This window comes from Coffea arabica, chromosome 8e, assembly GCF_036785885.1.
Source record: "Coffea arabica cultivar ET-39 chromosome 8e, Coffea Arabica ET-39 HiFi, whole genome shotgun sequence".
NCBI lineage: Eukaryota > Viridiplantae > Streptophyta > Magnoliopsida > Gentianales > Rubiaceae > Coffea > Coffea arabica.
The window spans coordinates 48,249,754-48,385,924 of NC_092324.1; the positions used below are offsets into that span (position 1 = coordinate 48,249,754).

General features: G+C 36.2%; 22 protein-coding genes and 2 long non-coding RNA genes across 33 annotated transcripts in view; 9 read left to right on the forward strand and 15 right to left on the reverse strand.

Annotated features, from left to right (window-relative positions):
* LOC113703076 (vesicle-associated protein 2-1) overlaps positions 1-98 on the reverse strand; it is a 4,056-nt gene extending 3,958 nt beyond the window's left edge. For both annotated transcript variants that reach the window (XM_072061986.1, XM_027224298.2), the window contains exon 1: positions 1-98. This exon is cut by the window's left edge and continues 38 nt beyond it. The gene's annotated coding sequence lies outside the window, so the exon portion shown is untranslated.
* Positions 99-2,375: 2,277 nt separating this feature from the next.
* On the reverse strand, positions 2,376-6,014 carry LOC113704390 (large ribosomal subunit protein bL19cz). Its single transcript, XM_027226280.2, has 5 exons — positions 5,857-6,014; positions 5,443-5,781; positions 5,035-5,121; positions 4,809-4,942; positions 2,376-2,619 (listed from the first exon to the last, which is right to left on the reverse strand). The coding sequence occupies exons 1-5, from the start codon at positions 5,878-5,880 to the stop codon at positions 2,511-2,513; spliced, it is 693 nt and encodes a 230-aa protein (XP_027082081.1). The 5' UTR covers positions 5,881-6,014; the 3' UTR covers positions 2,376-2,510.
* Positions 6,015-9,525: 3,511 nt separating this feature from the next.
* On the forward strand, positions 9,526-14,217 carry LOC113703419 (putative glycerol-3-phosphate transporter 4). The gene is made up of 4 exons (XM_072061733.1): positions 9,526-9,809; positions 9,916-11,075; positions 12,332-12,871; positions 13,806-14,217. Exons 2-4 carry the CDS (start codon positions 9,971-9,973, stop codon positions 13,841-13,843), a joined length of 1,683 nt encoding a protein of 560 aa, XP_071917834.1. The 5' UTR covers positions 9,526-9,809; positions 9,916-9,970; the 3' UTR covers positions 13,844-14,217.
* Positions 14,218-21,733: 7,516 nt separating this feature from the next.
* Positions 21,734-25,782, reverse strand: LOC113703630 (uncharacterized). The gene is made up of 7 exons (XM_027225060.2): positions 25,342-25,782; positions 24,264-24,352; positions 24,043-24,118; positions 23,545-23,594; positions 23,124-23,459; positions 22,356-22,394; positions 21,734-21,983 (listed from the first exon to the last, which is right to left on the reverse strand). The coding sequence occupies exons 1-7, from the start codon at positions 25,502-25,504 to the stop codon at positions 21,801-21,803; spliced, it is 936 nt and encodes a 311-aa protein (XP_027080861.1). The 5' UTR covers positions 25,505-25,782; the 3' UTR covers positions 21,734-21,800.
* Positions 25,783-28,673: 2,891 nt separating this feature from the next.
* Positions 28,674-30,432, reverse strand: LOC113705072 (uncharacterized). The gene is made up of 2 exons (XM_027226952.2): positions 29,746-30,432; positions 28,674-29,482 (listed from the first exon to the last, which is right to left on the reverse strand). The coding sequence occupies exons 1-2, from the start codon at positions 30,235-30,237 to the stop codon at positions 28,847-28,849; spliced, it is 1,128 nt and encodes a 375-aa protein (XP_027082753.1). The 5' UTR covers positions 30,238-30,432; the 3' UTR covers positions 28,674-28,846.
* LOC140012488 (uncharacterized) lies at positions 30,130-31,991 on the forward strand. Its single transcript, XR_011819647.1, has 2 exons — positions 30,130-30,240; positions 30,914-31,991. It is a non-coding gene; the product is annotated as an uncharacterized lncRNA (long non-coding RNA).
* Positions 31,992-33,926: 1,935 nt separating this feature from the next.
* LOC140013136 (uncharacterized) lies at positions 33,927-35,555 on the forward strand. Its single transcript, XR_011820207.1, has 3 exons — positions 33,927-34,351; positions 34,646-34,740; positions 34,935-35,555. It is a non-coding gene; the product is annotated as an uncharacterized lncRNA (long non-coding RNA).
* LOC113703103 (2-oxoglutarate-dependent dioxygenase 21, chloroplastic) lies at positions 34,831-36,364 on the reverse strand. Its single transcript, XM_027224343.2, has 3 exons — positions 36,155-36,364; positions 35,792-36,030; positions 34,831-35,506 (listed from the first exon to the last, which is right to left on the reverse strand). The coding sequence occupies exons 1-3, from the start codon at positions 36,284-36,286 to the stop codon at positions 34,918-34,920; spliced, it is 960 nt and encodes a 319-aa protein (XP_027080144.1). The 5' UTR covers positions 36,287-36,364; the 3' UTR covers positions 34,831-34,917.
* A 3,384-nt stretch (positions 36,365-39,748) lies between these two features.
* On the reverse strand, positions 39,749-41,588 carry LOC113704964 (2-oxoglutarate-dependent dioxygenase 21, chloroplastic-like). Its single transcript, XM_027226827.2, has 3 exons — positions 41,317-41,588; positions 40,937-41,193; positions 39,749-40,608 (listed from the first exon to the last, which is right to left on the reverse strand). The coding sequence occupies exons 1-3, from the start codon at positions 41,461-41,463 to the stop codon at positions 40,044-40,046; spliced, it is 969 nt and encodes a 322-aa protein (XP_027082628.1). The 5' UTR covers positions 41,464-41,588; the 3' UTR covers positions 39,749-40,043.
* Positions 41,589-43,210: 1,622 nt separating this feature from the next.
* Positions 43,211-45,499, reverse strand: LOC113703491 (2-oxoglutarate-dependent dioxygenase 21, chloroplastic-like). The gene is made up of 3 exons (XM_027224869.2): positions 45,268-45,499; positions 44,868-45,124; positions 43,211-44,087 (listed from the first exon to the last, which is right to left on the reverse strand). The coding sequence occupies exons 1-3, from the start codon at positions 45,373-45,375 to the stop codon at positions 43,523-43,525; spliced, it is 930 nt and encodes a 309-aa protein (XP_027080670.2). The 5' UTR covers positions 45,376-45,499; the 3' UTR covers positions 43,211-43,522.
* A 3,131-nt stretch (positions 45,500-48,630) lies between these two features.
* Positions 48,631-51,715, forward strand: LOC113702982 (uncharacterized). Of its 2 annotated transcripts, none has more exons than XM_027224181.2 (8): positions 48,631-48,853; positions 48,956-49,027; positions 49,604-49,876; positions 50,332-50,443; positions 50,533-50,626; positions 50,721-50,901; positions 50,991-51,060; positions 51,194-51,715. In XM_027224181.2, exons 1-8 carry the CDS (start codon positions 48,702-48,704, stop codon positions 51,536-51,538), a joined length of 1,299 nt encoding a protein of 432 aa, XP_027079982.2. In that variant the 5' UTR covers positions 48,631-48,701; the 3' UTR covers positions 51,539-51,715. The 2 variants fall into 2 exon arrangements, with proteins under 2 accessions (XP_027079982.2, XP_027079983.2); XM_027224182.2 differs by having other exon boundaries at positions 48,634-48,853; positions 49,619-49,876.
* Positions 51,716-52,696: 981 nt separating this feature from the next.
* Positions 52,697-55,310, forward strand: LOC113704094 (monooxygenase 2). 2 transcript variants are annotated; one of them, XM_027225750.2, is made up of 6 exons: positions 52,697-53,061; positions 53,195-53,341; positions 53,588-53,653; positions 53,745-53,907; positions 53,993-54,221; positions 54,530-55,310. In XM_027225750.2, the coding sequence occupies exons 1-6, from the start codon at positions 52,787-52,789 to the stop codon at positions 55,042-55,044; spliced, it is 1,395 nt and encodes a 464-aa protein (XP_027081551.1). In that variant the 5' UTR covers positions 52,697-52,786; the 3' UTR covers positions 55,045-55,310. The 2 variants fall into 2 exon arrangements, with proteins under 2 accessions (XP_027081551.1, XP_071917805.1); XM_072061704.1 differs by lacking the exon at positions 52,697-53,061 and having other exon boundaries at positions 53,201-53,341; positions 53,555-53,653.
* Positions 55,084-57,862, reverse strand: LOC113705079 (uncharacterized). The gene is made up of 2 exons (XM_027226960.2): positions 57,354-57,862; positions 55,084-55,714 (listed from the first exon to the last, which is right to left on the reverse strand). The coding sequence occupies exons 1-2, from the start codon at positions 57,616-57,618 to the stop codon at positions 55,482-55,484; spliced, it is 498 nt and encodes a 165-aa protein (XP_027082761.2). The 5' UTR covers positions 57,619-57,862; the 3' UTR covers positions 55,084-55,481.
* A 1,218-nt stretch (positions 57,863-59,080) lies between these two features.
* Positions 59,081-62,738, forward strand: LOC113704232 (GTP-binding protein YPTM2). 4 transcript variants are annotated; one of them, XM_027225998.2, is made up of 9 exons: positions 59,083-59,295; positions 59,841-60,125; positions 60,530-60,602; positions 61,154-61,201; positions 61,289-61,336; positions 61,715-61,786; positions 61,882-62,037; positions 62,219-62,322; positions 62,431-62,738. In XM_027225998.2, exons 2-9 carry the CDS (start codon positions 60,010-60,012, stop codon positions 62,525-62,527), a joined length of 714 nt encoding a protein of 237 aa, XP_027081799.1. In that variant the 5' UTR covers positions 59,083-59,295; positions 59,841-60,009; the 3' UTR covers positions 62,528-62,738. The 4 variants fall into 4 exon arrangements, with proteins under 4 accessions (XP_071917552.1, XP_027081799.1, XP_071917553.1 ...); XM_072061451.1 differs by lacking the exon at positions 61,289-61,336 and having other exon boundaries at positions 59,081-59,295; XM_027225999.2 differs by lacking the exon at positions 59,841-60,125 and having other exon boundaries at positions 59,085-59,295.
* Positions 62,739-63,332: 594 nt separating this feature from the next.
* Positions 63,333-65,711, reverse strand: LOC113703424 (pentatricopeptide repeat-containing protein At4g16835, mitochondrial-like). Its single transcript, XM_027224779.2, has one exon. The coding sequence runs from the start codon at positions 65,485-65,487 to the stop codon at positions 63,457-63,459; it is 2,031 nt and encodes a 676-aa protein (XP_027080580.1). The 5' UTR covers positions 65,488-65,711; the 3' UTR covers positions 63,333-63,456.
* Positions 65,712-66,727: 1,016 nt separating this feature from the next.
* On the reverse strand, positions 66,728-71,174 carry LOC113703595 (RGG repeats nuclear RNA binding protein A). Of its 3 annotated transcripts, XR_011819776.1 has the most exons (8): positions 70,692-71,174; positions 69,075-69,414; positions 68,921-68,986; positions 68,673-68,811; positions 68,399-68,557; positions 68,260-68,307; positions 67,320-67,387; positions 67,162-67,205 (listed from the first exon to the last, which is right to left on the reverse strand). XR_011819776.1 is itself a non-coding variant. In XM_027225008.2 (7 exons), the coding sequence occupies exons 1-7, from the start codon at positions 70,909-70,911 to the stop codon at positions 67,032-67,034; spliced, it is 1,146 nt and encodes a 381-aa protein (XP_027080809.2). In that variant the 5' UTR covers positions 70,912-71,174; the 3' UTR covers positions 66,728-67,031. The 3 variants fall into 3 exon arrangements, 2 of the variants coding, with proteins under 2 accessions (XP_027080809.2, XP_027080810.2); XM_027225008.2 differs by lacking the exon at positions 67,320-67,387 and having other exon boundaries at positions 66,728-67,205; XM_027225009.2 differs by lacking the exons at positions 67,162-67,205; positions 67,320-67,387 and having other exon boundaries at positions 68,254-68,307.
* A 3,515-nt stretch (positions 71,175-74,689) lies between these two features.
* Positions 74,690-76,529, reverse strand: LOC113703633 (phospholipase A1-Ibeta2, chloroplastic-like). The gene has a single exon (XM_027225064.2). The coding sequence runs from the start codon at positions 76,375-76,377 to the stop codon at positions 74,770-74,772; it is 1,608 nt and encodes a 535-aa protein (XP_027080865.1). The 5' UTR covers positions 76,378-76,529; the 3' UTR covers positions 74,690-74,769.
* Positions 76,530-90,552: 14,023 nt separating this feature from the next.
* LOC113704965 (increased DNA methylation 1-like) lies at positions 90,553-92,219 on the reverse strand. Its single transcript, XM_072060706.1, has 5 exons — positions 91,991-92,219; positions 91,656-91,742; positions 91,480-91,579; positions 91,105-91,315; positions 90,553-90,957 (listed from the first exon to the last, which is right to left on the reverse strand). The coding sequence occupies exons 1-5, from the start codon at positions 92,149-92,151 to the stop codon at positions 90,797-90,799; spliced, it is 720 nt and encodes a 239-aa protein (XP_071916807.1). The 5' UTR covers positions 92,152-92,219; the 3' UTR covers positions 90,553-90,796.
* Positions 92,220-96,244: 4,025 nt separating this feature from the next.
* LOC113703622 (uncharacterized) lies at positions 96,245-100,307 on the forward strand. The gene is made up of 5 exons (XM_027225048.2): positions 96,245-96,411; positions 96,660-96,916; positions 98,086-98,122; positions 98,302-98,558; positions 99,303-100,307. The coding sequence occupies exons 1-5, from the start codon at positions 96,378-96,380 to the stop codon at positions 100,023-100,025; spliced, it is 1,308 nt and encodes a 435-aa protein (XP_027080849.1). The 5' UTR covers positions 96,245-96,377; the 3' UTR covers positions 100,026-100,307.
* Positions 100,308-102,715: 2,408 nt separating this feature from the next.
* On the forward strand, positions 102,716-107,403 carry LOC113703045 (probable enoyl-CoA hydratase 2, mitochondrial). The gene is made up of 8 exons (XM_027224261.2): positions 102,716-103,480; positions 104,783-104,952; positions 105,945-106,019; positions 106,156-106,246; positions 106,339-106,390; positions 106,677-106,780; positions 106,858-106,934; positions 107,023-107,403. Exons 1-8 carry the CDS (start codon positions 103,267-103,269, stop codon positions 107,197-107,199), a joined length of 960 nt encoding a protein of 319 aa, XP_027080062.1. The 5' UTR covers positions 102,716-103,266; the 3' UTR covers positions 107,200-107,403.
* A 567-nt stretch (positions 107,404-107,970) lies between these two features.
* Positions 107,971-113,832, forward strand: LOC113704067 (ubiquitin carboxyl-terminal hydrolase 3). 2 transcript variants are annotated; one of them, XM_072061633.1, is made up of 10 exons: positions 107,971-108,202; positions 108,973-109,104; positions 109,230-109,268; positions 110,205-110,310; positions 110,975-111,033; positions 111,138-111,212; positions 111,625-111,673; positions 112,307-112,383; positions 113,133-113,309; positions 113,507-113,832. In XM_072061633.1, the coding sequence occupies exons 1-9, from the start codon at positions 108,134-108,136 to the stop codon at positions 113,262-113,264; spliced, it is 738 nt and encodes a 245-aa protein (XP_071917734.1). In that variant the 5' UTR covers positions 107,971-108,133; the 3' UTR covers positions 113,265-113,309; positions 113,507-113,832. The 2 variants fall into 2 exon arrangements, with proteins under 2 accessions (XP_071917734.1, XP_027081507.1); XM_027225706.2 differs by lacking the exon at positions 113,133-113,309 and having other exon boundaries at positions 107,991-108,202.
* A 769-nt stretch (positions 113,833-114,601) lies between these two features.
* LOC113704068 (oleosin L-like) lies at positions 114,602-115,470 on the reverse strand. Its single transcript, XM_027225707.2, has 2 exons — positions 115,080-115,470; positions 114,602-114,983 (listed from the first exon to the last, which is right to left on the reverse strand). Exons 1-2 carry the CDS (start codon positions 115,352-115,354, stop codon positions 114,830-114,832), a joined length of 429 nt encoding a protein of 142 aa, XP_027081508.2. The 5' UTR covers positions 115,355-115,470; the 3' UTR covers positions 114,602-114,829.
* An 8,582-nt stretch (positions 115,471-124,052) lies between these two features.
* On the reverse strand, positions 124,053-125,181 carry LOC113704066 (uncharacterized). The gene has a single exon (XM_027225705.2). The coding sequence runs from the start codon at positions 125,080-125,082 to the stop codon at positions 124,291-124,293; it is 792 nt and encodes a 263-aa protein (XP_027081506.2). The 5' UTR covers positions 125,083-125,181; the 3' UTR covers positions 124,053-124,290.
* Positions 125,182-130,279: 5,098 nt separating this feature from the next.
* On the reverse strand, positions 130,280-131,614 carry LOC113704391 (ethylene-responsive transcription factor 1A-like). Its single transcript, XM_027226282.2, has one exon. It carries the CDS (start codon positions 131,426-131,428, stop codon positions 130,574-130,576), a length of 855 nt encoding a protein of 284 aa, XP_027082083.1. The 5' UTR covers positions 131,429-131,614; the 3' UTR covers positions 130,280-130,573.
* Between the last annotated feature and the right edge of the window lie 4,557 nt (positions 131,615-136,171).

Genomic DNA, 136,171 nt, shown 5'->3' on the forward strand with positions numbered 1-136,171 from the left:
CCTCAGAGAGCAAATATTTCGGAACTCAATTGTTCATCCTCATTTGTCGCTTTTTCTGGTCCGAATTCCCCAACTTCTACTCTTTCTTGCTGATGCCTAATACTACCATGTATTCTTATACGTATCCGTACTAGGAAGACACGTGGCGGATGATTGGGAACTGTGACGGGTTGGCCCGGAAATCAAAGAGGAGGGGGACTGGTGTGGGCCCAGATGATGTGTCAGTGGAGCTGGCCGGGAGTTTTGTAGGAGGTGGCTTACGTGTGCCTTTGGGTTACGGAAGAAATTTTGTGATTTGTGATTGTTAGGTGACTAATCCGGCTTGGATTTGATTTTCCAGGTTACTTAGTACAATTAATTCGCACGATTGATGTCCATTGTCCACCTCATCATGCTCATGCGTGTTGATCACTGATTAATTACGCAATTGATTAGGCATAGAAATTCTAAAAATTATTACTACAACTTACTAATTAGCTCACCAGATGTTTATTTCTGGTTTAAGAATATTAATTAATGAAGGTTTCTTTCCTTTTAGTGTTAATAAATTCTTATGCTCCATTTAATTAAAGTAAAATAAAAAGGGGCTTTGGCTGTTGGCAGAGCCTCTAGAAGGCAAATTAAATACTTTTAGTGCTTTGCATGACAGGTACCTTTTTGATTCTCATTGAATGAGACTTTTAAGTGCTATTTTTTTTTTTATTTGGGAGATATAAAGTTGAAGAGTTAGAGAGAATAGACGTTAATATTCAATCATAATAAATTGTTTGTGCAAATAAATTTCTTGCTTCCAATTTACCTTAGTGTCTTGAATAAGAATTAAAAATTTAATTTCCCCTTATAGTTAGTCCAAATCATGTCAAGTTAGGATTATGATTACATGATATAGCTTAAATTACAAAATAGAGAAGTTAGATTCAACCACCAAGGGGGTGGCATGCTGTGAATTTATTGATGCCTTTTAACACTAGTTACCAAAATTAGTTGTGTTATGGTTGGTGACCCTCTCTTGCACCAATCAATGCACTTTAATTACATAATCATGTAGAATTTTCTTAATTTTTTTTTTTAAAAATTTTAACGAGCACCCTATTACAAAAATACACATATTAATAATTATTATTTTCACTGACATATACATCTTTCCTAATTAACATTACTTTTTTTTAAAAAAAATTTAATACATGAACTACATCTTATCTTAACGGGTGCTTATTAAATACTCATTAGACTCTTTTTTTTTTTTCCCCACTAAGGTTTGTTTCCCGAATTTTTTTTTATATGTGAAATGCTGAAGGTCGTATGTGGCACATAACTAACTAACTACATACTATGCCATCGTCAAGATTTTGACAGAGATGAGATGGGACCTGTCAACATACCAACCAGATTGGTTGGCTATTAATAAACGCAAATGCCAAATTCCCCATGAGCTGCGGCTTCTTGTAATCAATGTACCATGAAAGCTAAGTTCATAGGTGGTGTTTGTCTACTTTTTGCACGACAAAGGATACTAATCAAATGTTATAAATTACAAGTACAAACGACACACAATGATAAACATTCCACTGCAATGGGATCCTCTTTTCCGTCCTCCACTCACCATAGCTATTTTATCCTCCTGTTCTTTTTGGCTTATGTTATACTACTTTCTTTTCTAAATGTCCTGCAAGAAAGTGTAGATAAACATTCTCCGAGGTTGTGCAAGCACCAGAAAATGAAATGGGACGACCACGTGGAACCTGATGTGGACTAAAAAACCAGTTTAAGGACTGTTATTTTAGGCTCTTAAATCTTCCTTGCGTAGCTAAATGAATCAATAGAGGTCCTCATGAAGGTATGATGGATTGAATCAAAATAATGTTACCAATCTAATCTAATTAATGGGTTCTTCTAAACTGGAAGAGGGGCAAGCACCATAAATACGAAAATGATTTGCAGGCCACAGAAGAAATTAAATTATACTCTGCAATGTTTATGGCTAAAGCTGTTCAGCAGATCAATTAGAATCTGCAGGTACCTGATGCAGCTTTCTATTAGTTGTCACACAAGTAGAGTAGGATTGCTAGCCGCCATATTGTGGCTCATTTCACTTCAGAAAGAAGTATTTGGTGGCTGTAGCACCTATCATGATGCTACATGACTTATAATCCAATCACCATAAGCTATTAGGCTATATTGTTCGATCAGTACTTGAATGATCATCTAGTCACACAAACTTCAGCAGCTTTTGCTATCTCTACAACTCTGCCAGGCAAAAATGATGCCCCGAAGCAAAGGTAGTTTTCCTCCAGTGCGTTGTGAACATTACTTAAAGGTCTATTTCGACCAACACTAGCACAGACCATGACAGAAGCTTGATACCTGTAGTCAGGTTTTGCAGGATGAAACTCCAAGAACAGATTTTAGTATAACCTCAAGAAGACAGTAGTATTAATGATTTGTGAAACGGGAAATTACATGTAACTTTTAAGAATTCCACCAAAAAAAAAAAAGCTGCTTTCGTGATGTCATTTGAAGGTGGAGAGACGAGGAAGCTTGTCTCTCAAATAATACAACCTTGCTCTCCTGACTTTCCGGTGGCTAACTACCCTGATTTCCTTGATGTTGGGTGAATATCTGTAATCACAGGGGGAGAAAGAAAGAATCACATCAAATTTTGCTTCTTGAATATCTGCTAGCCGCTGGAAACATGTCGGTTGAGTTGCATTCATCAGATTGGATGCAAAACAAATGTAATATGTGTACATGTCTTTGTCTGTTGTATGCTAAATGAAGACAAGAAATTCTTCTCATGCAACCCTCAAAAACTTAGTGGCTGAATTCTATAAACACCACTGATATCTCTCTCTTGTCAAAACTAAATATTCTTGTGACTACTTGAGATCATCAATGAGGTTCAGACATCACAAAATGTAGTGAAATCCATTTCACTAGAGCATCTGATTATACTCATTAAAAAAATCATCTGACGGAAGTACGGATTAAGAAAAACAAGGTCTCTGTCAAAGAATGTTATTAAGCTAATCCAGACAGACTGATCTTATTTCGATAACTATAATACCAAGAAGGCCAGCTACATTTGATATATTGTTATGTATACATTCTCATCTGAATGAGAATGCATTGTCTGGATTGAGTTTGTCCTTTTTCATGATTAAAGTAAAAGTTTACACAAGGACCCCAAAAAAAAAAGTAAAATTTACACCAAAAGAATCCAATAGCCTTCGAAACATGCCAAGTAAAAATAAAACCACACTCCTAGGTTGAAACCATTGAAACTTGTTCATTATCCTATTCGTATCAACAGTTGATAAATGACTACCACTTGTCGACAAACAAGACGAAGGATTCTCATTAGCTGGCAGGACCAAAAACCAAAACAAATGGAATCTCAAAAAAAAAAAAGATATAAGAAATGACAAATGAAATCAATGATGAGACCTCAAAAACTGTCCCAAGTTTAGAGTCCCAAAAAAAAAAAACGAATAAAAGAACCTCAGCAAAAAGCATGAAACCAATCAAATGAATTTGATGCGCAAGACATGAACTTCAGTTATTTTTGGATGACTTTCCTATGAATATATGATTCCGGAAGTGTGTGATAGGTTCCTATAACATCATATCCCATGTGGAAAAAACAAAATAAATTTAAAATTGAGTAGAGACATGTAAACAATAGGCTTGTTTTGTGGTTGAGAAGACATGAAACAAACTTTCTGAAGAAAAAAATATTTAAGATCACCATAAGACTCAGGTTAAGGAACCAAGGTTGCCATGCCCTCCTTCCCACCCTTCTCTAAAATAAGTTGCAAAAACCTTGTGTAAATGTAACATGCAGGAAGTGAACCACCATGACAATGAAGTTCAGAAAAATGCAGCTAGGTTAAAATGGAGTTGAATGTTCTGCTGCAAAGTAATAAGCTTATTTGCATAAAATGTCACAGAGAAGAAATAAAACGAACTCCCAAAGAAGAACGGATTAAGATCAACAGAAATGTTAGGTTAAGCAATGAACAGTTCCATGCCCCCCTTGCCACCCTTCTCTAAATAAGGCACAAAACCTTGTGCAAATGTCTCCCTGTCTATTTCCTCCCTCTCTGATACAAGTTTACACAAATTTACAGAGACTTGTACAATATAGAAATACAGTGGTTAACATGATTCAAATCTTCAGGATAAACAGCATCAATTTTATAAACATAAAAGCATCAAAGTTCAGAGTTAAGTAAATGTGTCAGAAGACTTATTCATGAAAATTCAGGAAAACAAAGCCATACAAAGTGAGCAAAAGTGTCACCAATTTCCAAAGCAAAGAAAGTCTCTATGTCATTGAAATGTTTGATAAATTTTTCCCCAGATACTTAATATGTTTCGTATACTCCAAACAGACCATGCAGCACCCCCCGCGGGGGGGGTGGGGGAGGAAGGTAAAAATGGTAAGTAAAAGAGGCAAAAGCAACCCATAACTACCTCTTCCTGCATGAAACAATCTTTTGGATGACTAACCATGGAATAAACATGAAAAATTGATAGGCGAATTTGAGCTTCTAACAATTGTATCTACATAAATGGTTAAATTAAATAACTTCTTCAATGATTAAGAATGAAGACATTCTGAAGTGGCTGTTAACTCATATTACATACATTAGGTCAATTCACACAATCACATATGTCAAATCAGTTAAGAGTTAAATATAAACCGAAGAAAAGGGGTCCAAATATGAAAGATAAATGCTTTCTCATATGCGACTCCAAAAATCTAATTCAAGGGAAGGAGAGAATTATGTTGTTAAAACCATACTTACATTGGGAATACTATCTCAACTCCAACCCCAGCAATGATCCTCCTGATACGAATTGTTGTGTGAATGCCAGCATTTTGCTTAGAAATCACTATTCCCTTGTACACCGACAACCTTCTCCTAGTCTCTGGAACTTCCTACATATCAAATAACAATCTTTCCATAACTATTGCAACTAAATGGCAAAAACAAAGAACCAAAGCAGCTAACATAAAAGCATCCAAATTACCAGTTTGATCTCAACAATGTCTCCAGTTCTGATATCTGGTGTTGGCCTCACCTTGTCTGATTCCTCAATTGCTCTCGTGTTCAATATCTAGTCAAGACAACTTAACTTTAAATATAACACACATTACAAAAAAGAATCCTTCAAAGGGCAGGTGAGTAGGAAGAAGCAAGCAAGGGGATGGTGACGATCAGAACCGAACCATCATTCTAAAACGAGAATAAAGACGCTTAATTGGCGGCGAACAATTTGTTTCCTTCTTTTTCGAAATTCTTTAGAAATAAAACCATCTACACTTTTCAATCAACCTCACTAGCCCAATTCTTAAAATTTGACAGGAAATTAAAACCAAAAATGGAAAAAATTAAAGAAAGCGAACTGCTTTAAAAGACCAATTGGTGAACTAGGTACCTGCATTATATCGCCAAGCTTAATTATGGGCTTTCTGGGTGGTTTTTCCTCTGTTTCGACAGCTACCACCTCAGCCTCTCCTTCTGCTGCTCCAACCTCAGCTACTGTCTCTCCAATATCTTCCTCATTTTCTACATTTTCAGCTTCCACTCCGTCAGCATCCCCTTCAGCTCTAACCACAAAACTCTGATTACCCTTTAATTTCTCAAAACCGAAGCCAGACCAGTTCAACGAAACCCTTGAACTGAATGACGAGGAGGGACGCCCTGAAACCATAGCTGAAAAACTCAACTTCTTCTGAGAGCATTGCGCCGTGTTCCTCGGAATCATATACAGTGCCTGCAAAATTGACACAATTAGCCCAGAAAAAGGGGTGAATTATAGCAAATATATAAAGTTCAGAAAAGGGATGACCTGGGGAAGGACATTGGAGACCATAGTTTAAGGAAGGGCATATAGAGAAACTACAGAGATTAGGGATATGGGGTCAACAAAGTGGTGTTAATTTTGAGTGTGAAGATTGAAGAAGGTAAAAAGCAGAAGACAGAATGCCTTATCCGGATAGAGGAGAGGGTCCTCTGCTGCTGGAATTGGGAATATTGTTCATTTGCCCCTACAATTTTATATTAATGTCATTCTGCATCTACATGTCCAAAAATTGGACATAGGGTTCGACAATCATATATACCGTACCGTTACTCGAGTCAATTCGCAATCTAAATCCCCATAGTTGAAATTCAACTAAAGATTTAACTTTAGGCACGAATCTAACATATTACTATTGTTTATGTCAACTTTTCGCACATCATCAAAGTTTTCGTGGATCTTTCATTCAATTCATGAAAATATATGGAAAAAATTGTTTAAAACATTCCTCACTGCCCGTTGAATAAAATTTTTTATCCTCCACTTTTCAATTAGTAAATTTTCGGCCCTTATAAAATCAAGTCAATAAATTGTGACAGCACTTTAGATTTTCAATCATTTTTTCCCTTGAATCCATCACGTGATCCACGTATGATCATTTTTTTAGGAGTAAAAATGTTAGATCTCATTTGTAATTAAACAAATGATTTGATCCATATTCACTTTGGCCTCTAAAATGATAGGATTTGACCAAAATTGGCATATGACCTTTTTGTATATAAAAAATAATTGCATGTGGGATCATGTAGTGATTTTAGGTTAAAAAGTGATCGAAAATTTAAGTAGGGACCAAATTTTATTAATGTAAATTTGTAAGAAATGTAAAGTTATTATTTTAATAATAAGAGACAAAAAAATTCATTTAACAAAATGTGACGGACGTTTTAAACATTTTTTTCCAAATATATGTGACATTCACTAAATTATTGAATTATCAACTCAATAAAGCGCTATAATACTTTTTTCGATCAATTCAAAGTGACGATTGTTCGAATGTTCATCCATAAATATTACTTTCACCGAGTTTCCAACTATCCCTATCTATAATATGTAATCACTAGTCAGATGCTATTCTATAATTTTATAGAATGATGCTACTGTTAAATTAAAATCACAAAATTAGATTTAATGGTACATATAACAAATGTGTCATCACATCGGACGTGATGGTTATACATTGCACCATCTGATTTAGGGTCCTAACTCCTAACTTTGTCATCGATAGTACCTCACCTCTATTTAGTTTTTTTTTTTTCAAAAAAAAAAATACTAACATAAAGGCTCTGTAAAGGGATTTTGAAGTTTTGCTATGTTTAGACGAGATAGGCCATTTGATAGTTCCTTTGCTTTGGATGGTTGGCCTAATTGATAGCACAATAATCGCGTTTTTGTTTCATAGCACACGATGTGGAGTTGTAGCAACAAAAATCATGTTCTGTGATGACACACATCAAAATCAAACACAAATTAGGAAGACAGAAAAGAGATAGACAGAATAAACTAATGCTTCACTGTGTCTTTGATTATACTGGTGAGACATGAAGGTTGTGTTCAATTATCCAAACTTAGTGATATTCATAACAAATTTGGCGGTCATTCGTGCTCAAGAATCAACAAAAAGAGTTGCGAAAGCAATATATGATTTCAAGTCTGCATAATACTCGGAGTTATTTGTTCTTCCTCCCCTCGAGATTGTTACTGAAAATTTTCTGTATCTCCTAAGAGTTTTTAGTGAAAATTTTTTGTTTTTCAGGACACTGGTGTAAATTAAATTGCGTTGAAAATTGCTGAATCCTGTTAGAAGATTTCCAGCAATTCGTTAATGAAATTTGTTTTTTATCAAAAAAGGAAAAAAAACCATAACTTTTCCCATGATTTTGTGTGATCAAGATAGTTTCTGAGTTGCCACACTTTAGCATTGTTCTACCTGTACGAAAACGGTTGCTCCCTTGTCTTTCAGGGTCTGTTTGGTTGGAAGTAAAATGTTTTCCTTGGGAAAATATTTTCCGTGGAAGTAATTTTCCATGAAAATCATTTCCCTTTCATCATTTTCAGGTGTTTGGTTAGCTTATTGAAAATATTTTCTTACTTCATTTTTCTAGTGTTTGTTTAACTTTTGAAATATTTTCACTTTTATCTCTATCTTTACTTTCTACACATTATAACTACATACTTCTTCCCATGCAAAATAAGAAAATTTATCTCATTGTTTAACTTTAAAAAATCTTGGAGAAATGTATATATGAATAAAAAATATCTCCTTAAGCAATAAACAAATTGCTGGCCATTTAGTGTCAAATATCAATCACATGCAATGCTTATTGTGACATATATCTTGCACTCTCACTGCTGAAAGTTTCTCTAGAAAATAATGTCCCTATTATACATAATTAATTACTAGCATAGGATGAGCAGGATGAGGTTTTTTTTTTATTTTGAATATACTAGGGGGAGGGTTGGGTGATACGGGGGAGGGAGTGTAAGGAAGAGGTCTTGGGTTCGAGTCCTCCTGTTTACACTAAAAAAAAAAAAGAAAGTACTACAAGATGTTTTCAGTAAGTTTGGAACATACTACAGGTGGGATGCATGCATTTCGGAAAACAACTTCAGTAAGTTTGGAAGGGAAGTTGTTTTCCATAAGATGAGTGAAAATATTTTACATAGGAAAATATTTTCAGTAACTTTTGTGCAACCAAACACGGGAAATTAGGGAAATATTTTCCTGGAAAACATTTTCACCCGAAACAAACGGACCCTCAATTCATAACATTCTTACTCGTCAAGCTTAAATTACGCTGACCAAAAAAAAAAAACAACTCTTTATCCACAGTAGGGGTGGCAATCGGGTCCAGATCCGGGTATAACAGAAAACCCGTTGATCCAAATCTGACCCGTCAACCCAAAACGGATCAGGAGAGTTGACTCGAACTCGAAAATTTTGGGTTTGCGGGTTGACGTATCGACCCGAAATGACCCGAAACTTAATTTTAATTTTTTAATTTACCACTGTAATTTCTAATAAAACCAATTTCGCATAAGACTAATTACATAATCAAGTAATAAATTTTTAAATAAATAATTCCAAACCAAATATAAAATAAATTAAAACAGTATAAAAGTAAAAAATAATATAATATATTATTTGTCCAAATATAATAATTTCAACTGCACACAAGTTAAATAAATTCATTTAGGATAAAGTGATTAATGCCTTTGGAAAAAAAAGAATAACTTAGTTTAGCTAGATAAAATAATTTTTAATTCGTAAATGGGTTATCGGGTCATATTGGGTCACCCACGAGTTGACCCGAATTCGACCCGTTTTTGGTTTCATCGGGTTCAACCAAATTCCGACCCGAACCCGCAAAGTCTCAACCCAAATTTATTAATTTCGTGTTAGGTTCGTGTCGTATTTTCAGGTCGTGTCGAAAATTGCCACCTCTAATCCACAGCCTAATAAACCAAAAAAAGGAATATACTGGCATGTATATTCCCCTCCCTGACAAATATAATTTTTGGGTAAAGTCATCCAAACTGTAACCTATTTACAGATGCATAAAAATTGAAACTGATTTTGGATTGGAGTTAATAATTATAAACCTCCTAATTAAACCGGCAGCTGCAAACTACTAACCAAAAACCAGAACCCTTCAGCCTTCCGTCCGACCCACCCACTTCTGAAACAACCGTTTTCGTGGATCCAAATCAGTTAACAGTCAGAATTTAAAAGTTTCCCCGGCCTGCCACGTACCCCACTTTTCTTACGTAATCATTCTCTCCTCCCGCCAATCTCGCTCTCCTTCTCCTCAACCCTTCTTTGACCAAATTCTCTTTCCACGCCTGCGAACAGATTTACCTCCAAACCAGCACATTCATTGCTCCCAGCTATTTCAGGAATTTCGAGAAGGTTATTGAAAGCTCAATCTGGAAATCCCTTTTGGGTAAATGTTCCTTGTGATTTTAGCTAGCAACCTTGTTATTATTTGAGTTGAATGTTATGTTTTTTGTTTCAAGAATGTTGATTTTGATGAATGAGTTACGAATTAGGGTGGAAAAATGGGTTATTTGAGTGATCTTTAGGTATTTATGATTGGATTCAGAGATGACGACGGATGGAAAAACTGATCATCATTCAAGGAGGGGGAACCCACCTGGGATTTCGGTTATAAGAAGAATTAGAGGCAAAGATTGGAGCTTTAACACTTACAGTTATGTAGTTTTGCTCGTTACATTCATAGCATATACTTGTTACCATGCTTCGAGAAAACCAAGTAGTATAGTTAAAAGTGTGCTCTATCCTGAGCCCAATAGGATCAACACCACTGGCACAGGGTACGATTCTCCATGGCCTATTGGTGATCTCTTTGTAAAAGAGGAATTAGTGAGTTATAATGATGTTCTTAAGAGAGGGAAACATAGCAAGGGTTGGGAACCATTTAATGATGAAGATGGAACGCTGAAATTGGGTGCCATTGATGTTGCATTTCTTGCCTGTTATGCAATTGCAATGTATTTTGCTGGGCATGTAGCTGATTCATGGGATCTTCGCCTGTTTTTGTCAACTGGGATGATTGGGAGTGGCATTTTTGTGGGCCTTTTTGGAGTTGGGTATTTTTGCAACATTCATGTGTTTTGGTTTTACTTGGTTATGCAAATGCTTGCTGGGTTGTTTCAGTCCACCGGCTGGCCGTCCGTTGTTGCTGTTGTTGGGAATTGGTTTGGCAAAAAGAGAAGGGGATTGATCATGGGTATTTGGAATGCTCATACGTCTGTGGGGAACATTTGTGGATCCCTTCTTGCTGCTAGCGTTTTAGAGTATGGCTGGGGCTGGTCTTTCATTGTGCCAGGTGGTTTTATATTTCTCGGTGGGATAATGGTGTACTTGTTCTTGCCTGCTTACCCTGAAGATGTTGGTTTTTCTAGCCCAAATAGCTCGGCTGTTAAACCTGTAGGTGTGCCTGAAGATCAGGCTGTCGAGGTTGTAACTGGACCTAATGATGTAGAAGCTCAAAGGGGAGATGAGATTATAGTGGTGAATGAACAGAGTAATGTAAAACCCCAGATTGCTTCAGCTAATAGGAAAAGTATTGGGATTGTTGGTGCTTGGAGAATACCAGGAGTTCAACAATTTGCCTTTTGCCTCTTCTTAGCGAAGTTAGTAGCGTACACATTTCTATATTGGTTGCCATTTTATCTTAGTCAGACAGGTAATCTTAGCAACCCCACCCTCACGAATTGTTGTTTGTTTACTTTTATTGTGCTTTGTTTTCACTTGTTTCTGCAAAAATGTCTGAGAACATTGAGGTGCATGCTGTGAATGTTCCATTTTTCATTCACTACTTTTGAGGAATCAGGGAAAATATTGCCTATAGATTATTTATTCAAGTGACATTGATGGAGGATCTTTTATTTGCACAATAATGGTCACATGGTACTTATCCATTAGATTATCAAAGTCATTGGACATCTGATGATTTTTGCTTTCTACTAATCCAGAGGTCACAGTGTTGAGTCATCAAGAGGGTAAGTGGGCAATCACTATTGATCCTCCTTAATTAAAGGAAAAAAAAAAACTAATCCAGACAGTGAAACTATTAAAAAAAATTAATGTTAATAAGATGTTTTGTAACAAATTGTGCATTGGATACGAAACCATCAAGTAGGCAGAAAATGTCAAGCTGGTATGTCATGAAAATGTGCCTAGATTGTTGAAAATCCTCTATTGTATGAAGTTAAATGATTTGAATAAAACAATAAGCAGTCCCATTGGTAGTGTTGAAAATTGCAAAAGCAATGAAGAGTTTTCTTTGTCTTGTTGCGCATCTTCATATCATGCATTTCCCATTTACTTGTACCCTATTTGACTAGTTATATCATTTTAGGAAGAAAGGCTGAAAGGGAATGATACTACTTAGTAACACTAAGCAGACATCTTCTTTCAGTAGGTAAACCAAGGATGATATTTTCAAGTCCATGTTTTCAATCTTTAGACCAAGTCTACTCAAATAGGAGCTTAAGCTTAATTAAGTAGTGAATATGATTTACAGATTGGTACCCCAAATAATTTAATCTTTGAATTCAAATTCTCTATCTTCTGGAGCTGTGTACGAGGGTTTGTGAATATCATCATTAGTAATTTTCTCCTGTCTTCCCCTCTCTTTGCTAATTATGCCAAAGGACATCTAGAATTTCTTCTGATGAAAGTTCTGCGCTTCTGCAAATTCCCCTGCAGCGAGCTAATATAATTCTGCAAATTCCCTATGCTTCTATCTTCCTAACTCCACTCCCATAACATACTGATGCTAGTGGGGATCCTATAAGAAATGGAGTTTCATGATCCCTTTCTAGAGGGTATAAGCTTGGAGGTCGAATTCCAGACTTCTCCTTGTCAGTTGAATTTTTTTTTTGTACTTGAACTTGTGTTGGTTGATTTTACTCACCTGGTTCCTAATGTCTACTACAGCTATTGGAGGAGAATATATGTCTGTAAAATCTGCTGGAAACCTTTCCACTTTATTTGATGTCGGAGGGATTGTTGGTGGAATTTTGGCTGGTTATATATCTGACAAACTTAAGGCTCGGGCTACTACAGCAACAAGCTTCATGTTTGTAGCAATTCCATCACTGATCTTATATCGTATATATGGAAGCATATCCAAGAACATCAACATCTTTCTTATGATTATTGCGGGCTTATGCGTGAATGGGCCCTATGCACTCATTACAACTGCAGTATCAGCAGATCTTGGCACTCACAGTTCTCTGAGAGGAGATTCCCGAGCACTAGCAACAGTTACCGCTCTTATTGATGGTACTGGGTCTTTAGGAGCTGCTTTGGGCCCCCTTTTGACTGGGTTCCTTTCCAAGTTTGGATGGGACAAAGTTTTTGGGATGCTGATTATTTGTGCTGCTGGTGCGGGCCTTTGTTTATCTCGTTTGGTGGTAAATGAACTCCATGAAAAATTTTCTCACAGAACTGTCTCTGCAAGAGACAATGTTGAAGGTAACCAATGTTCCTCTGGTTATATTTCTGTTTTCGCTTTGGTTATCTTTTCACACTTTTTCCCCAACATGTTAATGGAGTAAACAGAGAATTGTATTGTAATTACTGAAGAATGCAATTTGCATGATGATGTCCATTGCTATTCTCTGGATGATCCATCATGATTTCTGGTGCTGTGTTATCCTGGTTAGATCCTCAGACACAATTTTGATCAAATATTGGATGCACTCTTTTGGTCCAATCAAGCTAAGGATAAAAATTCAACGAGGAGTAAATTTATAACAGTTAGTTTCTTGTCAAATACTCAGTCATTCAGCATGAAATTGCAAATACTACAGAAACTCTATATCGAGTCATTTAAGTTTACTTCTATCACATGAATCTTATGATATCCCTTATATTTAGTTGCGAACAAAAACTCCCCTACAAGAAAAAAAGTAAGATGAAATCCAGTGCTTGTCTCTAAGAAAAATAAGAAAAGCTTGTGAATGCATCTTTTTTGTTGTCATATTGGCATGCGTCTTGCTAGTCTAAGGGTGTTCTGAACTGTATCATTGGCTGTTCAGCCGTATCTGTTGAACAAATTGATTGGTTTGAATGTGTAAGACTATCACTAATTTGATTTTTCTGTCTGCTAGGTCATGTGTCTGTAGTTTTTCTTTGCCTGAGAGTTTCTTGCATTCTAGAAAGATAGATCATATTTTGTGCTTCAAGGCACCAAGAATGTTATATTGCATTTTCCTTGACAGCTTTAGCACAGAGGGGAGATTTTGTCACTAAGTCTGCAGCTATTATTGTATCTCAATCTTCTGAAAGCATATGTCCTGTTACAACATTCGAGTATTTTGTTTTTCCCTAACCGATATCACATTCTAAACATTCTAAGCACTGGGACTTATTTTGCGCACTTACTTTGTCGAAACCGCTATTGCAGCTCTGGCGTCTCAACCCCTACTTAGCGGCCAGAGGTGATGGTTGATGCCATTGTTGACTTCAGAAAGACAGTGTTCTTGCTGGACAACGCTGCGATAGTGCAATATGCAGCCTATAGTTTGTAGAGGAACAATATGATCGACTTCCATATCCTTTTGCTGGTAAGATGCATCCAATGTTCACAACATGGGGAGCTGATCCAGCGCGGCTATATAGTTCCCACTTCCCAGTTTTGAACTTTCTTGATGCTACCATACACATGTAAAAGCAAATGGACCTTCTAACAGTGGGATACAAGGTATTTTAGCTAACGATTGACGACAAAATAGATACAAATGTATACTTCAGCTAACAATAATATTCGTCTTGAGTTTCCACTAGTTTGAATTGAAAATAGCTTATCTTTCACAGCATTAGAGGTTCAGCCTATCTCTTAGCTATTTCCTACTGCTTCAGAATCCCTCCTTTCAAACTGGTTTTATCGGTTATCAGCTAATCATTGAGATCTATTGGCACAAGCAATCAGTTACTAATTCAGCCAGTCTAGCCTAGGTGCAGGCAACTGCATCAATAACGGGACTTCTTTACTTTTCTGTTGATTACATGAGGGGCAGCTCTACTTGTCGGAGGAGTGAATGAATGAGGTGATTAGAGGCGTTCAAATTTCGCAAAAAAAAAAAATTTAAAAATTTAAAAATTAAAAAATTAAAAAATCTGCCAATTCAATCTTGATTGGATTTCGGATTTCAGTAAAATGGAATTTGATAAAATCAAAATATATCTAATTAATGTTTGGTAATCGTCGAATTTTCAAAATTTTTACTATAGATATATATGTGTGTATGTGTAATAATTATATCTATGCATACTACTAAATACTAATTAGTAACTAATAATTACTTAACTACTAACTAGTAACTACTAATTAGTTAGGGAAAATCGTTCAAAAAGTCCCTTATATTTTGTAAAATGACTTTTTTCGTTCCTCACTTTTAAAAGTATATTTTTACGCTCCTTACAAATTTACATTGCTCAAATTTGGTTAGGTTTTCGACTAGTTTTTGGTCGAAATTCATTACGTGTTTTGCATGTGATCATTTTTTAGAGGCAAAATTATCAAATTAAAATTTACATAGTCTAATCGATAGTCCCTTACATTTTACAAAATGAATTTTTTCATCCCTTAATGACCATGTATGTAAATAATTTTTTTTTTAAAAATCCATGTATATATTTATTTGATTTCACCTGAACAATACGAATAATATGTAATATATCTCTATTTGATTTCATCTAAACAGACTAATTGTAATTGTATACATGCTATTCAATAGATATATATATGGGTTTAAATTTAACAATTTTGTTTTAAACATATATATATATATATATATATATATATATATATATATATTTGATTTTACTATGTGAATCTATTCAATATTTGTAACATTTCTCTTTTGGTAATAATTCATTTATTGAGTTGTATAATAAGGTCATCTAATTAATCGGTTCTAATTCGAATTCTATAATCATGCTAAGAAATTGCAGTTTAAATCTAAAATTTTTATCCGCTATCTTTAAGATCAACAATTGAATTTATTGTCTTGTGATTGTTTTAAAATTTAAAAGTGTCAATCACTTCCTTCTTTTTCTCATACTTTTCCTTTGTCTATTTTTTCTGTCCCAATTTAATTCGATATAAACACTTGATAATATTTAGGATTAAATGTCTTCTTTATTTTCAATTTTTGAGTAAAAGGAAATAAACATGAGTGAAAAACTAATAAATTTTTTAAACCCCTGTATATATCTATTTAATTTCACCTGAACAGTACGTTCAGACGAAATTAGTGAAATTAAATAGAGATATATTATATGCTATTCGTATTATTCGAGTGAAATCAAATAGATATATACATGAGTTAAAAAAAAAGTTATTCGTACACATGGTCAATGAGACATGAAAAAATTTATTTTATAAAATATGAGGGACAAAATAATTCATTTTGTGAAGAATGAGAGACTATGGATCGAATTATATAAATTTTTATTTGACAATTTTATCCTTAAAAAATGATCACATGCAAGGCACATGATGGATTTTGATAAAAAAACTAGTTGAAAACTTAAATAGGGACCAAATTTGATCAATGTGAATTTGTAAGGGACGTAAAAATATATTTTTAAAATTGATAGATAAAAAAAATTATTTTACAAAATATGAGGGATATTTTGAACAATTTTCCCAACTAGTTATATACATACACTTCACTACCGACAGATTTAGTGATAAGTGTAGCTGTTGACTACTAACTAGTGGTTAGTATTTGTTTCGTAAGACTTGTTATTTTTTGTTTATATTTCATATGATGATGGGTTGATGACTGATGTACTGGTGCTTTTATTTTTAAAAAAATTAAATTTTGTTGGAAAAATCACATGGGGATATTATTTTGGTGCATCAATTTTTTTTAGCGAAAATTAAAATATTTGATCTTAATATTTCAGATTTTGGATATTATGAAATTACTGATTCTCCAGCTGAAATTCAATTATCAAACTAAAATTTGGAGGTGATCGAATATTGGTCTTGACAAACCGTTTACCAAATTCCCGAAATTTTTTAAACAAATTTCCGATTACCTACCGATGAAGGCCGCAAGAGGTGATAAAAGACAGACCCCACCATAAAGAAAGAAAGCGAGATATCCTCGTCATTACAAGAAAAGCAAAGCTGAAATTTGACGTAACATAGATGGAATGAGCTGTAATAAGCATTTCTTGTTTGCTCAGCTTATTAAGTTAATTGACCTCACTTTCTCCAGACATTGAAGAAGAAATTTGTTTAGTACAGTATTACTAGAAGGATTAAAAACAAAAAGTCTCATGTGATATACCTAATACACAAAAAAAATCCCCCCGTGATTTCAAAACATATAAAACGATAACTCGTGTTTTGAACTAAATTGTAAACTAACAGAATTCGTTAAAGTTAACGAAAATGACGGTTTCGGCTGTTAAACTTACCGGATTCCGTTAAATTTACCAGATTCCATTAAATTTTCCATAAAATTTACCGGATTCCGTTAAGTTTAACGAATTCTGTTAGTTTACAATTTAGTTCAAAATATGAGGTGTCGTTTTGTATGTTTTGAAATTATAGAAGGCTTTTCTGTGTATTAGGTATACCACACGATTTTTTTTTTGTTTTTGTTTTTAACCCTTGCTAGAAACTGTCAGTGATAATAACCTCCTCAGCAACGTACAATGAGGTCCGAAAGGGACATCTCTGTGGAAAATGAAGAAATGTCAGGATTGTTTTTTTGGTTGGGCTTTGGTGTGGGGGGGGGGGCAATTACCCTCATCAGACCACACTGCTTTCCCTTTCTTATCTCTGTCAATCAATGGCGAAATATGCATTGATGAATCATCACCAGCTAGTGCTGATGCCAATGTCCGAAGTAACCTCCAGGACTCCATTTTAATTCCTGGAGAATGCCCCGCCATTTTCGGAGCAATTACACAGCCACAATATTCAATGTACATCTTCTTCAACCTTTTTCTTGTTCTCGACACTCCCAGCTTGGTCCCAATCTTTATACACCTTAACCAGCATTTCCCTGTTGGCCTTTTCACTGCTTTTGCTTTCCATCAAGAAAAGGTCAATCAAGCACCACCATATGGGATTTACATGTCGTTTAACTGAGTTATACTAATGTGGAACTCAAAAGCTACACAGGTCAAGAACTAGGATGGACATTGAATTTCCATATTGGCCTTGCAGTTGTTTTTGGCCGTAATTCACAAGAACATTATTCTGTAGTTTTAGCAAATAGCAGCAATTATTTGGGGGTGATTTTCTGCATCTGATGTTGCGAGTCTCGTGACGAAAGGCAGCAGTCACGAGTCTGTTGAGAGAAAATAGACGTGCAAGCAAGCAAAGCATCAAGCCACAATAATATGTTGGGTATGTTATGGACCATTTACATCCAAATACTTATGACTTAAGACACAGAGACTCTCCAGCTCAAGTCAATAAAAGCAAAGACGCAATCTCCACCACAGAACCTCTATGTCTTGGACAACTTCCTCGGCTGTCTTTATTACACATATCAATCTCTTTTTTTTTTTTTTTTTTTTTTGTCGACACAGGAATGTCCGGATCAATCCTTACGGAGCCCGACTAATCCCCTACGGCCCCAGACCAGGCGCCGCAGGAAAAAGAAAAGGAATCCTCTAGACTAGAGGCATCAAACTTTTTAATCCCTTTTTCCTTACTAGAATTCGGTTTCTTTTTTCATTTATATTATATGTAAGACTAAGAGTACAATGGGAGGTAAATAAGATGTGCTCAGCCACTACCTTCTCTAGAACTCCCAAATGCACAAATCATTTAGTACTACCCGGTGGTGTGCCCAATGAGATAATTTCTTAACTTTGCTACTTCTGTTCCCTATATATAAAACCTCAAGTCCCTCAAACCTTTTGCTTCTCTTGTCTAATACAACATTTATCCTCTTTGTAAGATCACCATTTGCTTCTAGTCCTCAGGAGTCATGGCTGTCTCAAGTGCCATGCTCGTGCTAGGCTTATCCCTTGCCTTAGTCGGTTTTTCAGCTGCTCAAGCGCCATCATTACCTCCAACATCAAATGCAGCGCCACCCTCCACCTCCGCTACACCTCCACCTACGGTTGCAGTTCCTCTGCCAACCTCTCCTGCTCCCAGCATTGCTCCCCCCACTTCATCAGCTCCGGTATCCCCTCCTCCTCCTGCTGCTCCCAGCACTACTCCCACTATTGCTCCCCCGGTATCCCCTCCTCCTCCTCCTCCTCCTCCTCCTTCTCCTCCTCCTCATGCTCCCAGCACTACTCCCAGCATGGCTCCTACGGCATCCCCTCCTCCTCCTCATGCTCCCAGCATGGCTCCCACCACTTCATCAGCTCCGGTATCCCCTCCTCCTGCTCCCAGCACTACTCCCAGCATGGCTCCCACCATTTCATCGGCTCCGGTATCCCCTCCTCCAACGTCTTCTCCGAGTCCAAGTCCATCCATGAGCTCCCCACCTGCGCCTGCACCTGAAACGCCAGCCTCTCAACCAGCTCCTATGGGGCCAGCATCTCCACCATCTCCAGCACCTGCTCCCTCCACCACCACCACCCCCTCCTCCCCAGATTCAGGTGCATTTGTTCAGGGAAGTAACATGGCTTTGCTCACACTCTTTGCAGGAGTTGCACTCCTCTTTTAAGCTCCAGTGTTTCCACGATATTCATTTCCATTCACATTTGTGTAGATTAAATAATGCTTTATGTATTCTTTTCCTGGTATTTCTTTTTCATTGGGAGCTCTCCAGCTTTTCTTGTTTTCCTTTTGATTTTTTTTTTTTGATTTCATTTGTGGTTAATTTGGAGCTCCATTTGTAATTTGTGAGCAAAGATCAGGACGGTTTGGAGATTTTACAGAGTTACAGCTCTTCTTTTAACATTTTAGGTTAGCCTAATAAGGTAAATTGTCTCTCTGCTTCGACTACCTACCAGTATTTATTATGTCATGCATGCATAATTAGGCGGTACAAGTAGCCCTCATTGCTGAAGAGTTACTACAATTCAAGGCAGTTCCAATTTCAGGCCAAGGTCAGGTGCAAAAGCCTACACTTATCATTGTCCACCATCTTACAATACAAGAGAGATGAGAAAATGTTTAAAAGTATATCTCCAAACATGCATCAATTCGGCCTGTCCGATTGCAGCTGCAAGCTGACCATATGTATAATTATATCACCCTTTTCAACCGTCAAAAAATTACACCGAGGAGAATTTAACCAAAAAAGTAATGTCCTCCAAAGTTTATGAGTAAATGGACTTGAAGCAAGGTGAAATGATGAACTGGTGTAATTGTTGGTGGGAAGGAAGGAAATGTTGCTGTCTGCTAGCTGGAAGGATACAAGTATGTGGAGGAAACTACAAAGAATAACTCTTTCAGAGGATAGGAAGGTGTCCTTGGGACGTTTTCACGTGTGTGGAAATTAAAGGGGAATGGGCTTTGGATGGTGGAACTCAGGCATAAGCACAGAATGGCTGGTGAGGTGGGGCTAAATTGGTACCACTGAAACACGACCGGGATGGTGACCTGCACATGGTTTCTCAGCCCCACCATGAAACATACACACACATTCAAGAAACAGCTGGTTAGAAGTTAATCCAATTACACAACTTCAAACAAGATTTCAGACAAACAAAGAATGAGGGAGATCAATCAAGATAACCTTCAGTTATCCCCAAATTTTACTATTTACAGTGCTATTGACACGAGAAAGTTACTATGCAGTCAGTGGAATTGTACAAATCCACCACCTTTGCCTCGAGCTGTGAAAGTGTCGTTAGAAAGATTTAGGATAATGTGACAGCACATAACAACACTAATGATGTCGAATCAAATGCCTTTTTAACTCTTGTATAAACCAAAATTTGTGTGTATAAACCACAAAAAGAATGATTTGATACTTATGCCACGGCATTCTTAATCTTTGGTGATCATTATCTTTCTAAAATTGCAGTGGCTATGACAGAGGAGCATCGGTTTCCAACAAAAAGCTAAGCAATTAGTCATCTTTGATGATTCCATAAAGTCAACAGCCTGTGATATTACTCCCTATGAGTTGGGAGTTCCTATCACATCTATTAACTTTGTTCTACTTCAAAATATCTGCTTCATCAAGTAGAAGCATGCACGTTGATTAGTTCCTTGATTGCTAAACCAGATGAATAATGACAAACTCACTAAAAACGAAGCTTACAGTAATGACAAACTCAGTTTCAACAAAGCTTGGATTTGAATCCCTCCAAACTTGAGAACCAGAGGGACTAAAACCGGCTAAACCAACAAAAAAGTTGAGTTGGATCCAAAATGCGTATTCTCCCTTTCCCAATGAATTCAAAGATTCTAAAGATATTACAATAGGCCATAAAATCTCTCCACTATGATTTCCAGATAAAGCCTGTTGGTATGCATCTTTGGAAGAAACACAAAAACTTAATAATATAATACGGTAAGTTTCAAAAATTTTGCCACCAATGGGGGAGCAATCAAAAGGATCGTACTGTGTGAACTCCTTTCTGAGACAAGGATGAATTTCTAGGATTTTTGGTAAAGCAGGCTCCCAAAAGAATGGAGGATAATGAGTAGGGGGATTTATAATTCAACCACCAACAATATTCTTTTGTACATGGGTTGGACACAGGGACCTCACTATCAACTTTTTGCATGGGACGTGGTCATGACCCACAGGTTAGAATGGTTGAACACTTGAACTAATGGCAAGGATTCTTCAACTCATCATTCACTGAACCAGTAAGATCTAGTAATCACATCATTCTATTGTACTGGACCATCTAAGCACTGAAGAGACCTCAGATTTACAAAAGCATATATTAGTAAGCATTCAAATTCTGCAAATTCCAAGGGATCATTTGCAGCCAAGACCATGGAAAGCCTAGACCAGTCTAGTAAATTCCTCAGCAAACTTTTCCTGGTTCATTATGGAGTATATTGGCAATTATAACCACCTATTCAAATGATCAAAATTCTGATCTATGGATAGAACAGACACCAATGCCTGAGGTATGAGTTGGAATCAGCTTAAGCATATTGCATACCAATGTACAATCAAATAAGTTGTACGCTAACTGCCATGTACTGCTTTGCTCATTCTACCTGAGTAAATTATTGAGACATAAAATTTTCTGAGGAAAAGACAGAAGGATGGAGAGAAGTGTCTAAGTTGTTCTAAGTCTAAAATGCCAACAACATACTCATGGACGAGTATTTACTAGCCTATCATGAGGATTAGTGGCTTCTTTGGCGCACATGTGCAATTCTGTGCTTTTCTCAACATATTTCAGCTAACAACATTAATGGATTCCGGGAAGTAAGAAATACCCAAGGTAAATATTTTGCATGAAAAATAAGAATATCACAAGTTACATATGTAATTAGTTATCTTTTTCTAAGTCTTCTACGGCACTTGAAACACTCACTACATGGAGACTTACTACTGTTTGTACTCAAGGAGGTGGCTTGAAGCTTTTCAGGTGAGATTTTCAGGTCTTCCACGAGTATCTTGTGGAGTTTCTCGTTTTCCTTCATCAGCCCCTCAATGATTCTCTGATGGCTCAAAACCTGAATCAATGTGGAACATCACTTTCTAGATTATCGTCAAATATATCCTAGGAACAGAATCATTTGATCCGCACAGAAAATTAGCACCAAAGTTCCTATACATGCATAACACACTATTTTCTTGATGTATAAATAAAGGGTCCAAAATCTTTCTACTTGGTTTTAGGAAAATACACTGAGCTTCATCACAAAACCTTTTTAACAGACTGTATACAGTCTCAAGAGGAAATAAAGACACATTTTATTTCTCTAAACCATGAATGTCATGCTACTTATGCTGAAATACAGTTCCCTTAAAAAATCTAATATGGGCTACAATTAGATCACTGTCAGCATATATTTGCTAGTAAAAGATCAGCAGTAAAATATTACCATCTGAAGTACATTGTTCTCCAAGCGTAGATGCTCAGCCTGCAAATTTTTAAGAAATCAAAGACTACATTTTTAGAAAGTTGTGCTCCAAGTCGGTAAATATGTACATAACCAAATTGAAAATGATGTAGACAAATAATCACTGCAGGCATAATAATATCTGTAAAAACAGTGTAAACATATTCACGACATTGAGAGCAAAAAAATCATTTCTTCTTCCTAGGATTATTTATTACAGTATAATGAATGAAGACCAGGCTTGAAGGTGTAATAGCAGAAGGGATGCAGTTTACGGTCAGAAATTCCAGTTGTGAAAGCTTACACTTGACCTCCATTTCAGGAAAAATACTCGCAACTTAAAACTGATGGACTAGGTTGATTCCAAAATTCAGCATGTAAATGGGCTTGAGATAATTAGAGGTCATCCTTTACAATTCCATATTTTTACTTGTTCGCATAGCCTGTAAGCTTTAAATGCTCAAAACACATTCTCATTAACTTAGCTGTAAACTTTCAAAACGTTAAGCTCCTCTGCAAAAGCTATATCAGTGCCAACGGAATTTACAAGCCAAAGGTACCATTTTAAGAAAGACAACAGCAATACTGTAACTTACATAAATATGCACCAAGAAAGATGAAAGCAACACTGTAATCATCAATAACTAAGCTTTAAAGTCAAGCAACAATCAGATAAATAGCTAATATATACATATCAAAGAAGTTAATTGGGAACGACAGGTCCATGGATGCATGGTTCAATTAGCATACCAGCTCATTTACTTCTCTGTCTTCATCTTTCAAAAGAGGATTTTGTAAAAAGTTGCTGAGGACCTTCTCTGTTTGACTACTGTAAGATGCATTTAGTGGAGTACTTTTGTAAGCTTCAGTTTCATCAGAAGAAACTGTACTTGCATCTCCAGGCAATCCTTGACGCTTGACCTCAGGGGCTTTCTTTGCTACTTGTGCAACAGTCCCTAGCGGATTTGAAATTGATCTGTGGCTCGTCATGCTGAGGCCACCTTGCAATGACTCTGGAAGAGCACCTTTGACAGCAGGCAAGCTCGGAGCTATACCAAACCTCATCATTAAATTTGCCACTGTTTGCTGATAGGAAACTAGGTGTAAGATCGAACCAATGAAGCATAGCAGGAATTAGTGAAAACTGAAAAGCATAACACTATATACATACAATGAGGCACGACTGAAGCTGATGCAGCACACTTGGCTTCATGGCAAGACCTGTCATGCAGCTACAACAGCTTCAGAAGTGCAAACAATAGCACATAAATAAGTTAAATTCCTTTCTTTCAGGAATCTAGTTTACCAGAAATTTAGTGCTTAATATACTTTTTCAGTATTTGAACTTGTGAGCACCAAAAAGAAAAGTAACTGTCCAGGAATAAAGAGAAGCTATATTGGGGGGGGGGGGGGGTTGGGGGAAGAGAGAGATTTTGCCAGAGCTAAGCTTGTATGATCACTTAAAAATCTACTTTTGCTAGAAAGCATGCACCGTAAAAAAGATCTTTAAACTTTGGGGCAGCTCCTGCTCATCCCCATAGCCTTTTTCTCTCAGGCAGTTCTGCTGATTAGATATCCATTTGCAGTATTTATAACCCTCAGATTTCACCTTGGAATTTGCCAAGCTAAAACAATTTAGTTGGAGTTTGTACATCTTGTCCATCCTTACCAACACCAAACCCATGGCCAAAGCCTACTCCACATCCAATGCCTGCTTCTATGTTCTTTGCTCCCAACTTCCTCAGCTAAAAAAATAAAAAAATAAAAAAAAAAATCAAGAAGCAAGTTTATGAAGGAAGCCTGAGTGGAATACTTCTCAATCATACACATAAACACACAAGCCATACTAATTATGAGCATTAGACTCAAAGGAAGATTTAAAAGACATACAGAGCTATTAACGTGCCTTCCAACCCCAGAAAAAGCATCTGTTGCGCCTCTAGCAGCACCCATAACTTGGTTCAGCATTGGTATTGCACCTGAGGCATGAAATGAGAACTTGGTAAAAGAGAGAGAAATAAGTAACAGGGTTCAATTCCTTGGTTCTCGTTTATTGATAAGAGTAGAAGTGGCACATAATTATTTGGTCTCACTAGCTTAATTTGATACATTTCCTGCAAATAAGAATTAGAGAATTGTCATCGGTTGTTTCAAGACACTAAAAAAGATTTAACTAGAGAAAATGAACAGAACCGAAGTTGTTTGAATAAAAACCATCATGAACCACATTAACTATAGCTGTTGTCTGATGCCACTCAACCATCAAAATCGGCACACAATGATTTCTTTTTTCTTCTAGGTAATATGTAAAATGCCTCATCGGTATAATCTATCAAGGTGAACATCACCTCATTTGCATAGTAAAAAAGACAGCTATGTCTTAAACAATTCCTGCAACAATTTCATTAACCAGATATACGTCCAACAAACACATTAAATCTTCACCAAAAACATGTAATCAAACTGAAGAACCACTCATGAAAGAAGAGCACAAATTTATCCTTCCCAACTCATATAAGATATTTTCCCACTTTGACATCCATCATACCATTGCCTTCCACATTCTGACAGAGAAAGTCTAACAAACACAAATGCAGTCTTAAAGCTGGATATATTCAAAATGACACAATATCACTCAAACAATGCTTTCAGAAATGGTAAGCAAATCAAAAAATTCAGCCATAACTCAGTCTCTAAAACAGAATACAAAATATACTGAAATATTACTTCTTGCAACTTAAACATTTCAAATGTATGCTAAATATATGTTCTTGAAGGACCAATAGAACTGAAACATACAAACTAATGTTGATATCTATAAACAAACAGTTTACATGATTTATGGTCTTTGCCAGCTTTAGGCCCGAAAAACTCTGAAAAGTTCATATTTTTCTGGGTTCGATAAGTCAAGAAAAAACTGAATAACAAACAATGAGGAACACAGACAATGTGAAGTTGCATAACAAACCTAAGTTTAAAGGGCGTCCAACACCAATACCGATTCCACAGCCAATTCCAAAGCCAGTAAATACTTGTCCCACTTTTAAAGAAAAGGGGTTCTCTATTTTCAACATTCTTTCTTTTGTAACAATCACTCCACCACTGTTTCTACTACCAGTACTGGTCTCCATTGTGAAAAAAAGGAACAAAAACCTTTGCTTTTTCCTTTTGTTTTTTTACCCCTCTCTTCAGGAAAAGCTATAAGGGATAGAGATTCTTCAAGAATTCAAAGCCCATTTGACTGCTTTGGGCAAGAAATGAACCTTTTTCTCTTTATTGCGAATAGAGCGATTCGACAGTAGTAAAGAGGAAGAGAGTTGGCGAGACCGACTCTGGGATTCTGGAGTAGGGGGTACATTTGAAAGATATGTTAAATTAACGGGTTTAATACGAGAAATCACAGAACTTCGGAGGAGGTGATTCTAAAAGACACAGTTAAATGTCCAGCGAATTATCCAGATGAGTTCTAAACTTTTAGAATCTCCAAAATTTGGTTACTAAATTATTAAAAATCTGATTTTAGCTATTAAACTATTTAAAATTTATATTTCAGATCGTTCTGCTAGATTTGATCGTTAACTATGTCAGATTTGAGTGTTCGCACAAATCACGAGACAAAAGAAAGAGACATGATTAACAATAAAATTTGACAAGATGACTCAAAAGTTAAATTTTAAATAATTTAGTGGCCAAAACCAAACTTTAAATAATTTAGTGATCAAAATTCGATAATTCTAAAAGTTTAATAGCCATCCTGATAATATGCTTTTAAATGTCTTTTAACTTTTTCTTTCTTTTTTTTTTAAATAAAGTTGTAGCAATAACCTCAACACATTCATTCTGGAAAGGGGTAAAAAATGTAAAGAAACAGAAACATCTTAGTATCAAAACTATTATTGATATATAGAAAACAAAAACCTTATATATTGATTTACTTCAAAAATAAAAAAATTCTAAAATTCACACTCTTCTATCCTAGACTAGATCCAAATAAAATAAAACCTCATATAACTCAAGATGGCAAACGAGGGAGGAATTAATTTGGGTTTATATCCAAATATACCCATAGTCATTATAGAGTTAACTTCAGCAGGATCAACATGAGATGAGTTGAATTGATTTATGCTTAGTTTCATTAGAATTAAAACGAAGAAGTATTGATTGTTTTTTGTAATCTCTTTGTTATAATTTGGAATAATAGCTAACTATAGAGATTGCATATGTATCTCGCTATAACATGTATATGAAATAGAAATTAATTGAAAGGCATAAGAAAGAGCAAAGAAATTATGTGTATTTATTAGATTAATCTTTTATATATTAACACTGTATACACTATTACTATTTTATACACTAACATTATATACAATATCACTGTAATAGCATAAATACTATTCATATATATAAAATTAATTTTTATTTATTCGCTCTTCCTTATATACTCTGTCTTTGGCGTACCAAATACAGTCTACTCTAGGTACAAAAGAGAAAATATAAAAAACAGGGAGGAGCGAAAGGCTATTGAAAGAAAATGTTGCAAATGGACCAGGCCCAAAACAGTCTTATCCAGATCTGGGAGAAAAGTCCAACATTGAGGCCTTAAGATATGTGGTTTGCTATCTCCTGATTTCTTCTTGTTTATAACATGGGACATGTTTGTAGTTGATCTTTGAGGTTGGAATAATTTTTTCGAGGCAAAAACTCGGGTAGGCTTAGTCTTACAGATCATGTGGTTCAAATGTTGTCACATCTTCAATTTTTGGGTTGGTGAAAAATGGCATGACAAAACATGGAAATGGGGCAATGACCGTCCCTGAGCATTAATGGCCATGATTTGGTCAAAAAATTTTGTGCGGTTTAGATAACAAGTTGTGCATCGATTTTTACATCATGTGTGGGGCTCGTAAAATTTTGTACTAAAGTTACACGTTGTGCAAACAAAGTTACGCCGTGTATAACCAAAGTTACGCGTTGTTGAAAATGACCAAAACGGTTGGGGACAAAACATAGGGCACACAGTCTGTATAGATTGAGTCTACTCAAGTGTTTGCCATTTTTTATGCAGACAATTGGCAATTAGTATTGGTCAAAAATTAACTTTCCTTTGAAGGATGCAGAAGCTTCGTCTTAGCCTAAAACGCGAGAAAGGTATCAATGGTGAGGACACGATTCACCCATATTACCCAATTTTGCCAAAAGATTTTCCCAGGCCCACCAACAAATCTTCTAGGCTTTACTAGTTGGACAAGACAATTCCACCAAGAAAACTTCAAGTCTCTCTTCCCTGCATTGTAAATCTGAATGAAACATTTGGATATTAGATTATTTGAAATAATACTGTAATATTTTTTTTGGTAATGTCATGTATATGAAATGAAAATTTAGTTAAAAGATCAAAAAATAATTAAACAATATATTTATCATGTAAGCATAATAATATTTGCAAATAATGGCCATCCAATCATAGTAAAGGCATTTTCTAGTTCTTTAGTTATTCGATTACCCATGATTGGCTCCCTTGTTTGTAATATAGTTAGAACTTGTTTAGATTGCGAGTTTTTGGGGAGAATTTTTAAAAATATTATATATATATATTTTTCAATTATCTTTCATATATATTACGTCGCTATTACATTTTTTCTTCAAACACAAGGAAAAAACTCCTAAAAAGTGCAGTTCATACGTGACCCTGTCTACAAGTATTTTTTCTATCCAAACTCCTAAAAATTGTAATCCAAACCGGGCCTTAGTAACACCATCTCGATGGATTGAAGGACGCAATAATTCATGAGACATGAGTAAGATACTCCTTTTTGATACTGAGCCGACGTAACTCATTGAATTGTATAGTTACTAGTTAGTACGTAGAGCCGTGGAAGCCAGCACAGACCATTTATTACAAGTTAGAAAACTCCATTCAAATCCAACAGCGGGCCCAAGTGTTCATGTAGCTTGCCATCAAGAAAGATTTTGCTTGAATTGGGGTAATTACTAATTACATCAGGAGTAAAGATCCCTAGTTGGCCAATTTATTAGAGTACTGAGGTCTTGTTCGGACAGCAATTTTTCATGTAGCTTGCTACGCTTTTCGTAAATATATTTTCTAATCACCTTTTTACCTCACATATATCAAATCGTTACAGTAATTATTTTACGAAAAAATCCAAAAAAATGCAATTCAAACAAAGCCTAAATTGCTCAAACCAATCAGAGAAGGCTAAGTGTGTGTGTGGGGAATAGTTTTCAAATGTCTTCTTGTAAGTGAAAATAGGTGTTAGTTGGAAAGTTGAAAATCTCAACTAACATATGAATCTTGCTAATAAATGCTTTAATAAAAGAAGTGTAACAACTATAAGATGATCCATGTAGAAGAAACAAGTCCAGTGTTTATGACTGACTCATTCAATACATAATCAAAAGATCTATTAAACTCTTAATATTAAAAAGCATCAGGGAAGCTATAAGAAAAATCTTTAATGGGGAAGTGTAACTACAATTTTCATTCCTGAGCCATCTTTTTCTGGAGATGGAATAATCACGACCAAAGCTTCATCAGGCACAGAGTTGATCCAGCATGATACATGAGCAGGCCTGTTTCCTTCTTCAAACCAGATTTCTGTAACCCCTAAGTCATCCCAAGTTGAACAAGTGTGAATTCCATTCACAGTTGTGGATGGTTTTTGAACCAACCCTTCTCTCGTAAAGTTTCTTACATTAACTTCTTCTGATGGTTCTTTCACCAAGAAGGAGAAATTTAAGCTTGGAGCTGTTTTATAGCCAAGCTTGTACTCTGCCTCATCAATGCATGCTGCTGCAAATTTGTTGTGGATTTCACTGTCCAAATCCAGAACTTCGTTGGCAATGGTGAAGATCATAGTTTTGGCAGCATATGCTTTTTTGCTTGAGCCAATTGATAGACCTGGGAAAGGGCCAGGGTTCCTGAGATTGGGTCGGTAAAATATTGGTATTTTGGGCACATCAGTTCTTGAAACCATTTCAACGTGAATATCTCTCCATCTCTTCAAAAAACTTGTCATAGCAACAGGATCAACCAGAAGAAGGCTGCAACTAATCCCAATAGAGTATCCCCCACATTTGAAGCTGGTTACCTAAAACATATTTAAAAGAAAAAAATGAAGATACTGCTTAGATCCTTTCACCTGAAGATCAGATATATTTTACATTATCTTCACCTATGACACCGCTAATACCCAGAACAAACAAATCCCAAATTTAAAAAGTTTACCAAATGATGAATGATTCCTCAACGCCTTAGTGTGAACTATCAGTTTATCATGCATGAGACTTAATCATTGGTCAGTTCTAGTCAAGAAGTATAGTAATCCAATTTTTAGTCTGTATACTTGCTAACCTGGACATAAAACAAAGGGGAAAATTGAGGATTTTGTTCATGATCCAAACCCTCCCAAAAGACAAGTTCAGCTTCTGCTTTTTTCTCATCCTTCAAATCAAGAAACTCTGATAAGGTCATGGCAAGCTGTGCCTCAATCAGTCTAACTCCTGAATCATTTGACACCATCTCCAACTCTCCTTCAACATCTTGATTTCTCCTTAGCCTTCCGGCAAGCATTGGCTGCTCTGATAATGCCCATCCCAGTGACTCCCTGATCCATCCTGCAACTAGGGAGCCAGAAGCTATCCCCGAATCCTCCTCTTCTGAGGCTACCTTTTGGTAGCACAGAAGAACGTTAAAGCACCTGGAGAATATCCCTGAAATGGGATTCCCAGAAAGACAAACTCGAGTGGATTTTCTCGGATCAGTTGGCTTGACTGGCATCACAGTCTGGATAGCATGAAACTCCAACTTGGAGCAAAAGGGACCATTGCCATTGCACGCTGCCATTTGGTAATTACTAGCAATATTTCAATGACTTCTCTCTCTCTCTTTTTCTTTTTTGGGTAGAAATTTCAAGAACTAGTTGACACTCAATTAATTACAGAAGAAGTTGGTATTTATAAGGACTGTTTGCCAGATTTTCGTATGATAGATTTGAATACTCCAAATAGGCGTCAATTTCCTACTGAGGTGTTTGTAGGATGGTTGTGCCGCTACACCTAACTTCCATAATTAGTACTTATACAAAGAAAGGAAAAATTTATTTGCTAGTACATAAAATTTGGTAACAGATCACAGCTAATCTGTCATAGTCCTAATTTATTGGTCTCATAAGATTTCCATAAACACCAGCCCCGGCCCCTGTTCCTGAAGATTATACATTTGTTTTCACGCGGTGGGACAAAATTCTTTCAGTCGGGTGGTTGGCATTTAAAACAATGGCCTCCAGGGCATGTAAATTAGAAAAATTTCCGGTGATTCTATCATAGGGGTGCCATACTTAACTCTATCACGGTAGTCGCATGATTGATATAATTTCTGTCATTAGTACAGATTTATTGAAAATATGACGCTTTATTTTATTTTATTTTATTTTATTTTAAAAAAACTCAACCGGAACTTACTGAAATTGTTGTCAATCCCTTGCCAGAATTGAAAAACTCGGTAATTTGTTCACTCTTAGGATTTCATAGGGGCGGCGCCGGCGGAGAGTGACGGGGCAAGTGGCTAGGAAGGCCCCCCAGTAGTTGGCTCTTGATTGTCTTGAAGGTGCATGGACATGGCCAGTTTCTCAGGAAAAGCATTTGGATGCTTGACAACATAGAAAAGGAGGCATTTGCCAACAATCAAAGGCAAGATTTTATATTACTAATGTAACTCGCTGTCCTGGCCTTCCTCTTCAGAGTTGAGACCTAAAGAATTAAGGCTAGGCATTTAAGTCTCGCACACTATAAATTCAACTGTTATTGGGGAAAGAGAAGTACAAAAATTACAAGCATAGCACTTACTAAAAAGTTGGATTTCATATACTATAACTAATCCTAATATTTTTCCCTACGATAAACTAACTCTTATCCATTTCTTTAGATGATGAGAGGGAAGGACATTTCCAACTGCAAACTAGATTATCTTCCTGCTCTCTAGGTTTCCTCCTCTACTCTTCCTCCTCCATAGGAGGGAGATCTTGGCCTTGAGCCAAGGTCTCCCTTCCTCTTCCTTTGTCCTTTGTTATTCTTTCAATAAAGTCTCTCCTAGGGTATCCTAGTGAGAGTTTTCTTCTCTCCTAAGGTGTCCTATTGAGAGTTTTCGTCTCTCCTAAACTATCTTAGTGAGAGTTTATTTTTAGTTTTTTGTTCTTTATTTTCTCAAATCTTGGAGTTTTTTTAGATCTATATGTTAGATCTAAAATTTCTTCACTCTTCTCATCAGATCTCATTTTCAGTTTTGAACTTGAACCAGTTGGATAGCAGATCTAAGGGAATATTTCAGATTTGGATCTATCTCGGTAGATCTCATCATTCTTATTGGACCTTACAACTGTTGATTAGACGATTACAACATGCACAAAGAGAGCTTCGGCGACTTATTCTATGATGGAATGTTTTTCAAATTTATGGTACTATTTAGATCTGTTCTTAATTTCTCAAATCTTATGTATTTGTTAAATTGCAGATCTATAATTTTAGTGCATGTTTATCTGCTATCAGGGCAGCAATGTATATTAATTGTGCTGGACGATTTCCAGTAATCCTTTAATGAAATATGTTTTATTATCAAAAAAAAAAAAATTGGATTTCTGAAGAGCAACAAACATATTGGAATAGAGGCCTAATTCCTAATTTATATCCCTGCGGTACATTAGCACCAAAAAAAAAAAACTTAATTTCTGTAAGTTATCTTTCGTGAAAACTGTAGGAATAAAGATTTGGACCATTTATTCCTACAGTTTTCAAGAACCCTTTGGGCAAAAGTGCCAAAAAACAGCCTTCTGGTTTTTGGCACTTTTGCCCAAAGGGTTCTGTAGTATAAAGGACCACAAATTTCAATAAGCGCCCTGCCCGGCTCAATATTAGGTGTACGTTGGTGTAATCATACAAAAAGAAGGGAAATTCTATGGTCTAGTAGAAAATCATTCCCTCATTTTCTATTCCTAGTGATAAACGTTGTTCTTGTTCCTCCGAGTCATATTAAAAGCTGCTATTAAGATGATTCTCCCGAGTCATCAACAGCACAACTTTAATTTCATTTTGCCCGTTTGACTTATTCTAGGAGCTAATCCAGCTAGCTATTTCCTAAATCCTCTTCCCACTTGAAGAATCCAGAAAATGTACGTAGATCAATCTGAACAATTGGATTTAGCGTTCTTGTTCCTCCGAGAATACATGCGCATTCAATTCTTGCAACAAAGATTCCAGCCATTCAACTTGAATAATGGGAGCATTGTCATATTACAATGTCTAGACAATTTGAAGATTGAAACTTTGTATCAGAGTATTCCTCAACTACACCAATACTAATGCATTATGCATCTGCAACCTAGATGATGATGAATTTTCCCTACGTTGAATACCGCATTCATTGAATGATCAAATGACATCTCATTCTTCTACTGTTCCAGAAGTTATTTTTAGTGTCTCAATGAAAGGCTTTGATTCCCCAGAAGCAAGATGCTTGAGGAAATCTCTTAAAGTGCTCCCCTTGTATTTTTTCCGATGGTCTTCATCCACCAATTCAATAGCAGGCTCAAGAACTTCATCCATTCCCAAACTCAGGAAACTAGCTATAGAAAGCCTAGTTTCATTGCTAGATTCTTGGATTACACGATGCAAGACAGACTTGTACTTGCCATTGCTTAACACCATCTTTTAAGCTTTCCATTATTGCTCCCACTAATTCAATGCCTAGTCTCTTCGTCTCCATTGCAAACCTTTCCATCTTCTCCCTGTTACGCCAATACAATATTCAAGGGATCTATAAAATCAATTGATGTATACTTAATCTAGAGTCAGTCACACCACACCCTTAATGTGGTGGTTTATAACATGAGAGCACCAATTTAACTAGAATGGGGTAAAATCATATACATCATATTATTGTAGGCTTTCTAACAACTCTATCCAGTACATTCCTCAAGTTATATGTTAAAGTCAGGGAGGGATATCCCCATTTTAGAACTTTTCTTTGCTAGTGTAGTGGACCAGACACCTTAATTACCCGACTACTTTCCCAAAAGGGATTTAAGAAAAGAATCTTAATAATTCAATTCTGGTTTACCACCACCACCTCCTATATTCCTAACCCTCCGAATTCGAGGAATATACGTAAGTCTGCGTCTTTCTTGGTTTTATCCCCATCATGAGCTATATCCTAAGAAGTATAAAAAGAACAGCAGATTTCGTAGCCTCCCCTGTTGGCACCTTCCGTCGGTGGCCATTTGTGGAATTGCACAACATCATTTGGCCATGCGAAGCTGGTGGCGGATGATTGCATGGCTGTGATTTACTTACTCATGAGCTGATTTTTTACCATAGTATCCCTGATATTCGTTTCTGCCCTTCGATGCAAAATGGTTAGACCATAAGAAGCATTGGCTTCTTCATCATTTCATCAGCATGCCTGAATGACCATTCTATCTGTTTATATCTCTACGATTTACAAATATACATATATTAATGGAGCGGTGCGGTGCGGTGGTGCTCTGTTGTTAGACCCGTTCTGCTTTTCCTAATCTTAGCTTGGATTCCTACGTGGCACTTTGCACCGATAATGCTGGTATAAAAGTAAGCGGTGGTGCTTTGTTGTCAGGCTGATTCAGCTCCTTTTGATCATGGCTCGGATCCCACATCCTACATTCCATTTCACCGATAATCCTAGTAGTATAAAGGAGATGGCTGTTGCACATTTGCTGCTTAGCTTCACTGTTATTGCTGTAGTTCTGCTGATTGAAGCTGCAGTCACCTACTTTGCGACTGAAACTGTTCTGTCCTTGGTCAGTGTTGCAAGTACTTCCTTTTGTTGAAAAATTCCTCTGTTTTTTTTGGTCTTCTTTTGCGAACTAAAACAATACAAAGCGAAAGGAACCTGCAAGCAGCAAAAATCCACCAAAGCATGCAAAACTAGGGTAAATGCCCTCATCATTTATCGAACTTCTTTTGAATTGTCCCTAGTAGTTGAATAGACAAGAAAGTTATAGAGTTTGAATTAAATGAGTCAGATAAAATCAATGGGTCATGAAAGGGGCTTTGTTTAGCGAGTTGTATATTACCTTGCCAATGTCCAGTTGATATAACCTTGGTACTTTGTAGTCAACTTGAGTCAGTATGCGAATGCAGAACCTGATTTGGATCCGAGTTGGTCAGAACATTGTTGGAAATTACTGTAGCAGCGCATTAATCATTTGTATTTCATTTCTCAGGTTTTCAAGTTTGGAGCCGGATTGTCTGTCACCCAGTTGACGGCCCAAATCTATCGTAATATATCTGTTTGATTTGAGCCATCCATTTAAAATTTGTAAGGAACGACTCAATTTATTTTTTTGGATACCAGTGTTCTAATTTGATAATGTGACATTCATATTTTCAAGTATCTCCAGCGGATAGCTTAGTTGAAGAACATTTCATAAAAAATTGTCATCAAAAGGACAAAAGAAAATCATGATGTCAAATGAGCTTGTCCTCAGACATAATTTCATTGTATTGTTGCAGAATTGATGATCTTAACTGTTTCAACGAAGGGCTTTGATTCTCCAGAAGCACGATGCTTGAGATAATCTCTTAAGCAGCAGCCCCTATATTGTTCAGGATGGTCTTCGTTCACAAGTTTCATAGCAGGCTCAAGGATCTCATCCATTTCCAAACTCTGGAAACTGGCTATAGAAAGTCTAGTTTCATTCCCAGAAGTTCGGATTGCTCGATGCAAGACGGCTTTGTATTCACCATTGCTCAATACCTCCCAAAGATCTCCAACAAGGACTAGTAAAGCCCCTTTAATCACAGGAACAGATTTCCACTTCTTATCATTTTTGTCCATGACTTGAAGACCTAAAGAACTCTGCAGAAGAAGAGTGATGACGCTAAAATCTGAATGTTGGGATGCACCTATTATCTTCATGTTTGATCCAGAAATTGGTGAATAGCTATTTATCGCAACCATTTGCACGCCTTTTTCAATTTCTGCTTTCAAATATGTTGCCTCCAAATCCAAGCTTTCCATCATAGCTCCACATATCTGAATTGATAATTTCCTCATCTCCATTGTGCAGTTTCCCATTATTTCCCTGTTATAGAAGTACAACTGTAGGAATCAATAATTATTTTTAGATGAAATTTGACTTGCCTTTTACTGCAATTCAAGATTTTTACACAGGTTCTGGCAGAAAGCTTAGTATATATTATCCCAAAAAACTTGCACGTAAAAGAAATTCTATTCACAAAGATGACAATTTTAATTGCACAGAGTATACAATATTATCACAATCTGCTACGTTCCTATTCAGTTCATCCTTCATCAAGATAGCTTCTTTATTGACTGGTGAAAAATATAGTAAAACCCAAAGATGTACCTGTAATCAGGTGGACTTTTAGGCCATAGATCCACCAATTTTTCAAAAGGATGGGAATACAGCTTCAAATATTCCCACAAGATGCCGTGAGCTCCGCCTTGATTTGTACCATATTTAACCGGTTTATACATGTCAGGAGAAAAGAATTCCTCCTTGATCTTCAGGGGCAAGTTAAAGAAGTTTTTGTTCACGGTCAAAGCTTCTTCTGCAATGGTCTCAGGTATGCCATGATTTATAACCTGATAATCGAACGAAAGCAAGCAAATTAAGGGGGAAAAAATGCTTCAATCATGCTAATACATATCCAAATACTTACTATTTTGTACCAAAGTAGATTGAAAGCATGCAGTTCTGAGAAATTACAGCGAAGATACCAGCAGTTCTGCAAGATTCACGGATTTGATTGATGACAAGTGACCTAGTTTGATGATCTTTTTGCAGTAGGGAGAGGTCGATTATGGGCACTAGCATATTATAATCAGTAGATGAACCCATGCTGCAATGGGCACTAAGATGCAACTATGAGATTATGGGACTTTATAATAAGAAGTGGCAACACTTTCGTTAAGTGGCTTTATTCAAAGAAGGTTGATCTTGAAATGGATGGTGGGCCAAATAATTGAAATTTTTTTTTTGGTTGTGAGCGTATGAATAGAGAATACGTTCTACCTATTTGAAATCAACATCTAACTTGTTCAATCAAAATTTATCTAAGCCTATGTTAACAATTATATGGTTTTTTAAGTCTGTTTTTTAGATATTTGTGTATATTTGATGATATAATTTCTATCATTAGTGCAGATTTTAATAAAATTATGATGTTTTATCCAAACCCAAAAAAAAAAATTATGATTTACACCCACAAATCTTGCTGCTTAAACTTACTCGGGGAGTTGTTAAATTGCAATATAACATTATTTTCCGGGCTAAGCAAGCAGCAGCCATTGGTTAATGATTACCACGTCTAGCAGGCCAAACGAGTGAAATATTGCATATTAGTTTGTTCTTAATTCAGGATCAAGACTGCATCGATCATTAGTTCACTGCTCAGAGCCGGTAAATATGTATCATATTAAGTAGATGATAGCACAAAGATGATTCGAGACTCCAGCTTAAGATAATAGAAAGTCCATTGGATCTGAAAAGGTTCTTGCCATTATTCTTGATGTTCACACTGTTGAGAATCAGACCAATATGTCTAATCTAGTTTTAATCATTCAAGACAACTTTCTTGACCCAAAGATAAGTTAGGGAACCATGGATTGGAGATGTAAATACTTCAAGGCCTCGTTCAGATTGCATTTTTTGCAACGAAAGAAAAAAGGTTACATTTTTGCGAGTATTTTTTCTCACATTTTCTAATCATCTTTTTATTTTAAATATATCACATCTTAACAAAAGTTTTACGGTAATTATTTTCTAAAAACTCTCAAAAGAAGTGCTACAGTAATTCTTCTTCTCAAGATGATGACGCTTGAATGGCTTGGCCTTGAAAACTGTTACTCGGATAAAATTTCAATTTTAGCCTTTGAATCAGACTGTCATTTTTTCATCTAGAAATTAGTACTGAAGCAACCTGTGCAAAAAAAACCCCATTTTCCAGAAATAAAAACATGGTTCTTGAGTGCTTGTAGATGGTCATCATTCATAAAGCTTATTTAATTTGTGTATGAAAATATCCAGTGTATAATTTATTAAAATCGAAATTTAACAACTTAATGATCGGCCTATATTGGGTCCAAACCTAACTTTTTTCCTATCTGTCAATTACGTACACTTGTTCAACAGCAGCGAGCTAAGAGCCTAACAAGCATTCAGTCTCCGAACAAGAAAGCTGACATTTTCTATTCTGTTCCGTGAGAGGAAGGATGATTAACGGATGACCCTTCACTATATAATTCAATTCTATGGGTACCATCTATGCATCTGAGTGGGGGTGGGGGGCTGTCGGCCTCTTCCTCCCCCTTTAGGAAGAAGGCCTTCTCTGCGTTGTTTGAGCCACAACCGACGTCCGAGGTAGTGCAAGTTCAAGCGAGGATGACAACACACCGTGGAGAGCCTGCGGTGGTCTTCAGTGCGGCTGACATAGCAGTGGTTGCTGCTCCATTCCGCTACACTTTGGTTGGGAAGTTCTCTAAGGGACGGCCGCTGCTGCCTGACCTGAGGAAATTCTTGTCGACTCTTGATTTGAAGGATACGGCGACTGTGGGATTGTTAGATGATAGGCATGTGTTACTGAAATTTCAGTGTGAAGCGGATTTCCTTCGCGTTTGGGGACGAAGTTTGTGGTATGTGAATGGATCCCCCATGAGGGTTTTTAAGTGGACATCTAAGTTCCATGTGAACAGAGAGTCTTCCCTTGCTCCCGTCTGGTTTAGATTGCCCAAACTCCCAATTCACTTATTTGCTAAGCCATGTCTATTTCATCTTGTCTCCTGCTTGGGAACGCCGCTATTCGTGGATGCGGCTACGTCTTCGTTTTCGCGACCGAATGTGGCGCGGGTATGTGTTGAGGTGGATCTGCTCAAATCGATTCCGTCGAGGGTGTGGGTCGATATGGGAGATGGGGATGGTTTTTGGCAGGTTCTTATCCCTGAGAACCTCCCTAATTATTGCAGCCACTGCTATCGTCAAGGGCATGGCGAGAATCATTGCCGTGTGAAGCACCCTGATTTGCGCTTGCACAAGACGCAGGAGGATCTGGTCACAGGGGTGATGGGCGCAAAGGGTCGCTCCTCACCAGCTAACACGCAGCGTACAGAGGATGAGGAGCGAAGGGGGGTGAGTGAAGGAGATGGGGTGAAATCTGGTGCGACACAGAATTCGGGTAAGAGCCTTTCCGAGGGGTCACTGCACGTTGACACCCCTACTACTGCTGTGGGAGATGCATCGTGCTTACTGAACCAGCTTGGAGGGTCTACGGTTGTGCTTGTGGAGAAGGGGATAGAGGCTGCTGCTGATGCCGTTCTTCACGCTATGGCTGACCGCGCGATTGGCGAACCAGAGGAAGAGCTGGAAGGGACTGCTAATACTGGAGAATTGGCGCTGGTGGAGCTGAACGTGGTAGCAGGCCCAGGCATGATGGAGCCCATAGAGGGGGCTGCTGTGCCAGGGCAAAACTGCAACGAAAAAGCTGTCAAGCACGGAAAAGCAAAGTTCGTTGTTGTTGACCAAAGGGAGGGACCATGCGATCACATTGCTGGAAATGATTGTGAGGAGTCCCATATTCTAGTGGAGCAAATATTGGGAGATGGTCAGCAGCAAATGGCCGACAATACTTCAATTAGAAATCAAAATGCTGAAAATTCTAATTGGAATAAAAGTGATGGGTCCCAAGCTTTTGAGAAGCAGAATTTGGGAGACGATAATCATCAAAAGGTCGACACCACTGACCCCGACATTGCCTTACCACTCTTTGTGGTTCCAAGTACAAGTACAAGAACAGAAACGAAAACCACGGTGCCTCAAAATCCAGTGCCAGCTTTCAAAGATGTGTTCGAAGAGGTTAAATGGGAAAAATTACATGGTACACTTCCCCGACCACATCAAATTAGTTTTATTCGTTCAAGTATAATATGCAATAACGACAAAAAAGAAGAAGAAGAAGACGATTCACAACACGACAAACACAAAGATCAAGACCAGAATCTAGTACAACAGCAATTTACCCAAGTGATTTCAAAGAAAGCGAGGAAACAGCTTTCAAAAAAAGGTAAAACAATGCAAACACGTCAAGATCTCAAACCAAATTCCAATGCTCACTCGCAGTCACACAAATGTGGAGCACCCTCGTGTGGATGATTTCTTTGGATTGATCTGTTATGTCTTTACAATTCCTTTATATGTGTGTTTATTTTCCATCATTACATGTTTCTTTTTCTTTAACAGAGGTCAGGTTTGGCCCCCCTCTAATTTGATGTATTTTTTTCTCGGTTTTTAATATATTAAGGGATGGTATCCTTTTTTTTTAAAAAAAAAAAAAAAAAAAAAAATCTATGCATCTGAGATTCTACTTGATAGTAAAGAATTGAAACTCCAGAATTAATGGAAAAACATGAAAAGGTCGACAATGAAGTTCAAAACTGGAATCAAGCACGGCCTATGACCTTATACACTTCAATTTTGATCTATCCAGCATTTTATTTCTATCGAACTGTATAGCAACACAAGCCAAGAAAATTAATTATAGTTCTTCATATTAAAACCATGTAAATTAGGTTCTTCGCACTTTGAACCATAAGACTTGTCACACTCAGATTTGAAGTGCATCAATAGGACGATCTAAGGCTCTAGAGAAGATAAGTTTGAGAAGTTCTTTTGAGCTGCATCCCCTGTACCTTTTCACCCCTTCTTCGTCAACCAATTTTTTAGCAGGCTCAACTATCTCATCAAATTCAAAACTATGGAAACTGGCAATAGACATCCTAGTTTTGTTGGTGCTGGGTACAATGACCTGATGCATTACACTCTTGTACATTCCATTGCTTAACACCTCCAGAAGATCTCCAACAAAGACTTGAAGGGAACCTTCAAGTTTAGGAGCATCTTTCCATGTTCCATCGAGGCTGTCCATGACTTGAAGACCTGGAGCAGTTTGCACCAGAATGGTGATGATGCCGAAATCGGTATGTGGGGGCGTACCTATTTTTATGTCCGATATTGACTTTGATGGATAGCTGTTTGTAGCAACAAGTTGCATCCCTTTCTCGAAATTTTCTTTGAGGTATGTTGCATCCAAGTTTAGGCTTTCCATGATGGCTACAAAAACTTGAATGGCCAGTTTCTTTATTTCAGCTGTGTACCTCCCCATCTTTTCCCTGGTGTAGTTTGTATTGATTTACAATCAAACACCACGGTAAATTGAGCTAGATTTTTTTTTTTTTTTTTTTGTTGACAAATAGCCAGATGACGATGAGATCACGGAGTGGGGACAACGAAATTCAGACCTTTATGTTGAAAGAAGAAAGGTGGATACAACCAATCCAACATTTTTTTCTCGGTCAATTAAAACTTCACATATTTATAAAATTTAAATTGGATTCTACATACAAAAACCAGAGCTTTGGCTTTGGATACGTTGAATTTAAAAGGGATTCCAGTGTAGTTCAAATAATACTGAATGAAATATATAGAGAATTGTTGTACCTGTAATCAGCCGGATGCTTAGGCCATAAATCAACAAAATCCTCAAAAGGATAGGCTTGAAGCCTCAGCACATCTCTCTGGAGTAGGTCACTGCCAAGGGCACTGTGTTGAAACCTAGCTAACTTTACTGGGCTGAAAGGGTCCCTAGAACCAAGCTCCAAAATCTCCTCCTTCATAATACCGGGCAAGTCAAAGAACTTTTGGTTCACTTCTAAGGCTTCATCGATGACTGACTTGGGTATTCCATGATTAATAACCTGGAAAGATATGTAATTCAGAAATGTGGGTAAATCAAGAAAATCAAAATCAGGAAATGTTCTAACTCAAAAAAATGCATGCATCTCCTGCCAAAAATAAGCATGTTTGAAAGAGATTTGTACATGAAAAACGCCAGAGTTTTGGCAAGCTTCATGAATCTCCTTGATGACCAAAGATTTTTCATAAAAATCTTGGCGGCTTAGGTGGGAGAGGTCAATTATGGGCACTTTCATGGCATGAATTGGATTATGATCACTGATTGAACTCATAATCTTTTCCTCCCAAAATTGATTAGGATTGTAATGTAGTTGTTTGCTGCAGATTTTGGAAGAAATGTGAAGGCAAAGGAAGGCAGTTGTTTGTGTTGTTGGAGGCCAACTAGTAGGATTGCTTATCTATGATTTGTAGTTGACTTCGATTATCACATAAAATGACTGCATGATTATATAAAATACATGTATATCCACGACTTGGTCATTTTGCAAGTTAACTTTATGCCAGAAAGGTTAACATGATCAGATTCCAATTACACTTGTTCACATTGGTTGTTTGTGGCGCTTAAAGAATGATTAATTAATGAAGTTTTATCTTTTCTATGTATGAAAAGATCAAAGTTGCAGTCCTACCTTTACTTGTCCATGCAAGTCTAACCCTCATGTGGTCATCTGTAAATCTATGCTTGTTTGACATGTATGAGCATGCAGACTCTAGGGTTACAGAAGTTAGTTTCCTTTTCCATACCTTACTAAAGAGTTTCAAGGCCACAAAAATTGTACCAAAACATGAAACGAAACCAAGTTCAAGGAGCGGTTCAATGGAATCGGCATGCACCTGATTAAATCCTACCATTAACTTCCAACTATTATTAAAGCGGGTTTAGTGGTCATGGCCTTTAATTAAGTGGTGAATATCGTTTGGAAATGCAGGAATAAAAGCCATCCCTAATCCTCAATCTGGCTCTTTTCCTGCTTTTTTTCTTGAAATTGTTAGATATGTATGGGTGTAATTACTTCATGTACAACTACAGTGAAAGAGCAAACGGAGCAACGGAGAAAAGATTCCTACAATAAAACCCATCGATAGAGTGGAGCAAATTGAGGAATCCATCAATCAATATTTGTATGGTGGCAAAAAAAAAAAAAAAAAAAGTATTTGTATGGTGGTACAGTATTTAGTTTTCCTGGTTATAGAGGCTTGATGTATCTAACTAGCAATAGGCTTACGCCAAATACTTTTACAGTCTTGATCTCCAGATCCACTTGTAGACCATATGTTCCAAGAAGAAGGAGAGCAGAATATTGGTTCGTGGTATTAAGAGTTGGGCATGTATGACTTAATGATGCTCCCTTAATTATCTGGAGAGTGACCCTCTGCGTCAGCAAGGCACTTAAATTATTTTTTGGGTATAATTTTGTCAATTCGTAAAGAGTAAGACCAGCCTCACAATAACCAATAATATAGTTGTTGATATAATTAATTTACAGTAACTAAAAATTATATCTAACAACTTGAAGTGGAAATCAAGACTACAAATTAGGGTTAATTGCTCTTCGCACCTCTCAAATACTTCCAAATTGTTCTTTGCACCATAAAACTTTTAGTTCCCGCAATTTACTGCTTTAAACTTCTAATTATTTGTAATCCATCACAATGAACTAAATTCGAACAAATTGTAGATTTCATCTGCTAGTAACTAGCAAAATGATCTTCTTAACCTCAACTTTTATACTGTCTCTATATTTTCCTCCAATCCAAATCTTATTAAAAGGCTTTATTTCTGCTTCATTTTCTAGACGTGTGAAAAAGTCCAAGATTGTAAATTACGAAAACTTGTTTTTGGATTGTGTTTTTTGAAGAGATTTTGGGGAAAAAAATTACTGTAATATTTTTTAAACAATGTGATATATGTAAATTAAAAAAATGATTAAGAGATACGTCAAGAGAATATTCATAAAAAAGGGAAAAAATTTTCTCAAAAATATATAGTTTAGGACGCAAAGTATGATTTGAAAATAGTTGAGGAGTGCAAAGTGCTATTAACACTTAAAATTAAGATTGATGCGGAGTCATGAAAAGTAAATAAAAAACAAGTCATACACACAGCTATAAACATTAGACAGAATCCAACGACATATAACTTAGCACGACATACAATTTAGCAGAAGAAAATCGTAGCCACACTTTAGAAGCCATCTCGCAATACGTTTGGAGGGGCTAGTATTGCTTGCCCTGTCTTCCTTTCTCCGCTCAAGTAGCTCGACTCCATCTTTGAGGCCGCATGAAAGAGTGAATTAAATTCAAGATAGACCATATGATCAGTTGTGTAATTCAGATTTTAAGCCTATCAATGAGACGTCCAACTTCTCCAGAATAGATATCTTTGATGAGGTCCCTTGTGCTGCATCCTTCGTATCTTTTAGGACAATCTTCAGCAGTCAGTTCAGTAGCAGGCTCAACCACCTCATCCAGTTCAAAATTATGAAAACTAGCTAAAGACATCCTAGTAGTGCGGGTACTTAGTGTTGCCCGGTGAAAAACGCTTTTGTATATTCCATTGCTTAATAGCTCCAGATGGTCTCCAACAAGGACTTGAAGGGACCCTTCTGGGCAAGGAAGAGCTTTCCATTTACCATCAGCCATGTCCAGGACCTCAAGACCCGGTGAGCTTTGCAGGAGAATGGTGATGATGCCATGATCGGAATGAGGAGCTACACCTATCTTGATGCTTGATTCTGGAGTTGGTGGTGAGTAACTGTTTGCTATAACCATGTGCATTCCTTTATCGAAATTTTCTTGAAGGTGTGTTGGACCCAAGTTCAAGCTTTCCATGATGGCTCCAAACAATGTGATGCCCAATTTTCTCACGTCCTTAGTGTACCTTCCCATTTTCTCCCTGTCAAATCATCATAGTTTCTAACCAGTTACAATGTGATATTATGTGTAAAAGGTAGTAAAAATTATCCCCACTTGGTTTAAGACTTTTGAGACTTTCAATTTCCTAATAATTGAGAAATGGGGTTCGAATAATCTCTACAATTGACCTATTGGACAGATGCCAAATGGTCACTGCCTTGAGTACTGTTTAACTAGAGATCTTGAACTCACATTTTTTTTCCCTGTACCATACAATCCATCCCTCCCTTTCCTTTTATTACACTCTTAAGGAGCCATAGGATAAGATGTCACCAATCACAGTCACTATGACTATAATTAACTAGTTAATGACAATGAATTTTTTTGTTGAAATCTATAGAGTGTTTTGGCAACTTAAATTCAGATATGGATTTTACATTTTTTTTTCTTTTTCATCTATTTTTTCTCCACTTTTTCTGTTTCTTTTAGCATTTTTTTTTATAAATTTCTTTATTTTTAATTAAAAATATGAGATACATGATAAGTAATCATTGATTAACTTCTAAAAAGTAGTTAATCATAAACCCATAGAATAGGTCTATCATATCATTAACTCATTCCAATTAACCTTTACCAAATTAAAAATATCACTATAATTAATTTTGAAATTCATGCCCTGGTATGAAACAACGCCTTAGTATTATACCGATGTTATAACACTATGTACAAAGATGACAGTTGTTTCTTTACTCAAATTTTATACATAGTGTTTTGCCAAAATCAACTGAAAACACTTCGATCATTACACAAATTCTCGCACCTGTAATCAGCAGGATGGGTGGGCCAGAAATCAATGAAGTCTTCAAAAGGATTGGCATAAAGCCTCACTAAGTCCCTTTGGAGCAGGTCACTGCCCCGAGCACTGCGTTGAAAAGTAAGCAGTTTTACTGGGCTGAACATGTCCCTCGAACCAAGCTCCAATATCTCCTTTTTCATCATCTCTGGCAAGTCAAAGAAGTTTCTGTTCACTTCCATGGCGGCTTGTATGACTGCTTCGGATACCCCATGATTAATAACCTGAAAAAAAATAGTGAACTCAAAATGTAGAACATTTAATAAAGAAAAATAAGCTTAAGCGATGTCTTCTTTGTTTTGCACTTTTGCTCGTCTGGATAAGTGCAGCCAACAAGGGAGTAATATTCCAGTGTGAGAGATATTACGTGAAAAGCGCCCCAAGTTTGGCAAGCTTCTTGAATCTGCTTGATGACTATAGATTTCTCGTTAGAATCTTGGCCAAGGAGGGAAACGTCAACCATAGGCAGTTCCATGGTTTGCTATCGAAGATATGAAAATGCAGCTTTGCTGCAACTCAGAGAAGAACTAGTACCTTGATACAAACAACGTACAGCGTAGAAGGATATTTAAAAACGGTTGGTAGCCACCACCAAAGCTTTAAAAACTTGGTGGGGTGGGAGGCAAGGACCAATTTGCCACGTTAAAAAAAGTGACTTCGCTTAAAAAAGTGGTCACCAATATTTAGTTTCCTCCGAATTATTCTTAAACATCTTTAGATCCGTTCTCTTCCCTAATGTATGATAAATTTGGTTATACAACAATTATCATCTTCGAAAAAAAAGGAGAAGGATATTTAAAAGAACAACGGGCCTCAACCTCTCAAGAAACTTCTCCACGCGTAACATGCCATTACAACAATTCTTCAATTCATCATGACAGGCTTTGGATACAGATATCACAAAACCACATGATTTTGTATCTTTCATCCAAAAATGGGTGCATCCGTCCGCCATGGATCTGAAAATAGTCCTTTTTAATCTTTAACAGTCCTCTGGCCAACCTTATTAGGTGGACCGTAGTTTTCGAAGAGAAATTTACTTTACGCTTTTGGCCTCAAATTTTTGTTGCCGTAAATATGGCACCAACAGCCTTCAAACTAGCTAGTAGAATATACAATTTGTGTTTTTTAAATTATGAGTACATCTATCAAGTGATCAAATAGAGTTCAAGTATTAATTTTTTGGAAAGGCAAAGTTAAATTAAAAAATTTATATAGATGCAATCATTAACTGTATATTCACATGATAAGTTAGATCTGATTTAAGTATACAAACGAGTGTCTAGCAATTAATTAGGAAAAGCCCTTGGTTTATTTATTAAAAGAAAGATCGAAAAGTAAGTGAATAAGCTCTGACATCGTTAACAAAACAAAACATAGTAAATTAGCAAGTGTGACGGGGTTGTTAATAGGGTTAATTCCACTTTGTCCCCCCAAACTTTGGACGATTACCCACTTCAGTCTCTAAACTTCAAAATGGGACACTTAAGTCCCTAAAACTTATAAATTGGGACACTTAAGTCCCTAAACTTATAAAATGAGATACTTGAATCCCTAAACTTATAAAATGGGACACTTCAACCACTAATGACATTCAGGATTCTGTCAACAAATTTCCTTAATTGGGAGGTATTTATAAGTTTAGAGACTTAAGTGTCCCATTTTGAAGTTTAGGGACTGAAGTGGGTAATCGTCCAAAGTTTGGGGGGACAAAGTGGAATTAACCCTTGTTAATATATGGAAATGGATTAACAGATGGAATGTGCAGGGCCACCTTTATTTTTATTTTTATTTGTTTATTTCTCTCTCTTAATAATTTTCCTTTAGCGTTAGGTAGCATAAACAGTTGCCTTCTTTGGCATATCCCACGATTGGTAATGAGTTCCTTGGGTTTATGGATGGAAATAAGAGATATTTGCTTTGCTCGAGCAATAAGTTTGGATAGCAATAACACATGGAAAAATTTTGTTGGTATGCGGATCTCTTGATAATAGACCGCCAACAGCCTTGTTTAATTTGCAAGATTATTTTTCTCAGTCTTTAAATCTGTTTCTTATCTTGTTTATTTTTCGAATATGGTATTGAACAATAAGTTGGATATCATGTACATTGTTTCCTTTGTTTCACGTTAGCTAACTGCTGTTATTTTTGTAATGGCAGCTAAAGTGAATTATAACATGGTGATGGAAATGGGATTACCTCTTTAACCAGGAAGAAGATACTAACCAAAATAAAGAGCTTGAAGTACAACGAAACCCCACCCCCCCCTCCCCCCCCCCCCCCCCCCCCCCCCCCCCCCCAAATCCAAAAAAAAAAAATTTTGGCAACAAATTGAAGGTGCATATTACTCTTTTTTCAGCCACTAAGGGTGTTTTCAACCATTGGATCATTTTAATCTTGGCCTTGATAACAAATTTGCACACAGAAGTGCGTGTTTCAATCATTGAATCATTTTTCAGTCATTGGATCTTCGTCAATTTAAAATTTATAAGATAGAACTTTACAAGAAAGAACAAAAGATATGTACGACACAAATTATTTGTGAAAATAATTGAAACTTTTAATATTTAACCTTTTAATTGACAAGACATCATTGTTGTATTTTTTCAAGGACTATAATAAAAAAATACTACATTTTAAGGGTAACAATTGACACGTTAGCATGTCCAGTTGATTTTTTTTTCGGTGATTCCACAATTGAAACTTTCCACTAGCTGGGCAGCTCGATTGGTCACAGCACGCCTCCTAAGGAGCTGTTGTCCATTCCCATCAGGGGTCGAGTCCCATGGTTATCGTGTTTGGGGGGTGAGGCCTCTCCTCCCGAGCCGGTGGGGGATTAGTCGAGTCCGGTTTAGCCGATGGTCCGGATACCCTCTCCGTCAAAAAAAAAAAAAAAAAGTGACTCGTGAAGTGGACCGCGAAAATTAAACAAATAAACAACTAAAAGTGGAACAAATTACTCGGCTATCCATTGAATTTTTTGGATAGTAGAGTTTCAGCCACTCATCTTTTAAAAGTATGTATTTATTCACTAAATTATAAAAAAGTGTAAATTTTTTAATATCGTATATTTCTACGATCAAGTCTCCAGACCTTAGGACTTGTAAGTAGGGTTGATGCTGAATCGAATAGCTTGACTCGATCTCGCAAGCTACTCAATCAGCAACTCACCTTGAGCTCAAGCTGCTTGATAGAAGCAGCGAGTCGAGTTTAAGATTTAATATTTTACACTCGAAAGCTAAACGAGCATAATTAAGTTTTTTTCTAATATGTATTTTAATTTTTATTATTGTAAAATGTTAATAATATCTTTTATTTAAAATTATATGTAAAATATTAATTTTTATTACTTTAGCTTGATTAGGCTTAATTGAGCTTGAATAGGCTCGATTGAACTTGATTTGAATTGATTAGATTTAATTAAACTCGAGTTCGAGATCGAGCTCGAACTCGAACTTAGTTATTTTATCTTGAGTCGAGCATTATTCGAGTTTAATTTGATTCGAATGCACCCTACTCATAAGAGTCACAAGACAGAGGAGCGGTGAAAATAGACTTGATGGTAGGAACTAGGAACCGATAGAATTGTTCAGAATTTATAATTTTGATAGTTTAATAGGTAAAATACCTACTTTTAAAAGTTAAGTAAACAGAACTCAACTATTCAAAAAATTTAGTGGGTAACCGTGTAATTTGCTACTAAAAGAGCTTCTGGTTTAAAATAATCACATCTTCCCGGGAAAATATCCCCTGAGGAAATAAATCTAAATCCAAGACCACTCCAAAAATCAGTCAATAGTAATGGCGTTATCCACCTCTGCCGCTTCTCCCTGTTTACTTCTCAAGCCCACTTCCCTATTCAGCATTAGAGTCCCAGCTGATTTCAAGAAGGAAGATATACTTTCAGTCGGTGCCGGGATTGCTGGCCTAGCCACCGCCATCACACTCAAAAGGTTCTCCTTAATCCAACTGCTTTTTCTTTGGGGTAGAATTTTGATAACTTTTCAGGATTTTTATTCAAGTTTTTCATGAGATTTTGTTTTCTTGTAAGTTAGGCTTGGAATTCGGTCCAAGGTACTTGTACAGGCTGAGTCCTTGCGAAGTGGAGGAACTTCACTAATCCAAAGGTAAATAGTAGTCTAATTTAATAATTGCATTACTTAATCATCTTTTTTAGATTTTTTTATTTGCATGTTTTCAAGAGTACGAAATATTCAATGTGGCAATACGACATGATTATCATAGCAGCTAGTGATAATTTTCAAAATTATAATTCAAAATCAGTTTAAATAATCAAATGCTAACAACTCCTTCTGCGTTATTTAGTATTGTACTCGTTTTAGACGTCAGCGTGAGATTTAGATTCTCCCAAATTGGCATATCTTATTGTACCTACATTGCAAATCTTGATTTGTTGTTTAGACTCTTTTAAATCCCTCTTTCTGCAAAGATTTACTAGTTCTAAAGTAAGTGGTCCAATAATATAGACCAGGTAAATGCATACATTAAAAAAGAGGCTATCGTAGGTGCAATCAGAATTCATACCTTAAGCTTCTGAATGCTATTGTACAGGTTACAAACTGATAATCAGCTTTTAAGTTGTTTTATTTCAACCAGATGTTAGATGAAATTACACTCTTATGTATACTGAGATGTCTATAAAATCTTTAGAGCATCCTCAAGTGAATTTCCTGAAATAATAGGCATTGTCATCACAGGCGCAAGCATGTTACGGTCTGGACCATCCAACCCGTTAGGTCCTCCTCTGCAGCTCCTGCCACAGTCGTATCAGAGGAAGAGGATAACGTGTTATCGTTGGATGTAAGTGACATAAAGGCAATAAGCAGAAGCTGGCTATGGAGAGGCCACAAAATCAACTACTTGCATTATCAGGCAGGCGATGGAAAAACCTCGCCTGCTGCTCCCCCTTTACTTCTAGTTCATGGGTTCGGGGCTTCCGTTGCTCATTGGCGCAAGTATCCATCAAATTTTTTATTACAAACTTTATGTTGCATTCAATCTACATTCTGAATCTAAGAACAATACTATAGAGCATTTTTGTTCTGGGGCCCTATGATTATGTAGTACCTATTTTTCTGTGGTTCTTATCGCTTTAAGCAAAGTATTCACATTATCCGTGTGTTGCGTAGGAGATCTTGTTCATTCCTTTCATTTGATAAAGATTTTGAAAACCTCTTACATCAGATTTTTCTGATCTTAAAGGTTGGTATTTTCTTTTTTCATTATTCTACACATTTTCCTTCTTTAGTTGCCCTTGCTGAAGTCCTGTCATGTCCTATCCTATCCTTTCCTTCTGCATTTGCACATATTTTTCCTTTTCGAAGATTGTATGCTTCATGTAGATGGATTGTATGCTCAAGTCATCTGATATTTTTCTACAAAGCATCACAATTAATTGATTTTCTTTCAGGAACATAGCAATATTGTCTAGAAGTTATACTGTTTATGCTATCGACCTTCTTGGCTTTGGTGCTTCTGATAAACCTACCGGCTTTGCTTACTCAACGGAAGGTTGGAGTCAGGTGAACTCTTGAATGGTTTGTTTAATGTATGTCTATCAGCAATTTACTAGTATTTACTACTCACAGATGTAGTAATTCTGCTCAAACAGTTGATATTGGATTTTGTGAATGAAATTATTCAAAGGCCAACGGTACTAATCGGGAACTCAGTTGGAAGTCTTGCTTGTCTAATTGCTGCTGCCGGTATGTTTAGCTTATGCCTGTACTTGAAAAAAGGAAGTATTATGCTCCCCTGTATTGATTGAAAATGTTTCTGGTTTACTTCTTATTTCAATAGAGTCTAGTAGTTGGTCCTTGATTCGAGGGCTTGTTCTACTAAATTGTGCTGGTGGCATGAACAACAAAGCCATTGTTGATGATTGGAGAATCAAGCTGTTGTTACCTCTACTTTGGTTTTTCGACTTCTTACTGAATCAGAGAAGGATTGCCGCTTTTCTTTTTGATAAAGTCAAACAAAGGTACTAGTACCACATAAATTGATGTTTTCTGTGATCCCGTAATTGGGGCTGCCTGATCATAAAGCTTTAACACGTCATGTTTGATGCAGAGATAATATTAGGAACATCTTAACGTCAATCTATGGAAATAAGGAATCTGTGGATGATGACCTGGTAGAGGTAACTGATTAATGTCAATCCATTCCTCTCGTGACCATTGTGCTCTTCCTCGCAACTTTCTATTGCAGTTCGCTAAATCCATCATAATACTGACAAATGCATGATTTTTCTTCCCCCCCTCAAATTGTTGCAGATAATTAGGGAACCAGCAGATGATGAAGGGGCACTCGATGCTTTTGTTTCAGTTGTCACTGGACCACCGGGTCCAAGTCCAGTTCAGTTGATCCCAAAACTTACTCTACCTATCCTGGTGCTTTGGGGTGATGAAGACCCATTCACCCCTATTGATGGACCTGTTGGCAAGTATTTCTCCTCCTTACCTGGTCAAGTACCAAACGTAAGTCTTTTTGTTCTGGAAGGAGTTGGACATTGTCCTCATGATGACAGACCTGAGTTAGTCCATGCTAAGCTCCTTCCTTGGCTAGCCCAGCTACCCGCTTTGCAAGATAATGCAAATAATTTGTCTCGAGCAAATTGATTGATCAGATAAAGTCGTTATGTCTTTTGCTCATACGTCGAAGCCCAGAACGAGGAAACTAGAAGGAAACATCGTGCTGTTTTTGTCATATTCTTTCTTGTATCATGACTGTTTGGGAGGTTAGCATTTAGCAACAGGTATTATATAATGCGAGATTATTGACATATTTACAACCTAGTAGCGTTGTACTCATCTTGATCTTTTATCTCCGTCACTGAACCAATTTTCTCACATTACACACTCGGTTCAGAGGCATGCAGAATTGATCCCCAATCTTTGTCATACTTTGTGCAGAAGTTTTGTTGGGGCCTTTTCCTGTTTTCTCCCTTTTAAAGCTCCACTTTTTTCATCTTCAATGAGGGGAAAAGAGAACAAGATGGAAAGTACTCTCCCTACTACCAGAAACAACGAAAACTACTGACTCTGTAAAATCAATACAACCTCACGTCACTCATGGCCCTTTTTGCACTATTTTTCAGTGCAATTGAACACCAAAAAGATAGATAACATAGCAAGTTACTCCATTTCTTTCTTCTTTTGTTTTTCTAGTTTAGCATATGAAACTAAAAACGTGTAATTAAAAAAGTGAAAGAGACTAATCTGATAGCATGAAGAAATTGTCTTTTTCTCTACCTTTTCATTACCACCTCAAGGTAAATTGTATTTGATTACACTTTTTTATCTACTTCATTGAACATCTAAATTCGTCATTCTTTAGACAGTCATGTTCACACGCTTTTCAATATTCACAAATTATCTTTCCCTTATACATTATTTTTGTTCTATTAGCGTGAAATGTTGGATGAACTCACTTAAAAAGCTTCCCTAATGGCTAATATCATTATTTTCTAGTGGAATCCTTTCAATCAGCACTGTCTAAGGGGCTAAATCAACCCAACCCTTGCAACTTTAATATGTAAACTTTTCAGGAAAAATTGATAACTTTAGATAGTTGAAGGATTGAATTGCCACAACGTTGTATTCTCAAGGACCATAGTGAAAAAGACACCACTACTTCTTGAGGGGTAAAAGAGGGACTGAAAAAGCTAAAAGTGCTTATTTTGACACGTCCACATATTCCCATGCAATTTTGCGCTAATAAAATAGACCACAAAAATTAAGTAAATCAATAAAACAGCTTGAGGTTCAAAATAATCGTCTTCCCGGGGAAAAAAAAAAAGTCTGATCATTTTTCATACCATTTCATTTCATAGCAACCAAATCTAACGCTTCTCCAAGAATCAAATCATGGCAATGGCGGCATCAACCTCTGCCTCTTCTCCTCATTTACTTCTTGTCAAGTCGTCAATTTCCTTTCGTCATTCATTCCAATGCCTCCATCGTCTTCCTGCAAACCAGTCTTGGTTTGAAGCTGCCCAAATCAATAATACTAGTAGGTCTATTACACCCAAATCCAGAACTTCTCCTTTCAGCATTAAAGCTCAAGCTGATGCTAAGAAAGAAGACATAGTTATTATCGGAGCAGGGATTGCCGGCCTCGCCACCGCCGTTTCACTTCAAAGGTTCTCTTTAATTCTATTCGAAAATAAAATAGCACAAGTGGACAACTGCTCGTGATCTGTACAATGTAAAGTACTTATGATTGCTATTGTTTTTGTCTGAGATTCTTTTTTGCTTTTTTTTTGGGGTGAGTAGGCTTGGAATTAAGTCCAGGGTACTTGAGCAGGCTGAGTCCTTGCGAACTGGAGGAACTTCACTAACCTTGTTCAAGAATGGATGGAGTGTGTTGGATGCAATTGGAGTTGGGAATGAACTCAGGACCCAATTTCTTGAAATTCAAGGGTATATTTATTTGCATCACTTGATACTTGTATACATACCTTCTTAAGAACTTTTGCAAATGTGTCATTTCTGTTGTATATTGAATGAACGATTCACTATTCAGCAATGCAATAACAAACCATGAAGACACATGTTTAAAAAATCAAGTTCTTCAATCTTGACACCGGAAAAATCATGTAATCATTCTTTACTCTTTCAAGGGTCTTGTTGCAGATTAGTAACTTTTTCCTGTAACTAGCGTTACAGGATGGTGATAAAGTCAGAAGATGGAAACGAAATGCGGTCCTTCAATTTCAAGGATGAAGATGAAAGGTGCTTCTTGGCTTCCACTTTGATTCCACCGAGTATTTCGTTGCACAATCTTTCACTGGTTTAATTTACTGATTAAATTAAGATGAAGCAGTCAAGAGGTCCGCGCAGTGGAGAGGAGAATTTTACTAGAAACACTAGCAAATCAGCTACCATCAGATTCCGTTTCTTTCTCCTCAAGGCTGGTGAATATCCAAAGAGAGGAAAATGGAGAAACAAAGTTGCAACTTCAGGATGGTAGCGAGTTATCTGCAAAGGTAGCTTGACTTGCGTCCTTCTTTTCTTGAAATTGCTGCATCCCTTATTCGTCCTACAGTATCCAAAGGTCTGACATTTCACCAGGTGGTGATCGCCTGTGATGGAATCGGGTCTCCAGTGGCGAAGTGGATGGGATTTCCAGAGCCCAAATACGTTGGTCATTGTGCTTTTCGTGGCCTAGGATATTTTCCTGAAGGGCAGCCATTTAATCCCAGAGTCAACTATATCTATGGGAAAGGAATACGCGCTGCATATGTCCCAGTTTCTTCAACTAAGGTCTACTGGTTTGTCTGCTTCAACAGCTCATCTCCAGGTATACTGTGTACACAACTACACATGGTTATTCTCAGTTTATCAGTCAAGTTGCTAATTCTTTACAAAATGAAGTTCTGATCATCAAGCAGGATGCTGATTTGTCTAGTCTAGCGGTGCCCTGCGCTAAAATGCTGAGTGCACACTTGTTCTGTTTTGAAACTAATGATCCCCTAAATCAGATTGAAATAAAGATTTAGTATAAAACAAATGCTCTTGAGATACTCAACTTAGCAAATTCTCCAGTTTTTAGGGACAACCAGTCTTTTCTCAAAAATTGCTTTAGTTGTTTCATTTGTACATGTGCAGGTCCAAAGATCACTGATACATCTCTGCTGAGGCAGCAAACTAATGAATTAGTTAGAAATTGGCCAGCAGATTTGTTGAACATAATAGATCTTACCCCTGATGACACAATCATAAGAACTCCATTGGTAGACAGATGGCTATGGCCAGTGGCAAGTCCTCCAGCGTCAACAGGAAAGGTTGTGCTGGTCGGCGATGCATGGCACCCAATGACACCCAACCTTGGACAAGGAGCATGCTGTGCATTAGAGGATGCAGTGGTTCTGGCTAAAAAGCTTGCAGAGGCTGTCAAATCAGAAGCCATGTCCATCGAAGAAGCATTCAGGTCTTATCAAGATGAGCGCTGGGGTCGTGTGTTCCCATTAACCATACGAGCAAATGTTGTGGGGACTCTATTGCAGTGGGATGATCCTCTGTGGTGCTTCGTGAGGAACAACATTGTTATCCCTAAGCTAGTTAGTCTTGGACCAGTGCTGGAACACACGAATTTTGAATTTGAGCCTCTATTAACTAACTGAAACATGCAAGAGGTGGCGAAATTTGGATGGGGCTTGAAATAGTGCACAAGATAGAACAGAATTCTTCTCATCATCGTATCTCAAATGTAAAGATACAATACATAGCTTAAGCTGCCACAAAAATATTTTCTTTAGCATGCTTTTATAGAAATAATCAAAATACTGTAATGCCTTCCACAACTTGAAAGTTAAATACAGACCTGTATCTCTTGAAGGTCTGAAAGAATAATAGGAAGCAAGATCTCCTCCTCTTCGGAGGCAATAAATGGACGTGTGCTACTGAGAGCATTTACATTTGTCTTTCAAAAAAAGCCTAAATAGAGTAGAGTTCAGGAACAAAGTAACAGAAAGCATCCACTGTAAATGTCAAAATAATTCTTCGTACTGGACCATAAGACATGTTGATCGATGCAGAGAAGCAGTGAGACTTTTCCATGCTATCTAATAATATTGTGCTCTGCTGAACCTGTAGATTGGTTATCCAGAACTTCATCATCAGCAGATTGATTAACTGGATCTACGCCTTCTGTAGATTGGTTAGCTGGATTTAAATCTTCCTGCTTCAAGGTGGATTCCAAGCTACTCTTTCCATGGCCACGATCAACTCCACTCTTAATCAATGAACTTTCGATTCTGGCAACAACGGAATCACTTTTATTCACCAAATCAACTGCAGTACAGAGTATAAATCAAAACTCCGAATCCCATTGAGGCTTCTTTATCTTAAGATGAGTCATGAGGAACAAATAAATAAGCTGAAATTCATATCTAGTCTCAGTCAACAAATTCTTTAGTATTGACACACAAAACGGGAACAAGTGTGGACTACATAACTTAGAGAAACTTAGTTCGGTTTGTGCACAAGAATACCACATATACCAGCAATCTTACACCAAATATATCATTTTTTTGAAAATAGAATTTAGGACATGTTTCATAGAGAATCCCTTCTACATTGCAAAAAAACAGTAGATGCCACCAGGGAACACAATAAACTTTCAATCAACTAAAGTTTTAGTGGTCCAGCACTTTCTCCGCCATCATCACATAATGCACTTGCATCCAACAATCTTGCCATCCCAACCAACGCTCATATATTGAATTGATGAGATGTTCAAAGACAAACAACATAATGTTACTAAGAAGGCAGAAAACAGCAGTTCAAAAACGCCCCCATGTGATTATAGGCACACATATTTTGATTATTGTCTTTTCGCTACCTCTGGAATACTCCAGGTCCAGAAGATCATCGTAAAACTTGACTAAAATTACTAGCTGCGAAACAACAGAGAACAAAAGACACTTAAAAATTGGGGATCAAATTTATGCCTGAATAGTGTCCAGCAGAAAATATTATCAATGATAAGAAGGAAGAGTGAGAACTCCATTCTATCTGTAGGATATCAACAAACAAGAATGATAACAAAAAACCCATTGCATACAGCATCAGTAATGTTCATGATAAGTAAAGGTTTTGCCTCTACTGGAATTGTTTCAAATACCTCACTACCCACTATAAAGATACAATTTTTGGTACATAGTTATACAGAAAAATATCAGAGGTGTTAAACAAAAGGCATAATTTCACCAAAAAATCCAAGATCCCTTTTTTGTTTTCTTTTTCACCCGATCACAATTACAATGGCAGCTTGAATTACACAGCCTTGAGTACTTAAGATCTGATACACGAGTTCTCTTCCATGTTGAGCTCTGCTCTGCTGAAAGTCTCTGTTAGTATTATTCTCCGCAGGAGAATTGCTTGTAGTCCTGCAGTTTCGTCTTTCTTTAGCACCATATGTTGACATAGTGCAGTAATTTTATCAAGCTATCTTCTTATGTTACTTAATCAAATTTCCTTCGACTTCAGCACTAAAAAAATGAACCACATCTAAGTCATTAAATATTTTTTCCCAGTATCCACATTCAGAGTCCTAGATAATTGATCCTAGTCTCTAGATGACAAAAGCTTTCACTTCTAAGCGGAGTGGTAGTCTTTTAGGTTCAGATTCTCTTTCCTCCGCCGTTGGATTTAGCCATACACAAATATTGGACATCACCTTCAAGTCAACTCTTATTGATCTTGATATCCTTAAATCCCCCGCCTGATCACCCAGCTATAAATTTTAGGAATTCAAAGAAACAAATCACTCTCCATTTCACAAAAGAAAAACTTAGCAGAACCAAGAACAGAGCAAATGGGATCGTCATAAAGAATGAGAAATTCCATGCTACCGAAAAATAAGAAAAAAAAAAACAATATTAAGTACATTGATCAAAAGGGTAGCTGAGAAATGGGTAAAATGAATTACCAGGGCTAGAAAAAAACCACAAAACGATGGCACAGAGCACTAGCAAAACCGGGATGAGATGAATAGAATTTTCAGCAGATCTTAAACGACTTTTTTCTTTCTTGGCAAGGTGGGACATGGGATTGTAACTCGGCAAATGGTCCAAATCTGAAGTGGTTGTTGCTGGCTTAGGATTCGTGGAGGACATAGCTCCAGCTGCTGATGATGATGAAGAATTAGAAAAGAACTCGTCAGAGACCCGCGCGGCGCTCGACGAGCGATACATATTGATGATGATGATGATGATGATGAGATGTTTGTGGGTTTCTTGGATTATTTTGTCGGACAGAACAAACTACAAAAGTTGGAATCACAAAGACTAAAACGTTGGAGGGAAGGAAAGAGCTGGGAAAGACGGGGAGTTTCCTCGTTTGTGCCTCCGTGGCGTCCAGGAAAGAGTCGGCTGTCGAGAGGGAAGAATCTTTGGCCGATTATTTGGACTCCGCGATTTCACGCGGACAGGGTTGAGAAATGTCGGCGACTTTTGGCTGGTCAAAAAGACTACTTATAATAGTTAGTAGTAATTGATAAGCTTGCCGAATTGAACTCTTTTTGCATTCTTCTTGGAAGCCGATTTGAACAAAACTTCGTGGAGTTTGCAATTAGACTTACAAAGTATATAAAACCCACAAAGCAGAATGTCTATCAGAACCGATACAACTTTCAATTGGTCACACTGCTCTCTTCAATTCAAACTACGGAATTTTAGATATTGGTTTCTAATAAAGTGGTCAGGAGAAGTTTATTTTTACTTGGTGCTCAATTGCTTCTGCGAATTAGAAAAGAAATGTCTGCGAATTTTTCTTGTTTCAGCTCTTAACAGGCTAAACTAGTAGTAGTTAATTGAATTGCAAATGCTTTGTGGCACTTTTCTGCTGCAACACAATTCCAGACTGCAAGCACATATTCTACAAACTAGAAACTGGACTATCGCGGATTTAGGGCCTCCACAATTGCAATTTTTCAATTCTCATTAGTAATTGCATTATAAAACGTGTGCTCTAACGCCACAAATAGAGATACTAATAATAAGTATAAATATTAACACAACAAAGTATCAGTATATAACTTTTGATGGGAAGATCCATAAAGTATGGCATGTATGTGAATTGTGATGTAGGCAGCTGTGATACTAAAGCAATATCCAAAGAAAAAAAAAAAATTAACGTACAAGTGTTTGATTAGACCAACACAAGTTTACTCAATTGATAAGTTTAGTCAATTGATAAGAACAGATCATTTTTTTTACAAAAAATGTCGTATATTTATTGATATGATTTCGAGAATATATTCTGAACTATAGTGTTAATCAAAGTCGAATCCACTCAAATCTTTTTTTTCTTTACTAAAAAAATAAAGTGTCTAACTGACTCTCTATCATAATTTATCGAAAAATGTAAGAGAAGTATGGTGCACGACCAAACATGAAACTTCTCATTGTGTTTCTTCCACATAAACCATCACCTTAATTAATCATTGTACTGTACTAATACAATTTGATCAAACTTAAATGAAAATCTTCTTACCAAAAAAAATTTAAAAGACAAAAATTATAAAATGGGCCAAACCCCAAATCCCAAAATCGTAATTGGCTGACAAGTGCTTGACACGTTTAGAGCACCCCATGAATTTGCCACGTCATTTCCCCATCTCCACAGTACGTGCAATTTAGCCTCCTTTTAATACTAAGACAAATCCTCCTCTCTCTCATTTCCCCATTCTCTTCCTTTCACAACTCTCTCTTCCAATCCTTCTCTGAGACGACGTGTACGAAGCTCCCGTTAAATTCTCGCCGGGAAACGCAAAAACCCATCTACCCTTTTGGCTCCTCTCTTATCTCTTCGTGAAAGTATCGATCCCGGAATTCTTTTTGTCCATATAGCGTCATAATGAATCCAGAATAGTAAGTTTTTTCTGATATTCTTTTGTTGGGTCAAAATTTTAGACCCTTTTGAATTCTGAATTCAAGATTGAATTTTGACGTTCATTCTCGGAACCCTTTTAGATTTTGGTGATAGATTTAATAGTTCATTTAGATCCGTTGTGATTTTTCTCTATAACCTCTTGAACGAGTATTCCTTGGTTGGTTGATGATACATGCTTTCAGATAAGGGATTGGGGATCTATTTTTTTCTGCTGATGTTGGTTGATCCGAGAACTAGATCGTTTTGACAAGGATGAGGATCTTTTTTATAGTTCTTAGAATCTGAACCTAGAAAATTGTTGCAATAACTGTAATTAAATTCCTGATTGGACAAAGAGAGTACTAAAATATTGAGCTGAATAATTGATTGATATGTATGATCACATAGGTTCTATTTTCAAATATGTTGAGATATTGTTTGAATCTAACCGTGTTAATCTAACCGGATTATGGATGAAATAGTTTCCGTTAATTTATTCAGCTTTGGTATCGATGCCTTTCCTTATCGTTGTTAGTTGTGTTAGGAGAAACAGCAAATTTCAAGCATTTGGAACTTTGTGATTGTGGCTGAAACGACAACTAGAATATAATCTCTGCCTGGTTGAGAGGTGGATGTCGATCTTGTCCTTTTGGTAACTAGTTGGTCTAGGCTGTAGCAGTTGGAATTATAACTTAAGGTTGATTTGTTTACCAATGAAACTGTGTGCTGTTATGAGACTTTTTTCTTTGTCAGTTGTCATTAATCATGCTGCAAGCTTCACTGGTGGTGAAGATGTTGATCACATATCAGATTGGCCTTCTAATTTCATGTAACATGTTTCTTGCCATTTCAACTTGGTTATTCATGATGATATAAGTGATGGTAGTGTAAGGATCATTTCTGTTCAGGGAGAAGAAAATCGTATTGCTGCATAGGCCTAGACCTCAGAACTATATGCAATTTGATGCACTTAAACCAGTAGTAATCATCATGTTGCTTGTGCCACTCACGTGATACTGAAAGACATTGAAAATTTCTGTAGTTGATGAGCTTTCTCGCTTGATACTATCTAGTATATGAGATTTCTGGATGGCATATTTAATAATATGTGAAATTATTGGCTAATATTTTCTTGTACTTTTCATATGAGGTGGAAATGTTTTTTTCAAAAGTTGGATTTTTTTTCTTTCTAGAACCTTAAGTTGACTACTTACCATAACTTTCATGTTTCAGCGACTATCTTTTTAAGCTTTTGCTCATTGGAGACTCTGGCGTTGGCAAATCATGTCTGCTCTTGAGGTTTGCTGTAAGTTCTTCATTTTTCATGTGGTTCAAATGCTTTCTCTGTGTCAGATTTTTGAATCTGTTGCTTCTTTCTTCCTCCTTAAATCTAGTTTTTTGTCCAATTTTCTGTTGCTTTGTTGGCACATGAAACAGTTAAGAGAGACAAATTGTTCATAATAGCTAGGTGGATAGCATCCTCCTTTTTTGGTTTTCACCATTTCAGTCGGGGAATGGGTGCTTGCTTGGTTATGTGCTGTTGGCTAACTCTGGAAATCCATGGGCTACTGATTAGTGCTGACTGCGTATAAAAAATGTCATTTTCTTGTGAGCCGACTTTATAGATTGTATAGCCTATAAGTTTTCATACCAAAAAATCCGGAGCTAAATATGAAACAAGAGTTATGAAATAGATAAAGACAGTTAAATTCTTTTTGTGATGGAAAAAATAACTGCCGTTTTTGCACAGCATTTTTGATATTTCAAAAACATTAGGTTGTCTGTCATAATTTTGCCACTCAAACAAGAGAAATGTTTCTCTATGTTGCTGCTAACACAAGTTGTCTTTGTTTTCAGGATGATTCATATCTGGAGAGTTATATTAGTACCATCGGGGTGGATTTTGTAAGTAGTCGGCCTGCCTTATTGTTTTGCTTGGCTTTCTTGTCAGATGTCAGTGTGGTTTATAGTTCCTTTTCCTTCACCTTGTAGAAAATCCGCACAGTAGAGCAGGATGGGAAAACCATTAAACTCCAAATTGTGAGTATCTAAACAACTGTTTCTTATGTTTGAAAGATATTGTTGTTCTTATCACATCTAGATATTTAATGATTATATTAGTATGATGGTAAAGAAGACGATGCGAAATGAGGAAAATAACTTGATTACAGTTGATGAAGAATTTATCCGGTTATCTTTTTGGTATTAGACTCCAAATGTCTGGCTTTTTACTTCCGTAGAACTTTCTTCCCCCTTTGGTTTTAGCTTCCTTTCTCATCTGATGCCTTTTTGGTTATCTGGTTATCTTTTTGGTATTAGACTCCAAATGTGTGGCTTTTTACTTCCGTAGAACTTTCTTCCCCCTTTGGTTTTAGCTTCCTTTCTCATCTGATGCCTTTTACCCCCTCTGTGGTTCAGTGGGACACTGCTGGGCAAGAACGTTTTAGGACAATTACAAGCAGCTATTATCGTGGCGCTCATGGTATCATTGTGAGTAACTTATTTCTGAGAAGTTGCAATATGTGTTGCTCTTTTTTTACCGTGTCCTTGCAGTGATTTACAAGTTCCTGTTTGCACTTATGCAGGTGGTTTATGATGTCACCGATCAAGAAAGCTTTAATAACGTAAAGCAATGGCTGAATGAAATTGACCGATATGCAAGTGAGAATGTAAACAAGCTTTTGGTTGGGAACAAATGTGATCTTGAATCTCAAAGGGTAGTGGCATATGATACAGCCAAGGTACATCATACTGAACCCTGTAATGTAGAACTTTTGATACTTTTGATAGGATAGTTTCTTATATGGTGGAAAGTTCTGGGACGTGTTTTTGCTTAATACTGTGGTACCAAATAATCTAACTCTCAGGTTTCTTTTGGATCAGTTGTGCTAATGTTGCATATACTCTCCTCTCGTTTTTCAGGCTTTTGCAGACGAAATTGGGATTCCTTTCATGGAAACAAGTGCAAAAAGTTCCACCAATGTTGAACAGGCTTTTATGGCAATGGCTGCCGAGATCAAGAATAGGTACTGAATGTTGTTGTGCGTTAGAAAAATCAATAGTTTTCGGTTTCATTGATCAGTAAATCTTAATCGCATATGTAATTCCTTGTGGCTCTCTTAATGGTTTTTTAGGATGGCAAGCCAACCCGCAATGAACAATGCCCGACCACCTACCGTACAAATTCGAGGACAGCCTGTAAACCAAAAGTCTGGTTGCTGCTCCACCTGAAGAAAATAGTTGGATTAACTGATGATGATGAAGCCTATGCTTGTGTTCTCCATGGGGTGTAAAATTACTCGCCGTTCGCAGGATTGCTTATTTGATATTGTTGTTTCAGAACTATGCTAAAACATTCATTCTTTTTACTGTATTTGATGTTAAAGTAAACATTTGTACAAATTAGGAAAATATTGGTTAATAGCAATATTTACTTTCATTACCTTGGCCTCCTTTGCAAATCTCGTAATTGAAGTTGTTACATTACTGCATAATCATCCTCTTTTTACTTGCATCGACAGTAAATGCCCCTTAAACCAGCTTGTTCATGCAGACACCGTTTCTTGCCTCCGCTATTTTGATGTCTAGTCATCATATCGTCCTCTTTCGTTTTAAATTTTTCCCATTTTACCAAATTGATTCGAGGAAATGAGTCATTTCAATCGTTAAAAAAATATGTTCATGCTGATGAGCTTAGGTCAAAGATCTTAGTGCAACTGACATGGATACATCGAGCCACAAGGAGTTAGTTATCGGGTCAATACTGAAATGTGAAAGGAAGACATCTTAATGTTGATGCAAGGATGGGCTTGTAAATGCATTACAATCCAATGACAACAGCAGATCCTCCATCCACACAACATGGAAGATTCCGAAATAAAGGCCACTTGAAACCCGTGCATCGTTTCTAGCGAGAGCACCCAGCGGCCTCACGATCACTTGAACGCAGTGCAGCCATTGATCAGGTCGTGCTTTCCAAAGAAATGGTTCTTACAAATTCCTCACCAAGTCATCTCGTGCATGTTGCTGCCAAATCTTTCTACCTGCTGGGCCCATTACTGAATAGGAATGTTCTACATGGTTCATTCTTTCAAGAAGTTCGACTTGCCAATGATTCGCTTCGGGATTAGGGTCTCCTTTTGTAGCTTCCGTAGAAGATTCTACCAGTAATCACGACAAGAGCACATTCCATCTTTAAAATGGTGAAACCTTGTAGTATCTCTCACAATGATCTCCCTTGGTTCTATTGCAGATATGAATTTAGTTGCTTGGTGGCAATCATCGCATACTCTCAGGTTCTTGAATATCCGGATTGGTTCACCGGGTGGCAAACTTATTAGCCCATATGCGATAGCCAGTTTTTCACTGTGCAACAAAAGTATCTGCTCTTTCTGCTGCTTTTCCACATCATGCAAATCAGACTCGAGATTAGGAACATAACCTGCCAACTTCATTTTCTTCTCTAGCTCATTCAGTTTCTCATGTATGCTATCCAATTCTGGGTGAAGCCTATCTCCAGATCTAAACTCATGAACCACATTTTTTATTTCCATCCAACTATATCCTGGCGTTTTTATTACTTTATTTTCCTTCATCAGTCTTCTAACTATAGAAACATTCTCCCATCTATTATTAGCAGCATATAGGTTTGCAAGTTGAACATAAGCAGCTGCATTAGTAGGATCAAGACTAAGCAAGTTTTTCCCAGCAAACTCAGCCACCTCCAAGTTCTTGTAGATCCTACAAGCACCTAAAAGGGTTCCAAATACAGCCATATGAGGTCTACAAGACATTCTCTTTATTAAATCCATGGCTTCAGCAAGCTTTCCAGCTCGACTAAGGAGGTCAACCATACAAGTGTAGTGATCTGGTTGAGGTTTAACTCCATAATCCTTCTGCATCAACTCAAAATACTGAATCCCAAGATCAACTAAACCTGCATGATTACAAGCTGTTAGAACTCCAACAAAGGTTATCCAATCTGGTCTCATTCCTCCTTTATTTCTCATCCTTGAAAACAAACTAAGAGCCTTTTCTCCCGCCCCATGTTGAGCATAGCCTGAAATCATTGCATTCCAAGTCACAACATCTTTCCGTGGCATCTCAAGAAACAACTTCCATGCATCCTCTAAATCACCACACTTGCAATACATGCTAATCAGTGAAGTTCCCACTGTAATATCCAAATACAAAGGAGACTTAAAAACACGCTGATGAACTTGCTTCCCCAACTTCAAAAAGGACAAGTTACTACATCCCAACAAAATACTACTCAAGGTTGATTCGTTAACCCTAATTCCCAATTCCAGCATTGTCCTAAACAACTTCAATCCGTCTTCCCCTCTACCATTTTCAACATATCCAGAAATCATAGCATTCCAAGTCACTAAATTCTTCACTGGCATCTCTAGAAACATCTTCTCTGCAAAAGCAACCTTCCCAGACCTCATGAACCCTGTTACAATCGCTGTGTATGCAATCACATCTTTCGCAGGGTTAGCCTGGAACATCTCCAAAGCTAATTCAACATTCCCTGACTCAACATATCCCGCAATCATAGCGTTCCAAGTCACATTATTCTTCCGAGGCATGGCCAAAAACAAATTCTTAGCTTCACTCATCATCCCATTTCGCGAAAAGCCTGCTATCATCGTATTCCAAGTTGCAACATCTTTACAAGGAATATGAGAAAACAAATTCCTAGCTGCCTCCAATTCACCATTTTGTAAATAACAAGCCAACATTATATTATACGAGACAGTATCTGGTTCAGGAATTTTTTCAAACAATTGCTGGGCTTCCATCAATTTTCCGGGTTTTCTTGAAAATCCAGCCAAGATTGAGTTCCATGTGATGGTAGTCCTAAAAGCCATCTTATAAAATAATTTAAGGGCTGAATCCAAATCCCCGCATCGTACAAAACTGGTAATTTTCTTGTTCATTGAGACGGCGTAATTCATTTGACGCTGATCACGTGTTGCTAAGTTACTGGGGGGAACCAAGTGGTACTTGTGACGTGGGGCTGGTGAAGGAGTGGACTGCAACGTTTTGGGTTTTGGGAAAGCATCTGAGTTTTCGACTGCTGGCGAGTAGGAAGAAGAGAAGTACCTGAAGAAGATGAACCGGGGGAAAGTTCTGAAGAAGGGAAAGGAAAATGGTTCATTTCTGATTCTAAGATGAGGAGACCGCATTTGTCATGGTTGGTGTTTACGGAACCGCACTTCTACAGCTCCTGAAGAAACTTTTCTTAACAGGCAGAGGAAATCTTTCGAGGGCCATATTACATTCTGTTAAAAAGTAAGGGGCGAAGAACGACTTTTTTTTGGAGGGATAAATTGTCAAGCAAACTCTCTCCAAATATGGACAGAAATGGAAGGAAAGTGAACAAACCTTCAACCCATTTTTTTTCTTTCTAAATGCCAAATATGTCCATAATCTGGTAATGAATAAATAGTTAATACCCAACGTGTTTGAGTTCATTCTATTTCTTTCTTACATTCCCAAACAATTTAAAAATCTCTTTCTGTCTTTTCTCTCGTCATTTAAAACTTCCTTTTCCTTTCTTTTCTCTTCAAAACTCCCAAGCTAAACCTTAGGTGTACTAACAAGTGTTTTAGTGAATGGCTGTTGAAAATTCATTCATTTCAAGGACTCAATGTTACTATCCACCTCCTTAATTATACACTTCCCCAAAGTTTTATGCTGTTGCTTAAAAAGATATAAAAATCCTGTTGTCTGACCACTATTGAGTTTTTTTTTTTCAAGTTACAGAGAAGTAGAGAGTGGGATGAAAATCTTGTCAAAAGTCTAAAAAGAGCATGCCCATACGTGCTTTCAATTTCCTTTACTGGCAATTTTCTGGAGTCTACCACCAATGTCAAATATCTTGTCCAGAAGGATAAATTCCAACTAGAAGTGAACTTTTATTTGCCTTTTATTTCTGCAAAATTTTCTCAATCTGCATAATAAATTTTTGTCAGGAAAAATTATTTCGAAGCTGAATGACCCGAAATAATTTGCTCATTCTGTAATGTATATTAGACGAAATTGATCCATTCAGCCAACATTCAATTGCGAGTAACAAACCATAAATTCTGATCAAATAACCTAAATTGAAAGATCTAAAACATTGTCAACACTTGCAAGACAGGCCATATTTCAGATCAAAATGAAGTTCAAGCAGAAGCATCTCTACATGGAAGCCAATACTCAATAGAAGCAATTGATCAAGCAAGATGCAAAAGCATGTCTACATAGAAGCCAATACACCACAGGAGCAATTGATCGAGCAAGAAGCAAACACAGACCGGTCTAAGTCCAGGGAGAAGAAATATGTACTAGGGTTAATTTCTACCAAGATAACCGGAAACAAACAAATTCTAAAATAGGGACCAACAGAACAGAAACTGATAATCAGCTAAAGGCTTCAACTAGGAAAAAGCAAAACTGTTTCCATAACTCCAAATCAAAACTGATCCATCATCAAAATATAAAATTTGGACCCTAGTGCCCTAAATATGCCAAAAAAAAAAAAGTGTAACCATGCTGGTCAAAGGACTAGACCCAAGGGAATAAACCCCGGGAAGACATCTAAATTTACACTCTTTAAAAGGTTGTAAAATTCTTCAACAATTTTAGTACAGGAGCACGTCATTTGTGAAAATATCCCGCCAAAAGCGAGCCACCCAAAATCATGAGAATAGGAAGAATAAAAGCTCAGGCAGGCCCTGCTCCCTTAGTTTCCGCCCAAAGAAGGAAACTGCCCGACATCTGCAATGGAAGGAGCTTCAACGTTGTATGAGTTGTTTCCATATCCTCCCCTACCACGGCCACGTCCCCTTCCACGGCCACCAGGACGATAATAATTTTCACCCTCAGCAGGCTTCAGGAATTCATTTATGCTTACAGCCTGCAAATTATGCAAGAAAAGAGGATAAGATGTAAGAAACAAATAACAAGCTGCAAAACAATCATATTGAACCTCGAGAAAGAATTAAAATATGTGAAATCAATAGTTATTTACTTGCTAATCCAATCAAGTCATCAAGCCCTTTCAGATGTGGAACATGAAAAGAGAGTGGCTCCTCACATCTTACAAGTTTTGACCAAAAAAAGCAGGTGCACAGTAAATTTCAAAAGCATGGGCGGTGGATATGTTTGACAAAATGACAAGGCACAATAAACAAATAGTCAGTCCCAGATGATTCGAGGCAGTTGCGTGACATAAGAATAGTAGATAAGCTCCACATCATGAAAACTCTTAACACATTGTCTATTGAAATACTCAAGGCAGTTTACAACCAAACAATTGTATGTACATCTTGGTTCTCATACTCCAATTCTTTGTAGCTTTAGCAGTATATTATTAATTAGCTGCATTTTGCTAAAAGCTTTAACAAAGAAACATGTACATGTAAATTTTACACATTTACTTCTTTTAACTTCCAAGAATCTAAACATCTTATATATGCTATTCACAAGAACAGTCTTACAATTCCTAAATTTCCATTGATGATGTTCCCAGCTTGTGTTTCACATATCATGTTCCTTGAAGCACCAACACTACTTACCATTTCTTTTCAAAATTAAATTTACATGAGCAGCAGTTTGCTCTCCCCAGTGACTACATATCACCTACTTCAGATTTGAGGGGCAGATCCAAACGAGATTATTAATTCAGCAAGGTAAAATCAATGTTCAAAATAGCAAAACTGCAATGAATGCCAAATAGCAAATTGTAGTGCTGCCATGAATGACCAGTGGATAATTAAAATATATTAAGATGCAACATGTTATCATGAAGTAAAAATGCAGAGTTTATGAAATGGGCCAGGTTTGGCCATACACACAGAATTCCAATAAAGAAGCAAAGGCATAGACAACAAATTCAACATTCACACATACAAGGTGACAGCCACAGCAGCAAATATTCATCAAGTTAAAAAATGCACAAGAAACTAAACCTTCTTTGCTTTTTCACCAGCATCCCTGCGCTTATCTTTGTCAGACCCCTGCAAATTCAAATAACAAATACAATTATTGTAATAGCTCTAAGACTCGTTAGTGCAATCTGCATGGCACTATCAAGAGCAAGAAATTTACCAATTTTATGAAGACATCATCATCATTCTTTTTGTTAGACAGCAATTGCATGGATTCAAATTCTTTATCCAAGTTAACCTTCCTCTCCTCTGGTTTTGATGCCAGCAAGCTTTTCCTCTTCTCTTCAAGTAGCTTCTGATAATCCTCCAGTGTCATCTCCTATTAAGAAAAGTAGATGAACTCGTAAAAAAACTGAAGCATTATTAAGCAGTTAACAAGTATGTTTTCCTAAGTCTCCGACCACAAGAATAAGACAATTAGAGGGTAAAGACACCTTTTCCTCAGGTTCCTTCTCTTTCTCTTCTGGCTCGTCCACATGAGAATCTTTGTTGGCATCCCCAACTGTTTCCTGTCCTGATTGTTTCTCAGTATCAGCATTCTTCTCACCCTCATTGACCGGTTCTTCAGTTTCACTAAATTTGTCAAGAAAACCACATCTTAATACAATTAACGACTTCTAACTCTTTCTTCATATATCTGAAATACATTCAAGAGTCCAGAATATAAAAGAGAAATACTCACGGAGCAATCTCATCAGTTGGGGTCCCCCAATTTCCACGACCAGCACCCTCACGTTTTATCTCATTTCTACATATCATAACAAAAAAAAATTGATAACTAAGATTCAGCAAAATTAATACAAAGCTGAGCAACACTACTCAGATAGGTCACTCACCCACGACCAGTACCACTACGGCGATCAAATATCCTCCTAGGAGGGCGTTCTCCACTCTCACCATCTGCAGCTTCCCCATTACTAAAACCACCACGGCGACCCCCACGAAAACCTCCACGAGGACCACCATATCCACGCCTTTCACCAGTCTTCCCAGCCTCCACATCTTCTGAAGTTCTATACCCTCCAGAGTACCCATTGTTGCCGGCAGCTGTATTTTCATTATCAGCAGAATCTCGGTCAAATCCTCGACCGCCACGCCCACGCCCACGACCACGACCATCACCACGTCCACCACCACGCCCGCCACCACGTTGAATTTCATTCTTTGCTTCCCTTACTGTTCCAAGCAATTCAAGACATCAAAATTGTTAAAATTGCACATTCAAAATATTTCTACAGAAAATTTAACTGAAGAAGTAAACCCTATTTGATTGTTATGAAGCGATAAGATTTAGCGCACACTGCATCAGAACAATCCAAGAAAATCATCTCAAATTACTATTTCATCCAAGGGTCAAGCAAAAATGTCCAAAGAAGGTTAATAAAAGGTCAACACAAGATTGTCAAAACAACAGAAATACAAGGGCAAATAACAAACAATATAACTGGAAAAAACTCCAAGTCTCCTAAATTAGAGTATAACTGAAAAAAGCCCCAAGGAAACATGCAAACCAAGTTACCAATTTTTGTTGATAGAGAAATTCCCGTCTACTACTAATTCAGCCAGTAACTGAATCTCATCTCTGACTACATGAATTACAAGCTAAAGAACAATATGAGATATGTAACACTGAATGATAAACTAAAAACCAAAAGATTATTGTGATTAGAACCTAGTAGCATTAGGCCTCTGTAATGAGCATGATTGACTTGAATGAGAATGAACTCCATTCACAAGACGGCCTAAAGCACAAAAGAAAGGTTGCCACTGACAAACAACTTGCAACCTAGAAACACATAATAAAGCCAGATCTCTAAACCAAACTACATAAAGAAATTTGTCATCACTATTAATCATGCTTCACAAAATACATAAATGAAAGGAATGATAGCTTCCATCAACGCACCATCAACCTCAATCATACTTCATTTCTTTCCTATTTCCTGGAAAACCTGCATAAGACATGATCTTTCTACTCCCCTAGTTCCCATTTATAATCAAAATTCTAAAAGGACCCAAAGTTAGCAAATGCTTTTTTGCATTTCTTCCTCAGCCATAAAGGAAACACCAAAATGACAATAAAAAACGCGCATGCAACAAGGGAAAAAAAGGTACAACATAATCACACATCCTTTTAGAACATGCATCTTCATTTCAAGCCCTTCTTTTCACTATAACAACATTACAATCCAGAGAAACTTCCACAAAAATGTCTTCGTGTCCTTTCATTTCATCCTTTCTCAATCATTAAGCACGGAAAAACTGATAAATACAGAGAAATGACACGGTAAAACCCTCATCACAGTTTCTCCTCTCTTTCATTTCAGCAAAATCCTTTCATCATAAAACACATTAAAAACCTCCATAGAAATTCCTTATTTCTCTTCATTTCGTTCTTTTGCAATAATATCACCAAAATCAAATCAGGGACAAGGAGATGAACTGAGTCTTACCAGCCTGAGCTGGGGGAAGGGGCTTGGAAGGAAGCTTGGCTTGACCCTGAGCCTGAGCCTGAGCCTTAGCCGGCTGATTCGACTGAGCTTGTGCTGGACCCTTCTTGGTAGCCGGAGCTGCAGAAGCCACCGGAGCTTTCTGCTGCTGAGCAGCAAGAAGCTGACTTGGGTCATCATTATCATCATCGCCCAAAAGATCAAATGGGTTCATTGTCGCCATTTTCGATACTCTCAGTGGTCTATGTATATCAAACAAGGCTAAAGCTTTGAGCCTTAGATTTATTTATTTCGAAAATGAATTCTAGTTGTTATAAGAATCCATGGACATTTAGATCTGATATGCAGAAAGCAAAGAGTGTGTGTAGTGAGTGAAAAGAAGAGAGCGAGCGAGCGAGCGAGTGAAGAGGGGCTTTAGAAAACCCTAGCCGAAGCGGCAGAGTATTTTGAGGGAGCTGAGGATGAAGTCGGATCTTAAAAGCCCTAGCAGGGAAATGATAAGGTGTTGGAGGGCGTACCAGATGTTCATTGAGGATGGGTTGTGTCATTACAAGTTTGGGCTGTTACTGCACCATAACCATGGTTTTGGGTTACTAATTTGGGCTTTTGTTTTAGTTTTGGGCCTCCAAATTTTTGTTTTTTCAGATTTGATGATCTACAAGAGACGGTAAATTGGGAAATCTATTGTTGCAGAATTTACTGATAGATGTTCTTTATGGAATATTTTGACTGATGAAGATAGTGATAGAAAAGGAGAGAAAAAAAAAAAAAAAGGGTTTATGGTGAATATTCTGAGGATAAACATTTGGAGTTTGGGCTTTGGACACGGGATAGATAACCATGGACAAATTCCTATTCTCTTTTGGGAACGGAAAGGATATACTGCAATGATTGATCAGCACGTTTTTAGATTCTGTCAAAAAGCAATTATCAAAGTGTGGCATTTGTGGTATGAGTGCTGGTTGGGTCCATGGAGCTGAATCAATAAAGGAGTTAGGATTGGGGCTTGGGTTGCTCCACATGTTCAATCTTGTTGGGCACATTGGACGAAAGGTATTTTGTGCTACAGCATCATCTTATGAACCTAACATGTACTCCATCAATTGCTGATTCCACCCAAATAAATCTAGAAACCTTCGGTAGTCTAGCTTTCTTTCTTGTATTTTTCTGCTATTAGTGCAACTTTTCTTTGTTAAACAAATCATACTGAACGATTTTCAACTAGTTTATTAATAATACAGATTTCTATTTTATCAAGGGAAAAGAAAACCCAAATAACTTGAGTCTGAGAAGAAAGCGAGCGAGGTATAAAGGAGTGAAAAAGTTATTGGATAAAAAAATCTGATAATATAAACATTTACTTTGTAGAAATGCAGCTGCGCAATCCAAAAATTTTCTTTTTTTTTTTTTGGAGGGGCGTAATAATCCAAAGGATTTCCGTGACATCCTTTTTATTTTTTCAAGTAAAAATTTTTAAATCCAAGACATCCTATCTGCAATCCTTCTATTCTTACCGCTCAACTCAACCCTCGTCTATTGAGAGCCAATTTAACGCTTGGTCGAGCAAGCGATTTAGGGTTCTTTCAAGGTCCTATGCTTGACTACTATGTTTAGTATGAAGGTTTCTTGGTAGAAATGTTTTGGGCCTGTTTGATTTACATACAATGCCACGATTCTGATTTATACTAGGACCCGGGCAATACAAGATATAGGACGTAATTTTCTTCCTCAATTAACTGAAAATACTAGCTTGTTGTCTCTTACTTTCATGTAGGCTATGAAGGGTGCGTCATGCATGATACAGATCACAGATCAGAGAAGAAGAGCTTCTTTTATTGGAAATGTACCAAACAGTGAATATGTCAAAATGAAAGAAATCTTAGTCAAAAGTGACTTTGGGGTCATAGACAAGGAAGACAAGTTAACGCAGGCCGAAACTGGTCAGTTAAGTATACCAATTCTTGTCAAGCCGTAAAGTTGCAGATTGCAATTTGCATGGAAATGGAATTTCTCCCATTCCCTTCCCTACGTGTCCATACTCTCGGCTTATAACAGAGGGATTTGGTATTGGAATAGTGGCAGACTATAGAGGACATTTCTGCCAGCTCCGAGTAGCCTGGATTCCAGCTTCTTGAATTCAATTCTATGAGGACAAATGGTATGCAAGTCGATGACATAATCAAGACCAATGAGAAGTTCAGGAGCCAAGAATTTCCTTCCCCCACGAAAACCCTCTCAAGTTGCAACTGCTTTCATGGTTATAACACCTAATGTTGCTCAATCTTTAATTGGGGATGATTTTTTTTTTTTTTTTAAAAAAGCACACATTTGATTTTTGTATTTTGTGTATTAAAAGAGCTTTAGAAGTCTTTGCAACTAATTCAAAGTTTGAAAAAAAAAAGTTTACTAGATGGAAGCGACTAGCACAAGCTCAATTTTCGGTGTACAAATTAAACATGGGCATGATTTTGTATTCTGGCAGTTCTTTGATTTGATATTGTGGATATATGTGCAAACTTTTAGGATTGGCATCGAGGACGGAATCAGAATTTGGCCTTGTTTGGACAGCAATTTTACGTTTTCCGTGAATATATTTCTCAATCACCTTTTTACCTCACATATATCAAATCGCTACAGTAATTTTTCTACAAAAAATCTAGAAAAATGCAATCCAAACGAGGAGTGAATAATAGAAAATGGTGGATAAAGTATATCAAACTGAAGCTCAAAATTTGCAACAAATAACTCCATTCTAATGTTTTTAATAGGAGACAAAGTATAAGCTTTTTTTTTTTTTTTTGGATGAGTGTTCTATTTCCAGTTGATAGTTCAAATGGTGGTTAACTGAAAACTCTGATAAGTAATTGGAAAATGAAATTTCCGGGGCAGATTGAGTGAAGTCTAATCAAGTTCCTAACTAGGAGGCCTAGTATTTTCTTTTTCCTTTTTTCTGAGTAGAAAAGTATTCTTGCATGCCTTAGGGATCTGTATTTAACTTCAGAAAATAAGTTACCAAACAGTGAAGGCACCAAAATGGAAGAAATCTTAGTCAAAATGAGATTGAGGCCTCAGAGAGGTAGAACAAGTTAAGAAAGATTGGGATCTTGTTAGGTCAGTCTTAACAATTACCGTCAAGTCAGGTTGTAATTTTGCAGGGGGAGATAGATTTATTTTGTTTCATCGAGCACGCGTCAACGCAATCAGACTTGAACCACGAAGTTTGCTTGCGGAAATATTGCGGACAAACAGACAGTTCTGCCACCTCCTAGTAGCCTGGCTTCCAAGTTTTTGAATTGAATTCTAGAGAACAAATGGTAGGCGAGTCGACGGATGACATCACACCCAAGAATTGCCATCCCTACCAAACCACTCTCCAGCACTGGTCAGCTACTTTCATGGTCATAATATGGTGCGCAACAATATTGCTTAACCCATACGCTTGAGAAGGTTTCAACTGTTCTTTAGAGATTTACTTCAGTCTTAGATGGCACGGGAGGATGGGAGGGTGCTGTTTCTTTGCTCATTTTGATTTGCGATCCGCTCACGATTTTTCTTTTCATAATCAGGGTTGGTTTGGTGAGTGCTAATGAACTATGATTTCAATGACCAACAAAATGGCGATACTTCTTTAGCTAGCAAAAAAAAAAAAAAAAGATTTTATGTTCCCCATTTTACTTACTCAGGCAGTTTTAGGAGTTTCTGCAGCTAATCAAGATTTTCTTGTAAAAGATTGCTACATGGAAGAGACTATACATAGCACAAGATCGATTTTCAGTGCATAAAACGCGATACAGTTTGTATTCTTGCGGATTCTTTGATCTCTGTATTCAGGATTGTGGAAGTTTTATCATCGATATAATCGGGGCTCAGGCCTGGTTTTTTTTTGCGAATAGAGGGTATTCTTGCATGTCTTCTTCAGTGATCGTTAGCACTGAGAAGTGGAAGAAGTTGCGAATCAGAGCAAATAAAGTTAAAAGTTCTAAAGGACACCAATACCAAAATTGATTATCAAAATCGAAGTACTTCATTTGTAACTTTTTACAAGAGAAGTAATTCTCTCAAGTCATCCCTTGATATTACATTAGGATGGACTTGGCAAGCAGCTTGACATGTGCAGATTTCCTCCTCTTTCAAGATTCAATCTGCCCAAGGAACTTGCTTTACTAGTATACAATCTTTTCACATTAGATCCCTGTTCATTTAGCAATTTCACTAAACTCCTCTTGGCATTTGATCTAAAAGGGCAATTTGACGCCAAGAAACCATCCACCAAGTGCAGGTAAGCCTCCAAGTCATGGCAACATGCTACATCTGCATTTGGCTTCAAATAGGGAGACATTTTTGTGTCAACTCTTAGTTCTGTCCCGACATGTGAATACGCCCAGGGCATGCTGCCGTCCAAGGCATTAAGCACCCCGGCGGCAGCACCTGACTCCCTCAGCTTCTTGTCAAGTGTTTCGCTGACGAACATGCCCGGAACCCTTGTGATTACATCTTGGTTGTTCACAACTCTTAGCACTTTAACGTTGTTCTCAGTGATTTGATCTGCAAATCCACGGTTGCCAACTCGAGGGCCTCCGAAGGAAACAACCGCTACTGGTGGCACGTTTGGTGCACAAGTGCTGAGTTCATTTGCCACCAACAGTGCCAAGGCAGCGCCCAGGCTGTGCCCTGTGACAGTTATGCTTAGGGTCTCTCCTCTGTATTGTTCAATTAGTCTTTGAATTTCTTCAACGACTGATTGAGCTAGGCTTGGGACATGAGCTCCAGGGGTCTGGTATAGACTCGAAAAACCACATTCCACTTTTGGTTGTCCATCTTTTGAGCCATTTTCTCCTGGCATTTGGACTAACACGTCCCTCATATTTTCTGCCCACTCGAGACACGTGGCCGTTCCACGTAGGGCGATCACGATGTCCCTCCTTCCCATCCGTTGGATCTCCCTACGATCATCGCACACTGCCACATATCCGATCCAACTCGACCTCTGGGTCATCCACCCGAGATCCGGTGCCACATCATCCACCCACTTGGGCAATCCGATGGATGACGTGGCATAGAGGCTCTGGGTAACCCTGTAGGACCTATCAGGCAGTGCCACATGTCGTTGAGAGGGAGCTTCGTCTGCTGACATGGCGGGGTTGGAGTGAAAGCCATGATAGGCTGCCTGAACAAACTCGCCGTACCTGACCACCTCTCGCCGGAGATTCTCATCGAGGGGATCAAGAAGGCCAGCCCAGTCATTGCAGCCGTGATATTCGCGCCACCGGCTACCGAGAGTACTCCGGGGAGAATACTCCTGTGACATGGATAGAAGTCTCTGTAGCCTGTTCAAATGCTTAGGAGACATGTCCTCAGCAGCTTTCATCTCAGGCCATATTCTAGCCAGGTTGAGTCCCTCCAACAGGCCTCTTCCCTTACTCTCCGGCAAACCATTTTGTTGGGAAGATTCTTTAGCCACTGGTTCAGGGTCAGGAGGGATGGATTCCTTCTGCAACAGTTTTTCAAGATTGGAAAGGTGCTTTTTTGTCACCTCAGTGGTGGATTGAACTGCCTTAATGTTTTGTGCATGAGCTTGAGGAGCTCTTGTTGAAGGGTTCAAAGGAGATCCATTGCACTTGAAATTGGCACGCCTAGCCTGAAAACTACTCAGGTTGTGTGCCGGAATTGTTGAGCCAATTTGCATCATTTTTTTTTTGGTTAAGATGGATTAAGTAGCCTTCTTGAGGAAGAAAATTAGAGAGGAGATTAGGAGACAGAAGAAGAGTTGAGAGAGAGAGAGCAGAAGGGAGGAAAGTCAACCAGGTAATACAGGCTCTTCAGCCACCAAAATGGCAAATGTTTGCTGAAACCAAGTGGGATTTACTGGATCAATTCCTCCTTATATAGACTCGTCCGTAGGGCTGGCTGAATTGAGAATACGAGGCTCAACAAAGGTGTTTTGCGTCCAAAGCATGAAAAAACAGGAAAAGTCAGCCTACTCGGCAGCTCAAATTTTGGTTTTTTAAACATTACTCGGTGGCATCATTTGACATTATTTAAAAAAAGACACCTCTGACGGACGGTGTCGCTGTTCGGTTCAAATGTCAAATCTACCCTTGCTTGGGCCGCAGCACGAAGGTTTGACAATGACGTAAATTTTTCTCGACTATTCTTGGGAGGAATTATAACGAATTTTGGGGTTTGAAAATAAATGAATATAGAATTGGATTCAGACTTAATACTCAAGACCGGAAAGATTAAACTAAGAACAAGATATTAAAAAAAAGAAAGATAATATTAATGTAGTAAGCTTATTTGTTAACGTCACTTTCTTTTGTACAACATTGGTCTTGTTGAAATGATTTTGATGATGTATTATGCTAAACTTTAATTATACACAATAAAAAACAATTTTCCTTGAACAAATTCATTCAAAGCTAGATGACTTGTTATATTTTTCCCCCCTTGGACCGTGTTGTGTAACTATAACGTTTCTAATTTTGAAGGAATGGTTAATTGCTTATTCTCCAAATTTCTGACTCAAAAATATGCCAAAGCTCTACTACGTATGCTCTAAATTTCCTTTAAAATGCCCAGTAAAAAGGTCCGGTAGATGGGTCATTGGGATCTATCCCCTGCCGGAGTTGATATGGTAAAATGGTTGAATCTTGATTTAGCTTAAAAGTAAGAGGGAGAAATTCGAGTCAAACAGTATTACCAAGTATTTTGGGTGGTGTGAACTTTTAGCTAATAAAGCATTTCTTGCTTTAACAGCCATCTAATGGTACTTTTCCATTTGATTTTTTCAATTCATGAGTCAAGATTTAATTCATTTACGGTCTAATTCAATTCAAAGGATTGGATAAGTTTTAGTTTGAAATTACTCAATTTCAAACTATTGCGGCTTACATTCACCTAGAGCATGCCAATGACCATAGATTTGATTCCAATTTTATAAACCATCGTAACGTAACCAAAGATATGGGAAAAAAATCACAAATAGTTAACTATTAATTGAGCTAATTATATTTGATCTATACTCTTTTCCACCTTCTCTCTCTACTTCTTCTCCTCTTCCCAAATGCCTTTTTCTTAGAGAGGGAGACTATATGAATTTCATTTTTTTTTTCTAATAAAGTCTCTCCTAAGTTTTCTTAGTAAAAATTTTCTATTTGATGTTCATAGTGAGAATTTCTATTTTTTTAGGCGTTCCTATGAAGACTTTGCATTATTTTTATCTTATTTTATTATTAGGTCAGAATTTATTTAAAATCTAAAATTTTTTTGGATCTTGGGTCTATTTCGACAAATCTCATCATCATTGTTGGAGTTTAAAATCGTTGATTAGTAAATCTGACGATTGCAACATGCACGAAAGAGAGCTGTAACAATTTATCTTATCAGAAGAGAATTTTGAAATTTCTTATATTTTTCAAATCTATTCATAATTTTTCACTTATATTATATCTGTTAAATTATAGATATATAATTTTTTATGCATGTTCAACCTGTCAATTTTAAGCAATTCATTAATGAAATTTACTTTTTATTTAACAAAGATATGAAAAAATCTACTATTCCAATACCAAGAAAAAACAGCTATTTTCATTTTCTATATTATTTATGATAACCCTATTCGTTTCCATTCTTCCTAGGGAATGATCAACCAAATTTATGTAAGGGATGATTGGGTTGAATAGTAAAGTGGGGGAAGGGGAATTAAAAATGCAAGATTTTGAATTCAAGACCTCTCACTTATAAAAAAAAATAAAAAATTATGCAACCTACAATAAACACTTTCCGTTTGATTGTATTGTTGCCATTTTAAAATTTTTTTGTCAAATCTAGCCCAGAAAATAACAAATAATAAATGGACCCTAGGTGATTGAACAAAAAAAAACTTAAGTTATCACTATAGACATTGTAAGACAACATAATTATAGTTTCCATGGATGCAGAAAATCATTATATACACTGAAAATAAGATAAGGGCTTTTTGGACTTTTCATCCGCGGGGCACATAATAACTTGCCTTTAATCCTTGGGATGATTTCAGCTGCCAATGCCTCTCCCTGTGGTTTTGTCAGGCATGAGAACCTGTAATATTCTAATTGGAAAAGTGATTAACAAATTAATTAACTAACAAAATCGCATCATTATTTGCAGAATCCAATTGAATGAAGTTTTTTTTTTGTCACTTTATAGCTGATGCAAGATTGAAAATGCTCCACTTTCGTCACATTGTTAAATTACAATTTTCAATTAACTGGGGGCTATTAATTGTTGCGCTCGATTATTACTTTTGGCTTTTTTTTTTCCATCAACCGACAGGCTACGTAGGACACGTTCCTTGCGGCTCACCTCTCATTCTGAATTCTTAGCCGAGTGAAACGTGTATAATAAATTAATGGATTTTCAATGGGGCCTAAGGAGATGTACACCTTAGATTAGTACGAATTAGGTTGAGAGGCTGAAAGATCCATTTTTAACGTGTAGATTAATAAATTATGTTGATATAATGCCCTTATCTTTTGTTGATATTATTGTGTAGCGTATAGTACCATATATTGCAACTCTATCTGAGACAATTTGTAGAAAATTATATGATTTTATATGACATGGAATTATATCTATTTTTTTTTTCTCAGATTTGGGACCTCAACAGCCTTTAAATCATCTATAGGTAAATTATAGAGATATAATAAGATTATTCATGACAATGTTTGACAGCATGGTTACGAGTATGATATGTGTATTGACTTTTGAATAAGGGGATACCTCATAAAATTGAGTAAAATTTGAGATTAGATTTGATTTGGATGAAAATTATTATAATAACACCTAATTGACATTAGATTTGGATAGTGAAAAGTTGTTTATGAAAGGTGTGCCATCCAACAGTTATTGAAGGCTCATCAATTGAGTAATTTTTTTTTCTTTTAAAAAAAGTAATTTTTTAAATTGATAATATATATATATATATATAAGCGGATTTACATGCATGTCACATGTGGAAAATTTAGAGTTAAAATTTAAATTAAAATGATGTAATATACATCTAAACTCGCTAGTATATATACTGTTCCTGTAGAATAAATTAATCCCAAGAAATAAAATGAGATCACTTAGATACAAACTCGATCCAACCTATTTAATAAATGTTAGTACTTTGTGCAACTTTGGGGTGACTATATCTTAAAACTTGGAAAGAAATACTTGTAGCAACCATTTGGTCCTTGTTCCAAGAACCCCTCCATGCGCACAAGTCATCAAAAACAATGATCAGGGTAAGACACACACACACACACTACAAGGTTTAAGCAAAAAATGATGCAATGTTGTTCACGTTGAGAAAGCTACAGTATTTTAGTGTCCAAGGTGCATTTGCCTTGGCTAGTAAGTGATATGGCTACCCAAGTAATGCGCCAATAACTTTTTCAGTACCAACACTAGTGGTGTGGTCTGTGTAGAGCACCGAGCCACCATAGCAGTGGTGGTCCGAAGTTGAGCCATTATAATCATCAGCAAAGCCATTTACTCCATTAAAAGGGATCCAAGACTTCTTCAAAACCGTTCTCATTAGCTTAATGGACTTTCAAGCTTCAACATTTATAGTATAATATAGCCTGTCATTGAAAAGATACATCAACTTTGGCCTGATTTCCAATGCCCTAATCTGATTCAAGAAAAACTTCAACATATTCTTGATCACATACACACTTTGCATGCTACTACCGTCTAGCACGGTTTACACCTAAAAGGTGTTACACGTGAAATCGGCTGCAGTCATATTTATTAGGTAAAGACTTAGAGGAAAAAGTGAAGATCACAAAATCTTGGAAGTCTTTTCTTCTGTTACGTGTGGATTATTTGTCACCTTAACGGTTACAAATCTGACTCGTAAGGTGTAGTAATGTTTGGAATTCAGAAAGTTTAAGTAGTAGGTAAATGGTAGCTATCTAATCTCTTGATACTAGAACAGAAGGGTTCAGTTTATCCCCCCAAAATTACTTTTTAAACTCTTGTAAAAATCTATATATTTGACGAACTACCCATACACAATGTCAAATTTAGGCCTAGCCTTTAGTAGAAAAAGCTATATATATATATATTATGGTCATGCAAAGTCCAAAATGAAAAACCTCGTATCCTTATCCTTCGGGCACAAAGTCAAATGTCGAATTTAGAATGGAAAAGGTACATCTTGTTGACCCACGAAAACATATTTACGTTAGTTGCTGGAGCTGGCCATGGCCCCATCAATCGTTTTTCACTATTTCTTTGTTTTCTTTCCCTGTGCTTGTTAGTAGCTTGTCATTCTTCTGATATCATGTAGTAGTAGTAGTTATTTTATGACGAACATACGCGTAGCATATGACTATACAGCTACTCCACCGTCCAAATTAACTCTTCAAATTTTGTTAAACTAACATTTATTTTAACTTGGATTTGTAGAATTTAGTGCACGTTTGATCCCTTATTAGTAGTATTTCTTGTTAACTACCATATAAATGCTTCGGCGGTAGTAGTTGTGGCCTGTGGAAATATTCATCATGTCCCTTACTTGTCATTTTCTCACGAAGACTTAAGAATTCTTTTGAGCTTGGAAGTTGTAATGTAACGAGTGATGGCTTTGTCTCAATCAACGTGTAACAGATAAGCAACGAGCATCCGAAACAATAGTAAAAAACGACCTTAAATTTGTCATCTACCATGCTGATGAGTAACGAAACATGTTAGGAAGTAGCTTAGCAGTTGGATGTTCATATTATTATTTTCCTTCAATAATAAATTTAGACTTCATGATACACTTACTACACATGCTATCAATATCAATTTTTTCTTTCTTTTGCCACGTATAGACACATTAACTGTTTGGATTGCTAATTTCTAGAGTTTTTACAGAAACGTGTACTGTAATATTTTAATATATGCGAGATTAAAAAATGATTGAAAAATGTATTCATGGAAAATGTTAAAAAAAATAAAAGGGTATCTTATGCTGCTTGTGTATTTAGAGTAGTGTTAGTTTTCGAATAGAAAGTAGTAGACCACCAACCACTTTTTATTCTAATTCAGGCTTTACAGTAGTCGAGTCTGGACCATGAAGTATAAACGCTCAGCACCATTTTGTCAAAGTAGTCGCTTGGCAATTTCAGTCTAGCGGGTCGAGGGGAAGATAATTGTTGTACAAGAAAACCCTTGTCTCTAACCAAGATGTTTTGGCTCATTCATGGGCCACCAAAAGAATAAATAAGGGTAGGTAGATGCATGACTTGTTATACTCAATACAATGCAAGTAGACGAAAGAACTTAAAAATAGACAGTTTGGAGTTAATTTGCTTAAAAATTGATCACCAGTAAACAAAGTTAAGCCAACTGGAAGATTTTAATATGAATAATTTTGTGGAAATCTTTAAGGCAGGCATCGTGTGGGGGGTAAAGAGAAGAGAAAACGTCAATTAGGACGAAAAATATATACCATCGCAAATCTAGGATTTATAGTTTCTAGTATTCTTAGGTCATCATAATTTTTCTAATCATTTACGATAATAGAAGCTGCTAAACTTCTTGTTCTTGCTTTTCTTTAGTAGCTAGAGGGGATTAAGCTACTGTATCAAGTGTTCAAGAGCTATGTTTTGGTCGACATTGCAAGAAGTCATAATAGAGTGAACTAATGTAAAATTTAGCACCAAAAAAGCAACTAATTTCGATTTGGTCTCCTTTATTCGAATAAGCGAAAGAAAGGGGGAATAGTTTGTTGCAGTAGATTTCCCTTTACCATCTTAGAATATGAAATAAAAGAAATGAACATTCTCTCGAGATATGAGGTTTGTTTGGATAGAATATTATTTGGAATAATTACTGTAACACTTTTTTGTGATGTGATGTATGTGAGATAAAAAGGTGATTGAAAATATAAAAAAATGGATTAAAAAATGTGTTTATGATGTAAACAAAATATTATTTGGGATAATTTGCTATCCAAATGAAATATTATTTTCATCTCTTCTCTGGCACTGTCACAAACAACTCTGACCTAGCATTCATCCATTAAAATTTAAAATATAAAAATCATGTTTAGAAACTTATAGAGGAATTATGTTAGACCTAAAAATCGCTGGCCCAAATATTTGTCATTAATAATTGCTAGACTTTGTGTCCCTCCAAAAAATTTGAGAAATAAATATATGTGAGTAAGTCATTAAAGGTACATCCATGCAGGTCAAAGCACGACAGAGAGAGCTAAAATCTGTCTGAAGTGAATAACGTTAGACTATACTACCACTATCAATCCATATGCATGCTGAGGCATGGACCAGCAGGTTTGAGACTTTTCTTAGTTGATAGTATTATATAAATGCTAAGTAACTTTCGATTTCGTACAAGTCTACAAATATGAACGGAGAAGAAGAGGAGAAGACGGGGGAGTTGAACACTATTATACTGCCGACCTCCATGCAACACGGAGGACACACAGAAAGTGCAGAATTATCTAACTCGATCCGTTGTTTTGTTGAATTCAGAATGGAAATTCTCTGTTTTCTTGTCTCCAAAACTGGTGAAAAGCTTATGAACAGCTTTCCGTCTTCTACTTTTGAATGGCATGTTTTCTGCGACTCCAGAACAGTCCCAAAAAGAAAAAGAAAAAGAAAAAAAGGATCTGAAAGACGAAAAATCAAGATTTTCTTTAGTTTTAATATATTTCACGACTTCAATTTTTCCAAGCTACTTCGTAGGATTTTGGTTGCATTCAATTCATACACTTTGTGTTTTAATATATGTGTATGTATGTATACGAATTTTACTGTCTATTTGTGACACACAGTCCAGAGTCCAAAGCAGGAATTTCAGGGGCTAAATCCATTTTTGCCATACAATTTTGCATGATGAAAGGATCAACTAGAGACTTTATGTATATCCTCTTCAGGATGTAGTTTTCGGCCAGCCAAGTCGGTCTTCCATTACATAATTTATTGAAGTAAATTTCTTGGAGGTTTTCTATCCACTTAGTGGAGCCGGGGTGCACTTTTGCTTTTGCTTTCCAAACTTTACACTGTACAGATAATCTAGGCTGGAAAAGACTAGATAAAATCGGTCGAAAAGGAAAAAATTGGCTAATCCAATGATGTACCAACTCAGTAGTGGGACAAAGAAATTAAACTTGTCGGGCAATTCTACGCAAATACTTCACTTTATTTGCTTTCTGGGTAATTAACGCAAAAAGTTATTGAACTTTTTTGTTTTTCTTCGGTCCCAACTATGCAAAACATTATTATTATCAATCTGATTCGGCTCTTGATTTCTCTGGCTTTGACTTTTGCCCAGTTCTCATGAAGCTGCAAGCTTACTGAACCCAAATTACTGTTTGACTGAAGGGGGTAAGGGATGTTTACAATGTAGAAGTAGAGTTTTTCAACTTTCTGTCATATATATTATTGTGTGGTTACATGTGTAAGTGGGTAGTTATGGTTGTGTAATTTGAACAGTACATTTTACCACTTCCAAAGGCTTGTCACATCTCTAATTCTCAAGTATTTCATATAAGACAGGACTTATGGAAAGAAAAGGGAAAGATAGGAACAGGTCTTATTCCATGAAAAGGAAAGGAGAATGAGTAAACGGTCGTTATTTATCTATATCAAAATTAAGCAAACATTCAAAGAAATTCCTACATACACGTTATAAGGGTCCTAGAGGTACTCCCACAAAAAAATATACTGGTTTTTTCCTACTAAAGAAAATGTAGCGATTGTGTTTGAGAAAAGTAGGAGGTCTTAATTAACAAGTGCGACAAGATTAGTGGGACAAAAGAAATCACTAAACTTGCTAATATCCATTATTAGTTCGACCGGAATGAAACTAAGATTTAAAGCTAATTATTTCATCTATACTCAACAGTTAATCCTAAGAAAGATCAAAAAGTTTGACAAACAAATAAAGGGCAGTCATATACTAATGTGTATAGTGTCTATTGCAAACTCTCTTGTGTTATGGTGGTGGAGTAATGGATATGGATGGGGGTTGGTAGAATTTCTACAGCTTTCAATGTTTAATGTTCGTGGAGGTCTTGGCCTTAGTTTCACATTTGCTGGTTGCTGCCTTTTCTATGTCTCGTAGGTAAGTAGCAGAACTGAAGTTCAATCGTATTAAGACAGCCAATGGATGTGAACAATTGGTTCTCCTTCTTGTCTTTCCTGAACTTTCGATGAAACTTTGTTTTTGTGACTTTTGATGTGTCTTGTTGTCAACTACAAGTAATCTTAAATTCGCAATTTAGGTTGGTAGCTTGCTCTCATCTTTGACCCCCAGAAGAAAGTAAATTATAGGAAATTATGGGCCGCTTTTGACATTGATAATGATGTTGACTTGTTGAAGCTGTAGATTAGTATTGCAGTTGAAGTAGGAAAAATCAACACTTCATGAAATTGGAGAATTGTCTTTCGCAGATCAGAAGCACTAAATGCAAGACGGTGCTATAATGTTGCAATAGTGTCATGTCATATTTCATTATATGGAGTTTTGGACGGTGGACTGAGCTGATTTAATATCTTGTTATCTTATTACTCGCAAATTGATCACAATTAAACCTGCAAGTTTTATTTGTTCCAAACTCGACCCTTCTAACCCTCGACACAACCGCCTTGTTCTGAATTGCCTTAGATTTTGTAAAATCTGAACGCAAAATCAAATGAGAACATCGAAAAAAAAACTGATTATCTAAAATCAAAACCTACAATCAGCTAAAAGAATCAACCAAAAACGAGCCCCATAATCACTTAATCCAATTGTTGAAATTTAAGCTGACATCGAAATATCGACAAAACAAAATAAAATCCAAGAGATTGAAAGGAAGTATCACTTAGGAGCATGATTAATACTTTTGCAAGATTTAAAAACAAATTTGAAACTAATGTTTGGCCTGAGTAAAATGCTGGTTGAATTTGGATACACATAACAAACCACAAAGAAACTAGATTTTTTTTTTCTTTTAAGCAACTCGTGTTTTTCTTCTTAACCAAGAAGCGGCTAGGCAGGTTACATGGTTTAAATTTTAACAGTCGTAACTATTTTCCGGAAAAGAGAGAATTACTCTATTCATTAATATACACCGAAATTGAGATAAAGAAATGTCCGTACGTGTATTCTTATGATCATTTATCCTTTTGAAGCTCCAAAGTTATAACTTGCCACACCCAATATATTTTTTTTATTATCTAGTGCATGACGTAACCAACTTAGAGGGAAAATGACGTAGGCAATTCCTGCAAATGAATGAGTAAAAGAAGAAGAAAAGTAGTGGTGTCAACTAGTTTGACAAAAGAATTAATGTTAAAGGGATGAAATATCAACTCCGTGAAGATTCTCATCCAAATCAGATAGCTAGAGAAAGTTTTGAATCTTCTAATAATACTCTATAGAGAATTGGAAACAGAATAAAATTCACTAAAATTCAAAAATGCAATTGGTATAGAAGGCAATAAATAGGGATAGAATTTTCGTTGAAGCAGAGAGTTTTGGTACTCAAGGAAATTGAACGCTTCAAATTATAGAATGATGTAAAGCTTAACTCGTTATCTTAAAACGCATTACTTACCAGACAAGTAGTTCGTCCAAGACTGCACCAGTAGTGCTTACGTTGTAGTGTACAAGTTCTTATTTGATCAATTCTTTTCCAATTTGTTGAAAAACACTACTACTGATCTATTGAATGGCTTTCAAGCTAACGCCAAAAGCACTTGTAGAGATATCGAAATTTCACAACCTTATGTCCTAGCAGTCCTGGTGAATGACATCATGGTCTCTTGAAAAATATTTTATGGCATAGACAGGTAGAAGATTATGCCTCGTTAGCAGCTAAAAATTTTCTAATGTAAGTTAACGTAGATTTGCCTCTCCTTTTACATAATACAATATGGGAAATTATTTAGCAGCTGATACCAAACTGAGCTGATGTACACAAAGTTGCACATAAACAAGTTACAGAAACGCTATCAAACAGCACAGGATTACACAGTACCATGAAACACCATACATAGCATAGCCATCACTGGAAACTTCCACTTCATGTGGCCTACGAGGATTACATCATATTGTATACGCATGTCACTATGATGATTGAATGATCTCATGCAATTTATCTACTGCATCGTATCTTGTCCTGTATTACAAAAAAATTTTTTTGGCCACGTTGTTTTCATATGTTTTCTAGCTTGCTAGTGTACAAAATGCCTTCTTTCACTCGTGTTTGACCCTTGTTTGCTTGGACGGAAAAATAATACTTAAACTTTTGCACCTAACATTCGCCATATATACAAGCATATGCCTCTAGAATAGGAACGATATATCTTCAAGTTTCTGATAATTTTATCTAGTGCCCTTGAGATTTTCACTATTACACATGCCTCCCTTGACCCTATAAAATGACCATAATAACCTTAATATAGCAATATTTTTCATGCAATTAAATAATACACTCCTAATCTTGTGCATAGGAATGCACCATACAATTAAATATTTAATGGAAACAAAAACAAGGTTCACTTATAGAATAACTAATTATGTCGTAAACATAATTCTAACATATTACAAATTAATTTTAGCTTGACTTGAAAGATCTAAAGATGAATAAAAGAAGATGTAAGTTGAAGATTTAAATACGGAGCATGTATTGGTACTCCAACATTTGAGGGATGGAATGCTATATTAATATAGTTAGTGAAATTTTTTAAGTTTAACAATACTAATTTTTTTCTTTTGTAACTTAGATTGAGATTTTAGAAGGTCCTGTTGATAGTGGTACTCATTTGAGATGTAGGTATATGAAAGGTTTAGAATAGTAGAGATAAGGGTTGAAAGTAGATTTGAGATTTTGTGCATATTCCATATTTTTTTTATCGAATTTTATAACAAGGTCAAATGAACTTTACAATTTCACGAGGGCAATTTGGGTTATTCATTCAAAATTTTGACCATTGAATAGTTTTTGTTACCAAAATGGTAAATTCAAGGGAGGTATGTGTAATTTTTAAAACCTCAAGGGAACTAAATGAAATTGTTAAGAATCTCAAGGGAGGTTTCTGAAATTATCCCTTTACAATAATGTCTACGTCTATAACAGAAAGATCTAATTACCAAATATTTCAAGAAAGGAAAGTATAAAACTCCTCCATTTCTTACTTGAAAATATCCACAAGACGGCCTCCACCACCATTATTCTTTCATAACTGTTACGTGCTTGTCACTTTTGCTCAAAGAATATTACTGGATTTGGAAATAGTACTAATCCAATTGTGGAATGTGATATAATTCAACTTTTGCAAAAGGGTTTAATTTTGCTGATCTTTCTTATTTGTTAGAGCAATGATTCATCCAACGTACAATAGCATAGATTCTTATCCGCTAGTTTGCTTTAAATTGCAAGTTGTGTCTTTATATGAGTGCCGAACCAAGTGGAAAGTGATCCTTTCACTTTCAGTATTCTATTATGAATTTTCTGAGCACCAGATTGATCAAGACTTGAGTATTTTATTTTGCATTGATATTTGGATAAATGAGGAGATATCAGTTTTGAATGCAAAAGGATACATTGCCCTCTTGAGATTGAATTTTTCCATTGATAGACACAAGACGGAGTAGTTCTTCTGAAATTGGTAACTCTAGAAAATGACAACATCTGTGAAATATGGAAAATGGGTAAAATATGGATATGACAAGACTGTAGTGGTAGCTTACCTAACTATCCATTTTCAAACATGTTGAAAATAAGTTTTGATGGATAAACAAGTTTAAAAGTGAAATTTGATTATTTGATAACTTTAGAGGATGCTTTTTCTTTTCCTTTTCGTTATTTTTTTTCATTTGAAATGACTGCTAGTGTTTCATAGGACAAATTGACCGATAAGTATTGTATTGCACATTGAGATCATTTCTTTGTTGAATTTGGCAATTTCACAACTTCTGTGCTTGTTTCTGTAGTGTTGTAGTTGCACGTTTTGGAGACTGAAAGAGAAAGATTACCTGAAAAGCGTGATAAACAGCCTTGTTGGACAGCCAACTTACTCAATTTGGAATGGGATAACTTCAGAAACCTCTCCTGAGGTTATTGACAATTGCAGCTATCTCTGCTGAAATTTGAAAAATTATGGAAACCTCCCCTAAGAAGTATGTCTTGATCATAATTAATGATGCAAGCAAAAAAAAAAAAAAAAATCCATTGAGCATCCAATATTACCCCTTCCTGATATGTAAAAACAAATTATACGCTAAATAGTCAACTATCATCATTCCTCACTAGGTAAAAATTTTAAGCTAGCTTTTTTGCAGGAAAATTTAAGTTATGTTTTGAAAGCATTCTTTTCCGATAATTTGTACATATTTTTGGTTAAGTAATTTCTGAAGATACTAGCTAGTTTAACAAATGCCTCCCTAATTGATTGGTCAAGTTTTTGAAAATTGATTAATAAATTTAGTAAAAAAAAAAATAGGGAACGAAGTGTAACGTACTAGATTAGATTAGATGATGCTAGAGTTTTAGGATAAAGAAGTTTTATCATAAAAGAATTTTTATTTTTCTCTTTTAAACTCATTTTCAATTAAAGTTTGTAAAACTTATCATATAGTCTTTTCGTAGCATTAAGAGAAGTGAGTATAATTTTTCAAATCTTAAGCAAGGTGGTCGTAATTGTTAGAAACCTCAAGGAAGATTTCTAAAATTGTCCCAATTGGAATAGAAGGAACCGATAATGTCCCATGTCTTAAAGTCACCTAGTGTGATTCTCAACCTCGTCACAAAATTCTTTCTGACTTCAGTGGGTGTTCGGAGTTTGCAAGGCAAGAGTGGCTTCAAATCGCACGGACTTTCATTTCCGTGGGACAAACGAAGAGGATAAGGACTGGCCCTTCTAGTGGTAACACCATTTTCTTTGGAGTGACCTAGTTGTAAAATTAGTCATCATGATTCATGAATGCCTAATCCATGAGCTACGTACCATTTCAGAAAATTGATCATTTTTTTTTCCCGTGTTGTTTACTTAGTCACGGCATGACTCTTGAATAGACCAAGAAGGATTGGACCTTACGATAACTGAACATTTGCCTAAATTGTTAATTGTGATTGTTCATAGATCATTTCTGTGGTGATTTCTTCTTAAGACCGTCATCATGGGATAAAATAAAAAATGTGTCAGGGGGAAAATATGAGAAGTTTTAATCCAACTATGTATGAGTGTTCATAAATATGGATGGCACATTTGCTAAGTTTGTATTGTAAACACTCTAGAATTACTTTTAAGAATAGTATTGCAGACTATGCCGAGAGAGAATTCTCGAAGTTTTGTGTTTTCCTCTGCATGATGTGATCAGTTGCATATAAATTTGCCTAAAGCCTTAAATTTACTTAATTCAAATGCTAACATTGACGGAACAATGATTAGTTGCTATAATATTTAGTCATTAGAAGTTGGAGTCAGAGTTTATAAGCTGTTTTTAATATGGCATTTCATCAAGAAAAAATGTTAAAGAAAAGGGCCAATTGCCATGATCCAAGGAACCAAGACGGAGTAAAGCCCAAACTGAGAATCGTCCAACAGCAGACCCAAACGAGAATGGAATTCTTGAAAGGTGGCGCTGTATTTTTCTGACATTGGAATTTTGAGTCTTGAAGATTTTCTTGAAGATGGAAATAACCTGTTAGCACTGGTATGAATCTTGAATGCATTACCTGGAAAATGGGGATTAAAATATAAGAGCCATGGCTGCTTCAGTCATATTCTGAAAGTGAAACAAAAAAAAAATATATATATATGTGTATAATGATACTGATATGCAAATTAGAATTTGAAAAGAAAGAACGATCATAAAGTTTCAGAAATCACTTCATACAAATAAGAACAAAATTTACAAACTTCAACAATCTGCTAATGAAGCTTAAAAAAGTTGGCCACAACATTCTTAGTTAAGAAATTGTGTTGCAATCTTTTGATTCTTCTGATCCTATCCTTTCTCATCCACTGTATATTCACTATAGGTTGCCTAAAGCTGAAATAGAAAATGCAGTCCCAATACAGCAACTCCTACACCACCAGCATACATGATCAAAATCATTTCGCTGAATGCATGGATTTCTATCTATAGGGCATTCTTTCTCTGCTGTTCATCCAAGGGTTTTTGTTCCATTCAGGAGGTTGAAAATCCAAATCAAATAGCGATGCCATAGCTGCTTTATGTGAAAAACTTAGCCAATTTTGTTGTTGGTTGATCCTGGCCTTTCTCACTGAAGAAGTTGCTGCAAACAAAACAAACAAATTTGCTTTGAGAATTAGACAGACATAAACTTAGGAGCACAAGAACAGATGATTTTCGATGGTGGCAAAAGCTACGCTTGGGCGAGAATTAAAAAAAAAACCAAAAAAGAAGTGTTAAAACACCATACCACCAATGCTTCTGTCTGATTTTGCCAAACAAGAAGGTCCTAATGACTTCTGCAATCTGACTGAATCATGGAACATCAAAGTGTTGCGACATATGATTTCTCTGTTCAATGTAGAATCAAGAAGACGGAAACCGTACTTTTCAATCCAGTTGCTGATCCTCTCAGATGTGGATGGAATGACCAGACTTTCAACATTGAGGTAACAAAGAGCCTGGAAGTGAAATCAGTTTGACAACTTTTTTGAAGAACTATATGGATTATGGTAATTAGAAGAGAAATAGAAAGGAAATCAAATACAGCAGAGCAAAAAAATCTCCATGAAAACCACCAGTGAACTATAAATAATATTCGTAAAGATTCAAATATGGACTTAACTGATTCAATTGCGACCATAAGCTTTTTGCACATTCCTTTGCACCTATACTGATCGCTGGTTGCAATGAAGGGCATCTCAGCAAGCTTTGTCCCATGAATCCTGCGGGTCAATTAGAAGAATAAATGAGATACTTAAACTGAAATCGATGCGCACGTGAAGATGTAAGAGGAGAAACCTCAAGGATGCCACAGAGATAATTTCATCATCCTTTTCCAAGACGGCAGTATAAAACCCCCTAAATTGGATTCTCTTGAAGTTTGCTCTGTAAAAAAGTTATTACAAAGAAACAAAATGTTCACTTTTGGTAGTCGTGAAAACAAAATAAGACACAGAAAATGATAAAATTTACATCTGTTGATGGGTAAAGAAAGATCAAAAGTAAGATGAATTTCATCATCGGCATCAGAGGAAAGGATTCGTCCATTTATTATTCTTCTAGAAAAACTTGAGGAATTTTTTGTGTAGGGAGGGAACTAGAGACATATGATAGTGATTGCACAATAAACCTACCCGCAATTATAAACAACACTACGGATCACATTGATTCTAGTATGGCGGTCTACAATTGGCTCAAAGCAGTCATCCATCAATCTCAGTGCAACAGCAAGCTTGGAGTGGCAAACGATTCTTTTGTATGTGTCATCTGTGTAACTACCTGTGTCATTGTCCATGTGATGAAGCAAACTCCAGGAGAAACCTTCATCAAGCTCATTTTTCAATCCAACTAGGTTTCTCTCCAACTTATCATAAACCTTTCCAGAAAATTTGTATTTAGTGCTTAATGAACTGATAAGTCAGAACTAATCATGAAGAAAATCCAGTTCTTCAAGCTAGAGTCAAGAGAAGATTGTTAATCATGCTTCATTAAGATTACCTCTTTGCAGCGCCCCTCGCAAAAAGGTGCACATGGCATACTGTTGAGATCTATTATCTTCATTTCTCTCCGCAGATGGCAGTTCCAGTGATCTGTAGAACAGACAAAGCTTATGTTTATGCCTTAACATCTTAATAACAAGTTCTCACTAGAGAAAGAAAAGAATAAATAATAGCAATGAATGAGATAGGTGCATGAAAATTTAGGAAGATTAACGTGTTACGCACATTTCTGTTCACATTGAGGACATTCAATTAAATAGTCATTGTCGTGAGCAGGATTTCTGCAGAATCTGCAAACACAGTATGGACAATACCAAGATCCTCGAGGAACCTCCTGAACCGAGAATAGAACAAGTAACATTTACCTAATTGTCTTAAGGTCACTAATTAGAGTATCAACTGAAATTGTGGTAACATCAGTCTTACCTTCAACTGAATGCAATCTTGATGGTATGTTGAATTACACAGCTCACAACACATTAAGTTTCCTCCATCTGCACAGATCATGCAAGCATCATCGTACGAGTCACTTGCATTACCTCTAGTCTGAATGCGATTGAATTTACGACTTTCACATTCTTCTGGCATATTCCAAGCTCTAATCATGCAAGATAAAAGAGAGTTTTGATTCTTGGAAGTGAAAATCCTTTCATAGGGTTTAGCAGATTGCCTCCCACAATGAATACTAAAGTTTGCTACAGTAAAGATCTTATCGCAACAGTTGCATAATATGCCCTCTCTCCTGATTATTCCCTCCTTAATGATCTTCTTGCTGTGGTCATCCATATAGAAAACTTCTGCATTTTCTTCAATTGTTTTGGAATCTATAAGCCACGAAAATATGGTTGCTTTCATCTTCCACTTCTCATTCTCATCCTCTTGATTTCTTATTCTGCTAGCAGAATACCCTTGATTCTCATGGTCATTCTCATTTTCTGAACTTCTACCACTTCTGTCTGTGGAGAATTTGTTTTCTTGGTCAAATTCATCTTTAATTTTCCTATTCCATCTAGAAGTGGAGCTTCTCTTGATTCCAAAGTTGATTCTTTCAATCTTCAAACAACCAGGCTCCTTCCTTGCTTGTGCCATTTTGGATGTTTTGATCGGCTTCACCTCCCCTTGCTTGATGTCTTTCTTCTTCGATGAACGTGTTGGTTTTCCTCTCATTGTTGAAGTTCCAGCTGTGAATTGAAGACCGTTAATGTCACAACTGCTGTGTCTCTGCCATCCACTTAAGGAAGTGAACTTTTCTTTTCTAGACAGCCTTTGAGCCCACCTTACCGTGTAATCAGGATCCTCAGCATTGTCTGAGCTACATGAACTTGATGAATTGCTGCTTTGCTTCTTCCTTCTATGCGATTTTCCAGCCATTCAAACCATAAAGAACTCCAAAGAAACACCAAATTTGTGCTAGAATTTTGGGTTTAAGGTATACTGGAAGGTTATGAGAAACAAATGACATAAAGATTGAACCAAAAGCCATGTAAGTACAGATTTCTGCAGGCATATAAGGTATCATTTGAATACTTATGTCAAGGAAAATCATTTTGATTTTCTTGCTATAGCGGTATGGATTCTATTCACTCGCCTCATTAAAACCTTGTGTTGTCAACGGAAATTTCAGAGTAGTAACTGAAGACAAAAGAGGAATAAAGACAACTAGCTTTTCATACTACATTGAAAGGGCATTTTACTACAGATAGAGTTTGATCGTTTAGAAGTTGCAGTAGGTTCAAACTTCAAAGATGCTTCTGTTGAGGTCCATTTCTAGAATTTTACAGTGTTGCCTGTGCTATTACTGCTGAGTGATTTGTAGAATGAACTTCCACTTAAACATGGCCCTTAAGATATGTTATTGTAAGATAAGGTGAATAACAAATTATTCAAGAGAAAAGTGTATTATGCTCATTATCTTGTCTAAAATGGAATAGGGCATCTCCTCATCACTTTCAATATAGTACAGTTGCCTCATTGCATGAAGTACTGATTGGAAGGTGGATTTTACATGAACTTTTTCTATATGAAAGGGGAAAAATCCTGAACGAGTTGTCAAGAATGCCCTTTTAGTTAAACTATTTTAGGATTATTGGACTATGCTGATCATCCTAATGCAAAAGAACAAGATCACAGCTTACAACTTTCAAGTTGATGATTATAGGTGATTTGCATCATCTTGAATAGAACATAGAGTAAAAGATTTACTTGTTTTTCACTCCATATGAGAGCATTATTGAAGTATTAGTTACCACAAACAAAATTTCACGTGTATGAATCCTATTTTACCATCAAATGAGGTAAAACTCAATATATTGCTAAAGTTGAAAATATGCTACATCAGTGTCCTGGGCCATTTCTGTCAAGTAAGCATAATAAAAGGGAATATTCCAAGAAAAACAGCTCTATAGTATCCAAGTACTAAGCAGATAACACTGTCGACTTGGTAGTGTAAAACTGTTGAAACTCTTTCATCTTTAAAACTTTGATATGGCTACACGTGATGTTTTATCTTAAATGTACACGAATTTTGCAAATCATGCGCATTGAATACGCGAGAAACCCATATTTTGGTTTATTTAGGGAGATCTTTTACAATAACCAGCTTTATCTTATAGCAAGATTAAGAAAATTTCTAGATTTTCTAGGAAGCTTCAGACGCTTTAATTTGCCAAGTGACATGAACGATTTCGAGGTACCTAGACTAACTTCTTGAAAAGTCCCTGATGCAGATAATTAGAAGGAATCAGTCCGACCAGCAGCAAATGAAAAGTTATAATTAAAAGATGGGGTCTAACCGTAGACTACAAATGCTGCGAATCTTGGAATGCATGGAAACAATTTCTTATGGATACAGTTAGTCGATTGTAAGGGTAAGAAAGGTTGAGAAAAATTACTTAATTCTATGTAAGGATATATTACATTGAACCTAAAAAAAAAAATTTGAATCTTGGTGGGGAGAGAATTGGATTAGGTGGTAAGATGGAAGGGATTACAATTAAAAGATCTTGGATCATTGGTATAAACATAGGACCCTTTAATCCAAAACATAGGTATAAACATTGAACCTTGGTATTCATTTGCATAAACATAGGACTCTTAATTCAAAAATAAATAAATAATTAATTAACTAAAAATGAAAGAAAGAAACATCGTGACTATGTCCCTTACCATCAATCTGCTTCTTAAATCTCACTCATTCCCTACTGAAAAAATAAAATAAAAAAAGAAACATCGCGACTCTTTCTTTGGTCATGTTACTAAAGTCTACAATGAAAATAAGTTTAATAAATATTGATGAAAATTAAGTAACTATAAACCAAAACTAGTCTTCTAATTGTGAATATATTAACCCTAGTAGAGAGTCGCTACAATTTACCTAAAAAGTATGTTATCTTGACCAATTAGTGTTACAAAAATAGTGTGCCCTTGTTTTGCTTTTGTTTTTAATATCTTCAATGAGAAACATGGACTTTGAATTCTGCATTCATACTTTCATGTCATGTTACACAAGACCTCACTTACACAACAATCTGAGCTAAAAAAATATTTCAATTTCAAATTATGGACACATATTCAATACTCCAAAATCTACAGTTATAACTCTTATCACATAAGTTTTGAACCGCACCTACAAAATAGATCAATAACACATTCATATGTACAATTTCCTAATTGGGAGAGAATATCACACTCCTGTGGAAATAGGTAGGTATTAGATAAAAGGTAAAAGTAGTACACAAAATAGTATAAAAATGCTGATAAGGGTGGTTTCGGTAAATTCAAAAACCTCATATGGGCGTCTCCCTAATTATGAGAAACACCAGAGGTGGTCAAATGTAATTAGCCCAAAGAAATCTGATTTTGGCCACGGGCCCACCTTATGCCCCGGGAAATTTGAAAACTTTTCCCTATTCGCGCCATCTATCGGCTCGAACATGAGAAATCAAGAAGCTGGAGCAGACTAAAATACACATAAAGTTACGATCTTTGCCCCCTCTAGTGCTGCATTTCATCGTTTTGGATAATGGGTTCTTCAGATTCCTTATCGCTTCCTTCAGGTTTGTTTGATCTCTGAAATAATCTTCAATTTCTCATTCTTATTTTGCAAATCTTTGAGCTTCTTGCATTGTCCATAAGACGTTTCTCTTTTTGCCTGTGTGATGTTAAGGAAATCATAAAAGCAGGTTCTTTTATTGGGAAACTGCCTTGGCAATCTTTTATTTTCTTTTCTTTTTTAATGTTTTCCTATAGTTTAGTGTTTTTAGTTTCAAAAATTTTACTGGGATTTTGATTTTTGTTCATATAGAGCCTCCATATATAGCCAAGTGGTTCCCAAGTTATGTATACGAGTCTCCAGAATTGAATAGCATCGATGATTTTAACGATTCTGGTCGTCCCATATTAGCTGAAACTGGGGAGAACGAAGAGGAAAAGGAAGGGAATTTTGATGAAAACGGTGTACTCAAAAGAAGGCATGATGTTTTGCTTTCTGATGGGAAGGATACTTCAGATGGCTTTCTCCAGTCTAATTGCATTGATAGAATTGACAACCGGAACATTGAGGTCATTATATCCTCCTCTTCTCTCTACTTCAATTGCAAAGAATGTTGATTAATTGATAGGACGTTTTATAAAGTATAAAGAGATAATTGGTACTATTATCGTTCACGATTACATCATTATAATCATCTTACAGATAGGAATTATGTCAATGTAGTACGGTTATTGGCTCTAATTATTAGTGACCAAGGAGGTACATTTGAATTGATATTCACTAGGATTCATCGTGTGGGTGGCTCAAAGCATTTAATTTGCTGAATGGGCCACTGCAAATTTAATTTTGTACAGTGGAATTATGAAAGAATGAAATAATGTAAGAAAATGAGCAGAAAAATGGTGATCTTTGTCATATATGGAATGCAACTAACTGATGGTGTTAAGAGATGGTAACATAGTTCCTTAAGCTTGAGCAAAATACTGTAGCTGGTCATGACTTAATGCACCATGGAACAGTGGGAAAGTCTCTGAATGGCCCGGTGATCTGAAAATCTCCATTAATCATCCACACCAAAAATCAAGAGGGTCAACCAAAATCCTTCCTTTAGAGGTAATCGGCATTAATAAGCCAATCGCTAAATTGATGTTCCTGACAAGCATCAGTTACATAGGCTCATCCAGATTACCAGTCTCAGACACTGTAACAACAGTTTGCCTCAATTGCAAATCAGTTATGCTAATGATATCTGTTAATTGACCGGTCAAGATGATGGTTCAGGGAGACATAGAAACTCCACTGAGATTGAACTGACTATTTCAGTTTTCTTCTCCGTGCACTGGTATCTTTGTCATTCAAACTTTTTGGGTGTCAGATGTAGGTAGTTTGTTGTAAGGACTTGATTTTATTACCTTGCTTGCTGTCAATTAGGAATGTAAAAATGGTGTCCTTGTAAAGAAGGCCTTTCATTCCATAATCTACAATTCTGTTTCATCTGACAAGTTCGTGGAATGAACTCTGTGACTAATGTTTGGCAAGCATTAAAAACGTAAAACTGCCCAAGTCTATGAGCTGAGATCTCAAATTAAAAGGTTTGATTCCCTCTTTCTTTGTCCAATTCAAACTGCTGTCTTTTCATTCATATCTAAATTAAGATGCAGTGAAATTTTTGGGCTGTTATTTTTAGCAGAGAGATGAATATTTATGTGCTAGTTGAATTTCAATTTTTGTCTTGTAGGTTTTGAAAGATTCAGATTCCCTCTCACTTTCTTCGGGTATGCATGACCAGTCCAGTTACTTTATCTTTATAAAGAAATGCTCAATGTTGTCTTCTTACATCATGGAAAACTTGAATATTTGGATTCTTGGTTTGTGTATGCATAGTCTGAACCCATAAAACTATTAACAATATCTGGCCAATCCTTGACTTCGTATTTCTTTGTGTTGATATCAGTGCCTCCAGATGTTAGGAATTGGTTCTCTAGTTATGAATACGAATCTCCAACAATTAATACCAGCTACGAGTTCAGTTCACAGCCTCATGGAAATGTGTTTGATGAAGAATGTATCACAGGGAAAGAAGACAAATTGATTAGGGCAACTAAGGCAGTTCAAAAGAATGATTTGGAAGGTCAGAAAACTTCTTTTGGGCTTGTCAAATGCACCAACTCTGGCAGAAAAAAGGAGTATGAGCACCACTCCTTCCCTAAGGTATTATTGATTCTTATTTTCTGCTAAAAGCTGTTCTGGATCGACCAGATTTATGTCTTTGGGAAATGATGCTTGAAATTGACAAGCAAGTTTTCAAGCATATAAACTCAAGTTTTTCTTTTTTACACGTACATGACCAAAGGCTGATAGCTTATACAAGTTCCATTTAACTACTTGAGTTCAACCTATAACCTTTTAACAACAGATCATGAAACACCTAAATTTCTGAGTTGTATTAACTGATTTGCATCGTTCAACTCTGAATACTGCAATTGCTACCCCTGCTGCAGTCTGGGTTTTGAGTTTGAATTTCTCCCAATCTGGCTTTGACAAGTCTAAGAGAAAGGAGATATTTTGTCAGTGATTATTTGGCTTCAAACCTAGACACTTCTAGAGGATGAATTTGACATTTGTCTCTTTGATTACCATTTTATCTGTGGCTGGTATAAATGACATCACAGTCATTAGCAGCACCAAGATTTGCTTTTAGCACTTATTGCACCATAACATTCTTGCTTGTAGGAAAAGAATGGTTCAAAACAATCTCTCTAAGGTACTCTGACTCTTTTTTTCTTTTTTTCTTTTATTGAAGGGAATTTGTTGTTGCTTTTGTTACATAATCTGGTATTGTGTTAGGAGTCACATAATTTAAAGACACCTCAGATTTTCACATGCTTAAGAAGCTTGTATGTGGCGAAAGCAGTAACAAGTATCAGTGAACTATCCTTTGCTTCTCATTTACAGGATATACTAAAGGCTGATGGAGAGAAAAACTCAGCTATACTAAATGACTTGACTCCTCAAAGGCGTTCATGTCAAATTCTGCCCTTGAAACAGATGATTGACCACGGTAAAGGTTTAGCGGAAGGTTTTGAACTATCAATCCAAAATGGAAAAAGCCCTATTGATGCTTTAAATGCTAAGTTCAATGCGGAGCATAGTCATATGATGTTGAATATCAAAAGTAGGTCAGGTAGCAAGATGGGGAACTCGCCTCATAAGGCAATTCAGAGCAGGGTTCCAATAGAAGAGAGCGATAAGCCTGAACATTTTACCATAGTTACTACAACTAGACCACCTACAGAAAACTTGGAGTACTTCACTCTGGTAAACCAAAAACCAGAAAACGAGGCTCTTGGTGGACAAGAGAATAAAGAGAATGCCAGGACAGGGTTTGCAGAAAATGGGTTCATTTCGATGAGGAGGAGCAAGGTAGGTGATGGAGAGAATTCTTGCAAAGGGCCACTTGCTGGTGAGTCTTATTCTTCTAGGAATGGAGCCACAGTTCCACCAAGAGGCAACAAGGAGGCTACAGCAACAAGAAAGATTCTCTTGGACACAACCAATTTCCAAGCTCCTAATCTGTTGGAAGTTACTGGAAAATGGAGGTGTCCTCAAAAGAGTAAACCCAACTTAGGCCCTCCTTTGAAGCAGCTCAGACTTGAACAATGGGTTCGTCGGGTCTAAACTTGTCTAGACATCCTCAAAAGAGGAATGGATTGCTGCAAATCTGTTATCTAGACATCCTCAAAAGGCAACAACCTGTAGACTAGTATATGTTCTAAGATGCTGAAGTAATAGCTACTCAGGTATATGTTCTAAGATGCTGAAGTAATAGCTACTCAGGCGTTTGAAAATAATGTACCAATTAGAAGAATTGTCTTCTGCTTACACCGAAACTGCGCATTTGCAAGCTAGAAAATGCATGTAGATCGAAAAACTCAAGATCTCGTCTTGAGCCTTCAAATATCAGAACTGTCCTTTGGCATGATCTAAAAACAGTTACGGATAGAGTGCCATAACAAATGAGACTGCAAACTATCAGCTCCATATACATGTATTATATGTTTGGCTAACGAGTGCCCCTTAAGAAGGTTCTTAGGCATTAGTTCTTGGGAATAGTGTCATTAATTTGGGAAAATGTCTAACTGTAGGGATACAATGATTGTGATTATGTGTATTAATATGATAAGTTAGGTGTAATTTAGGTATACTAACAAATATTTACCTGGCACATGTTAGAATAAGGTTTTCTAAAAAGCACTTGCTTAAGAGAGCCTTTTTTTGTGTGGAAAATTTGAGTTAACTTGGTAAAGTATGTTGATGCAATCTGGAAATATAAATGTGCATTTGTCCAATAAAATTGGCATAAATTAGTTATATTAATGGGTTCCCTTTCATTATAAGGAGAGGATATTGACAAAGGAAATATTTTTATTTGAATTCTACGGTATTTGGAATAAAGTTGGATGGGGAGAATTAACTGTTAGAATTTTCACAAACAAGAATGGAAATAATGCTCGACATGGACCTTGTCTGATAATCCAATTCAGCATTTAAATTTATTGAGTTTAGATTTTAATATGTTCACGTATATTTGATAACAAATAGAACATCTAAATTAGTTAAGAATAAATTGAGCGGTGCTATACCTTGTTTGGATTGCGGTTTTCCGTCGGAAAATTACATCGTTTTTCGTGATCACATTTCCCTATTACCTTTTTTCCTCACATACATCAAATCGCTACAGTAATTTTTTCATGAAAAATCATGGAAAATGCAATCCAAACACAAATTTTCTAGGTAAAATTTGCTTTAAAAAAATATGTGATAAACTATTCACTTATTACTTAGTGTGATATACATTCAAATATATTAGATTTAGTATTTAACAATTTATTAATTTAACGGATTCAGACTTCAAAATTTCATGATTTTAGTTTTCAGACATCAATTTTATCAATCACGCCCGTAGTGTTTAGAAGCTTAATTAAGCAAGAATCAAAAAGAAATATCTTGGAGAATAATCACCATGTACCTGGTACACTAACATCTAGCCTATACAATGCTTGTGATTGGGAGTATAATGGATTTTAAAGAAATGTCCTTCAAACTCTATGGTGTATGAAATTTCACAGGGAATATTTCATCTTGTGTGATAATCGTTTTGAGTTTTTTAAAATACTCAGACCTTCAGAAACTAAAGAAATAAGTCTTTGCTTGCACAGTTGCACATGAGTCTCCGTGCGTCCAAAATCTTCAGCTTTGCTTCTTTTTTTGGAGGGCTCCATGAAAGCCTTCATTAGTCCACACGCGGGTGCCACTTTTCCGGTGGCAATTCAGTGTCACTTCTATATTTATGCCAAGTGTCCTGTTTATTTAATTTGTCATGTGCTATTTATTTAAATTTCTTCTATCATCACTGTTTATTTAATTTGTCATGTGCTATTTATTTAAATTTCTTCTATCATCACGTGATAAGTGGAATTGGCACTGAATTTGACACCGAGTAGTGGCACAGAGGATTCTAACTGTCATTAGTCCAAAATAAGTATCCTAAATGGAGTTGGGGCATTAAATAAGACTTGTTTATTCTCTTATATACTCAAAAAAAAAAAGAAGGAAAGAAGAAAAAGAGTACAAGACCATATAGTACCGATGCATGCAACTGGACTATTATATGTGTAAGGTAATATTTAGTATTTCAAAAACGGCTATGGTTCAAGATCAAAATTCACTATTGAATCTGGTATTTGAAATTATAACAACACTACTAACCCTAGGTTGCAATGTCTTGGACCTATATTGTGCATGGTATAAAAATTATATTATACTATTTCATTTTATTAAAATAAGTGAGGGATTTTTGGAGTATTTTGATCAAATAGAAAAATTTTCCATTAATTGTGTACGTTACATAGGTTACATGGAGATCAAATTAGTAAAGGTTTTTGAAATTTATTGGTGTTTGAATGATTATCTTCGACTAAGGCTGTATTATATGAAATTAAGAGTTTTCAATTACAAAATGTTTTGTAACTTACAATTATAATTCGAACACGATTTGAATAGCTAATAATTTTCAACATTTATTTAGTGAATAATTATAAGTGTAAATTATGTTTTGACTAGTTTTGTAAATACGGGTAATTGAGATAAAAAAAAAAAACTAACTACAATTTATGTTTGAGAGTTGCAATTATTGATGTTAGTACGAGCAATACTCTCTTACTTGTGCAAACTAGAGAGGTTGATGGCAAGTACGGCTTGGTTGTTGTATATTTGGGGTTTGACTATTATAACTTAGGATCATAAAGTTAGAGAATTCGCTAAAATTGAATCTTCTGCTTAAATCACTTTAAAGAAAATTAGATACTCGGTGCTTTGACCCTTTTCACTTGTATATTATTATAGTATTGGTGTCTAACTTTTTTTAATTATTGTCTAATTTTCATTATTGAATGTTTGTTTTTTTGTTCTAGTTGAACAACAGCTTAAGAAGCATACCAATAATTATCACAGGAACCTGTACTTTCAACATATTCTTGACTAGTTTAACATACAGGTGTTACTGAGGCAAGCATAATTCAATCAACAAGTGCTTTGATTTGTTGAGTTTTTAAGCTGACATCCCAAGTTGTTCATCGGGAAAAAAAAAAGCCTCATCCTCGATTGATTGTGAAACTTCGTTGCCTGTTGTCACGATCAAATTAGTGACTTGGCATGACATGAATCATCTGTTCAAGTCAAAAACATTAGACAGATACGGAAATTAAATAAAGAAAAGAAAAGAAAAAGGGTGCGGTTGAAATCCTTCATACTTGAATTTATCGATTTGCTTTCCAATTAGATTAGTACTATTTACTGCTACATATAATCGGCTCCACAAATCCTGAAAAGGAACAGAAAAGAAAGATAGGGAAAAGCCATGGTTTTTTTACCTGCTGTAGCAAAATCAGTAGGCCAGCAATGGCTGAAGCAAAAATCGAAGCCCATTTCATCTTCTCAACAACTGCTTTTTCACCTCAAGAAATTCAATATATATCCACATGAAGAATGGAATCGCCAGAGTGTTCGAACCCTGATTTTGCAGTCTACTTCTGATTCCGTCAAGCTTCACAAACTCGATGACTCCGATTCCGGTAACTCCATTTTCCTTGCACGCTTTTAGCCATCAGTGTGGTAAAAATATGATCTTTGTCTCTGAGTTCATCTTTTTTCAAAGCCCTTTTGCCCATTGGATGTAATGTTCAGTTTCTTTAATTTAATTGTTTTAATCTGTATTGTTTCTTTTTCTTTCCGGGGAAAACAAATTTCTATTTCTTTTTTTTTTTTGGAATTATTTGTTTACTTTATTGTCATGGGTCATATGCCTGCTACAGGCTCCATGAGTAAGGGAGGGATTAGCAGCATTTTGTTTTGTTCTTTTTCCTTTTTTGTTAGAACGTCTACTCGTATTAAAATACAGAGAACAGTTAACAAAAGCCTTACAGTATATTGAGGAAGTGCCCAAAGATTACTCTACAGCCTGTGTTAATCACAGTGGGATTAACCCGAACCATTGAATTTGCTGGTTAATCTCTAATGTATATCTAGCAGTTTGAATACTAAGAGCATTATCAGCTCTGTTGACAAACTAATAGGACCACTGTGAACCTTGGAGCTTAGTATCTTGAGGTCCTCTAAGAAGGCAGCTATTAAACCATCCTGACAAATTTTTGAATTGATCTTTGCTACCAAGAGACATTGCGGTAATATTGTTTCTCCAATCTGCTTCTAATGCCTTGATTAGTGCCAGCTTTATAGCTTCTGCTTCATCTTGATATAAGTAATCAGTCTTCCTTTCATTGAGAGCCCATCTGGTTACAAACTTTCCTCACCGTCCAGTGCCATCACACCAATTTCTGAATGACATAAGTTGGCCATGCAAACTACCAGATCGAAAGAAAAAAAATTTATTGCGAAAAGAGATGGCCTAATTGGTGAGAGAAAAAAATAAGAAAAAGGTTTCACTTTGGATGGAGCTATTTAAACTTGAAATTGGGACACTGAGGAAAGATGGTTGCTCTTTATTGTTTTTATTGTGAAGAAAGGAGAGGAAGGATTTCACGTTATCCCTTGAACTGATATAGTAAAAAGAAATGATATTCTCTCCGAAGTCTGACAATCAGAAAATCTTAACTAGGATAATTCACCCGTACTTTTAAGTCACTCATCATGGTTTGTTAAAAGTTCATATGGTAAAGTTATATTTGGACTGTTTGGAGTTTGAGCTGTCTATTAGGGCTCTGCAAGAAATGGTGAATTGTAATTTACTGTAATATAGTTACTTACTAATATGTTCTTTTGGGGTTTCTGGACCAAGAAATATGTTTTGAATGAAACTTGTCCTGTCAACTCAGTAACCAACTGTGCATACTGAAGAAGCATATTCTTGCTTACAGGAGTTGTTGAAGTTAACTTGGATAGGCCTGGAGCAAAAAATGCAATAAGTAAGGATATGTTACATGGGTTGCAGCGAAGCTTAGAAGCTGTTAATAAGGATCATTCAGCAAAGGTTTTGATGATCTGCAGTTCTGTTCACAAAGCGTTCTGCGCTGGTGCTGATTTAAAGGTGAATATCATCTTTAGTTTTAGATTGATTTGATAGTATGTGATGTATATGTTGAACAGTTTATTTATTAGGTGTATAAGCTTCATTCGTGAGATTAGAATAATATTTCTGAGGCCTAAACTCTTGTCAATATCTTTGAAAAATGTCCACAATAATGGAGTTTAAAGATGATTCTCCACCTACAGCATATTTAAATGTCACAAGGCTTGAACTACTTGAAGGGAGTTCTATGGTTTTCATTAAATAAGAATGGCTTCAAAAGGATTATCTTTAGGGAGCTTAGAAAATAAAAGTCTATTTTGGAACAGTCAAAAAATGCATTAGTAGGTTCTTGGCAGCTGGATAGGTGATTTACAGAACTTATAGAGATTTAGCTTCAATAAGGATGCTAAAACATTGCGATGAGCATCCAAGATTTGATTGTGACCGTTGTTGAGCAGAGAATGAATTCCGCTGAGTTTGAGGACTGTGTCTAGTCAATAACATATGCACCTACAAAGGTTATAAAGTAAAATGACCAGAGAAACAACTCATTGGCCAACAAGATATTTCAGTTACAATGAAAGGTACACTTGTTAGAGTCAAAATTTTAATTGTAGTAAAACAAAATCAATCCTACCCATGATGCAAGCTGAATTATAAATGCTTCAAGAGTGATGATCTGTAAAGCCCATTAACCACTTGTTTGTTAATGAAAAATGAAGTCAAGGTCAATCTTATGCTAATTGCCCTTCTTGAAGATTTGTAAGCGATATAAATGTAATAAAGCATTTCTTATGTTAAATATTTCATGGCATAGTTATTATGGAATTGTTCTCAGCCAGACAATGGATATTCCGCTAATTTAATTTACCAAGCAAAATTCTATATGCTGTATGAGTGCTTCTTCAGGGTATTGTCTATTTCATTTTTGGTCTTTCTTGTTTCTTAGTCCATAATCTTGTTAGAGTTCACTTGCTTAATGGTGCCTTTGCTTGAAATGGGATCCATAGGAAAGAAAGACAATGACTCCAGATGAAATTCAGAATTATGTAAATTCTCTGCGATCAACATTCTCTTTTTTGGAGGTTTGTACGCATTCTCTGTTACTAAGTTGTTAATATGTTTTTAGTTTTGTTTGACTATAAAGCTGTCAGAGTAGATCTGTATAACCTCCACCCTAATGTGGAGCTCTTCTTGAATAAAGACTTGTGTTGCCTTTAGGGACTGCATATACCTACAATTGCTGTTGTGGAAGGTGCAGCACTGGGTGGGGGACTGGAAATGGCATTATCATGTGATCTCCGGATATGTGGTATTTATCTATTGAGCTTCAAATTGAAGTCCTTTGTTTTGTGTTGTTATATGTACTGTTGTGAATTTATTGGTCCACAATAACTGATGCAGGGGAAGATGCAGTATTTGGCTTGCCAGAAACAGGACTTGCTATAATCCCAGGGTCTGTGTTGCATTTGCTGTTGATGTTGTTCTAGTTTATGGATATGCTACCTCTACTTGTGCCATCTCTTTGAATCTATCTTTTTAAACATTTATCATTTTGAAACATATCTTGTTTCTTGATTTGGTGTGTCAGTAATGTCAGAATGGTACTAGTTCCCACCTCAGTATACATATTTGTTGCTGCATGTTGTATGAATCATGTCTAGCTTCTTTCATGGTTTCTTTTGTAGCTGAAAATATTTTGCAGTAATCTTTCATATGATGTAAATTCTAGCCTTTTTCAGGGCTGGTGGAACACAACGGCTTTCTAGATTGGTTGGGAAATCACTAGCAAAAGAAATCATATTTACTGGTCGAAAAATTGGTGCTAGAGATGCACTGTCGATGGGTATGCTTAGTTTAAGCTGCTATCCCCTGTTAGTGGTTATAGTGGCTAAAAATGATAAGAGTTGCACTATCCTGCAGGTCTGGTGAATCACTGTGTTCCTGCTGGTGAAGCTCGCTCAAAGGCACTTGAAATTGCACGAGACATAAACCAGAAGGTACATTAAACATGTGATTTGAATCAGAAACATGAATTTGCTGTGTGTAGGATCATATTTCTATAACTTGTTCGAATTTTTATCACAGGGGCCATTGGCGATAAGGATGGCAAAGCAAGCCATTGATGGGGGCCTTGAGATGGATATAGCATCAGGCTTATCAGTTGAGATGGATTGCTATCAGCAGCTTTTGAACACGAAAGATCGGTTGGAAGGTTTAGCTGCCTTTGCTGAGAAACGAAGGCCAATTTACAATGGTGAATGAAAGTTAAAAAAAAAATGCAGAATTGTAGTTAGGTGAATCAAAGCTGCATTTGGCCAACCCAAGATGGGGTAAAAGCATGTATTAGCTTCTGTACATGAAAGCTAGGAACTCCTTTTTGGGGCTGATTGAGCTGTTGCTTTTGGATAATTGGTTGGTTCATCAAGTTCAATTGGTTGATCAAAGCTTTATATGCTGATTTCTCAACTTTTGTGCTGTAAATTTCTGTAACAAAGACGAGGCTATACATTCACAAAACTCCCACATCTTTAAAAATACCGGCAATGGATAGTAGTTGCAAAATTTTGAGATTCAATGAGCTTGTTCGGTGCAAGACCATGAATCAGCAGGGTTATGCTAGACATAAGTCGTGCCTTGACAAGATTGGCTTTCTGCAATTGAGCACGATGGAAAAATTTTGCCGCCATTAAAAAAAAAAAAACAATTCTTGATCACAAGAAAATGAACAAATGACAAACATTGGGGTTATTCCACAATTTGTTGTCATTTTTAATGTTCAAATTTAAAATATATTAATGTTTTTATTGGCTTTCCCAGTAATAGGGAAATTAATTTCGAGAAAATCAACTTCCAAGCAACCTTTACTAACTGTCACATAAAAATTCAACCTAGCAACTAAATTAAAAAGAATGGTACAAACTTCCATGATTTGGCTTTTTTTTTTTAATTATCCCAAAAAACCCAAGATTTGAAGCACTAAATATATGTTTAAAAGAAAAAAAGGAAGAAGAAAGTCTGACTCGGTTTAAGGATAAAAAGGTCCCGTGATAGACCAGGGACTCTAAAAGCCCTTCCAAAACCTATATATAAAGCAATCCATCACCAGACCGGGAGCATCAGGTGCTTTTACCTTCCTCGAAATCAAAAGATTCGCTGCCTAAAACCCAAAAAAAAAAAGAGAGAGAAACCTAGAAACATGGCAGACGAGAGCCCTTCTGCTAAGAGATGGCTTCCACTTGAAGCCAACCCTGATGTTATGAACCAGGTTCCTCCTTTTCTGTTTTTCAAATTTATAAGTAACTTCTTGAAGTTCTTATTTTTTGTGCGATTTTTCTTATTGTGTTTTGTTCGTTACCTAGGCACCATAATGGCTACTTAAAAACGGAATCTTTTTTTTTTTCGCCTATTCGTTTTCCTTTTATGTTGAAATTAACTATATATTGATTTAATTCTAGTATTCAGACTATTTTCTTAATTGCTTTTCCAGGAAGAACCCAAGGTTGTTTTTTTTTCTTTTTAATTGTCATGGAAGAATATCATTATCTTATATCTGGGCACTCTAGTTATTACAAGAAAATGGAACTCCTTTTTCCCCGCTTTTGGAGAGCTATGATTTAATTTTGCTATTCACTTTCATCTTGGGGAAGATGTAAGTTTTAATTTTTGTTTTCAATACGGAAGCGTATTCTTCAATATTTTTTTAATACACCAATCGGGCCAATGGCCATCCCTCATATTGATGCTGTTAGGTTGTTAAACGGCAGTACTGAAAGTGGACCTCCCACATAAGGCCTGGAGTAAGGGTGGCTTTACCAATGGGGTCGACCCTTACTCTCGGATTGATAATGTTATTCAACCTAAACTGTTGCTGTTTAATTAAATATGATAAGATTATTAAATTAAAGAAAGTAGTTATTTTGAGGGAAATGGATGTATTAGCAATTACAGCAGAGCACACTAATTATATAAGATTAAAGAAGCATTAGAAAGAGAGAAATTGTTGCTGCATATCTAATATGGTTTTGTTACTGGCAGTTCCTTTGGGGGCTTGGTGTCTCGCCTGAGGAGGCAGAGTGCTGTGATGTCCTTGGATTGGATGAAGAACTTTTGGAAATGGTTCCAAAGCCAGTGCTTGCTGTGCTGTTTCTGTATCCCATCACGCCACAGGTGCGTTGTGGGTGAAATCTGTGTTTGGTCCTACTATTGTAAATGTTGTATTTCTTTTCTGTGGTGATGTGTGAAGTTGGTTGTTCCTGTGTTTACTGATATTGGATGAAATTGTGTACTACCAGACTGAAGAAGAAAAACTAAAAAAAGACGGCTTGATCAAGGTTAGTTTACAGAAATTCTCTTCTTTTTTTTTTATGTCTGTTCTCCTTTTTGATTCCAAAGCTGTCATGTTTTATTATGTTGTATTATCTGCAAAATTTGCTAGTAGCAAGAAGGCAGTGTGCTCGTCAATTAAGTGGAAAACTAAGAGTTTCAGGGCTTTTTAGTCATCAGTTGGCTGAAATCATTTCAACAAGAAAACAAAAGCCTCAAACCAGCTTTTGTAAGTTGTTTGTGTGTAGGCCTTTAAATGGGTTGGATGCAGATGAGCAGTACCAGTTCATCCTTGGATGAAAAAATTATTGTGAGATTCAAACTTGACAGGTGGCCTTACAGTTGCCTTACACTGGAGTCATCTAAGCCTGCTTCTTAGATAAAACAAAAGTTTTTTAACACATTTTAAGTGGCTTCATTGTATGTTAGCATCTAGGACTCACTTCTTTTGATTTTAGAAGTGCATATGACAATTTTGGCAAAACCACTGCATTCTCTTGCAAACGTATTCACTCATGCAAAAGCTTTATTCTGCTGTACCGTTTCTTCTGGAGGGAGGTCTTTTTTCTTCAAATCTGCTTTCCTGTCAAAGCAGTGTTGTCTCGATCATATTACATTTGGTCCAGTATTCTGTCTTTAGCAATGCCTACAGTGATGCCACAGTTGCTAATACTATTTCATGTTCAATGGTTGACTTCTATGCGCTCCCTTGGCCCTTCATGGCTCCATGGGGTTCCTCAAGTCATGCTACATTTTGTTGGTCTTCTGAAATTGTTGGCAATTTTTTTTGGTTTTCCTGAAAATGATTGTAGTTTTTCTGTGTATCTTTTAGAACTAGATTCCATGTTTCATATGACAGCTATTATAAATGTTTTTAGTGTTATTAATCTTATAGTAATTACATTAACACTAGGAAAGGGGCATATCACATAATCTGCCTGCAGGATCCTAGTGCTGGAGTATACTTTATGAAACAAACTGTCGGAAATGCCTGTGGAACAATTGGGCTTCTTCACGCCGTTGCTAATATTACTTCAGAGATAAATCTTGGTCAGTACTCTATTCCATGGATGAACAGTATCATGTCCAATTCATTTAACCTTTGTGGTGTTCTTCATATATATCATTACTTTTTATTGTACACATAAGAGACTGCATTTTTTTCTAGTTTTAGTCCTTTTGAATATTGTTGTTGGTAGCTAGTCTTTGTATTCCTAAGAGATGGCTAGATATGTCCCTAGTGTGTTCTGTCATTGCAGTCATAATTGCCAATAGATTTCCTCATGATTTCTTCATCTCCTCCCAGATTGTATTTTGTGTACTGTAAGATGCTGAGTTTACCCAATCTATTGAGGAGTAATGTCATAGATGCAAAAGAATAGTCCATAGAGAAGGTAATTTTACTAAAAGCTAAGGATGCATTGCATGGGCGTGATTACTACACGACAAGGTTAGGCCTATAATATGCATCTCAATGAAAAGTATGTTTGCAAACAGATGATATTCTGTACTTCTACCTGTGGAGTTAAAAGTGAAAATGGCGTGTCCACTTGTAATTAGTAGTTCTGAATTTGTTTTGCCTTGTAAACAAGAATATTAAGGCCAATTTGTGCTACAAATGGTAAGGTAACCGAAATTTAGAATTCCTTTTATTTTGAAGCTGTGATCTTGTCTTGATCTATTTTCTCTTTCTGTTGCTTTCTGTTGATTGCAGCTGAGGGCTCATACCTGGACAAGTTCTTTAAAACTACAGCAAACATGAACCCAGAGGAGGTCTTAATCTTACTTATTTTTTCTTTTAGAAATGAAATTTTAATGCAAGCTTATCCAGTGGATTTGCTTTGATGTGCTTAACAGTATATTTACTTTTCTGGCAGCGTGCAGCATTCCTTGAAAATGACAAAGAAATGGAAGTTGCTCATTCTGTGGCTGCTAGTGGTGGTGACACAGAGGTCAAGAATTTGGCAAACATCTCTATCTTTTTACTCAAGTGAATCATTGCGAAAAAGGCGAATAATTATATACTTTACCTAGTAAATATTTTTCTGGCATTTGAAAATTTTGAACATGGTAATTAGATCTTTTGACAATATGAGTATATTTTCTAGTCTTCAACCAAAGGAAAAGGAGATTCCTATAAGCATTTGTCAACTAGTTTTTCCTGTTTCATTAATTAGTTTTTCTACTAACTTTCTAATGTGGCTTGACTACATATGTTCTATGTTATTTCTTTATTCATTTATTCATAAATTTATTTACTTTTGCAATTTGGTGGCAAACATTCTGAAATGTTCTTTCTTTTTTAGCTACTTTTAAGTTGTTCAAAGGAGATTCTGTCTTCGTCTGACAAGTTTCCATTTACAGGCTAGAGATAACGTGGACACCCATTTTATTTGTTTCACATGTGTGAATGGTAAGTCTTTCCATTTTGCCTTCCATATATACGCATGCCCTTTCCCCACTCCTCTTGCTCTGTAAATATTTGTTTATCTTCTTGAGTATACCTTTTATTACTAAATCAGATACAACATCTTATTAGTTGAAAGCACACGCAGTTCAGGCTAAATTATTCATTGCTCAAAATTGGCTTTACTGCATCTGCAGTCCACTAGTTTTCAAGTATTTCTCTATTCTATTCCCAAATCATATCTGCTATTCAATTTCCTCTTGGACTTGTGAAGTCCTTTTGGGCTAATTGAGTACTGAGTTTGTATTTTCTGCTATAAGGCCTATAATGTCTATGGTTCACTGAAACATCTTACGATCACATGTTCTAAAAGCTCAGAAAACTGGTTTAGGAGCTTGCAGTCATTTCCACGGTAGTTGCAAGGTTCTACATGCTTGCAATTGTTGCTTTTCTTTCACTCTTGCAAATTGTTTGAATTGATAATGCCCAATTAGTTTCAAATGTTGGTTATATTATCTAAAGGAAATTGTTCCCTGTTTGACATGGTCCATGTACTTTTCCTGGTCATACTTAGCATACTTTGTGATATAGCTGTTTGAACAAGTTAAACATAGATGTAACGTGTGAAGCCTTATACAGGACAACTTTATGAGCTTGATGGAAGGAGGTCCGGACCAGTTTCACATGGTTCTTCCTCTTCAAGCAGCTTGTTGCATGTAATGTTACTTCTTTCTCTTCTTTTTATAATTCTGGTGCTTGGATAGGAGCATGTACAACACATTGCATGAATGGGGATGACAGTTGGTGGAAAAGAAACTAATCTCAGACAAAGCTTAATGCCACTATACGCCATTTTTTTTGTTCAAAACATTTTGGGTGTTTTTACAATTGTATTCTCCTGCAGTAGGAAAGATGTTTGTTTATGCATCTATTTATGTTGTGAGTTAGAATTGTCGATGTACAATATATTTTGCCTTCTTTGTCATAAGTACCAGATACAGATGCCTTACTCGAGCTTTGAGTAGCTTGATTCTTTTCCCCAGAGTTGTTGAATGAGAGCAGGGTCTTTTAAGTTTTTATAGTTTATTCTGGGCAATCTAAGCTAAATGGTAATATACATTTTTGAACATGTTCTGAAAAATAATTGTATAAATCAAGAAAGAATGAAAGAATCAAACTCAAATTTTAGATGATATGGAGAAGATTTCTCAATTGCTCTCTTGGATAGCTGTTGGGTTGTAATGAGGATTGGGCACAAAGGAGTAAGATCAGAATACGACTGTATGCCAAATTATTAGAAGTGCAACTACGTACCAACATAATAGTGTATGCTGTATATAATATCCATTGAAGCTACGAGCAGAGATATCTTAAACTCGTGTTGAGCATTGACTTGTCCATGTTCTACTTTTTCCTCTTTTAGATGAACGTCTTTGATGTTATGTGCAATTTTGTCACTTTTCAGTTACCCTGTCAAGTATCTTCTTGGTGTGTTGTTAACATGGGGAGTTTAGGATACGAGGGAATGCAATTAGAGAATGGGTGGACCTGGTGTCAAATATCTTGGATAGTTTTGCATGGCCGGCATATCCGATAGAAAGGAGCTATCAGCCTATCCAATGCTTAGTCAACTGGATTTTATGTTAGTTTCTATCTGCTCATGTCCACACGACTCGAAACTTGTCTGCTTCCTAGTTGCTGTCTGTCTGCTCATGTCCACATGATTCGAAAGTTGTCTGCTTCCCTAGTTTCAGTTACGAAACGACTGTTTTTATGCTTCAGTTAAAGCTGGACGTTCAACTTCTCTTTCTGAGTTAATCACATCGATTGTCTCTGCAGGATGCAGCTAAGGTTATTCGGAAGATGATGGAGAAAAACCCAGATTCACTAAACTTCAACGTGATGGCCATTTCTAAAAGGGTTTGAGGAGAATAGACGATACAACATGAACATCCATTGCTGCCATTGAGAAGTTGACCCACCTGGCTCTACCATCTTCTTGGCCTAAACCATGAGGACTGTTATTTTGCGCTCGTAATTACATGTAATGACAGAACCAGTTTTACTAGAATTATTAAGCCCTGGAAGAAGTCAGCTGTAACTCGCAAAACTAAGTAGTTATACGTTTGCCTGATAAGTAAATGATGACTTAGTTACTGCCAGAATTTCTTCAGTACAATCATCTCGATGCTGCAGCAATTTGTAGGGCAAATTTGCTTCATTTTCACCTCGGAGAGATATCGACAATAGCCAGTTTGGCAATAGTGACAGAGATTCATTGGAAGTGGCTGACCTTCGCAATTGCCACTGGCAATTCTTAAACTTGCCGTTCGGCAATTCTCGACGGCAGTTAGCCAGGGAAGGAGTCAAAAATATCCAATGGCAGTAGTGGCAGAAATTCATTGAAATTCAGGGGAACGGGCAATGAGTTGATTGTTGCCAACATTTTGGTTCTAGCCTGATGTTGCAAAATTTGTTATTCTTTCCAAATTTAAATTAAACTTGAATTTAAACTTACATTTTTTCTTTAAGAAATTTGAATTGACAAACCTCGAACTGACATTGACATTATGCCCAATCTGTATTGTTCACGGCAATATAAGGGAAAGGAATTTTGAACTCAAAATCTTTTACTTACAATTACCGCCACAAGCAAGTCAAAATCAAATATTGCCACTTCGAGCCACAATTAATACACGATTCTAGTCCAACACTTCCGTAACATAATTGATCTCAAAAGTTGCAGCCTTGCGGGATTTAGCCTTGCGGGATTTTTGTTTTAAAAAATGGTGGTACTCTCTTTCAATCAAGATATTCGATCCTAGCTTACAAATTAATAATCCAAGATCAACAAATTTAAAATGCAAAAAACCCACAAATTAATCATAGAAAAAATAACCAAAAAAAAAAAAAGAAAAAGGAAAAAGCTTGGAATTAGAAGCCTAAAAGAAACACAAATATATTTGCACACATGAAACGACATATCCAACGACAAACTCACAGAACAAGCTGACTTGAGAGAAACAGCAACTCATCTCCACTCTCTACAACAGTCACAACAACAATTAAGTCGCCGATCCATACAAAGTCACAATCCCGGCTAACTAAAGCACAGAGTTTATTCATGCATCATCATACATTAATTGCATGCACAATATTCCATCAAGTATCTTGATCTGGGGAACCTTTAATCTGCTGCTGAGCCTGCTGCCCAAAATGTTCAGCTTTGTCCCTCATCTCCTTAGCTGCATGAGCAATCTTTTCTCTCGCACGATCCAGCTGATCTGCACCGATGGGGTGCTTCCCAGTCGCATACCTGAACATCCAAAAGAAAATAAAGCTAAAACGAGCAATCTTTTCTATCACATGATCCAGCTGATCTGCACCGATAGGGTGCTTTCCAGTCGCATACCTGAACATCCAGTAGAAAATAAAGGTGGCAGTTACGCCAAGACCTCCAGAGATGAAGAACCCTGCAAGAATCAGAAAGAAGGTTACAGCAGCTGGGACTAGCACAGGACTGAAAATCACCAAAAGGGGCGTTGCCAAAACTAGGCCTATCACTGCTCCAGCCAGTGTCAGCCCCGATAGAACCATGAGTGAACCCCCCACGGTGACTGCTGTGGTGGTTTTTATCACCTGACTAGTTGAGTGCTGTGTCTGCGGCTGGTCAGGGCGGGTTGCCATTTTTTTTCCAATTTTTTGTTGGGATTTTCAGTACAATGGATGGAAATGGAGTTGGGATGTGAATTTGAGAAGGGAAAGTGGAGAGAATGGAGCTGGTGGTGTGGAAAAGGATGTGTGTGTAATAAAATAATATAACCAAGGCTGGCTGGTCGTGGTGGTGTCACGTGAGGGGAGGGTCGAGTGTGACGTGTACGGTGCATGAAATGGATTGTTTGGGTGGCTGACACGTATGTTTTCCGGGCTGATAATCTAGTAAGGGAAACCAAACACTGGGATGCGGATGGAAGATTGTCGTCTCCTGGGTGATAATAATATTCGGTTGTAGACCTGCTTCACGGTTTTACGCTGTTACTATTTGTTTTTTGATGTATACATACTTAGATGCAGTGATGCATATATCCTTTACTACTTTACTAGCAAAAAGTGAACGAAGAAGATGTCAGCTCCTGAATGGGAAGTTCAAAACTGAAAAATAAATTCTTGCTGTATCTATATCGTGTAAGCAAAATGAATTTGGCCCTTTTCTGAGAGGTTTGTAAGGATCATAAATATCTACCTTAGGTTTTAGAAATCATTCTACTAGAGCCCATATCGTGTAATGTTGTAGTTTATTTTTGGAAGTAATAGATGATTTTATTGATAAACTAGATTTTATAGTATTTGAGCAACGGCCCATATCGTGTAATGTTGTAGTATTTGCTTGCCTTGAATAGAAAAAATGACCAAATTCATTCCTGAACTTTTTTTCTAGAGTCCATTGAGTCTTTAACTTTCATTTCTGATCAATTTATTTCTTAAATTTAATCTTTGAATCCAATTAAGTTCCTTTGCGTCAGTGCCACCACTTAAAAGGAATCGGATTTCTAATTTAATAGTTAAATAAGGATATTTTAGGAACTTTAGGTATAAACTGTAATCAAACTAAGTAAATTAAAAAAAATCAATAATATTTGAGGTATTTTTAAAATTTAAAACTTTTTTAAGATTTTAAAAATTTTTAATTAACTTCTTTACCCTTCCCCTACCTAACCTCACGTTGCCATAGCCACCACTGCCTCCCCTCCCCTCCCCTACCTCACATCATCCATTTCAACAATTGATAAGGCATTCAACAAATTCAAAGTGCATTCCAACAAACGATAAATAGCCTCTTTCTACTAGCTACCAATCCCACCGGATTTTACAGCAACACAAGCAATTTGCTTTGAAATGCCTTTGATAAATTCAAAACATCTTCGGCAAACCGGTAGAAAAACTAAGGTGGCGTTTGGTTCGCGTGTTGGAATCGGATTCGAATTCGAAATCATTCATCCTGGATTTGGAATAGAATAAATCATTCCAATACATTTGTTCGGTTCAGTGCCAGGAATGTATATCATTACTATAATTGATGTTTGGTTCGTTGCCTCTTTATAAATGGGATATAAGAAATTTTTATTAATTAAATATATTAGTATAAATGTATTAGTTAATTTAGTATAACTAATTAATAATTTTTATTAGTAAACATGTATAATTATTAGTTAATTGATAATATTAATTATATTACATAGATTAATATACATTATATTATACATATAACTAATAATATCATTATTATAAGTTTGTAACTAATTAAATTAAATATTATATATAATTAAATATAATTATACAAATGTTATAATATAAATATATAATTATAATCATATAACATATATAAATATTAATTATACTAATATTTTACATAAATATAATGTATATTATATATTAAATATTAAATATAATTATTATTATCTATTATTATATTTAAAATAATAAAGATAAATATAATTATATAATTTATTAATATTATATACATGTACATATTATAATTATATGCACATATAATATACATTTATAAATATAAATATATATTATAAATATATTATTATACAATATTAATAAATGTATAATATATAATATATAAATATAATTATATTTAACTAAATAATTATAATATTTATTTATATAATATACTGATATTATAATAAAATATATAATTATAATATATTATATATGTATATATTATCATATAATTATATAATTATGTAATATATATAAATATTAATTATACTAATATTATATATTATAAAGTATATTATATGTTAAATATAATTTTTATTATAGATTGAAAGTTAAGCTTATAACGATGTTATAATTGTTGCAAGGGCCAATGGTGTTTTCTAAGATAGATTTTTGACAAGGATACTATCAATGGAGAATTAAGAAGGAAGATCATGAATAGAATCTAAGGATAGTGTTATCGACTTTAAGGAAGCGTCAATTGTGAGTGTGAGCTTCGAATGGAAGATAAAATTCGAAAAGAATAATTGAAAGTTTTTATGATTAAAAGTACGAAATTTCGAGGACGAAATTTTGTTAAGGGGGGAAGGATGTGAGAACTCGAAAAAATTACGTGTGTGCTTTGCATTTATTTTATTTACCTTGATATTGAAAATATAACATATAACGAATAAGTGGTTAAATTAAATGCTTAATTGAATTTTTATAAAAATTGAGAATATAGAAATATCCTAGAATGGTGTAGAAAAAAAAAATTAAAATTATTAGGAGTTAAATAAACATATAATATGCATAATGTAATTGTGTCATTATAGTTGAATCAGTTGCACGTTTAGTCAAATTTCTTTAAAATCAAAAGTGTGAAAATCTACGTATGTCACATGGTGAAAATTTTCAAGGTACATATAAATTAGAACAAACGAAATTTTGAGTCAACGTGTGAGACAATAAAATTATGGCCTCGTAGCAAATAAATGAACTAAAATTAAAGGACCGAACTAATCTTGGGGATTTGGTTAAACTACCATGCAATTAAGGAACAAGCTACTAGAATTTTGACAAAACAGGAACCGAATGGAAGCAAGGCAACTATCTGCTGTCTAAACGGTGGAAAGGAAAAAGGAGTAGGAGTTGTTTGATAGTTGGGCGGTGGGAAACATTTATTTGGACAGCTGCCAGGAAGGAACTTACCACCGAAACTGCTGAGTAAGCAGCGACCGAATGAGAGGAACTTGGAATGATCGGCCACCGAATGGAGAAACATTGAGTGATCAGCTGAGTGAAGAAGTACGCTTAATTCTCTTCCTACCAACCAAGCATTAGGAACAAAACTGAGAGAGAGAGATTCGGTCACACCATTTTATCTCAAAAATCCAACCGAGTGAGAGGAAAAGAAAACAGAGAACGAGGCTTTCTTTCTTCTTCATACCCAAAACCGTGAGAAAGAGTGAGAGTGAAGGAGCATTTCTGGTTCCTTCCAGCCACAACCGAGTGAGTAAGAGAGCTGAGTGAGTGACAAGAGGAGGAAGCTAACTTAGAATTTCACATATCAGCTACCATAGTGAGGAGGAACCGAAACTAGGAGCAGGAGCAATCCGCCACTAGTAAAACTTAGCAGAAAAAGGTAAGAATCTTGTAACCACCCTTTTATTTCTTGGATATAACTGAATATATGGGCTTCATGTTAGTTTTAGCAAGGCATAATGAGTTTTAACCGAGGAGAAATCTGATAAAGGAGAAAGAGATGAGAACTGGACAGAAATGGAGGGAACCGAGAGTTGTTGTTGAGTTGCAGCCCATAAATAAAGAAAATTTTCCGTAATAACCTCTTAGTTATTCAGTACACTTGAATATTAAGGTTGCATGTTGGATTGTAGCTAAGAAAAACTAAGTTTGGTTGAAGGAAATAGTTGGAAGTTTCTGCTATGCTGGCCGAAGGAGGAAAGATAGAAATGTCCAAGTTTCTTTATATATTTTGGTTCTAACCTCCTACGTTGAGGCTTAGTTCATTGCATAATATTTTAGTTTTGGCATGCATGTTAGATTTGGGTATGAAATGAAGTAGTTAATGGAGGAATTTCTTGCTAAAAGATTGATTGTTGTCCGAAGCTTTCTATCAAGGCCGAGAGAGAGAGAGAGTTAAACCTCTGATCAGTTTTTCCTTCAAACTCCACTCTGTAAACTTTCACATCTGATATCTAAAGTTACTGGGTAGTTTAATACTTGTATTTGGCATGATGAGCTGGAGTTAAAATTGAAGGAGTTATGGTAAAAATGTTGCATATTAAACTGCGGCACTGCTGGAAGCTTTAGTTGTCCAATGTCTTAGCTGATGTCAGATTGTTGTGCGTGGCTGTTGGGTTGAATAATCTGTTGAAACTAGATGCTCTTTGTCTTGGTTTATGCTGGACTGAATGTACTTTAAATAGTTAGAGCTTTAAGCAAGTGAAAGAATAGCGTTTTCGCCGAAAGCTTGAAGTAACGTTACTAGTTTTGGTTGCTGTCCGAGAAATGAAACAGATTGTGCTTCTGACCGTCCCATTTTGGCCTTGAAAACGCGATAACTGGATGTCAATGTCTTCATAGAAAATGTAGGTCTAGGTCTTAGCTTCGAAACGTTATAAAATTCGCCTCAATCCGATAAGCGTAGCTCCAATTATGATCAAAACACCCGAGGATGGCAAAGCTGCCTTTCCTTTTGTTCCCGAATGCACTTTGCTAAGATGCTAACCGCGAGGAACCAACTTTTAACCAGCATTTCCTCTAATTTTCAACTTTGTAAGCTTTCATAAATGATAGTTACGGTTAGTCTGAGATTTAATGGTTATATATAGCTCCACAAGTAGAGTTAAACTAAAGCTAATGAGAGGAAAACTCATGATAATTAAATTGGCTTCTAATTACTTAATACTGTCTTTACAAATAATTTAAAGACTATAAAATTTGAGGGACTGGTGTACTGGAATAAAATTTAATTTACAAACAACCTAGAGTTTAATTAATTAAAAAGGGGACCAATGGAGTGCTCCTAAGCCATAATCTTAGAATCTTGAGTGAAAAATGATTTAATCCTAAAATAAATATCTTATAAATTATTAACTTGGGAAAACAGGTATAATTCTTGATTAAAACAATAAAGTCAATAAGTTTCAAATTAAAGTGATAAATGAATATTGAATATATTATATTTGTATTTTAAAGTCAAACTTGATTTTAATAGTTCAAGTGATAATTATATTTATAATAATAAAAATAAATATAATTATATAATATATTATTATATATACACGTATATATTATAATTATATGCACATATAATATACATTTATAAATATATATAAATAATATAAATATATTAGTATATAATATTAATAAATTTATAATATATATTATATAAATATAATTACATTTAATTAAATAATTATAATATATATTTATATAATATGTTATATATGTCTATATAATAATTATAAATATATTATATAATTATACTAATATTATAATAAAATATATAATTATAATAAAACATGATAATTATAATAGATATTATATACATAATTATATATATGTATGTAATTATATATTAATTTTTTAATGGGTGGCGGGACGGGTCCCATTTGTAAATGGGAATCAGACTTGGGTTTTGTCCAAAACCCTTCAAGTTACTAGGAAATTGAGGAATTCTAAATTTTTAGGTATGATTTCAAAATTCCGATTCGGATAGTAGTAATCCAAACAACAATTATGGGGTTTATTCCAATTCTCCATTTCGAAACCCTGTTACGAAACGCCACCTAAGACTATTTTTAGAAATTGTGAAACTATTAGTGTGAAAGCAGAGGGTGAACATTAGCCAAAGGCCGGAGTGATGATTATGACAATGCAGCAATTGTGGCTAACAAATGCTCCAGCAACGATTGCGCAAATGGCTGAGACTTGTTTTGTCCATCAGCCATAATGGTAGCAAATGTGATAAAATTTGCATATTTATGCTATTTTTACTTGAGCCAGAAAGCATTTGTAGATTTCCTCTTCAACTTTCTCAATTATAATATAAACTCAAAGGTGAGTGAAAGAGGGTGGGGAGAGGTGGAAGGAGAAGGGTACGAGGAGAAGGAGGTGGGTGCTAATGGAGGTTAGTAATGGAGGTGGTTAGTAATGGAGGTTGGTACTCTTATTTAATTGTTAAATTAAAAGTCAAATTGCTTTTAGGTAGTGGCACGTGCCGTGCTGTAGAAGGTTTTAATTGGATCCAAAAATTAAGTTTATGTATTAAATTGGCCAAAAATAAAAATTAAAGATTAAATCGATCTTCAAAAAAAGTTTAGGGGCGAAATTGATCATTTTTCCGTCTTGAATTTCATGGCAAGATTTGTGTGGAATTACTCTTGGATACTGTATGTAGGGAATCGGTCACTGTATTCAAAACAAGATGATATGTAATTTTCATTCAAAATGTCTGTGTAAGTTTTACTATTTGTAAACATTTAATTCCTCAGTCTTGATTCAATTCCTCTTTTTCTCATTTCAACTTCTTAAATCTCATCTCCCTCTCTTACTTAATAATACGAATAAAATTGATAAAAAAAAAAGATGATATAGGTCTCCACTAGGCCCATTACGTATGGGGCAGAAGTTAGCCACATGAATACCTCGCATTTGAAGGTTATCACTTATCAGAGGAAGGTAATGAATTCTCCTTGGCAGGTGCTTTGTTTTGCATGGAATATTATAGGTCTCGGTTCCCGGAGCCTTTTCCGAATCTTGTCGATACCTAAGCTGTTGCTTTGTTTCTCCCACTGCCCTGCCAGTATGACGTTTGAATCCATTATCACGTGAAACACGTTTTTAAGTAGAAAACTTGTCATTTGCAGAGTAATGCCAGGTCCATCTGTCTTTCAATCAATTAAGTCTGTGTCATGCTGCCAATTGTAGCATCAATCATAGTCTAATTCCAACAATGACATTTATGTTTGATAAGTTCTAAAACTCGAGTATTCCTATCAAGCAGCGTTGGGGGAGAATTGTTCTCCCGCAGTAGAAAAGATGTTTGTTTATGCAGCTATTTATGTTGTGAGTTAGAATTGTCAATGTACAATATATTTTGCCTTCTTTGTCATAAATACCTGACCTGATACAGATGCCTTACTCGAGCTTTGAGTAGCTTGATTCTTTTCCCCAGAGTTGTCGAATGAGAGCAGGGTCTTTTAAGTTTTTATGGTTTATTCTGGGCAATCTAAGCTAAATGGTAATATACATTTTTAAACATGTTCTGAAAAATAATTGTATAAACCAAAGACAGAACGAAAGAATCAAACTCAAATTTTAGATGATATGGAGAAGATTTCTCAATTGCTCTCTTGGATAGCTGTTGGGTTGTAATGAGGATTGGGTAGTACAAAGGAGCAAGATTATTAGAAGTTCAACTACTTGCCAACAGAATAGTGATGCTGTACTATATACTATCCATTGAAGCTTGAACTCGTGTTGAGCATTGACTGGTCCATGTTCTACTTTTTCCTCTTTTAGATGAACTTCTTTGATGTTATGTGCAATTTTGTCACTTTTCAGTTACCCTGTTAAGTATCTTCTTGGTGTGTTGTTGACATGGGGAGTTTAGGATACGATAGAAAGGAGCTATCAGCCTATCCAATGCTTAGTCAACTGGATTTTATGTTAGTTTCTACCTGCTCATGTCCACACGACTCGAAAGTTGTCTGCTTCCTAGTTTCTGTCTGCCTGCTCGTGCCCACATGATTCGAAAGTAGTCTGTTTCCCTAGTTTCAGTTACGAAACGACTGTTTTTATGCTTCAGTCAAAGCTGGACGTTCAACTTCTCTTTCTGAGTTAATCACATCACAGTTAAAGCTGGACTTTCAACTTCTCTTTCTGAGTTAATCACATCGATTGTCACTGCAGGATGCAGCTAAGGTTATTCGGAAGATGATTGAGAAAAACCCAGATTCACTCAACTTCAATGTGATGGCCATTTCTAAAAGGGTTTGAGGAGAATAGACGATGCAACATGAACATCCATTGCTGCCATTGAGAAGTTGACCCACCTGGCTCTACAAGTTTCTTGGCCTAAACCTTGAGGACTGTTATTTTGCGCTCGTTATTACATGTAATGATAGAATCAGTTTTACTAGAATTATTAAGCCCTGGAAGAAGCATGTAATAACAGAATCAGTTCTACTAGAAGTATTATGCTCTGGAAGAAGTCAGCTGTAACTCACAAAACTAGCAAGTTATATGTTTGCCTGATAAGTAAATGATGACTAGTTACTGCCAAATTTTCTTCAGTACTCTCAACTCGATGCTGCAGCAATTTGTAGGGCAAATTTGCTTCATTTTCACCTAGGAGAGAGATCGACAATAGCCAGTTTGGCAATAGTGACAGAGATTCATTGGAAGGGCCTCACCTTTACAATTGCCATTGGCAATTCTCGACCGCAGTTCGCCTGGGAAGGAGTCGAAAATATCCAATGGCAGTAGTGGCAGAAATTCATGGGAACGGGGGTGTTAATAACAGCGAGTAGCAATAGCGGCAATGAGTTGATTGTTGCAAAACCTCCTACTCTTACTTACAACCTCCCTCATTTCTACAGCCCACAAGCAAGTCAAATGTCGCCACAATTAATACACAAGATTCTAGTCTAACACTTCCGTAACATAATGGATCTCAAAAGTTGTAGCTTAGCGGAATTTTTGTATAAAAAATGGTGGTACTCTCTTTCAATCAAAGATATTCGATCCTAGCTTACAAACTGATAATCCAAGATCAACAAAGTTAAAATGAAAAAAAAAACCCCACAAATTAATCATAGAAAAAATAACCAAAAAAAAAAGAAAAAGAAAAAGCATGGAGTAAGAAGCCTAAAAGAAACACAAATGTTTTAGCACACATGAAACGACACATCCAACTACAAACTCACAGAGCAAGCTGAGCTGAGAGAAACAGCAACCCATCCCCACTCTCTACAACAGTCACAACAACAATTAATTCGCCGATTAACTAGGAAACATAAAAAGTCACAATCCCCCATAATTAGAGCACAAAGTTTATTCATGCATCATCATACATCAATTGCTTGCACAATATTCCATCAAGTATCTCAAGCTCGGAAACCTTTAATCTGCTGCAGAGCCTGCTGCCCAAAATTTTCAGCTTTGTCCTTCATCTCCTTAGCTGCCTGCTGCCCAAAATTTTCAGCTTTGTCCTTCATCTCCTCTAAATGTTCAGCTTTGTCCTTCATCTCGTTAGCTACCTGCTGCCCAAATTGTTCAGCTTTGTCCTTCATCTCCTTAGCTTCCTGGCGCCCAAAATCTTCAGCCTTGTCCTTCATCTCCTTAGCTGCATCAGCAATCTTTTCTTTCGCACGATTCAGCTGATCTGCACCAATGGGGTTTTTCCCGGTCGCATACCTGAACATCCAATAGAAAATAAAGCTGGCACGAGCAATCTTTTCTCTCACACGATCCAGCTGATCTGCACCGATGGGGTGCTTCCCAGTTGCATACCTGAACATCCAATAGAAAATAAAGCTAGCAGTTACGCCAAGACCTCCACATACAAAGAACCCTGCAAGAATCAGAAAGATGGTTACAGCAGCTGGGACTAGCACAGGACTGAAAATCACCAAAAGGGGCGTTGCCAAAACTAGTCCTATCAGCCCCGACAGAAACATAAGTGAACCCCCCACGGCGACTGCTGTGGTGGTTTTTACCGCCTGACTAGATGAGCGCTGTGACTGCGGCTGGTCAGGGCGGGTTGCCATTTTTTTTTCCTTCAATTTTTTGTTGGGATTTTCGGTAGAATGGATGGAAATGGAGGTGGGATGTGAATCTGAGAAGGGAAAACGGAGACAGTGGAGTAGTTGGTGTGATAATTGATGTGTATGTAACATAACAATATATTAATACAACCGAGGCTGGCTTGTCGGGGTGGAGTCACGTGAGGGGAGGGCCGAGTGTTACGTGTACGGTGCATGAAATGGATGGTCTGGGTGGCTGGCCCGTATGTTTTCCGGGCTGATAATAAATACATATAGCAAGGGAAACCAAACACTGGGAGGTGGATGGAAGATTGTCGTCTCATAATATCAGGGTTGTGGGGGGACATTGTAGACCTGCTTAATGGCTTTAGGCTGTTACTATTTGTTTTTTGATGCATATATCCTTTGATGCAATGAAAAAGTGAACAAAGAAGATGTGCTTAATTGATGTCAGCTCCTCAATAGGAAGTTCAAAACTGAGAAATAAATTCTTGCTGTGTCTTTGGCTTTGAAGAAAGAATGAAAGAAAGGAGAAAGTGCTAATGCAAAAGCCAATAGCCTTTCATACTACTAAAGTGAATTTGGCCCTTTTCTGAGGTTCGTAAGGATCACAATTCACAAATATCTACCTGAGGTTTTAGAAATCATTCTACTAAAGCCCGTATCGTGTAATGTTGAACTATTTGCTTGCCTTGAATATCATGGCAAGATTTCCCTGGAATTCTGCAATTACCTTTGGATACCATATGCCGGGCCCGGGAATCTGTCACTGTATTCAAAACAAGATGCTATGTAGTAATTTTCTTTCAAAATGTCGCGCGGTGTAAGTTTAACACTATTTGTAAACCTTTAATTCCTGAGTCTTGATTCAATTTCCTCTTTTTCTCATTTCAACTTCTTAAATCTTATCTCCCTCTCTTACTTAATAATAAAAATAATATTGATGAAAAGATATTGAAAATTTGAAGAAATTTGAAAAAAAAAAAAAAAAAAGATGATATCGGTCTCCACCAGACCCATTATGGATGGGACAGAAGTTAGCCACATGAATACCTGGCTTTTGAAGATTATTATAGGAAGGTAATGAATTGTGGATGATTTTCCATAGCAGGTGCTTTGTTTTGCTTGGAATATTTAAGGCCTCGGAGCTTTTTCCAAATCTTCCTGTGCGGGAGGTATACTCTCAATTAAGCCTGTATCATTCTTCCGAAAATAGCATCAATCAGAGTCGAATTCCAATAATGACATTTATGATTAATAAATTTCGAAACTCGAATATTCCTATCAAGCAGCGTTGGGGGAGAATAGACACGGAATAACTCTGGCTAGTGGCTGTAGGAGCCAACTGTCATCCCAAATACGAATAGACTCTCCTGAACCAGCTCGAAGTCTGCTGTCAATTTCAAAAACCTTTCTTCCCTCAAGTATTCAAAGTTTTATTTTAGAGGATGACGCGTCCTCAATTATTATTAATTTTATCAATGATAATGAGGACCTTCTATCTAGTTTAGCCCTAATAATTGAGGATATTCACTTGACTTTATTAGATCAACATGTTCTAAATGTACTTTGGGTTCTAAGAGCGACTAATAAGGTTGCGCATTGTTTAGTTCATCATGCAAAAACTACCAATCTCTCAGAAACTCTGTAGAATTTCCTTCCAAATTTTGTCAAGCAAATCGTGTCAGACGATATCTAGCAATCTCACTAATAAAAGCTTCTTGTTTTATCCAGAAAAAAAAAACCCCCTTTTATCAGAAGATTCAGATATGCTTATGTGCATCACATCCCTATAATAAGGCCAAAATGACCGAGTCCAGCCAGGAATTTGCTTCTTAATTAGTGACGATGACTTGTTACATTACACTAATACAAGCGTGAGTACACATGTCAATTTATTTCTCTTGAGTACGTGCACAAATGAATCCGGTCAAATAAATTGAGAATGTACTGTAGTGTTTAACTGATTTGATTATTAAACCATTATTTTTTTCCTTTATCATTTGTAAAACTTAGAATCTCGAGTTGCAAACAAAAAAAAAAAAAGAGTAAGTAAATAAACATAGAATACCGTGTTTACTTTCAGGGAAATCATCCTAAATAGTAGTTAATTGAAATGAATAATTGAACAAAAATCCTAGATACGGTGTTGGTTTTATTGGGCTTTCTTGACGCTCACCTTTCGTACAACTCTATTCCTGAGTCCCCCGCCCGCGTTTCTAATGCTGAAGTACCATGGGCGGGCAAAGGACATGATATCCAAAGTAGTATTAGCCCATGAAAGATGAAGGAACACGATAACCAAATCCAAGAACTGGTCTTAATACAGATTAGGGATGGAAATGGGCCAGGGGAGAAGTTTGGACGGGCAAGGGGGCTGGGTATACAATATAAAGTATTATTATGTTAGTTTGCTGTGGTCAAGTATTGCCTGTTAATTAGTGCACTTAATTTTGTTTGGTCAATTATTGCCTGTTATTTATTAAAAAAAAAAAAAGAAGCAATGACTATTGATTTAGATTTCATATGGTATCAAATAGAGATGCATGAATTTATACACATTCAATTCAAGCACACACTAATATCTAAAAATGTTCACCATATATACTGTTTAAAGTAGGATGAATATCAACTATTGAAATGTATAAGTAAGTGCATCTAATGCAACTAAACAATTGTTTGAAATGCTTTTTTTTTTCTTTTTAAAAAATAGGGAAGGGATGGAATTTAAGAAACAGAGAAAAATACGAAAATTTAAATCCAGAACCTCTAATTTCTAATGTTTCAACCAATTGCTTGAAAATAATTATTCCTGCAATTCAATTTCGTCTTCTTTCTTCTTTTTTTTTTTTTTTTTGCCCTTTTGGTTCGAGTAACTCGTCTTTCCCCATTTTAGCTAGCTTCTTTTTGCCACCCCTTTTACTTCCGGGGGGTAAATTATGAGCCTTGAATATTTATTTGCACCACCAGCTAAGTGCTAACCAAACTAAATACATAGATGCAAAAAGGAATATTTGAAAACAATAAGAAGGTCAGCAAACGGAATGATTCTAGTTGCACTTTTTGACTGAAAACCTGTAGGAGCTAAGGTGCAGGCTCTGAATTCTGATGCATCGATATTAGAGCTGTATTTACTAGTAACTATATATAATTGGGTTGAAATATCAACAACACATATTCGGTCAACATTCAAATTCAAAAAATAATTTCAAAGTTGACAAAATATTGAGAGACCGTACAATTGTCTGTAGCTAGCACCACGGCCCCATGTGTGTCACGAGCAGTCGAAGACTAGGGATTCTAAACGCCTTCACAATTAACTCCAATCAGGGCCCCATTACTTTGTCATTCTTAACTTTGCATTATGGGCATATGTGGTCCTCAGAAGCTGCTGCGAGTCAAATTGGAAATGGCAAGGAGAAATCTCGTTCTTGCTGCAAAAATTTTTCGAAAAATTGGTCTGCATTTTGACGAGGGCAGTTCGTCAGGACATATATGACGTATGTAGTTCTGTCCCTAATCCACATCCCTCTCAATAACCATGCATGGCTACCATATCAACCGTATCAATGAACCCACAATTAAAGGATTTGGAGGCAAAACTTAGATTATATAAGAGGAAGAATGCAAGGACTAGGATGTATTCTAAGACAAATGTTTACGGGGCAAAGTTTGATTTTGGTAAGGATCAAGTTAAAAATAATCATTGGACTATTCTTTGTTTGGAATGTTCCTATGGCACCTCAATATGTTGTATATAAAGCAAGGTTGTGAAATTTTTTTTTTCCTTATATATAAAAAAAGAGTAAATTTTATATATAATGATAGTGTATACACTATCATAATTGAATGTATCATAAATGAGCAAAATTTAAAATTTAAATTTAAATTCAGATGAATTATCATGTATCCAATAGTGATGTTGTATATATTATCAGTGTATAAAGAAAAAATTTTGTGGAATGTAGAATCATGTGTACAAAAATGAACAAATTTTTTTTTGTAAATGTAATAATAACGATTGCAGTACATAACCAATAATCACGTTCGAGTAATACCCACATGCAGCTGAACAGTTCTTTTTTCAAATGAAAGCGTCATTAATTGAAGCAAAGTTTGATAGCTCTTCCATGGGTAGGTTTCTAGATCTTGAATCAATGCACTCATTGGTTTTGATTTGTTTCTCCAAGAAATTGAATATGCAAACATGTTCTGATACACAAAAATGAACGAATTCTTAACAGGTTGCTGCTTTAGTTACCTTGAATTAGCCAGCAAATCTAGGGTTTCAGCTTATCAACATTTTATAGATTACTAGAACATTTACGAGTCAATCTTCCAGAAGGACATTGCTTATAATTGCCGCCTCTTTGTTATGTTATTATTTTTTTTTTTGAAACTCGAAAATGAATGTTTAAAGCCACAACTTGCTCAAAAGTTGCAAATAAGCAGTTTTTTTAGAGCTCATCAATATGAAGTTTACGCCCCCACGTGAATGGGCTGGTGGTTGGCGCCTCTTCCTCGGGACCGTCAGGTCCTGGGGTCGAACCTCCGCAGCAACATCGGCTTCTCCGTGCGTTTAACGTGCTAGGTCTAAGTTGGGGCGCTGGACCGGGCCGAAGTGGGATTAGTCGGGCCGCCTTTAAGGACTTGACCCGGACACCCACTCCGTCGACAAAAAAAAAAAAAAAAAAAAAAAAAAAAAAAAAAAAAAATCAATATGAAGTTTACATTATTGTTATATCAGAATATAAGAATATAGGGATGATGATGAGGATTGCACGCCAAAGCAAGAATCTATACATTTTTCAAACGGTACTCAAATTCATGTATATGGGTAGGTACTTTTGGCAAATTCAGTAGCATATATACTTGTAGTATTCCCTCCGCCAAGAAACAGGTTTAATTGATATGACTTCCCTGGATTCTTTATGCGCAGAATTAAGAGTTGCAATTTTATCATCCCAAATTAAGTGTCATTTCACTATTAACTTTACAGGATAAATTTTAATATCCCACTCATTTTCTACAAATCAATTTTTTCATTCTAAATTTCATTTTACATATTGACAAGTAGCTTCTAATCAGTATAAAGGAGTTTCCTAGATGACCAATTTGGATAGTTGGGGATAAGACATTCATACTGGGGTGAAAATCATAACATTCGTTACAATGATCATAAATAAATCCAAAACCGTTAATTCAAATAATTATTAATGTCCAATCTTCAAGTAAAGTTAACCATTACAAGATTACCAATCAAGAAGTAGATACAACAATAAATGCACCATTAACTTAAATGTAACGTCAATAATCAGTGTATATAAGATTAATTCAAACAACAATAAATGCACCATTAACTTAAACTTAACGTCTTGAAAATAATTATATTCTTTTTCTTTTTTTTAGCTAAGTCCATTGGCCATTTAACAAAGAATTTTGTCTAAAATAAATACAAATAAATCATGTACTATTTACATGATTACAGCTCCTACAGTTCTGATATTGCCCCCTTTTGCATTCCATTTATTACCCCCTCCAAATTAACCAAAAAAATTAAGGAAAAATAGAACAGATAGAGCTCTGATTTTTCGCCAATTAAAAAAATTAGTGTATTTGTATGCTACAATAATGTGGATCCAAATTGAGTGCCAGTCCCGAATATTCGTTCACCATTTGAATTTGAGCCCACATATAGCTCTTCCCAACCCCTCTGCACCGCTGGCGGCTCCACCACTTGCGCAGCCGCCTTCTTCTTCCTCTTGGGAGTCCCATTTTCCGATGCCGACGATGACGAATGGTCTGGCGACACAGATGACCTCTTAGACGTAATTCTAACCGGGTCTGGCTCACCTGAATTTATCCTCAGTGGGAAATTCAACAATGCACGTGCCCCGCGCATGCGATACGCCGCCCGATCATAAGCTATTGCCGCATCCTCCGCGGTCTCAAATGTCCCCAGCCACACGCGGGCCCCGTTTTTTGCGGGGTCCCTTATCTCCGCTGCGAACTTCCCCCACGGCCGTCTCCTCACGCCCCTATAATGCTTCCCTTTAGGCGGCACCACCCTTGCCTCCGGCTGTGCCGTTGCAGCGTTAGACATTTGTGACACCTCAATCCTTTCTTCATGCTCCACCTTAACTGCGCCAGTAGCAGTAGTGGTGGTCATGGTCGTAGCCATGGTCGTGGTGGTGGACAGCAATGGTTCTCGCCGATTATTAACCGCGTCATGAACCATAGGGTAAAGACCCATGTTGTCATAATCATAATTCTGGTATAATTGGAATCCATCTGGGTTGACGTCAGGGAAGGAAGGAAAGAAGCTGGTCTCAGAAGGGTTGCTTCCGCTATAAGATACTGGCAGGGAATTGTTAAACCACAATGCCGGAGCAGCAGCTTGGGACTCTTCTAGCAAGTGCTGCCTTATTGATTCAAGCAGAGCTAAGTCTGCCTGAAGATCACCATTTCCATATGTCATTTTTCACGTACTAGCTAGGAAAAAGGCTTGTAGTAGTTTTAGACGTCGGTTTTTTTTTTTTTTTGTTTCAAAGATTGTTGAGCAGCTTATTATGGGAAGAGAACAGGAGGAGGACGAATTTTGTGGGGTGAAGATATGAAGGGTTTATAAAGAGGTTTAAGTACATGAACTTGGATAAAATCTATCACCATTTAATTATTCGGGTTCAATGCTTGCTATACTATTCAAATTTGGGTTTGGGTTTTCTTGGACTTTTTAAAGCATGGGATTGAGTTTCTCGGAAAGTCCTGTGTGAGCAAGTTGAGTAAAAAAGGCTTACCACCATGTGCAAAATTTGATCATTGATTTTGATGAAGTCCTACAGAAGAGAAGTTGAGGATAAAATTTGACGCCAAGAAGTCTTATCTAAGCAACGACTTTTGTCTCCACTTGGAAAGAGTCTGGCAGGCAGATATCGCCAATAATGATCTATGTTTTTTTTTTTTTTTTTTGATAATAATAATGATCTTTGTTTGATAGGGTTGGCTGTATATGTTATTAATGTCAAGTAGTTAATTAGTGAATTTTCATTCATGTAATCTTTTCTTGCTTAGGGTTGTGGGAAAGTGGAAACCCTTTTTCTTTTGTCCTTTAATTGACAAGACATTTACAGAAATGTCTTTGATTGCTTTCAAAGCTAAAAGTAGATAATATATTTGATTCAGTCCTTTTATTTGAACTCTACAATTATCTAGAGAAAAATGCACTTAATGGTTCAATTAGTGCACAGCATCTATTCTCTTAATATGTTACTTACATTATAGTTTATAGCCTATCAAGAAAAGTACCATATCATTCATGGCCTGTATTAGTGCTATACATTCATCCTTTCAGGGGTGTACTACACTAATTTAACGAACATAATGATATACTTTAGCTTGTATATTCATTCTTTTTTTTTTTTTGTTTTGGTTATCTATATAAATTTATTAGGTCAAGTAATTTGTTGGAGACTTTTTGCCTCCGCCTATTGGTTGTCTATATAAAAATTTTGTAAAGCACTTTCACACTAATATTTGTTCAGCACTATTTGTCCGTTGACTGGTAACAAAATTTTTGGTTATGTGAAAAAGCAAAAAAAAAAAAGTCAATAAGTTAGGAATAAAGAATTGAAAAATGTAAAACTCCAAGGTCTCTCTGTTGAATTGAATAAGATTAGTTTGTATAAATCTATATTCCAAATAGGGCTATGCTATAATAGCATATAGAGCAAATGACAAAAAAAAAAAAAAATGTAGTATTTAAGATTGCATTTTTTTTTGTCATCAAACCTCTTTTTTTTTTTTTAGCAAAAATGCGTCATGGAATTCGTAAAAGTGTTTTTTTTTTATCCATTTCGATAAATTCTAATGTTAAGATAGCCAGAAATGCATTGATACAAGTGGTACCCTTAGGCTTTTAAGGGTAAAAATATCTCGCAATTTTTGACGCGCATTAGAAAAAAGATTAAGGACCTTTTGATTTTCTAAACTTCACTAATTCTTTCCGGATTTTGGCCAAAAATTCCAAACTACTGTTAAAGATTACAATCACAATGTAGGAAGAATTGATAAGGTTTAAAAATTAAGAAGGTTCTTAATCTTTTTCAATGGACGTCAAATTTTGTTAGATATTTTCACCGTTGAAAACCTGGCCTTGCTTGGATTGCTGTTTTTCGTAGAAAAATTTCGTCATTTTCCGTGAACACATTTCCCTATTACCTTTTTTCCTTACATACATCAAATCGTTACAGTAATTTTTCCATGAAAAATGACGGAAAATGCAATCCAAACGGAACATATTTGCTCATATAGTCGCTTTTTAGCTATCTTAACAAAATGAGCAAAAAAGATGCAATTTTAAATAGTTGAGTAATCTTTCTCGCCATATTTACTCTAAATGATATCACGTCGGTCAGTAGTTTCTGTCGAAACAGACATTGGATTTGTAGCATTTGTTTATAAAAATTTCTTGTGGAACTCAATCTCACGCATACTGTTCTCTTTGGTTTATGATCCATCAACTAAGTGCAATGCAAGCTGCAGACAGGCAAGTTTCAGGTTAATCCAGCTTCCTTTCATGCCGCTTAAGCGGGTTCGTTGAATTTAGACAATTGAATTAACAAAAACAAAGTTTTTCTTGGATGAGTCCTAAGCATAAGAAGTCAATGTCGTAATATACAGTAATCGGCCAAATCAATACCCCATTTGGCTGAGTCGTTGCTGTTCTCCCGCGTATACTTTTCCAAACCCTTGTGTCTCCGTTGAATAAAGTTATCAACTTACATACTGGTATGCATCCCCTATCATTTGATCCGAAACATCTGAATCCTTATTGGTTTGTATTTTCTTCTCCAAGTACAAATGGGAATGGCTAGCTAAATCTGATTGAGACGTTTTGTACGCCTTTTTCACTATTTGTCCATTGGAGCACCGCTCACTGTTGGAAAAATAGTGGTAGACCAACTTCTGTTTTTATGTACTCTTGTCTCCCATTAAGGGCAAAAATCTCTTTATTAAAAGCCAGCCACACCTTATCCTCATAATCTTTGCTGCTTCTACATATGATTGGAACAGGAGATTGAAAAACTTTTCCCACTTATTAAACAGATTAATGTCTTTTTCTTTAGTAAATTTGAACCCCTTTTTTTTATTATTTTCTTGCCCTAGTCTGAACTTTGTATTATCAACAATTGAAAGTGTATCATAATTAAAAATTTTAGGGGTCCGTCAATCACATCAAGCAGAGTTAAATTGGATTGAAAAATCTAATGTATTCTTTTTCACACCGAATAGAGAAAAAGAAAGAGGAAAACAGTAGCAGCTCTATGTATGTATGACTACTATTTTGTCCCCTATTTGTGTTTTAGGCTGGACTGCAATAGACTTTTTTTCACAAACTAGAAAATTTTTTAGCTTTGTCGTCAAATAGTAAGAAGTTAATTACCAAAAAAAAAAAAAAACTTGTTCAATTGGAACATAGTTAATTCTCTTCTAGCCTTACCTTTCTATTATCGGTAACATATAATCATAATCTCCCTTGATATGGATGTAATTTGTGATAGCATCTCAAGACTCCAAAAGATCTTCTATCCCACTTTTTGTCCCATATTTCATTCAATTGTTAACTTTCTTCGTAAACATCCTATTTTAATTCTTTTTTCTCTTCTTAAGTTTGAATAACCAATAACAAGGTAAAGTCAAAGTACAACAGGGTAAAATGACACTATCTAATACCGAAAAAAAAATACAACAAAAAGTTCATAAAAATTCCATTCTTCTCTATTTTTTTAGTCTATTGTATTTACTTTTTTACACTGTTATTAGTTACTGAAATTTAAAGAAACAAAAAATAATTAACATAGGAAGTTTGTAAAGAAAAAAATGATAACATAATGAAAGAAGGGACAGAAAGTGAGATAAAAAATAAAACAGAGGATCCCTTTTTTTTTTTTGGTTGCCCGCCCGGTATTCGAAACTTTTGCTCCGACTAATCCGGACCCGACCCGCGTCGCGCACCTGGCTATTATGGGAGAGTCTCCCAACAGGGGTGTCTGCATACACTAGGACTCGAACACAAGACCTGCTTAAGCGAATCCGAGCCGCTTACCACTCGGACCAACCCCTGTTAGTAACAGAGGATCCTTTGCAACTGAAGAAAAGGAGTAGAAAAATGATACAAACATAGTTGTCAATAATTACATTTGGAACATCAATTACAAAATTCATATTCAAAATCCATTTTGTGTGGTTGCCCCATTTATTCAAGTTACACACTTTTCTAAAATACAAAAAAAAAGAAAAAAAAAAGAATCACCTACAACTCTTGTACTGTCGACATTAGGGTGGCCTGCTTTTTCACTATAGAGGACTAAATTCACATTAATAGGTTTGAACAAGATAGTATAAACCACCTGCAGATACTCTTGATCCGAAGAAGTATTGGCTGATACTGCATTATTTTCTCCATGCAAGTGGATCTAATTAAGCACTTTACCAAAGAACTTATGCCCATATCCTACCACTTGAATATTGGCGTATAATAGTAATAAACTAGAGAAACTTTGAACATTCAGCAGGCCAATTTATTGATTCAATTGAGACGGATTTGGAAGCCGGAACTTGGGACATTTCTTCTTTGCTGTTGTCTATTTTTAGCATTATCACTAGGTGCCAAAGCAACTACACGTGCGTACCAAAGTATGTGGGTATGCTCATATTACTTTGACGACAGAAGAGTGCATGAATCATACGAACTATGACCAGAAACAAGACAACTTAGATAACTTATGGTTGAAAAAAAAAGGAGCAGCATTTCTCTGTTGAATTGAGTTTAAAAAACTCTTCAACGTGATCAAATTGGATGTTGCGAGGCAGCTTCAGACTACGGTTCTTTCCCAGAAGGTCATTACAGAAATTCTTATTCTATTAAGCCAGCAGCTATTGAAATATTCCAAAAAGATAAGGTGGCTGTATATAATTTTGATTACCAGTAGTTTTGTGCTTCTGCTTTGGTCATTGCGACTTCACTTTTTCATATCGTTTCGTTCCTTGCTATGTCATATTTTTGAGCAGTTGATTAATAAACAAGAAGTTGCTGCTAAAAATCGTAAGTAAATCGTCACTATCAACAGCAAATGGGAACGCGAATAGACTAATGTTATGGAAATTAAGAAAGTCATGGCTTGGTCTTGTTTTAAAGTTGAGGACTAATTTGATTTTGCTG

Excerpts from the sequence above, each read along its gene's own strand:
- LOC113704390 (XM_027226280.2), bottom strand. The coding sequence starts at position 5,880 with ATGGTCTCCAATGTCCTTCCCCAG. Across the intron at positions 5,122-5,442 it reads AGCTTGGCGATATAATGCAG|ATATTGAACACGAGAGCAAT; the intron begins GTACCTAGTTCA and ends TGTCTTGACTAG. Across the intron at positions 4,943-5,034 it reads ACATTGTTGAGATCAAACTG|GAAGTTCCAGAGACTAGGAG; the intron begins GTAATTTGGATG and ends TTTGATATGTAG.
- LOC113703419 (XM_072061733.1), top strand. The coding sequence starts at position 9,971 with ATGACGACGGATGGAAAAACTGATCATCATTCAAGGAGGGGGAACCCA. Across the intron at positions 11,076-12,331 it reads ATTTTATCTTAGTCAGACAG|CTATTGGAGGAGAATATATG; the intron begins GTAATCTTAGCA and ends TGTCTACTACAG. Across the intron at positions 12,872-13,805 it reads TGCAAGAGACAATGTTGAAG|CTCTGGCGTCTCAACCCCTA; the intron begins GTAACCAATGTT and ends CCGCTATTGCAG.
- LOC113703630 (XM_027225060.2), bottom strand. The coding sequence starts at position 25,504 with ATGGAGACCAGTACTGGTAGTAGAAACAGTGGTGGAGTGATTGTTACA. Across the intron at positions 24,353-25,341 it reads TGGACGCCCTTTAAACTTAG|GTGCAATACCAATGCTGAAC; the intron begins GTTTGTTATGCA and ends TTCATGCCTCAG. Across the intron at positions 22,395-23,123 it reads ACAGAGAAGTAAATGAGCTG|GCTGAGCATCTACGCTTGGA; the intron begins GTATGCTAATTG and ends AAAAATTTGCAG.
- LOC113705072 (XM_027226952.2), bottom strand. The coding sequence starts at position 30,237 with ATGGCAGCGTGCAATGGCAATGGTCCCTTTTGCTCCAAGTTGGAGTTT. Across the intron at positions 29,483-29,745 it reads CCCCTTTGTTTTATGTCCAG|GTAACCAGCTTCAAATGTGG; the intron begins GTTAGCAAGTAT and ends AATATGTTTTAG.
- LOC113703103 (XM_027224343.2), bottom strand. The coding sequence starts at position 36,286 with ATGGGTTCATCTACTGATTATAATATGCTAGTGCCCATAATCGACCTC. Across the intron at positions 36,031-36,154 it reads GAACTGCTGGTATCTTCGCT|GTTATAAATCATGGCATACC; the intron begins GTAATTTCTCAG and ends TTCGATTATCAG. Across the intron at positions 35,507-35,791 it reads AAAAGTCCACCTGATTACAG|GGAAATAATGGGAAACTGCA; the intron begins GTACATCTTTGG and ends CTTCTATAACAG.
- LOC113704964 (XM_027226827.2), bottom strand. The coding sequence starts at position 41,463 with ATGAGTTCAATCAGTGATCATAATCCAATTCATGCCATGAAAGTGCCC. Across the intron at positions 41,194-41,316 it reads AAAACTCTGGCGTTTTTCAT|GTTATTAATCATGGAATACC; the intron begins GTACAAATCTCT and ends ATATCTTTCCAG. Across the intron at positions 40,609-40,936 it reads AAGCATCCGGCTGATTACAG|GGAAAAGATGGGGAGGTACA; the intron begins GTACAACAATTC and ends AAACTACACCAG.
- LOC113703491 (XM_027224869.2), bottom strand. The coding sequence starts at position 45,375 with ATGGAACTGCCTATGGTTGACGTTTCCCTCCTTGGCCAAGATTCTAAC. Across the intron at positions 45,125-45,267 it reads AAACTTGGGGCGCTTTTCAC|GTTATTAATCATGGGGTATC; the intron begins GTAATATCTCTC and ends ATTTTTTTTCAG. Across the intron at positions 44,088-44,867 it reads ACCCATCCTGCTGATTACAG|GGAGAAAATGGGAAGGTACA; the intron begins GTGCGAGAATTT and ends ATGATTTGACAG.
- LOC113702982 (XM_027224181.2), top strand. The coding sequence starts at position 48,702 with ATGGCGTTATCCACCTCTGCCGCTTCTCCCTGTTTACTTCTCAAGCCC. Across the intron at positions 49,028-49,603 it reads GGAACTTCACTAATCCAAAG|GCATTGTCATCACAGGCGCA; the intron begins GTAAATAGTAGT and ends CTGAAATAATAG. Across the intron at positions 50,902-50,990 it reads TTTGATAAAGTCAAACAAAG|AGATAATATTAGGAACATCT; the intron begins GTACTAGTACCA and ends TGTTTGATGCAG.
- LOC113704094 (XM_027225750.2), top strand. The coding sequence starts at position 52,787 with ATGGCAATGGCGGCATCAACCTCTGCCTCTTCTCCTCATTTACTTCTT. Across the intron at positions 53,062-53,194 it reads ACCGCCGTTTCACTTCAAAG|GCTTGGAATTAAGTCCAGGG; the intron begins GTTCTCTTTAAT and ends TGGGGTGAGTAG. Across the intron at positions 53,654-53,744 it reads TTCAAGGATGAAGATGAAAG|TCAAGAGGTCCGCGCAGTGG; the intron begins GTGCTTCTTGGC and ends AAGATGAAGCAG.
- LOC113705079 (XM_027226960.2), bottom strand. The coding sequence starts at position 57,618 with ATGTATCGCTCGTCGAGCGCCGCGCGGGTCTCTGACGAGTTCTTTTCT. Across the intron at positions 55,715-57,353 it reads GTGGTTTTTTTCTAGCCCTG|TTGATTTGGTGAATAAAAGT; the intron begins GTAATTCATTTT and ends TCTGTACTGCAG.
- LOC113704232 (XM_027225998.2), top strand. The coding sequence starts at position 60,010 with ATGAAACTGTGTGCTGTTATGAGACTTTTTTCTTTGTCAGTTGTCATT. Across the intron at positions 60,126-60,529 it reads GATTGGCCTTCTAATTTCAT|CGACTATCTTTTTAAGCTTT; the intron begins GTAACATGTTTC and ends TTCATGTTTCAG. Across the intron at positions 61,202-61,288 it reads GTACCATCGGGGTGGATTTT|AAAATCCGCACAGTAGAGCA; the intron begins GTAAGTAGTCGG and ends TTCACCTTGTAG.
- LOC113703424 (XM_027224779.2), bottom strand. The coding sequence starts at position 65,487 with ATGCGGTCTCCTCATCTTAGAATCAGAAATGAACCATTTTCCTTTCCC.
- LOC113703595 (XM_027225008.2), bottom strand. The coding sequence starts at position 70,911 with ATGGCGACAATGAACCCATTTGATCTTTTGGGCGATGATGATAATGAT. Across the intron at positions 68,558-68,672 it reads AGAAGGAACCTGAGGAAAAG|GAGATGACACTGGAGGATTA; the intron begins GTGTCTTTACCC and ends TTTTCTTAATAG. Across the intron at positions 68,308-68,398 it reads ATGATGTCTTCATAAAATTG|GGGTCTGACAAAGATAAGCG; the intron begins GTAAATTTCTTG and ends TTGAATTTGCAG.
- LOC113703633 (XM_027225064.2), bottom strand. The coding sequence starts at position 76,377 with ATGATGCAAATTGGCTCAACAATTCCGGCACACAACCTGAGTAGTTTT.
- LOC113704965 (XM_072060706.1), bottom strand. The coding sequence starts at position 92,151 with ATGGACAATGACACAGGTAGTTACACAGATGACACATACAAAAGAATC. Across the intron at positions 91,580-91,655 it reads ATCTCTGTGGCATCCTTGAG|GATTCATGGGACAAAGCTTG; the intron begins GTTTCTCCTCTT and ends ATTGACCCGCAG. Across the intron at positions 90,958-91,104 it reads ATCAGACAGAAGCATTGGTG|CAACTTCTTCAGTGAGAAAG; the intron begins GTATGGTGTTTT and ends TTTTGTTTGCAG.
- LOC113703622 (XM_027225048.2), top strand. The coding sequence starts at position 96,378 with ATGGGTTCTTCAGATTCCTTATCGCTTCCTTCAG. Across the intron at positions 96,917-98,085 it reads TTGACAACCGGAACATTGAG|GTTTTGAAAGATTCAGATTC; the intron begins GTCATTATATCC and ends TTTGTCTTGTAG. Across the intron at positions 98,559-99,302 it reads AGCACCACTCCTTCCCTAAG|GATATACTAAAGGCTGATGG; the intron begins GTATTATTGATT and ends TCTCATTTACAG.
- LOC113703045 (XM_027224261.2), top strand. The coding sequence starts at position 103,267 with ATGGTTTTTTTACCTGCTGTAGCAAAATCAGTAGGCCAGCAATGGCTG. Across the intron at positions 103,481-104,782 it reads ACTCGATGACTCCGATTCCG|GAGTTGTTGAAGTTAACTTG; the intron begins GTAACTCCATTT and ends TCTTGCTTACAG. Across the intron at positions 106,781-106,857 it reads TAGAGATGCACTGTCGATGG|GTCTGGTGAATCACTGTGTT; the intron begins GTATGCTTAGTT and ends ACTATCCTGCAG.
- LOC113704067 (XM_072061633.1), top strand. The coding sequence starts at position 108,134 with ATGGCAGACGAGAGCCCTTCTGCTAAGAGATGGCTTCCACTTGAAGCC. Across the intron at positions 109,105-109,229 it reads TGTATCCCATCACGCCACAG|ACTGAAGAAGAAAAACTAAA; the intron begins GTGCGTTGTGGG and ends GTGTACTACCAG. Across the intron at positions 111,213-111,624 it reads CTAGTGGTGGTGACACAGAG|GCTAGAGATAACGTGGACAC; the intron begins GTCAAGAATTTG and ends TTCCATTTACAG.
- LOC113704068 (XM_027225707.2), bottom strand. The coding sequence starts at position 115,354 with ATGGCAACCCGCCCTGACCAGCCGCAGACACAGCACTCAACTAGTCAG. Across the intron at positions 114,984-115,079 it reads ATTTTCTACTGGATGTTCAG|GTATGCGACTGGGAAGCACC; the intron begins GTATGCGACTGG and ends TTGGATGTTCAG.
- LOC113704066 (XM_027225705.2), bottom strand. The coding sequence starts at position 125,082 with ATGTTACATACACATCAATTATCACACCAACTACTCCACTGTCTCCGT.
- LOC113704391 (XM_027226282.2), bottom strand. The coding sequence starts at position 131,428 with ATGACATATGGAAATGGTGATCTTCAGGCAGACTTAGCTCTGCTTGAA.